General features: G+C 43.6%; 3 protein-coding genes and 3 pseudogenes across 3 annotated transcripts; 3 read left to right on the forward strand and 3 right to left on the reverse strand.

Moving 5' to 3' along the window:
• Nucleotides 1-386: 386 nt before the first annotated feature.
• Nucleotides 387-15,678, forward strand: LOC148895398 (uncharacterized; annotated as a pseudogene).
• Nucleotides 15,679-17,214: 1,536 nt separating this feature from the next.
• Nucleotides 17,215-19,743, forward strand: LOC148895399 (uncharacterized; annotated as a pseudogene).
• A 12,378-nt stretch (nt 19,744-32,121) lies between these two features.
• Nucleotides 32,122-98,755, forward strand: LOC148895400 (uncharacterized). Its single transcript, XM_089001011.1, has 7 exons — nt 32,122-32,152; nt 95,737-95,922; nt 97,023-97,180; nt 97,261-97,488; nt 97,941-97,983; nt 98,052-98,146; nt 98,225-98,755. Exons 2-7 carry the CDS (start codon nt 95,760-95,762, stop codon nt 98,366-98,368), a joined length of 831 nt encoding a protein of 276 aa, XP_088857137.1. The 5' UTR covers nt 32,122-32,152; nt 95,737-95,759; the 3' UTR covers nt 98,369-98,755.
• Nucleotides 60,822-64,939, reverse strand: LOC148895401 (general transcription factor II-I repeat domain-containing protein 2A-like). The gene has a single exon (XM_089001010.1). It carries the CDS (start codon nt 61,927-61,929, stop codon nt 60,835-60,837), a length of 1,095 nt encoding a protein of 364 aa, XP_088857136.1. The 5' UTR covers nt 61,930-64,939; the 3' UTR covers nt 60,822-60,834.
• Nucleotides 65,572-72,846, reverse strand: LOC148895402 (uncharacterized). The gene is made up of 8 exons (XM_089001012.1): nt 71,824-72,846; nt 69,705-69,812; nt 69,421-69,511; nt 68,444-69,060; nt 67,569-67,826; nt 67,045-67,216; nt 66,674-66,822; nt 65,572-66,578 (listed from the first exon to the last, which is right to left on the reverse strand). Exons 5-8 carry the CDS (start codon nt 67,741-67,743, stop codon nt 66,394-66,396), a joined length of 681 nt encoding a protein of 226 aa, XP_088857138.1. The 5' UTR covers nt 67,744-67,826; nt 68,444-69,060; nt 69,421-69,511; nt 69,705-69,812; nt 71,824-72,846; the 3' UTR covers nt 65,572-66,393.
• A 1,205-nt stretch (nt 98,756-99,960) lies between the features above and the next one.
• LOC148895403 (GPI-N-acetylgalactosamine transferase PGAP4-like) lies at nt 99,961-101,372 on the reverse strand (annotated as a pseudogene).
• Between the last annotated feature and the right edge of the window lie 42,807 nt (nt 101,373-144,179).

The following is a 144,179-nucleotide window of genomic DNA, read 5'->3' on the forward strand; positions in this document are numbered from 1 at the left end:
GAGACTTCCTCAGAGCTTGCTGATGATCTGATCATTAGAATCAGGTGTGTCCATTGAGCCTGTTCCCTTGATTCAGGTGGGTTGCAACAGGGAGACGTGGAAAACATGTAGGACGACGGCCCTCGAGGACCGGATTTTGACACCCCGAGTGTCGTGTGTGCACTGCAAATGGCCAGCAAGCAATGCAGGGTGTCCCACTTCTAGTGCCCGAAGACGGCTGGAATAGGCTCCAGCGCCCCCCTGCGACCATAATGAGGATAAAGCGATCTGGAAAATGGATTGACATTATTATATCATTGTTAGTTTCTGCTGAAGTTTAGTTCCTTCGTAATAGTGCCGTTTCCGATGGACTATAAACGCACCGATGCGTTCGGAGCAATGAATTTCTTTCGCTCACGAGGGAGAACTTTCTTGAATCTTTTCATACGGGTAAAGGAAAAACGGCTGAGGGTAAACGAAAGCTACTCCTACTAAGGTAGTTGTATGGAATACGGTGGCAATCTTTTTCCCTTACGCTTGGAGGAGATGACGATCATGGTGAGTGTTCGCGTTGAACATGTATGATTAGTATTCCTTGGTCAATGTCGTCTTCGTTTTTTCCCCGAATAAAAACAGTCAGAAATGAATTTGTTGAAAATGAAGATTGTTTTATGTAGATTTAAGTTAACTGTGTTGTTATAAAAGAAGAGGGAGAAACCATTGTCCCAAGTGCATTAGCATCGAGCTAAAGCGAACATGCTCACGGCCTGTGGCTTTTTTTTGTGCCAAATTGTTTATTTTCCCTGGTGATTATCATAACATTGTTTGGTTTTAAAGTGAGCGTTGTTTAATATAATTCGCCACGTTGAGTGAATCCCTTGCACATTTTGTGCATTTTGGCCCCTGAGGATTACAGCTTGACACCTATGCCCTCGAGTGTGGTAGGACCCTTCTTTTTTCTGAACCCGGTAAATATGTTTTTTTTTTTCTGTGGCAGATCTTACACCAACCCTGATAAAATTGAAAACCAACTCTACCTCTCCAGCAAACCCGACGCCTCTCTTCCACCTTCATCCCTCTCACTTTGCCTCTCAGAAATTAAATCCTGGCTTTCCCATGACTTTCTCAAGTTTAACAGTGAAAAAACCGAACTTCTCCTTGTCGGTACCAAATCCACCCTCCACAAAACTAACAGTTTCTCTCTCACCATTGACAGTTCAACCGTGTCCCCCTCCCCTCAGGTCAAGAGCCTGGGTGTCACCCTCGATAGCTCACTGTCTTTTCAGTCCCATATAAATAACATAACTCGGTCTGCTTATTTCCACCTCCGTAATATTAACCATCTCCGTCCCTCGCTCACCCCTCACTCCACTGCTATCCTTATCCACAGTCTTGTCACCTCCCGCATCGATTATTGCAACACACTTCTCTTCGGTATCAATCAGAAATTTCTCCATAAACTCGTACTCGTCCAAAATTCTTTAGCCCGGATCATCACTAGAACCCCCTCCTTTCACCACATCACCCCTGTCCTCCAGCAACTCCACTGGCTACCTGTTAAACATCGTATCGAATTCAAAATACTTCTGTTTACATTCAAAGCCATCCATAACCTTGCCCCTCCCTATCTTTCCGACCTGCTTCAAATCTCTGTTCCCTCTCGGTCCCTCAGATCCTCATCCTCCCTTCACCTCTATATGCCCTCTGCCCGTCTCACCACGATGGGATGCAGAGCTTTCAGCCGCTCTGCTCCCAAACTCTGGAATTCACTTCCACCCAACATCCGTAATATTGACTCCTATTTTCAAGGCTCACCTCAAAACCCATTTGTTTAAAATTGCTTTCAATGTCTAGTTCTATCTGCTATTTTATTATGTATCATTTTACTTGTGGTTTTATTGTTATGTGCTTTGTTTTATTGTTTTTATTGTAGAGTGTCCTTGGGTGTTTTGAAAGGCGCTTGAAATAAAATGTATTATTATTATTATTATTATTATTATTATTATTATTATAAAACAACCCAACCTCGGACGTGTATTAGGAACTCTATGCATTTGTGTTCATGCATCTTTTCCTCAGTTTTTTTTGTAACATTTCTTCAAATTAGTGTATTTGCAGTCTTGTTGCCCAGTCACTCCATATGTAAATATTTCCATAGTGTACCTTTGCGAAATTTCTGCCAGTGTGTCTCATTTCTGTTGGAGGTTTGCTGTTGCCAAGCTAACGACAACCTAAGGTAAGTGCACCCAAACTTGAACAGATTTGGATACATTTGATACTCTTGTTGATTTATTTGTTTTTTTTTTGACAATTTACCAGAAGGGTGACACAATGAGTAGCTGCACTAGTTTCATGTGCCATACCCTCAAATTATGACTACAAATTGGTTTTAAAACATTCTGCGCACCAAATCCAGCAGACATTTAAACAGCTTATTCCCCCAAGATATTGACTCTTGAAACAGTAACCCAAATAGAACTGTATAGTGCCTCTTTGCAATTTTTTTATGATGATACCTGTGTGTTCTACATACTTGGCAATAAAGATGATTCTGATTCTGATTTTAATTTAAATAGTGTTCAAGTTTTGTAAGAGATAAATGAAAAAAAAAACTATTCAGTCCCACATTTTGTTGAACATCCGATGATCACAAGGCCAAGACAGCATTCATTAAGGAGGAGACTGTTCTTGGTGCTTGTGCCTTCTTGGCAGCACTGGCATTCCGGCACTGTTTCTGATTGGGAGGAATATCAGTGCCATTTAACTGTCATTGCTGGACAGTTTTTGGGCACTAGTGTTTTTTTCCCCCCGTATCGAGCAGCATTTTTCACTGGCCCGCTTTTTTCAGCGGAAAGGTCGGACCTGTTGGACGGTCTGCGGCTGGATGAATGCATGGTTCGAAGAGCCGATGATGAGAAGAAAGGAGCATGTGGAACTGGGAGTCGCAGCTTGAAATTACATATTTTAGGCCAGCAGAGAAGGCCTTGGTCTGTAATAATGTTAGAATGCAATCAATTACCCCTTTTACCACTGATTATTGTCAAATGCTGCCCCCTTGTGAGAGGAAAAAAACTTTGCCAGAGCTGACCGAAGCTTCAAACGCACCCAACGCAAGAAAAAAACAAAACCTGAACAAATCCGGGAATGGATCTCCACGTCATGCTTTTCAATTCCCGAATAAAGTCGAGAATGGAAGTGAATGAGTTCATTGATTTAATCAGGAACAATTTCATTCTCTACAGAGAGAAATGCAACAGCAAAACACTCCAAATGAAACAAAAGATGAGGTAAAGACAGCAAAATTCTAACCTCCTATTACTTAAATACAGGAGAAACAGTAAAAACAAAAAAAGCCCCCAACGACTTCTGCTTCGATTCATTATTTACAGGTGTTAAGGTTGTATTAAGACTTCAAATGGCAACAAAGTTTACAGAAAACGTAAAATGACCTGATTACGACTGAAAAAGGTTTCACAACACTATACACAACTTAGCAACTACCTCCTGCTTTCTGGTGATGGAAAGGCTTGTGAGGAGACAGATTGCAGGCGGCGAGCTGCTCAAATCAGTCAGGGGACCCACACTTTTGACAATCATGTGCCAGCAATCAAAACACACAGTAAGAAGATAGGGCGCATTGAAACACAACAAACAAAACAAACTCACAGGGTCAAACCAGTGCACCCCCGTGGGATTAAGAGCACCCGTCTCGTTGAGGTTGTCTCAGTTTCCAATGAAATAGGGCTAGGGCCAGTCAAAGAGCGCATGGTGCTTGACAATGTGGAACTAGAAATAGACAAACTGAGTTCACTGAATGACACCGGTGTGTGCATAATGCAGTTATTCAGTTAAGATGCCCAATTTCTGTAGTCTGACTGCACTTTAAGCACGGTAGTACCGTACAATCAAAGGGGGTGGTATTGAAATATTTTGAGGATGTTAATGATATAAAAATTCCTCTGTCGATCCATTATGTGATCCGCTTAACCTTACGAGGGTTGCATGCATGGTGGAGCGTATCCCAGCGGTCTTTAAACAGTAGGCAGCGAACACCCTGAACTGGTTTCCAGCCAACCACAGGACACACAAAAAAAACACATTCACAGCCAGAGTGTTTCCTAGGGACAATTTGGAGTGTTTCATTAGCCTGCCATGCCATGCACATTTTATGAATCAGAATCATCTTTATTGCCAAGTATGTAGAACACACAAGGAATTTGTTTCTGGTAGAACATGCTGCACTAGTATCGTCGCCAAAAAACTGCTAAGTGGCACTATACAGTTCCATTTTGGCTACTGTTGAAAGAGTTCAAAGAGTTAATGGCTTGGGGGAAAGAAGCTGTTTAAATGTCTGCTGGATTTGGTGCGCATGGATCGGTAGCGCCTGCCTGAGGGGAGTAGCTGGAAAAGGTGATGGGCAGGGTGCGGAGGGTCCAGTAGGATTTTCCGCGCCCTAGTTTGGATTATTGCAGTGTGCAAGTCCTCGAGAGTGGGTAGGGCGGTGCCAATGATTTTTTCCGCCGTCCTAACTGTCCGTTGAAGTCGGATTTTGTCCATTTTTGTGACGGCCCCGAACCAAACGGTGATGGAAGAACACAGGATGGAATCGATGACAGCCGTGTAGAAATGTTGCAGCACATCCTGTGGCAGGCCATGCTTCTTTAGCAGCCTCAGGAAGTACATTCTCTGTTGGGCCTTTTTCAGGATAGAGTTGGTGTTGACCTCCCACTTCATGTCCTGGGAGACTTATCTGTTTGGGTCACCACCTAACTATTTGGGAATGTTTGGTGAAACAGTGTTCTCCGTTTTCCGGTTTTTCCAGATAACCACAGAGTCAAGGTCAACAGGAAGCCATCTGCACATAAGGTCAAACAAGCACCTTCTGCAGAGACAAGCATCCATATAACTGACAGGCGTTAACACTCCTGTAACTACACTGCTAAGATGTGTTAAACACGCTGCACTGCTTTAAGGTGTGGTACTCTCCTGCCACAGTACACGTACCACTGCATCAGAGCCCTTTTGCACCTTATCATCCTGCCATCTGTGTCTACCGGCCCCCTCCTGAAAGTTTCATTCAGCAATGAGTAAAGTCACAGCGGGGTCTGACAGCCCAAGCCCGCTCTCGTTCATCATTGCACAGTTAGAGTAGTAGTCTGACTGGGTCGATGAACTTAGCTGGAAGGAATCGTCAGGCGGCTCCACTTCAACGAGCAGGGCTAATGAGTCAGAAAATCCCACAGCGAGGCCTTTAGGGTTCACAATGGGCATTGGGCAAAATAAGTAGTTCAAGAACACGAGTGAGAATAAAACGTTTTTTTTTTTTGTGAATTGTTGAAGAAGCAGACAAACCTTTCGGGAAGCTGAAGCGCTGAGCTCTTTGGAGGTGAGGGAATCGGAAAAGGCTGTCTATAGGTGAAGGAAGGATTACCTCTTTTATCACTAAACCATATATGTACCAGTGAGGTTGTGGGCCAGCCAGGTGCACCTTGTTCATCAAGCTGATACCAACCCCCAACCAAGCTGCCCCGAAGGTGTGAAATACGCCCCCAGTCCTTTCCATACACGCCCCATCACACAAGCAACCTACAGCAGAAAGAGAGGCAGCTGGAGAAAACGAGCGCAAACCAAGAACAAAAGAAGATTGCTCTTTTCACAAAATATAACTGGATTCAATGTTTCATAACACAATATTAATGCAAGTCATCAAAACGGTTGAATTAACTAGACATTCATTCAACAAACTTTCATTTTAATCGCTAATTATTTTAATCTCAGATATGGGCCTATCAAAAAAACTTTGCCACTCCTCAGTTTTCAATTGCCAGCACCTGTGCCCAACTATCATCTTCACTCTCTTTCACTCTATATCAAGCTGATGAAATCTGTCATTGTCAGATCGTCACTCCATCATTGTCATGAAGTGTGTGATGTTATAAGAACCAAAAAGCAAGAGGCATAAGAACCATAGTTGCCTGAACAAAATCTACATTTAACATTTAACGAACACTGGAAATTCAAAGTCCTGAAAACATCAATAAACCAAAGTAACAAACACACAGAACCCATAACAGAAGCACAATGACCGTCGCAGTCCTTTTAAGCGAAAAGAACTCGTATCGTGATGACCAACAGCTGCGTCACTGTTGATCACAAGAACCATGACAACTTTTGCTCAATTACCCAATGACGAAAATGTCAATGCTATTTTAGTACAATGAAACCTTCTGGCCTTCCATCTCCTCTGCTGTGCTGCTGTGGTCTTAATGCCATTTCTGCTCTGCTGTGCTTCTGTGCTCATCATGCCATCTCCTCTGCTCTGCTGTGCTGCTGTGGCCAGCTATACCATGCCCTCCATAAGAGGAACAGTGTGGGAATGGATAAATGCGGGGGTATCGTTGGCTGCACCTACGAGCACTTCAGAGGGGTTTTATGGTGTCACAAAGGACAATAAGGCTGATCCTGATAAGTCTTGACATAAAAAATGTTTCACCAAGCGAGGTCCATGCCTAATTACCTCCGCCAAGGAGGTTACGTTTTTGCCAATTCGTTTATTAGTTATAGCAACATTATGCAAAAACGTCCTGACAATTTTTTTGAAAATTTCAGGATCAGTCAGGAATGGGCCAACTTAGTACTCGTTAGTTTTTGGTGGTGATCCGCAATAAATCCTGAATTCCGGATCACTTTTGAAATTATCATTAACATTGCGGTAAATGGGGCTAAAATTTTACATCTCTCTGCAGCTTTTTGTTGGAAGTCGATGAAATTTCAAACACATAGGATAAGGTTTTAAATCACAGTAATACGTTTCATCTGGATCAGATCCAGACTAATGAATTTATCCTTATTTATTCCCAACAAATATAACGGTGGCCTCAGGTATTTGCCTCATTTGGAATGTGGAAAAAATATGCTTGCTGGAAGTTTCCTCTCTCCAAGCGCTTTTCTTGTTTTCATTGGTAATGTTATGTTCCTCCCAGGTAAATCTCATTTTTTTCTCTTGAAACAATTGAACATTTCGTTGGGGGAAAAAATATGCAACCTAACTAAAGGCCTACTGTAGCCTACTGAATTACAGTTCTGTATACTTTATTTTGTCCTGTATAATTATATCTGTAGCGCTGGACATTCCTTCAGCATTCCTAATGTTATTACAGTCACCAAAATAGCAGTTTACCTTAACGATGGCTAATATTCACAGGAGAATAATGACGCTCAGCCATGTCTGTCTTTGGTCTGGGAACTCATTCACGTTTATTCAGCGCATGCTAATAAAAGGCATTACAACATCCGGGTCTCACAGATTCACTCGCTCGCAGGCAACATTATGTGCGAACAACCCAAAAATGAAGTTGCCACTCATACCATCAAACACACTCAACATTCCCACTCAAAGACATGTTTACAACTATCTGTAGTAATAAACACAACAAATATCAAAATAAGAAATACCTCGTTGCAAAAATAAAACATTTTACATATTGGCAATATTCTGTAAACTTCAAAATATTCATATTTTCCAGTTCACATTACTCTCCAAACAAATATCCCCTGAACCTTTCAAGCTTAACTTTTGTCACTGATTTGGTAAGAACATCAGCTACCATGTTTGCTGTAGGACAATATTCTATTGATATTTTCCCCTCTGTGTGTTAATATCTACGTGTTTGATTCTCTGCCTCCACACTGGGTTCTTGGACAAAGCTATTGCCTCCTGATTGTCCTCATATATCTTGACTGGTACGTGACAGTTACCACTATCCATCCCTTTCAATAGTTGTACAAGATGCATACTTTCTTGAGTTGTGGCCGCCAGTTCCATATACCGTATTTTCACGACCATAAGGCGCATATAAACGTCTCAGATTTTTTTCAAAATGTGCAGTGCGCCCTGTAGTGCAGTGCGGACGTATTAGAGACCACCATGAGGATGTGGTAGAGAACATGAGGGGGGGGTGTGGGCGTGGGTTGTGTCTAAAAGAACAGGTACGTATGTGCTTTATGCAGCACGTTGCTGTTCGAACAACCCTGAAAATGGCAAAGAGACATGGTTATGAAGCTCAGTTTAAACTGAAGGCTATCAGCTACGCCGAGGAGCATGGGAATCGAGCCGCCGCGAGAGAATATAAAGTTAACGAGTCGATGGTTCGCAAGTGGAGGAAGCTGAAGAACGAACTCCGACAGGTGAAGAAGACTCAGCTGAGTTTTTGCGGACATAAAGCAAGGTGGCCGGAGTTGGAGGAACGACTCGAGCAATGGATCGTCGAGCAAAAAGCGAGCGGAAGGAGCGTTTCGACTGTCACCATCCGACTCAGAGCAGTAACGCTAGCGGAGGAAATGAAAATTGAACATTTCCAAGGAGGTCCATCTTGGTGCTGGCGAAAAGGGTTGGATGGACGAAGATATGATGGAGTGGCTGAGGCAGGTGTATGTAAGGAGACCGGGAAGTTTTTTCCACACATCACCGTCACTTCTGATTTGTGACTCTATGCAAGCGCATCTCACAGACAATGTGAATCGGATGAACGCTACGCTTGCTGTGATTCCGGGTGGGTTGACCAAGGAACTCAACCGCTGGACATCGGTGTGAACCGACCGTTCAAAGTGAGGCTGCGAGCGGCGTGGGAGTGATGGATGACCGAAGGAGACCACAGCTTCACGAAGAGTGGTAGACAGCGCGGGCGAGTTACGCCACAGTTTGCAAATGGATTGTGGATGCTTGGGCTAACGTGTCTGCTGGCACGGTGGTTCGAGCTTTCGGAAAAGCCGGCATTATTTCCAAGGAGCCGCACGGCACAGAAAGTAACTGTCAGTGAGGAAAGCGAACCTGCCATGTTGGATTTAGCGCAACTGTTCGATTCTGTTACCGATAATGTGCTTGTTTTTACCATGCCGACGCCTATTGAGCGATGATTACAAAATGTTCTTACTTTGTCATTAATAAATAAAGCACTACCAAACTCAGTTTTGCTCCCAATCTGTTTTTTAAATACGCCTGTATGTTGTGGTAAGGCGGACGTCCGTATGGCAGTAGATGATATGTACCGGTATGTAAAACTTGCGTCCTTTCATCCGGTGCGCCCAATGTGTGTGTTAAATACAGAAATGGCACACATAAATGAGACTGAGCCTTTTCACATGGTGCGCTCTTTGGTCGTGAAAATACGGTACTCAGCAGGTAGATAACGCCACCGTTGGCTGTTTTATACTCTTCCAAGATATCGCTGGACCATTCTTAGTTAAGCTGAAACAATATCCAGTTGTGCTCCTCCTGTCGTTTATATTGACAGCCCAATCAGAATCACTATATTCCTTAAGTTGGAGTTTTTCTTCATATTTTCGGAAGTATAGTTCTTGATCTGTAGTACCCTTAAAGTACTTCAGTAGGTGTTTGACTGCAGTCCAACACCTAAGGAGGAACCCAGGTCCCACTGCACCCAGAGCATCACTGCTGAATGATGTTGCAGGCAGCATAACATTCTCCATGGCATCTTCCATTTAACTTCACCATTTTTGGATTTTTTTTTTTCACAATCGATGAATTTTCACATTTACCGTTCAAATACTAAGTGGAGACGAGCGGTGAGGCAGCAGCCGGCTGAGCCTCACCATGGATTGCGCGATCATATGCTAACTGTGCTGGCTTGCTCTGCAGTGAGACCGCATTGCTGTCCCTCTGCATATCGCTATTAAAGTGTTCAAAAGCTTTGAGTATATGAACTACATTTCTACAGTTTAGCTGGTGTATATAATGTACAGTCACTGTACATTATAAACACTGTACTACAGTGTTTATTTTATTTTATCTTTTTCAAAACTGTGCATAGGTGAGGCACACAGTTCTCCTGCCTCATGACAGGGGGCGCTGGTGATTAGAGATTCTTCTTGCAACTCCTCTTCTGTAGAATAATAGAAATAGTGACAGCAAGCTGCAGTAAACAGTTAGCAAGTTAAGTGCAACCGTCCAGTCAATTTTTCATGTTGCTTGGCCTTATTTTCAGAATGGTGGATAACATCTAAATTGAAAGAATTTTCTAAACTGGACTTTCAATCGAAGCAGAAGATAATAATTCAAGGAAGACCAACACCGGACTGTATAGCTCACAAATGGTGAGGGATGAATGTAAATCTCCTGGACAGCTTCTCAGCTTTTTGGCCAAGAAGGATCTCATTGAAACTATTCATGATGCGACAAAGTTGATCCAGCTCGTGCTCACTGTTCCAGCTACTACAGCATCAGTGGAGCGGTCATTCTCAGCACAAAAGACTGAAAACATACAGTCGGAACATGACTGATCCAGGACGACTTTCTTCACTGGCTGTGATCTCCATTGAGACAGAGAGACTAGGACTTCATTTATTGGTAAAGGTAACACGATAATAATGTTTTTTTAATTTTTTTTTCGATGCTACAGTTTGTATACAGTATATAAAGAATGCTGACATGACATTTTAAGCAAAATGCGTTAACTGTAGCAAAAATAGCTTTGTAAAAAGAGAACAAAATATGAATGGGATACAGACAAAATGAATAGAACAGCAATAAAATATCACACAGAAATTCATATTGTTTCAAGCGAAATCAACATTCAAAATGAGGCTTAATCTGTCAAAATCATCTTTTGTTGCAGTGTGAGGCTTCACTTTTCAATAAACTGGAGATGCAATTTACTGACTCTGTATGTTCTGACCTGGTGGGGGTAGACTTGGTCCTTGTCTGTCCTCATACTGCATACTGTCTTCCTTGGCTAGCTCTCGGCTGGGAGTTGCTGCTTTCTGGGCTGGGATCTGCCTGGATCTGTTCTTGCCTGTCCTCCTACTGACTTCCCCCCCTAGCTTTCGGCTGGGAGCTGCTGCTTTCTGGGCTGGGGTCTGCCCGGGCCTGGTTGGGCCTGATTTGGGCTTCTTTATGAAAAAGTCTGCTATGCTTCCCTTTCTTTTCATTACTATCTGTCCCTATACAAAAAAAGACAGCCTGGTTAGACCACAGTGTTGTTTTCGGCTGAATCTCAAACTATTAGTCCCATTCTTGTGTTTTAACTTACTTAAACATTAAATACCAGCCTAGCTATTGTAAAATTAAACTAGATCATGCAGGTTAATTAAGGCTAAGTAACTTGTCTAACTTGTAACTTGTAATTAAGACCTTTACAAGAACAAGCTTCATAGACATTGAGATAATCAGCTTCATCGAACATTAGCGGAGCTGCTGCCGTCTGGCATCAAGTGGAATCAAGCTCGGTCCTTTCAGCGACCATGAACACCCGAGCCGGCTGTCCGGTCACGGCTGGCGGCTCTGTCCGGTCATGGCCGGTGTACGGAGCTGCTGCAGCTCCGCTTTGGCAGCGGGGAGAAGCCGCGGTTCGGCTGCTACGGCTACTTTCGCATCTCGCTAGCTTACCCTAACGTTTCATAACGTTAGCCGACTCACACAGTTTTACTATTGGCGGCAAAATCTCTTCTCTAAATGTGCAGTCCTATGATTGCCATTTGTTTAAAACCATGATTCATTTGGAAAACACCGTGAAACTTACCTCAGTTATGTTGTTGTCTTCCATCAACTCAACGCTAGTTTTTATGTTTGTCTGCACTGCACACAGGCACCTGAAGTGCAATATTTAATCTGCTTCTTATTGGCTCCTCAGTCACCTTACCCAAAGTTAACCAATTTAATCAGTGAAGGCGTGAGTACCAGCCAATTATAGGCAGAGGAGGGTGGGTCATGGCTTCACCATCCTTAAAGGACAACCAACGTCACTTTTTTTGTTAACTGACATCAGAAAAACTTTTTCTAGCATCTAAAATACCCAAAACACGCAGTATGATATTTTTATTCAAATGCAAAACACCAATAAAATGAGTTAGTGTCCAAAATCTTCGAAAAAATTGAGCTGCGAATTGGGCATTTTCAGAAAGTCCCGCCCCCAGTTCGTGACATCACGCAAAGACGTCTTGCATTGCTGGAGAATCCAGACAATGGCTTCAGATTCGGAGAATAGGCTTTCTTGTTACACATCCAGTTATTAATATGATTCAAATAGTTCTGAAGAGGAAAGCATACACATTTGCAATCGATTAAAGAATTTATTCCATGCCATTTTGAGGCAACATTGGGGGAAAAATCGATCACCAGAAAAGAGGCACAAAATGACGACCTCCTGTGGCCACCTCCGTTTACACAGGCTGATAAATTCCTTAGATGGAGCTTGGACGCCCTCTTATGGTGGCTTTTGGGTGCAACACGGTTTTCAGACCAAACATGTACAGCAAAATACATTGACGTGATGGAAGGACTGCTACAATGTGTCTTTTTTCGGTTTGGGGCGTTCCTTTAGTGATGTCACGTACGGACTCGTCACCAACTCAAAAACAAGACTTCCTGAATATTCAGAACGAGTCTTAAAACGTAAAATGCGGTGGAATCTTATTAAAATACGCTCAGTAGAAGTCATTTGAAGCCATTTTACAAATTATGCACACAACTTGTCCGGAGACGTCGGTTGTCCTTTAAGGGAAAAAAGGGCAGTCTGACAGTTAGATATTAGCAAATAGGGAACGCGGGGGGGATGTGGGTATACGCAATGCCGACCGAAAAATTTGAGGGTATATCCTACTGGACCCTCCGCACCCTGCACACCACCTTTTCCAGCTACTCCCCTCAGGCAGGCGCTACCGATCCATCCATGCGCACCAAATCCAGCAGCACTCTTTGAACTCTTTCAACAGTAGCCAAAATGGAACTGTACAGTGCCACTTAGCAGTTTTTTTGACGACAATACTAGTGCAGCGTGTTCTACCGGAAACAAATTCCTTGTGTGTTCTACATACTTGGCAATAAAGATGATTCTGATTCTGATACCGGCGTATACCCTCGACTATACCTCTGTGATTATCCAGTAACATGTTCCAGTTACGCCCTGACTGTTTTAAGCCATACATTGATTTATTGAGCTTACATACCAAATGTTCTCCTGTTTGTTACCAGGTCTCAAAACCTTCAGGTTGCTACTCATATACCTCACAGTCCATTGGAGCATGAAGATATGGATAGGGTAAGATCTTCCTTTACAGCCACCTGCATCAATGCTCGAATAGAGGTCATGTTAACTGTCGGTGAAAATGTCTCTTTATGGTCAATTCCTTCCACTTGACCATATCCTTTTGCTACATATCTGGCTTTACAGGTCTCAGATCCATCTGGGTTCTCTTTCACTGTATAAACTCAGCGACCTCCCACTACTTCTTTGCCCTTTGGTAGTGAAGTCAGAGTGAAAGTCTCATTTTCGGTCAAAGATTTCATCTCTTTCATTGCAGTAGCCCACAGTTTTGACTTTTCAGATTGCATTGCGTCTTTAAAAGTCCTAGGTACACCAGTTGAGCAAGATGGCGCCGCGAATGGCATTGGTATTGTTCCTGGTACTGTCATTTTCATTTGTTTTTTGCGACCCTACACGACTTAGTAACACAAGGGAAGAGTTGCTGAGCATTGGGGAATCCACTCTTGGACTATTTTCACCGACACAACAAAATCCACAAGGTTTTTCGGGGCTGCCCGCGAGCGGCGTAGCAGCTCTGTACGGAGCTTTGAGACGCTGGCGTCGTAGGGGTAAGCGAGCCGGCGTGCTCGTCAAGCTACGGCAGCGTGGATTTCGAACGCCGCTCCCATCTATCCATCTCGCTAATCTACGCTCACTACCAAACAAGATGGACAAACTTCTTCTCACAAACACCAATAAAACGTTTGCACGTTCTGCTGCACTCTGCTTCACTGAGACCTGGCTCAGTGACCGCCACCCGGATTCCGCTCTACACCTACGCGGCTTCCGTCTCCTCAGAGCCGACCGCGACTCGGAGCAATCGGGGAAATCCAAAGGTGGTGGAATATGCTTCTACATCAGGGGTCGGGAACCTATGGCTCGCAAGCTATATATGGCTCTTTTGATGATTGCATATGGCTCGCCGATAAAACTATATATATTCTCATTTTTTTTGCCGTTTATTTCCCGTTGGGGCTGCAGTTGGCGGAAAGCGCAATTTTGATTGGATGACACTGGCCGTCAGTCGAAACAGGTAAACGCCCCTTTAAATGAGCCCCACGAGTGCACTTCAGCTTGAATTCACCGAAGGATTCATTAGCCTTTGAGGAGAGAAAATGTTCGGATTCGAATTTGCAATGAAACAACACCATCGATGAAACAGTCGAATGTCAGTGACATTTTAACAAGCCCCGTGTTAACGTTAGCATCAACATACTGCTGCGAGAAGTAGATTGCAGATAGCAAGTGTGGAAGCTTATGAGTCGTGCGCAGGCTAGCTAGCAGTAACTCCGCCTCCGGACCGGCAAGTTGAATTTCATTCCGATCCTTTGCCTGGATTTTGACCAATCACGAGGAACGGAAAAACATTCATGTTAACGGTGAGTACTATCACAAAGTTAGTTTAAATAATCCATTCTGATATTTTGTTGAAAAGTGACCGTGTGTGCGCGCCCGTGTGTGTGAGTGTGTGTGCGCGCCCGTGTGTGTGTGTGTGTGTGTGTGTGTGTGTGTGTGTGTGTGTGTGCGCGCGCGCCCGTGGCTCTCGCTGAAGAACATTTCTAAATATTTTACTTTTATGGCTCTCTTAGTCAAAAAGGTTCCCGACCCCTGTTCTACATCAACGAAGAATGGTGCACCGATGTCACGATGCTCGACGCACACTGCAGCCCTGGCTTCGAATAGCTGTCTCTCAACTGCAAACCATTCTACTCGCCACGTGACTTCACTTCCTTTATTCTCGTCGCTGTGTACATTGCGCCACAAGCTAATGCTAACGCATGTATGCAAACGCTAGCGGACCATGTAAACAAACTCGAACTAAAATATCCAGAGCATTTTGGGCGATTTTAATTGAACACATCTAAACCGTGAACTTCCCACATATAAGCAGCATATTGACTGTTTCACCAGAAAAGAAAACATTCTAGATCACTTTTACACAGCACTCAAAGGGGCATACCGATCTGTTGCGCATGCAGCATTGGGTCTTTCTGACCACTATTTAATCCACTTAATTCACACATACAGACAAAAACTCAAATGTGTAAAACCGGTAGTCAAGACTGTTAAGAAATGGACTGATGAAGCAAAGTTAGCTCTACAAGAATGCTTAGACTGCAATGATTGGAGCGTCTTTGAAACTTCAGTGGGCATATTGGATGAATACACAGACACTGTAACATCATACATTAGTTTCTGTGAGGACATGTGTTTACCAACAAAGTCCTTCCGCTCATTCAACAACAACAAGCCATGGTTCACTCCCAAACTCAGGCATCTTAGGAAAGAGAAAGTGTCCGCAATCGACGGCAATCGAGCACTTTACAAACTTGCCCGAAAAGGAAATTAACATTGCAAAGAAAAGTTATGCGGAGAGGCTTAACGAACAATTCTCCGCGAACGAGTCTGCATCGCTGTGGAATGGCCTAAAAGCAATAACAAATTATCGTTTACCATCACCCCAAGCAGTGTACAACAATGGTCTGGCTGATGAGCTAAATACATTATGTTGCCGATTTGAAAAGGACACCCCCATTTCCCTCATATTCCCACCATTGTCAGAAACTACTGGATCTCCACCCTCTGCCCGACAGATCCACGAACTGGACGTGAGACGGCTCTTCAAGCAGCAGAAGATCAAGAAAGCTGCTGGACCTGACAGAGTGTTCCCTCCTGTCTGAAAGTCTGCGCTGCCCAGCTGGCTCCGGTCTTCACATGAATCTTCAACGGATCCCTGGAGGGTGGGTCATGGCTTCACCATCCTTAAAGGACAACCAACGTCACTTTTTTTGTTAACTGACATCAGAAAAACTTTTTCTAGCATCTAAAATACCCAAAACACGCAGTATGATATTTTTATTCAAATGCAAAACACCAATAAAATGAGTTAGTGTCCAAAATCTTCGAAAAAATTGAGCTGCGAATTGGGCATTTTCAGAAAGTCCCGCCCCCAGTTCGTGACATCACGCAAAGACGTCTTGCATTGCTGGAGAATCCAGACAATGGCTTCAGATTCGGAGAATAGGCTTTCTTGTTACACATCCAGTTATTAATATGATTCAAATAGTTCTGAAGAGGAAAGCATACACATTTGCAATCGATTAAAGAATTTATTCCATGCCATTTTGAGGCAACATTGGGGGAAAAATCGATCACCAGAAAAGAGGCACAAAATGACGACCTCCTGTGGCCACCTCCGTTTACACAGGCTGATAAATTCCTTAGATGGAGCTTGGACGCCCTCTTATGGTGGCTTTTGGGTGCAACACGGTTTTCAGACCAAACATGTACAGCAAAATACATTGACGTGATGGAAGGACTGCTACAATGTGTCTTTTTTCGGTTTGGGGCGTTCCTTTAGTGATGTCACGTACGGACTCGTCACCAACTCAAAAACAAGACTTCCTGAATATTCAGAACGAGTCTTAAAACGTAAAATGCGGTGGAATCTTATTAAAATACGCTCAGTAGAAGTCATTTGAAGCCATTTTACAAATTATGCACACAACTTGTCCGGAGACGTCGGTTGTCCTTTAAGGGAAAAAAGGGCAGTCTGACAGTTAGATATTAGCAAATAGGGAACGCGGGGGGGATGTGGGTATACGCAATGCCGACCGAAAAATTTGAGGGTATATCCTACTGGACCCTCCGCACCCTGCACACCACCTTTTCCAGCTACTCCCCTCAGGCAGGCGCTACCGATCCATCCATGCGCACCAAATCCAGCAGCACTCTTTGAACTCTTTCAACAGTAGCCAAAATGGAACTGTACAGTGCCACTTAGCAGTTTTTTTGACGACAATACTAGTGCAGCGTGTTCTACCGGAAACAAATTCCTTGTGTGTTCTACATACTTGGCAATAAAGATGATTCTGATTCTGATACCGGCGTATACCCTCGACTATACCTCTGTGATTATCCAGTAACATGTTCCAGTTACGCCCTGACTGTTTTAAGCCATACATTGATTTATTGAGCTTACATACCAAATGTTCTCCTGTTTGTTACCAGGTCTCAAAACCTTCAGGTTGCTACTCATATACCTCACAGTCCATTGGAGCATGAAGATATGGATAGGGTAAGATCTTCCTTTACAGCCACCTGCATCAATGCTCGAATAGAGGTCATGTTAACTGTCGGTGAAAATGTCTCTTTATGGTCAATTCCTTCCACTTGACCATATCCTTTTGCTACATATCTGGCTTTACAGGTCTCAGATCCATCTGGGTTCTCTTTCACTGTATAAACTCAGCGACCTCCCACTACTTCTTTGCCCTTTGGTAGTGAAGTCAGAGTGAAAGTCTCATTTTCGGTCAAAGATTTCATCTCTTTCATTGCAGTAGCCCACAGTTTTGACTTTTCAGATTGCATTGCGTCTTTAAAAGTCCTAGGTACACCAGTTGAGCAAGATGGCGCCGCGAATGGCATTGGTATTGTTCCTGGTACTGTCATTTTCATTTGTTTTTTGCGACCCTACACGACTTAGTAACACAAGGGAAGAGTTGCTGAGCATTGGGGAATCCACTCTTGGACTATTTTCACCGACACAACAAAATCCACAAGGTTTTTCGGGGCTGCCCGCGAGCGGCGTAGCAGCTCTGTACGGAGCTTTGAGACGCTGGCGTCGTAGGGGTAAGCGAGCCGGCGTGCTCGTCAAGCTACGGCAGCGTGGATTTCGAACGCCGCTCCCATCTATCCATCTCGCTAATCTACGCTCACTACCAAACAAGATGGACAAACTTCTTCTCACAAACACCAATAAAACGTTTGCACGTTCTGCTGCACTCTGCTTCACTGAGACCTGGCTCAGTGACCGCCACCCGGATTCCGCTCTACACCTACGCGGCTTCCGTCTCCTCAGAGCCGACCGCGACTCGGAGCAATCGGGGAAATCCAAAGGTGGTGGAATATGCTTCTACATCAGGGGTCGGGAACCTATGGCTCGCAAGCTATATATGGCTCTTTTGATGATTGCATATGGCTCGCCGATAAAACTATATATATTCTCATTTTTTTTGCCGTTTATTTCCCGTTGGGGCTGCAGTTGGCGGAAAGCGCAATTTTGATTGGATGACACTGGCCGTCAGTCGAAACAGGTAAACGCCCCTTTAAATGAGCCCCACGAGTGCACTTCAGCTTGAATTCACCGAAGGATTCATTAGCCTTTGAGGAGAGAAAATGTTCGGATTCGAATTTGCAATGAAACAACACCATCGATGAAACAGTCGAATGTCAGTGACATTTTAACAAGCCCCGTGTTAACGTTAGCATCAACATACTGCTGCGAGAAGTAGATTGCAGATAGCAAGTGTGGAAGCTTATGAGTCGTGCGCAGGCTAGCTAGCAGTAACTCCGCCTCCGGACCGGCAAGTTGAATTTCATTCCGATCCTTTGCCTGGATTTTGACCAATCACGAGGAACGGAAAAACATTCATGTTAACGGTGAGTACTATCACAAAGTTAGTTTAAATAATCCATTCTGATATTTTGTTGAAAAGTGACCGTGTGTGCGCGCCCGTGTGTGTGAGTGTGTGTGCGCGCCCGTGTGTGTGTGTGTGTGTGTGTGTGTGTGTGTGTGTGTGTGTGTGCGCGCGCGCGCCCGTGGCTCTCGCTGAAGAACATTTCTAAATATTTTACTTTTATGGCTCTCTTAGTCAAAAAGGTTCCCGACCCCTGTTCTACATCAACGAAGAATGGTGCACCGATGTCACGATGCTCGACGCACACTGCAGCCCTGGCTTCGAATAGCTGTCTCTCAACTGCAAACCATTCTACTCGCCACGTGACTTCACTTCCTTTATTCTCGTCGCTGTGTACATTGCGCCACAAGCTAATGCTAACGCATGTATGCAAACGCTAGCGGACCATGTAAACAAACTCGAACTAAAATATCCAGAGCATTTTGGGCGATTTTAATTGAACACATCTAAACCGTGAACTTCCCACATATAAGCAGCATATTGACTGTTTCACCAGAAAAGAAAACATTCTAGATCACTTTTACACAGCACTCAAAGGGGCATACCGATCTGTTGCGCATGCAGCATTGGGTCTTTCTGACCACTATTTAATCCACTTAATTCACACATACAGACAAAAACTCAAATGTGTAAAACCGGTAGTCAAGACTGTTAAGAAATGGACTGATGAAGCAAAGTTAGCTCTACAAGAATGCTTAGACTGCAATGATTGGAGCGTCTTTGAAACTTCAGTGGGCATATTGGATGAATACACAGACACTGTAACATCATACATTAGTTTCTGTGAGGACATGTGTTTACCAACAAAGTCCTTCCGCTCATTCAACAACAACAAGCCATGGTTCACTCCCAAACTCAGGCATCTTAGGAAAGAGAAAGTGTCCGCAATCGACGGCAATCGAGCACTTTACAAACTTGCCCGAAAAGGAAATTAACATTGCAAAGAAAAGTTATGCGGAGAGGCTTAACGAACAATTCTCCGCGAACGAGTCTGCATCGCTGTGGAATGGCCTAAAAGCAATAACAAATTATCGTTTACCATCACCCCAAGCAGTGTACAACAATGGTCTGGCTGATGAGCTAAATACATTATGTTGCCGATTTGAAAAGGACACCCCCATTTCCCTCATATTCCCACCATTGTCAGAAACTACTGGATCTCCACCCTCTGCCCGACAGATCCACGAACTGGACGTGAGACGGCTCTTCAAGCAGCAGAAGATCAAGAAAGCTGCTGGACCTGACAGAGTGTTCCCTCCTGTCTGAAAGTCTGCGCTGCCCAGCTGGCTCCGGTCTTCACATGAATCTTCAACGGATCCCTGGAGCCGTGTGAAGTCCCATCCTGCTTCAAACAGTCTACTATCGTCCCAGTTCCAAAGAAACCATTGAACGACTATAGACCTGTTGCTCTGACGTCTGTGGTCATGAAGTCCTTTGAATGCCTCGTTCTGAACCACCTAAAGAACATCACTTCTGCTAGATCCTCTTCAGTTTGCCTACCGGGCAAACAGGTCTGTGGAGGATGCAGTCAATATCAGACTGCACCACATCCTCGACCACCTCGACAACAGAGGAACCTACGCAAGGAACCTGTTTGTGGGCGGTAGCTCTGTGTTCAATACCATCATCCCAGAACTCCTTTTCCCCAAACCTCTCCAGCTTGGTGTGTCCCCTGCGATCTGCCAGTGGATCCTCAGCTTCCTGACAGGACGGACACAAGTCAGACTGGGAAAAATATCATCCTCAACACGAACCACGAGCACTGGAGCCCCACAGGGATGCGCCCTCTCTCCATTGCTCTTCTCTCTCTACACGAACGACTGCACCTCAACGCACCCAGCTGTCAAATTCATAAAGTTTGCAGACGCCACCACGGTCATCGGTTCTCTCAAAGACGGCGACGAGTCTGCGTACCGACAACAAGTGGAGCAGCTGGAGTCTGGTGCAGCCGTCACAACCTGGAGCTGAACACGCTCAAGACAGTAGAGATGATCGTGGACCTCAGGAAACAACCATCACCACAGCTTACCCCTCACACTATCCAACTGCCTTGTGTCAACCGTTGGGACCTTCAAGTTCCTGGGAATCACAGTCTCCCAGGACATGAAGTGGGAGGTCAACACCAACTCCTGAAAAAGGCCCAACAGAGAATATACTTCCTCAGGCTGCTAAAGAAGCATGGCCTGCCACAGGAGGTGCTGCAACATTTCTACACGGCTGTCATCGAATCCATCCTGTGTTCTTCCATTACCGTTTGTTTTGGGCCCACCACAAAAATGGACAAAATCCGACTTCAACGGACAGTTAGGACGGCGGAAAAAAATCATTGGCACCGCCCTACCCACTCGAGGACTTGCACACTGCAAGAATCCAAACTAGGGCGCGGAAAAGCCTACTGGACCCTCCGCACCCTGCCCACCCCCTTAGGCAGGCACTACCGATTCATGTGCACCAAATTTTACATGACTACTCATTTAAATATTCTGGAGCCTTTTCTTTGACTTATAGGGCACCTCCTTTCCTGTTCTGTCTGAGTCAGATCTGTCTCGACGGTCTCTTCAGCACTCTGCTCTTTGCTTTCCTCAACATGTCCCTGACTCTGCTTGATTACCTTTGGAAGTGTCTTTCTGTAACTGAATGTCGTCCCACATGTCACAAACTGTTTGAGTCTGATTACCTGTGCTGTTTTTCGTGATAAACTTCACCAGTCTGTTTCAGAACTTTTCTTGTCACAGGATCGTGCACATTACAGGCTGGACTATACTTATCATAACCTACGAAAATTCCCTTCTCACATCTGGAATCTATTTTCTTTTTGTCCTGTTTATATACATAACATTCACAGCCAAATATCTGCATGTTGGAAAGGTTAGGTGTTTTTCCTGTAAAAACACAGTCAGGTGTCTGCTGTAGCCGCTTACTGTAGCATCTGTTGCGAATTTGAGCGGCCGTTTGTACAGCATATGTTCATAGTTGCTTGGGGAGGTTACTCTCCAACAGCATTCATCAAGACATTTCAAATAACGTTCTCTAACCTCTATCAGCAGTTCCGTTTTGTTGTGGCAAGTAGGGTGCACTTGTCTTGTGCCTTATCTCATTTTCCCTAAGTAAAGACTGGAACTTTTGCCCAGAAAGCATTGTGCCGTTGTCAGACAGTATGCATTTTATTTTTCCATATGGGGCTACATCGGCTATGAATTTTTCTGTGCTTTTGTTGTGTCGTCCTTTGCATTAGTAAAGTATGGAAAAATCATCCCACTGTGGTCATCACTAAATGCTATTGTATACCTGTAGCCGTATATATATTGTAGCTGTATATTCTATCTGTCGGTTCTATAGGACCGTGCAGGTCTGTGTGTACTAGTTGTAGCACAACTGTAGCTTGAGCATCTGCTTGTCTATTCCTGCTCTGTGTTAACTTGCCCTGTGTGCAAGTTAACATGTTGTTCACATGTAGACTCGTGTTTCCCTCTTATAGACATCCCTTCAACCACCTTCTCTACTTTAGCGACATCTTCAAAATTACAATGACCAAGTATTTTGTGCCAAGTTTTAATATCATGACAACCATACGCTTCATCAACATTTTCATCTTCCATTGTGTTTAGGTAATACATCCTACTTTACTGTTGCTGATTTGACAGAAAAGATGTTCTGCTGAAATGATGGGATGTAGAGCGCTTGCTTGAGCCTCGTTTTCACGTATCCTCCCTCGCTGTCCAGCAAGTAGACCTCAGCCTCTCATCTTTGCCATCATGCTCAACTTGGTTCCGTCTGCGAGCTCAATGATGTGGTCCTTGGGTTGGAAGTTCTTGTCGACTATTTTGAACTTTGTGGCGTCGTTGACCATATGTGCAGTGGCGCCACTGTCAACAAATCTCGTCAGCAGCTTTCTTCATGTCGTCACGGCCTCGTCCTCAACTGCGTCGGCCTCGATGTGGCGTGTCCCACTTTCTTTCCTCTCTTCTCGCCTGGGAAGCATGAGGACATGTCCTGGCTATGTGCTCTCTTTTACCGCAGGTGTAAAATTCAACATCAGCCAGGTCCATTTTCTTTCCTCTCCCTCTCCCATGCGATCTTGTAGTTGCGCTGGTTTTCATCACATTGTCTCCGTCGGAACTGTGGTCACCTTTTCCATATTTTTCAGTACTCTCAAAACTTCATACCTTAGTTTTGAACTCGGCAAATGTCATACTGTCATTAGTTTGGGTGACTCGCACAACGAAGGGTTTGTAAGTGTCAGGAAGCCCCTTTAGCACCATGGCTATCTGTAGTCCATCGCTAATATGCTCGTCTGCTCTCCTTAATCAGAATCAGAAAACCTTTATTCGTCCCACAATGGGGAAATTTGCAGTCCATAGCAGCATTTTGAAAGGATAGAAAACAGATATTCTAAGCATAATAAAATAAAAATGTCAACTGTATACTGTAAATGTGCAAAACCGTTTCATCAAAAACTGTACATAGTTCAAGTATCAAGAAAGGTATATTGATATATGTAGCTGTCTTGCATCAACCCATATTGTCCATTTTTTTTCCACATCTGATCATTGAGAATTGCAAAGCCTGACAGCCGTTGGTAGGAACGAGCGGCGGTACCTCTCCTTCTTGCAGTGCGGGTGTAATAGTCTCTGGCTGAAGGAGCTACCCCAGGGGTGGGCAAACTTTTTGACTCGCGGGCCGCATTGGGTTCTAAAATTTGACAGAAGGGCCGGGCCAGGAGCATTTGGAGGGAGTGTTTGGGCCGGAAATACTCCGAACAAGTTATGTCCATAATTTATAAAATCACTTCAAATGACGTCGACTGAGCGTATTTTACAAAGATTCCACAGCATATGACTATAGTTTACGTTTTAAGACTTGCGCTGAATATTCATGAAGTCTTGTTTTCGAGTTGATGACGATCCCCATGTGACGTCACGTTTGGACCGCCCCTGACCGAGAAAGCGACACACAATGCATTTTGGGTACTTTGTTTGGTCTGAAAACTTCGTGTTGATCCGTGTTGATGGCGAAATTAGAAGGAAAACACATAAATAACGCCATGGTGAATCGTTGTGTGTTGCACCAAGACAACTATTTGATATTCGCTGACATAAATTCCCAGCTGACAAATCAGCCCATTTCCAACGGAGCTTGGGCGCAATCTTCTGCTTTTTCTGGGTGCTACATTGCTGTCATTGGCGGCTCGAATTGATATGGGAGGACTCCTTGAATCAATTGCAAACATTTATGCTTTCCTCTTCAGAAGAACACGAACAAGAAAACATCTTCTCCGAATCTGAAGCCATTGTTTTGATTCTCGAGCAAGGCAAGACGTCTTGACGTGACGTCACGAACATAGGGGTGGGACCTTCTGAAACTGACCATTTCCGGATTCATTTTGAAGTCATTTTTATTGGTGTTTTTCATTTAACTAAAAATATCAGCCTGCCTGATTTGGGTATTTTAGATGCTATGAACGTTTTTCTGATGTCAGTGGGAAACAAAAAATGGTGCCGGTTGTCCTTTAAATGTAGTATGTACAAACCTCATAGCACAGTAAAAACACTACAACCCAATTTATTAACTGTCTTTCAAATGTGAAAAATATCCCTGATCAGTTAATAAATTTGTCTCAAGGAATATGCAAGATATGGCATTTACAGACTATTTCGCAGATACTTGGAGGAGGAAATGGAAATAGATTAAAATAACATATGCACTGTGATTTATCAAGATTGCGTCTGTTTTTAAGTTTCCATCGAAGGGGCAAAGAAATCAACATTTATTGAAAAATGGAATCACTTTCAACATTCAAAACATATTATTACACAACGAAATATTCAAGCTCAATAATACCTACTTGTGTTAAATTCCGCAAAATCATAGATGGTTTGTCCTGACCGCGCGCTCAACAAACTCCTCACTGACGTTCTCGCCGTCACGCGCAAACAATACACGTGTACCGTCGCCGAGCACACAAACATAGACTACCTGCAGTTGAAATTTGCATACTCGGCTCGGCAGCCAATCAGAAGCCTGCTTCTTTCTTCCGGACTTTCGCAAGCGTTATAAAGTCGTGCAATTGCATGTCATTTTCCAAAATAGATGCACAGAACCTCAAACTAGAAGAAAGATTCAAAAGAAGCTAACAACATATGTGACGCTACAAAACGTAAATTTACATTAAACCGTGACTGTAAAGTGTACGTGAGACTTATGAAAGGGGCTTAATGGCTCGTAGGAATCAATGCAAACGTTGCATTGTGCACCACGATGACAATCGACTACTGTAGCAAAATTTACAGCCATGCGCATTTGATGTAAATTAAGCAAGGTAGCATTTGAAGTTGGTGCATTCTTGATTTAAAAAAAAACTTTATACTTTGTGACAATGTTTCTTATTGGGATTGGTCTCATTTTGCTTCAAGTTGGGAAAAATGGGGCAGGCAACTTTTCAGTTATCTGCCCTGTTGTTCGCTAGCTTTTTGTCATGAGTTTTAGTCACTGTTTGTACTATAATTTGGGCAAGATCGGCGGGCCGGATTGAAAAGCCTAACGGGCCGTATGTGGCCCGCGGGCCGTAGTTTGCCCATGCCTGAGCTACCCAGTGCTGTACAATGTAAAAATACTAATTTCTGATCAGGGTCCATATCAGTCACTTTATCCTGCATGCGTTTTAAAAGTCCGACATTTTTCCCGGTAAGATTTGGACAACCGTCTGTGGTGACACCGGCCAGTCTGTCCCATTTCAGTCCCAACGTGTCCATACAAGCATTTACCTCAGTGAAGAGATCGCTCCCTGTCGTCGTCCCTTTTAACGACTGCATTGCTGCCAGCTCCTCCGTAATCCTGAAGTCCGGCGTTATCCCGCGGACAAATACGAGTAGCTGGGCTGTGTCGCGGACATCACAACTCTCGTCTAGAGCCAAGGAGAAAAAGTCAAAACTTGGCACTTCACGTTGCAGCTGTAGCTCCAGATTCCCCGCAATGTCCTCGACCCTTCTCGTCACGGTTCGCCTGGACAGCGGGACTTGCTTAAATGCCGCTTTTTTTTCAGGGCATATTAGTGCTGCCGAGTCTACCAAGCACTCTTTCACGAACTCACCCTCTGAGAATGGCTTGCTGTTTTTGGCTATTTTGTGGGATATCACAAAGCTGGTCTTGGTTGCTGCATCCCTGGATGCATGAAGCCTGGTAAAAAAAGCCTTCCTACGTTTGCAGTTTACCTAGCAAAGCTTCCGATGTCTGCGCTCTTTCAGCATCAGTTAGGTTTTTATATTTCTCTGCATGTTTCGTCTGGTAATGCCGACTCAAATTGTAGTCCTTCAACACGGCGATCTGCTCCCCGCAAACTAAACACACAGCTTTACCTCTAACTTCAGTAAGTAAATACTTCTCTGTCCAATTTTTGTTAACTTCTACATTCGGCATCTACCTTTCTTTTTTTAGCCTGAGCAGACATTTTTGAGGGCGAAAGTCGTCTTCTTGTGATTCAATCGCGCGCATGTCTTGATATACGCATTACGTCATTATGTGCGTGAATTAATAAACAATTTCAGAATAAAAGCAGTGCAGCTTTAGCCCATGAATGAGGTGAAATTAAAAAGTATGTTTATTTTGAAATTTCCAATTAACCTTACACTCGCGGTCAGAGTCAACCAAAGGTATGCGGCCCGGGCCATACAATGCCCAGGTCTGTCATACGGGCCAGTCAGTGCCACCCGGAGGGCCGGATGTGGCCCGCAGGCCGTGCAATGCCCAGGTCTGATCTAGACTGCATCGGTCTTTTGCCTTATGTATACAGTGATACCTCAGCTTACGAATGGTTTAGCAAACGAACTTTTCGCTTACGAACATTAACGGTGGCTGCCGGGCTACTTTTCCACACCCCTTTTCTTTGAGTGCAAATGTGGCATACGTGGTTTGTAATCAAGGATGCATTTGCTATTATGGATCCGAAAAAGACTCGACCACAGGCTCGTGTTGAGCCGAAGAGGACACAGGAAAATTACAGTCGAGCAGAAGAAGGAGATCATCGAGAAACACAAACGAGGTGTGCGTTTGTGTGACCTAGCATCCCAGTACCAGTATGCTAAGTCGACCATTGCTACGTGTGGCTAAGGGTGTTTCTGTGTTGTCTAAGCAACAGTCTCTGGCAATAGAAGAGGTTGAAAAACTTCTGTTGATTTGAATTAATGAAAAGCAGCTAGTAGGGGACAATGTATGAGGGTATTATCGCCGAGAAAGCAGGGCAACTTCACTCGGATATCATCAAGGGGCAACTACATCAACGACCATCACAAAGGTAAATAAAACGACTCTATTATATTGTTATAGTTTAGTTCTTTAATTACAATACAATAGCACATTTATTATCAATAAAATTAGGTATATTTTGTCAAGTTTTAAGGCGTATTTAGTAGAAAATAGTTTTATGGGGACCTGGAAACGGATTATTCTCATTTTTAATGGTTTCCTATGGGAAATTAATGTTTGGAAGACACACTTTTCGCGTTACACACACTTTCTGGGAACCAATTAAGTTAGTAAGCTGAGGTATCACTGTATTTAATGAGGGACTTGTGATAATTGTCAGCAACTGTTGTGGAAAAGAAGAGACCAATTCAAAATACTTTTGAATTAAATTGAGATTTTACAATGATGGAAATTTGGTATTGCTCCTGATAGCAATGTTTTAAAAAAAAACCCCAAAAGAGAAATAACTCCAAAACATAATAATGCCTGCAAAAAAGTTTAGCGACCTAAGATAGTCTGCTCACAACTAACCTTCCCAATGCATTTGATTAAATTGCTTGCTGGGTTTAGGAACAATACTTTATCATGAAAGTTACCGTCCGTCATCATTGACACACAGATCTAGCGATACCAAATGGCATGAAACAGTGATGTATTTGAATATACCTGATGTATGTTGCTTGGACCAACATTGGAACAAGGGTCTTTAATAGCTGTCTCATTGTATGTTATCTTGGTCATCTGTAATACAATTAGGAAAGCAAATATGAATAACATGTTTGAAGAAACCAATACTTTTGGCCTTGCATCTTCAGTTTCCTTTGCATCTTTCTGCAGCTTTGCTCTCAGTTTTTCAAAGGCTCATTTTTCTCTTCTGAACTTGAGTGTGTTTTTTGCAGAAGTAGGTTACAGCCAATCTATCCCCATAGAAGGGTAGGCATTCTGCCAACTGTCTTCCACGAGAGGGATGACTATTCGCCAAACTGTTAAATCACATAGTAAGAACGATTAAATTCATAGCATTTAATTCAGTTTTTCTCCAATGGTTTGGCTCATTTATTGAAACTGAAATGACACTCATATAACATGGACAAATCTTCAAAACATTTTGGAATCTTTCACAATAGAATGCAAATTGAAGAAAATACCCTAACAAGTAAAACGAGTGCATGGATTGTAATTACCGTAATTTCCGGACTATAGAGCGCACCTGATTATAATCCGCACCCACTACATTTTTAGAGAAAAAACGATTTTTTACATACACAAGCCGCACCTTTATATAGGGTGAGAGTTTTCAACGTTTTAATAATATAACTGAACACTAATAATATAACTTCAAGCAGCGTCGCTGTTGTCTGGCAGTTCGGGGCAATTCCTGCCTTCTTGAAAGTGCGGACCACAGTTGAGACTGATATATGAGCCCAGGCATTTACGATCCACTGGCAGATCGTGGCGTATTTCGTCCTGCGCTGTCTTCCCGTCTTGGTGAACGTGTGTTCGCCCTCACTCATCCACCGCTCCCACGCAGTTCGCAGTCTAGCATTGAAAGCTCTGTTGATGCCAACATCCAGCGGCTGGAGTTCTTTTGTCAATCCAACCGTAATGACGGCGAGCACTGAATTAGTCCGCTTCACTTGTTTTTTGACATCGTCGGTGATATGTGCGCGCATGGAGTCGTCGATCAGTAGTGACGGAGCTGTGCGAAAAAAGCCACCCGGTCTCTTCACATACATTTCTCTCAACCACCCACTCATCTGTTCTTCATCCATCCATCCCTTTGAGTTGTCTTTGATAACAATGCCGGCTGGAAATTTTTCTTTTGTCAAAGTCTTTCTCTTGAAAATAACCACGGGTGGTTTCTGGCCATTAGCCTGGCAGGCGCGAACAACAGTGGAGGATGATTTCTCATTCCCTGTGGTGCGAACTTTCACCGTACGTACTCCAGGTTTATCCACAGTGGAGTTCACAGGAATATCGAAGGTGAGTGGAACCTCGTCCATATTGATGATATGCTCTGGCCGGATCTTTTTTTCAGTAATCTTGTTAATTCAGTAAGTGCGGAAACTGGCCAGCTTTCCTGGGTAGTCAGCTGGCAGTTGCTGTGAAATATTAGTTCGTGTGCGGATGGAGAGATTACGTTTTTCATGAACCAAAAGCACCAAGAAGGACCGGATTTAAATTCATCGATGTTAAATTTAAGCTAGCACTGTTGCCTTCATTCGAATAGTGATTGTACTGACACTTCGACCTGCTCTGTTCAACAACCCACTGTTCAAGTTTGTCCTCATACTGTGGCCATCTCACTGTGTTCCCGCGGAAACTCTGTGAAGTCTTCTTAACTTGACATAGCTCATCCTCTTGCTTCCTCTATCCACTTCAGCACCATTGACTCGTTGATGTTAAACTCTCTCGCTGCTGCTCTATTCCCGTGTTCTACTGCGTGACTGATCGCCTTGAGTTTAAACTCTGCATTGTAAGCCTGTCTCTTAATAGGAGTCATTTCGGGGTCTTTACACAAACACACAAATGAAAATTAACCGCCGTTGTATATATCCCAGCATGCACCGCACACTACTTCTTCTTCGGGGGAAAATGGAATCTCGGCTGCTTACCGTTGTTGCGAGACCTGTTGCAGCTCAATATAGATCCATATATAAGGCGCATTGGATTATAAGGCGCATGGTCAGCTTTAAAAAAAAAAAGAAGGCTTTTAGGTGGGCCTTACAGTGCGGAAAATACGGTGCTAAATCAAAACAAATGTAGGTTTCTCCTCAAAATTCTTTTTGTTGTTTTGTAGAAGTAAACGACTGTTCAGATGTTTGAGGTTGCATGCAAAGTTAAAAATATGGTCCTTGATCACTTTTCTGCTTGCATATGCTTCTCTGCAGAAAAAAAGCTCATTTTATTAGCTTTTTGATTAAAAATTAGGTGTTTAGGCTGAAAGCACCTGATTTGAACAGCCGTTATATCTCCAGAACCAAATAAGGTAGAAATAAACTTTTTTTTCTGATCAAAGAAGAGATTTTATTATGATTATATTTGTTTATGCTCAGAATGACTCAAGTCAGAAAAGTGAGCTTACCTTTGTATGTTCATCAGTGTGAACTGTGGGCTTTCATCTGGCTGATGAGAAGTTGAATGTCAGCTTCCATTCCAGTCACTGCCAGTCTCAAACATTGATGCAGATGTTCATCTGTCAATCTTGATCTCGTTGTCGTTTTCAGCAGTTTCATGCGTGAAAAGGTTTGCTCGCAGATATACGTGCTGCCAAAAAGCGTTGACATCTTCATTGCATGTTTTATGATGTTAGGTAACCTGTTGTTTGGGAGGGCGACATAGAAGTCAATGAGACTGTTGGGCTTGAATCCGTCTTTCAGAACATCACAGTTCACATCACTGTAACTTCGCCAACTCAAACTGATAAGAGGGCTGGGCTTCCTCAATGTCGGCAACAAATGGGTTCTGGAAAAGACTGATTTATTTTGTATGAACATGTAGTTCACGGAATCGCACACCAAACTCCGCCTTCAGCATTTCCAATGCTTCCACACACTTTTCAGCTGGAAACGGGACCGCAGGTTTCTCTGCAGAGAGGTTTTGTGTAGCAGGGAGATGGATGAAGCTGTGCTTTTTCACTTGTCCCAAAAGGAGCTCTAGTTTCACCTCAAATGCTTTTATGTGCTAATACATGTCGCAAATAAGTTTCCCCTGGCCTTGTAGTTGCAAGTTAAAGCTGTTCAGCATTTCTGTCATGTCTGTTAAAAATGCGAGGTGCCATTTCCATTCTGGGTCCGTCAGCTCTGGCACCATTTTGTTTTGTGAATGAAGAAATGTGTTAATTTCAGGTAGCAGCTCGTAAAAACGCCTCAAAACTCTGCCCTGGCTCAACCATTTGACCTCTGTGTAGTACAGCACATCTCCGTGCGCAGATTCCAGTTCAGACTGGAATTCTTAGAACTGCCTGTGTTTAAGTCCCTTTGCTCTGATGAAGTTTATGCATGACACCACAACCTTCATGACAGAATCCCACGTGAACACTTTGCAGCACAGTGCTTGCTAGTGAATTAGGCAGTGGACTTGTAGCAGGGCGGTGAGACCCCGTTCTTCCATCTCCCGGTTCATGCATCCTATTAGACCCCGAGACATGCCCACCATACTAGGAGCCCCGTCAGTTGTGATGCTGGCCAGTTTTGACCAGTCCAGGTCCAACTCTTCCATGGTTTGGTACACTTTGCCGAAAATATCCTCTCCCGTCGTAGTCCCTTTCAGACTTTGGAGTGCTGCCAGCTCCTCGCACATCTCAAAGTTTGCACTAACTCCACGAATAAAAATGAGCAGCTGCGCGGTGTCCTGCACGTCTGTGCTCTCATCCAGTGCTAATAAAAAAAAAATCAAATTATTTTGTTTTCTACTGCAACTGTGCATGTACATTACACCCGATTTCTTCAATGCGTCTGGTGATTGTACTCGCTGATAGACTCACGGCATTAAAGACATCTTTCTTCTTGGGACACAACTCCTCTGCGACAGCGTTCATGCATTTCTTGACAAACTCTCCATCAGTGAAAGGTTTACCACTGCTTGCTATCAGTTGAGCAATCCGAAAGCTGGCCGAACAGCTGACTGGTTCAGCTGAGCTTGGCGTACAAATGTATTCTGCTGAGCTAACAGTCCACTTTTTAGCTTTCAGTGCTTGTCTGCTCGCATTTGGCCTTGCAAGCTATCATACCTGTCTTTGTGACGGGATTCGTAGTGTCGCCGCAGATTGTATTCTTTGAATACCGCCATCACCTCTTGACAGATGAGACAAACAGCCTTTTCTTTGCATTGAACAAAAAATAATCGTTTGTTCACTGCAGGTTAAATGGCCTACATTCTGAATACATTTTTCTCTTACCTAATCTTTTCGCCATCATTACGCTCTCTTTGAGAGGGGCGGGTCTAGGATTTTTTTTTTTGTCAGGGTTGCCAGATAGGGCCACAGACTGCAGAAGGTTGGAACAGAATGTCACGTTATATGCGTGTATAAAATAGTTACTAACTAATATAATAATATGACTTAGTAATAATAATATAAGTAATAATAATATAATAATAGTTAATAATGAATGAAATGAATGAAAATAGCTCATAAGTAAGGAACATTTTATTGCAAAAGTCCAACTTTATTATCGCCTGTTCCAAAACAGTCCAAATATATCCTCCTCAGAGACTGTCCAGCCTTCCAACGGTTGATTGGAGCTTCACCCGATGCTGGCGGAAGTCATCAGATGAAAGACCAAAGGCTACAAACCACTTCACTGAACAACTGACTTGTCACTCTGGCAATACGACAGAAGGCTCACCTTTCACCAAGAGCTACTCTGGTGGAAAATCCACAACCCAAAATCCAAGTCAGCAGTCTACCAGGTAATCATACCTCAAGAGTTGCAGGAAGGTGTCTTCAATCTGCTCCATAGAAATCCTGTGGCAGGCCATTTGTCAGCAGAAAAGATTCTGCAATGTGCTCAGATATTGTGTTACTGGCCATTCATGTCCCAAGATATTTGTGAGTGGTGCAAGAAGTGTGTGCCATGTGATGCGCGACACAATCCTGTTCCACATCAGAGAGCCCCTATGAAGACAGTGACTGCAACCTCACCATTGCAAAAAGTGGAAGCTGACATCTTGGTATTTCCACTATGTTTGGTTTAAATTCTTGCTTCTTTCCTGGTTCGGTGTTCAAAGAAGTTCAGTGATAAAAATATCAGTAACGACGATAGATGGTGAACAAAAAACTACTTCATTCTAATGAGACAGAAAAAGCACTTCTCGTCTCGGTAGAAGCGAAGACATGAGCACACGGACAAAGATAGGAAACAAAGAGAGCGAGCTCCCGCTCCGACAAGTTTTTGAATGTCCACAGCAGCGATCTGTTGTCCAATCAGCTACGGACAACTCAGTGTTGGGAGGGTCTTATCTATCAGAAGGACAACTCACATCAGATATTTCAGAGAGAGGCCAGACTGAGATGGTATGGACATGTCCAAAGGAGAGAGAGTGAATATCTTGGGAGAAGAATGCTGAGCCTTGAACTGCCAGGCTGGAGACCGAAAGAAAGACCTAAGAGGAGGTGTATGTTACGCTACTCGAGGCAAGGACGCCGGGCTCGAGTGGCGAGGGAAGGAGGGAAGGCTTGGATCCGAAATGCAACGGCGAGACAGAGATCAGGGTAAAGTCTTTTACTGAAACACGCATGCAAAACAACAAACTCATAAAGTGGGGAATGTGCGTAAAGGCAATGGAAGAAATAGCGAACCTGACAGCAAGGTAGTAGTGGGGGTGACTTCCGAAATATTCCGACGGAGACTGGATAGCGCAATCGGTAGATATAGTCAGAAGGCACAATCACGGGAATGACAAACAGCTGTGGGAACCCAGGTGCGTGATGATGGGAGGGGCCGTCTCCAGGGAGCAGCGGAGGAGATGACAGGAGGGGCGGGGCGCGCCCAGGACGGCGACGAGATGTGACAGTGCCCCCCCCTCAACGGACGCCTCTTGGCGGCCCACCAGGTTTGGAAGGGTGAGCCGCATGGAACGCCCGGATGAGAGATGGGTCGAGGATCCAGGCACGTGGGACCCACTGTCGTTCCTCCGGTCCATAGCCCTCCCAGTCGACCAGGTACTGCACTCCTCTGCCCATGCGCCTGGAGTCCAGTATCTCCCGCACGGTGTAGACCGGTCCGTCGGCCAACATCCGGGGGGGAGGTGGGGGGGTGGGCGTGGGGGCTAAGGAGCTGGTTTCCACTGGCTTGAGGAGGGAAACGTGAAAGACGGGGTGGATCCTCATGGTGGGTGGCAGCCGGAGCCTCACAGAGACCGGGCTGAGGATGGCCTCGATGGGGAAGGGACCCGTAAAGCGTGGGCCCAGCTTGGCTGAAGACCCTGCCAGCCGAAGGTCCCTCGTGGACAGCCACACCTCCTGCCCGACCTGGTAGTTGGGTGCCTGTCTCCGATGACGGTCCGCCAACCGCTGGTTCCGGGATGCGGTGCGTGTCAGGGCGTCCCTGGTCTCCTTCCAGACTCGGTGGGCCCGTCTGAGGTGATGTTCAATAGACGGGACCTCCACCTGGCCCTCCTGTGTGGGGAACAAGGGCGGCTGATAGCCACAGGCGGACATGAATGGGGACCGACCTGTGGCTGCGGAGACCAGGGAGTTGTGGGCGTACTCCACCCAGGGTAGGTGCAGGGCCCACGACGCCGGGTTGTGGAGGCACACGCACCGGAGGGCCGCCTCCAGGTCCTGGTTCTTCCTCTCCGTCTGTCCGTTGGTCTGGGGATGGTATCCAGATGACAGGCTCGCCGACGCCCCTAGGGACCGACAGAAACGCTTCCATACCTTGGACACGAACTGCGGTCCCCGGTCCGACACGATGTCCGTCGGAATCCCGTGGAGACGTGGTTAACCAGGAGTTGAGCCGTCTCGATGGCGGACGGCAACCTGGTTAACGGGACGAAGTGGGCCGACTTGGAGAATCGGTCCACAACGGTGAGGACGACCGTCTTGCCACGGGAGGGGGGGAGGCCTGTCACGAAGTCGACGGAGATGTGAGACCAGGGTCTGGACGGCACCGGTAGCGGTTGGAGGAGTCCTGCCGGGGGCTGGTGGGAAGCTTTCCCACAAGCACAGGTGGGGCAGGCTTTCACGAAGCTGGTGATGTCCCTTCGGAACCCCGGCCACCAGAACCGTTGGGCGATGAGTTGGATCGTCCTGTTGACCCCCGGGTGACAGGCAATCTTGGAGGTGTGCCCCCAGACGAGCACCTCCGTGCGAAGAGGGGCGGGGACGAACAGGCGATCCTTAGGACAGCCCCTGGGGATGGTGGTCGTCCCCAGGGCTTGCTGAACCTTTCTCTCAACCTCCCACCTCAGGGCACCCAGGATGCGTTGGGCCGGCAGGATGTTGGTGGTGGTCTCCTCCCTTTCTGCCGGCTCATGGATGCGGGATAGGGCATCGGGCTTGGTGTTCTGTGACCCTGGGCAGTAGGTGAGAGAAAAGTTAAACCGGGTGAGGAAGAGTGACCATCGGGCCTGTCGCGAGTTAAGTCTCTTGGCAGACCGGATGGCCGCCAGGTTCTTGTGATCCGTGTAGACGGTGAAGGGGTGTTTAGCTCCCTCAAGCCAGTGTCTCCATTCCTGCAGGGCCAGGACGACCGCCAGCAGTTCCCGATTGCCGACGTCATAATTGGCCTCGGCGGGGCTGAGCCGGCGGGAGAAGAAGGCGCATGGGCGTAGCTTCTGGTCGGTGGGAGAGCGCTGGGAAAGGACGGCCCCTACTCCGGACTCGGATGCGTCAACCTCGACCGTGAACGGAAGCTCGGGGTCGGGATGACGCAGGACAGGGGGGTTGGTGAAGGCACGACGGAGGCGGTTGAATGCCCCCTCAGCATCGGGAGTCCACCTGAAAGGGAGCTTGGTGGACGTGAGGTTAGTGAGGGGAAGTGCCTTCTGACTATACCCGCGAATGAAGCGGCGGTAGAAGTTGGCAAACCCCAAAAACCGCTGAAGCTGCTTGCGCGTCTTAGGGGTCGGCCATTCCACCACCGCTTTGGTTTTGGCGGGGTCGGCCCTGAGATGCCCCTGCTCCACGACAAACCCCAGGAACGACAGAGAGCGGACATGGAAGTCGCACTTCTCTGCCTTCACGTAGAGCCGGTTTTGCAGGAGCCGCGCCAGGACCCGTCGGACGTGTTGCCGATGTTCTTCTGCAGAGCGGGAAAAAATAAGAATGTCATCGAGGTAAACAAAAACGAAAACATTGAGGAAGTCCCTGAGCACATCATTTATCAGATTTTGGAAAACGGCGGGCGCGTTCGTGAGCCCGAACGGCATCACCAGGTATTCGAAGTGCCCTAAAGGTGTCTTGAATGCTGTTTTCCATTCATCCCCCTCACGGATACGGACCAAATGGTAGGCGCTGCGGAGGTCTAATTTAGAAAACATGGTGGCGGACTGAAGGGGCGCGAAGGCCGAATCCATGAGGGGGAGAGGGTATCTGTTACGGATGGTGATGTCGTTCAGGCCCCGGTAGTCAACGCATGGGCGCAGGGATCCGTCCTTCTTCTCGATAAAGAAAAACCCTGCGCCCAGCGGGGAACGCGACGGGCGAATGAGTCCCGCCGCTAGAGAGGAGTCTATGTAAGTGCTCAGGGCTTCCCGTTCCGGTTGTGAAATGTGGTAAAGTCTGGAGTCCGGTAATGGAGCCCCTGGCTGCAAGTCAATGGCACAGTCATACGGTCGGTGGGGTGGCAGGGATTGGGCTCTGTCCTTGCTGAACACCTCCCGCAGGTCATGGTAACATTGTGGCACACCCTTGAGGCAGATGGCCTCGGGCGGGCCAACGCGGGAGGGATCTTGCCCTGCCGTAGCCGACCGTAGGCAGTTGGCGTAGCAGTAGGGGCTCCAGCCCTGAATGGTGGGACCCTCCCAGGAGATGGATGGGTCGTGGGTATTGAGCCAGGGAAGACCCAATACCAATGGCGCATTCCGGGAGGGCATGACTAAAAATTGGCGGTGCTCCACATGGTTCCCCGCTACCCGAAGTTTGAGCGGGGCCGTGATGTGCGTGACTCGCGCTAATAGTCCTCCGTCCAGGTCCACGAACTCCTTGGGGGGCAGGAGGTCGATAAGTTGGCAGCCCAATGAGTCTGCCAACTCGGGATCGATAATGCACCCGTCGGCCCCCGAGTCCACTAATGCCCGCACTGTTTGGGAGCTGGAAGGCCCAGTCAATTCACTTTCCAGCTCCAATCGCGTTACGGGGGTAGGGGGTTTTGCCTCCCGCGGTCGCCTATGTCGTTTCTTCGACAGGGACTTGCATGTGCCGGAGGTCTTTGGTTGGGGGCCTTGGGTGCGGCGAGCCCCGGGTTCGATGCGGTCGTTCCCCCCACCAATCAGCATGGGTTCAGGGGAAATCTCCCGCCGTCGCACGCGCTCGCTGCCGGCGTTGGTTCTCAACGACCGGGTTCGTGGCTCGTCGGGCCGCCGACCGCTCAGCTCCCTCCGTCGCTCCTGAAGGCGGTGATCAAGGCCGATGACTATGTTGACCAAGTCGTCGAAGGTGGTGCCAGCGTCGCGTGTAGCCAGTTCGTCCTTGAGATCGGAGTTAAGCCCGCGACGAAACACCCCCCTCAACGCTCGGTCGTCGTAGCCGCTGCCAGCGGCCTGAATCCGGAAGGCGACGGAGTACTCTGCAGCCGAGCGGGACCCCTGGACGCAGTCGAGGAGTCTTCCTTCTACCTCAACTTCCGTGATCGGATGGTGGAATACCCGGCGAATCTCTGCCACGAAGTCCGGGTAGGAGGTGCACAGCTCCGGTCGAGACTCCCGGATGGCCAGCACCCACGTCTCGGCGTCTCCCCTGAGCAGGCTGGTGATAAAAGCTACCTTAGCCTCATCGCTAGCGTAGGCTTGCGGCAGTTGTTCAAACACGAGCGCGCATTGCATGAGAAATTGCGCGCAACGCCCGGTTTCGCCTGCGTAGCGAGAGGGGTTGGGTAGCGGGAGCGGGTGCCCACCCGCGGACGCGGAGGACCGAATTGTGAGGGCTGCCAGACGTTCCTCGACCGTCTCGAATCGTTGAGCCAGCGAGGTGGTGATCTGGCGGAGTTCCGTGATGACTTGCGCCATCTGGCTCGAACGCTCCGCTTGCATGGAGAGGGCGGTGAGGAATCTGTCTTCGCCGGCGGGATCCATGGGTGGTCGGAATATTATGTTACGCTACTCGAGGCAAGGACGCCGGGCTCGAGTGGCGAGGGAAGGAGGGAAGGCTTGGATCCGAAATGCAACGGCGAGACAGAGATCAGGGTAAAGTCTTTTACTGAAACACGCATGCAAAACAACAAACTCATAAAGTGGGGAATGTGCGTAAAGGCAATGGAAGAAATAGCGAACCTGACAGCAAGGTAGTAGTGGGGGTGACTTCCGAAATATTCCGACGGAGACTGGATAGCGCAATCGGTAGATATAGTCAGAAGGCACAATCACGGGAATGACAAACAGCTGTGGGAACCCAGGTGCGTGATGATGGGAGGGGCCGTCTCCAGGGAGCAGCGGAGGAGATGACAGGAGGGGCGGGGCGCGCCCAGGACGGCGACGAGATGTGACAGTGTATCGATGTTGTGAAAGAAAACATGAAGATACCTGCTGTGTGAGAAGAGGATGCACAAAACCGGGTTAGATGGAGGACACTGATTTGCTGTGGCGACTCCTGAAGGGAAAATCCGAAAGATAAAGAAGGCATTCTGAACCAAGAACTTACTTTGGACCTTAGCCAACTAATAACTATCTTGCTTTGAGCAAAGAGGGCATGTGAATAACAAATGAGCCAACCATCTTCAATCAAGTGGGTTATTCAAGGATACAGTCTAACACACTTATAGACTTAGAATCAGAAAGCCTTTAATTGTCATAATGGGGAAATTTGCAATCTACAGCAGCAAAATTGAAAGGGGTAGGAGTGGGGTGGTGGGGGTAGAAAAGAAAAACAAAACAAATGTATTGTACAGTGGTACCTCGGTTCTCGAACGCCTCACAATTCGAACAAATCAGAGTTTAAACGAAATATTTGAGATTGAGAACAAAATATTTGAGATATTCTTGCTTTGGCGTTCGAACATCAATCGGTGTTTGAACGCCAATACGACGCGTGAGTGTGTACGCGAGGGTGGGGAGCTGAGCGGCGCACGGGCGTATCGCAGAAAGTAAGTGCTGCTTAAAGTGACAAAAGAAAAGTAGTGCGTACAGCTATTGCATTTAAGAAAGAAATAATCGCAAAATATGAAGGAGGTGTGCGAGTGTCTGATCTGGCTAGCAAATACAGCATGGCGAAATCTACGATCAGTACAATATTAAAGAATAAGGAGGCTGTGAAATCTATTGACGTGGCTGTGGGAGTGAGAGCAAGTGTCATTGGATAGATATTTTAAGAGAAAAGAACATCCTGTAGCCGAGTCATCCGTAGCTGTCACGTTCCGAGCTAGAGTTACGGCAGCTGACTCGCCAGAACGTAGTGGAATGTTTGTGATCCCGAGGGTGGGGCGCTGAGCGGTGTACGGGTGTATCGCTCTCTCCGTGACCAACTGTTGTCGCTGCGTACGTGCTGCGTTTTGCTCTAGCATTTAATATATGTGTACGAAGAGTTTTAGCCCCTAATCATGCCTCTAAAGAAAGTAAGTGCTGCTACAAGTAAAAAAAGAAAAGTAGTGCGTACAACTATTGCATTTAAGAAAGAACCCAAGCAGGATGTTTATTCACAAATAAAAGAAAACACAGCGAGTAAGAAGGCAGGGGGTCACCCGCTTACTACGCCAAAAAGCAAATGGCACACGAGCGTGCAAAATTACGCAATCCCGGAAGTTGACATAAATTTACGGGACGCGGGGAAAATATCTCGGACCGGATACACTCGCGCATCGAAGGACGAGTCCAGGTACGGTGGCGAGGTGAGTCAATCATCCGGCATTGGCGAGGTGATCGCGAACCGTAAAAATGCCCCGTGTCCGTGATTAGAGAATTGACAGCAGGTGGAGGGCGGCCAGGAGAGTTAGCCCCCCCCGTCCGCTGTCAACTCGCAAGTGACAGGAGCAAAGAGATGGTTTCGGTGTTCGAACAAATCGCTTTTCGAACAGGGTCCTGGAACGAATTATGGTCGAGAACCGAGGTATCACTGTATATTCAAAAATATGTCAGAAAACTGAACTGTACAACTGAACAAAAATGTTTCAGAAGAAAAGAAATGTACACCGTGCATAGTATAAAATATACCGTATAAAAGCATCCATATAACTAACTATAAATAGCACAGCCACCTTATGTAGAGTAATAATGTATGAGTCCAGTTTTTTTTCATTTTTCATTTTCCCATAATATTGGTTTCAGGTTTTAACCAAAGGAAGAAACATGATAACATTTATGTCTAGCAGACTTAAGACATAATTCATGTGATAACAAATGCAATAATCACAGGCTTTAAGTACAGTCTAAACATTAATTAAACTAGACTGAACTTGTGCCATCGCCTACAGTGTGAAAAAAATGCATTGGTTCAAAAATATGTGTTGGCTCTTAACTGTGTTCCATTGTATTGGTTGTAAACACCAGGAAACATTGTGAACCACATTTTGAGGGTCCTAAATGAAACATTCACTCCAAACAGTTTGAGAGCACTGCCATTGAGAAGGTTGTGGGTGATAGTCAAATGGTAATTGTTATCATTTTTTTTTCGAAGATTACAAACGGTGAGTACAGATTACATATTTCATCATCACTCTTCCAAACTGAGTGCAGTGTTTGGAACAGGTACAAAAGAAATTGGGATCAATTTAGAGATGGAATGTAGACTTCAATTTAGACACGCTTTTAAAGCAGGTGTAAGTTTTTACGCGGGTGGTGCAATGTGATTTTGGTGCATTTGATATAGATGCACATAGAAGGAATGCATGGTAGCAGCTTCTGCAACAGGTGGTAAACAAGTTAGTTGCATTGGTGCGCAAGGGAGGAAAAACCGCCCAAGTTCCTGTGGTAGTCTCAACTCAAGTAAATTGTATTTACAAAGCACAAAACAAACACTGCTGTGTGCTAAGTCAGGTACATGGAGCAGAAATAATTCATACAACAAAAAATACAACATACATTATGAACAAAGAGTAGAAAGTACAAACGAAGAGAAGGTTTCTTCAACCGTCATCTGTACTTCTTTGAAGGTGTCGGACGTTTCGCTTCTTATCCAAGAAGTCTTCGTCAGCGAACAAAAATTTGCTGGTAGTTATGGCCCTATATATATCCCTACTGTCCAGACGTGGTGGTGCCAGACTCTGTTATGATAGGTCCCTGCTCTCAGGTGTGGGGGAGCGAAGGACTATTCCCTGAGGCTACATTGATTACTTAAATTGTCCTGACTGATTACTTCTATTTTCCTGCCTAGTTATGGGGTCTACAACTGGCCCGGTTGCCCCATTTGCTCTGGTATCACCTCATCAGCATAACTAAGCCAATGTAGTCTAAGAAGTCTGTTGTACGAACGATCCAAATTAAACCTCACCCCAACATGGCGATTTAGTGAACAGAATTTGCTGTTTTATGAAAATAGCTTCTTTTACTGCCGTTTCAAACAATATATTTTCTTTCGCAAATATTTTAACCTCACTGTCGTCAAATGTGTGGTTGCTAGCTTTTATGTGCATATGTACTGGCCCACTAGCATTATCCCTGCGATGTTGATAGTCTTTTTTTGAGAATTTGTTTAGTCTCCCCAATATATTGCTCTTTACAATTTCATTTATACAATGTATTGAATAAACTACATTACTTTGTTTTACATTTGGCAGCCTATCTTTTGGATGCACTAATGTTTGCCTTAAAGTGTTTATCGGTTTGAAATTAGTAGGAATTTTGCGTTGCCAAAGGACTCATCGTTTTTCAGAAACCACTGCAATGGTACTGCTACTGTATGGTACTGCTACTCCTCTCCTTTTAGTATCTTCTGCAGTTTTGGTTTTATTTCCTATACCTTTCTTTTGACATTTGTTATAAGGCCACTAAGGGTAATCACAGTTTGTGCGTGCTCTCCTGACATGCTTGTTGGTATTAGTTTAGCCCTATGCTGGAGGGTTCTGATAACTCCTAGTTTGTGTTTTAGAGGGTGGTTAGATTCAAAAAGTAACCCAGTCAGCAAAATTGGTCCAGCGCACACACAGCTGCGTACTCGGCCTGGATGCGGCAATGAGTCCAGAAGTGGCCCGGGTCCGGCTATCGCAATGTGGGCCGCGTCCGGCCCGCATCCGGCCCGCACTGAATAACCAGATCCGGCCTGACTCCGGCCCTACGCTGGGCCAGAACAGGCTCCTGATTTCAGCCTTAATTCAACCTTCACTGAACCATTTCTTTCATAAACCATATTTGACCCTTATAAAAAGCCTCAATTACAACTGGTACAAAAAAAGTTTATTTATATTATGTGAACCTTCACAAAGAAACCACACAAACTGGAAAAGTGCACTACAGGTACAACCTGTAATGCATCATGCTCTTGAAACGGTAGCTATTCACTGATCAAACTGCTTTCCATTCTCTCCTTCCTGCCGCCATCCCGATCAGGGGCCAGCTGTAGCCATCTTTGGATAGCAGCATCAATTTCCTTGTCTGTGGCTCCATCCGTTAGTCGGTTTCGCCTCACAGCGGCTGAAAAATGCAAACATATTTTTAAGATAAGTACTAAAAAATATTTCAACTAAATCAGAGACTAGTGTCAGATCTCATGTTACTCAAATGTTTACAGCTTTGTAAAAATCTTTTCAACTAAGAAAAGCAGGACGGCCAGTGTGTTAGGGAAACAAACATGTCCGTGTCATTTTTGCATGTGGGCTGAAATATTTTCCATTTTAATTATGATTAAAATTCAGGTCTGGATTATTCAAATTCCATTTCTGGTGGCACATCCAAACGAAGCAAGGATAAGTCTCACTTTGTGTAGAGCGAAGTAATTAGCTGTATCCCCAAACAGCAGACATGCATACTGTACAAAAAGGTTTATTTACTTGCCACCTTCTGCCAAAACTGAATATCAAAAGCACATATGTCACCCTCTACGACATATTGATACCAATTTACCAGTTACAACATTTCGTATCTGTAGGCGCTGGAAATAAATCTTTCCATTTATCCCTCTCATGTTTATTTTCCTTGCCAGGGGGTTACTGATTGTTGAATGCATAATGTTCCAGACACATTCACGGATATCCACTCCACTTTTTAGAGCCAGTGTCTTTTCCTGAAATCATCCGAACATAATTTCATTATCTCTCATCTCATTTTCCGTACCGCTTATTCCTCATTAGGGGCGCGGGGGTTGCTGGAGCCTATCTCAGCTGTCTTCGGGCACGAGGCGGGGGACACCCTGAATTGGTTGCCAGCCAATCGCAGGGCACACAAAGACGTACAACAGTCACTCTCACACTCACACCTAGGGACAATTTGGAGTAGTCAATCTGCCTGCCATGCATGTTTTTGGAGTGTGGGAGGACACCGGAGTACCCGGAGAAAACCCACGCGGGTCCGGGGAGAACATGCAAACTCCACACAGGGAGGCCGGACCGGGACGCAAACCGGCGACCTCTGCACTGTGAAGCTCGTGTGCTAACCACTTGACTACCGGGCCGCCCTAATTTCATTATGATTTTTTAAAAACTGAAATAATAATAATAATAATAAATTTATATGCGCCTTTCAAAACTCTCAAGGTCACTTTTCAGTCACAAAAGCTCTCTGTGGGTGAGCAGCGGCAGCCACACGCGCCAGCCTTCACTCAATACAGTCGTTTAATACAGATACTGGAAAGCCTGTGAAAGATTGAAGATGAGAGCACCTATATGGTCAACATGTCCGAGACATACATACCAATTGTTTCTGGAGGTCCGGGTTGATGTGTAGTTGCTCCTCCAGGCTTTGAAGAGAATCAAGGCTTATCTCTGCCTTATCACTTCCTTTCATACTCTGTAGAGTGTGAAAGATGGTTCATCGTTGCTCCATCATCATTTATTGCTTTGTTAGTATATTCCGCAGCAGGACTGTGGGTAAATTGTATGAGAAAGAGATTTGGAAATACTATAAAATCTGTGCACCACAATTTTCCGTATCACCTAATTATGATTTTACATCTCAAATAAAAATTTTGAATGCTCACAAGTTTGCTGAGTGGATTTCTGCTCAACTCACAATATGTTGATGGGACTGCGGAAGATGTGGTGTGCCTCTTCGCATGCTTAATTGTACGGCCATCACTGCTAATGTAAGTCGGCCGTAACATCTGTGTGGCATGCCTTTGGGAGTGGACCTTGCTGCCAGTACGCTTTGGATTGAGCATCTCACTCCTGTCACTCCCTGGAGAATGCATCTCACTGCTGGCAAGTGTAGAAGAGTGCGCCTTAATGCTGGTGCCCTTTGGAGAGTGCACCTCACTGTAGGTGCGCTTTGGGCTGTGCATTTTATTGTAGGTGCGCCTTGGGGTATGCACCACACTGTTGGTGCATATTGGAGAGTGTGTCTTTGTGCTAGTGGAAGGAGAATGAATCATAGGCCCAAGAATGTTGCGGCTAGTAGGATGGAGACTTGGGCTTTTTTGTTTCCCTTGTTTTATTGTTGAAGTGGTGTTGCACACATGGATGTTTGGAGTACTTGGCAAAGATTCTAATCTGCTTAAAAGTGCAAAACAAACCATTGCACTGTTTGTTCTGACAAATAAATTGTAATTTATATTGAAATTGACACTTCTTACCTTTTTCTTGACTTTTGTACTTTCACCTCATTACTATTGTAATCACTGTCATCTTCCTCTCCAGGGAATAAGATATTGTGTCTAAAAACAATAAGAATTTCATGAAAATTCAACACACCTTCAGACTTTGTGCAGTACAGAACTAAGAAAAGCAATCAAATTAACTGATGTCCTTTTCCTTTTAAATGTAATTGGAGAGTCCCCTTCATCACGACCAAGATCTGTGTTCTCAACAGCTTGAGGTAGTTTAAGCCTTGCTTCATTGTAGTCATCTATAAAATTTTATGCAAAAGTAAATTAATATATAACCGACCATTAGCTCAATCTAATACTGGTGTTGACAATTTTGTATTTACACGATGAAACAAATTCTGGCTTTATGGGGCTTCCACCCGTGCCCAGGACATTCTTGAGATTTTATTGTTTTTGCCACATCACCTTTATTTGGAGGCCACATGCATTCTCCATTTTTCATCCAAACTGAGGGAACAACTTCAACATCACTGGTATCATCAAAGACAACAATGTGAAACATCTGAGGGAAATTAAGAACAATTATCAAAACCACACTTAACTAAATTTCAATGCAAAAGTGGAACAACAACAAATTTGTCTTTGAATGGTAATCTAACATATTTTTGCAGTCCTTCTCAATATGAAAAACCTGAGACGGGTGGAAAGGTTGGAAACCACAAAAATCCCCAAGTCTTTTGAGGCAACTTGAGGCAAGGTAAAGAAGTGCTCCCCCTCTTTATTCATTTCCCACAATATATACTGCTCCTCTATCCTCGACAGTATTCTTGACTGAAATTATTTTATTATCAATTCCGATACAATAATCTTTCTCTTTGGAATTCACAATTATTCCATCAAAAACTGGCAAACCCGTTCCGAGAAGGGGTCTGGCGCTGGCCCATCAACATGCTCTTTGTAATGTTTTGGAGTTTCTTTAAGATCGGGACTATAGTCATCATTTTCCATCTCTGATAATCTACGGATCACTTGAGTCAAAGGATTACGTGGCCACCGCACCATTTTTTTTTTAATTTTCCCAGGAAGTTTTCATATGGAAATGCAGATATAAGATCTAGATTGCCATGAATTTTGACATCTTCACTGAGATGCACCAGACCATGAATATTTAATACCCAGAACTCTTCACCATAAAGCTGTCTAAAATGTTCAACAAATGAAACTAACAGGCTATTGGCAAGGTCATTCATCTCCAAACAATATTTTGGACTTGCCAAGATATACACACCTACTTACAAAAGCATGAAGTTATCATATATTTGAGGCTTAAGTGCATCCCTGAGCACAACCGGACCAGTGTATAACAAGAACTGACGGAATTCTGTGGCTTTCCACCTACATTGGTCATCTAGTGACCGTGGTTTTCGAGTAAACTCACTTGGGATGTAACTACTCAGGCCGACAAGTCTATCTGAAACGATGGAAGTGAGATGAGATGAAATGCGACAGCGCAGTGGGCCTGTGGTGCTGATCCACAAATCTAAAAGCCGCTTCATTAAATCAAGACAAACTAGATGCATATAATCAAATGGGAAGCAAGCAATCATATCAATACCTACATCTGCAAGTGGTGACTGTTGGACATGATGTTGTTCATCCGTTGCTTGTCTAAAACTGTCATCAGTTCTGCGCCTTGCATTGACCTCAGGAAACGTCATTCGATTATATTTGCGTACACCTGTTTGGTCACACTTGTCATAGCCATGGTAAGTAACAATTAACAATTGGGGAAGTGGAGAAATAATAATTAACAAGGAAAAGATAGGAAAGTGGAGAAAAATAATTCCAGAAGAGTGTGGCGACAGTGTCATTCGGCCCACATGCGTTATGCCAGAAGATTCATGCCCCGGATCCGGCCCAGATGTCTTTGCTGACTGGTAAGTATTGGTCAGTGTGCGTGGCCTTCCTAAAGACTTCTGTTTTTAGCGCTCTGTCCTCTTTTATAATTACTTTGCAATCCAAAAAGGCTAGTTGGTTCTATTTAATGTCCTCGCGAGTAAATTTAATATTGATGTCTACCGAGTTGAGGTGATCTGTCAAGGATTTAATTTGTTTTTAATTATGACCAAAGTGTCGCCCACATATCCAACCAGTGCCTATGTTTTGTCCCCAGGAAGGATGTGAGGGCCTAATTCTCCATCTCTTCCATGTACAGATTAGCCACTATGGGTTAAACTGGTGAGCCCATAGCACAGGCCCGGCCAACCCGCGGCTCCCGAGCCGCATGCGGCTCTTTGGCTGATTTCATGCGGCTCTTAAGGGGCCGACTCGTAAGGGGTGTCCACATGACAAGCGTAAAAAAAGTTTGCCGCTGGCGCTGACGCTGCCATTCATCCTCTATGTACCGTAATTTCGTGACCATAGCGCGCGCTGCACATTTTGGAGAAAATGTAACACTTTTAAGGGCACCTGAGAGAATCGTGAAATTACGGTATCAAGCTGACCATGTGACGTTAACACGCATGTGCGTGTGATGAAAATCAATCATTTATGTTGTAAACCACGGGTGGCCAACCAATCAGAGACTCGACACAAATTGTTTACGACGTAAACAATTCATTTGCGTCAAGTTCTCTCTCAAAATGGCAGGGAAAAAATGCACAGCAAAACGAAAATATGAAGACGAACACAGGACGTTTTTAACAGAGTGGGAGAGTTTATATTTTTTTGTTGAGCGTACGGGCAAGCCATTCTGCCTTATATGTCAAGCGTCATTGGCGCATTTCAAAGCGTCAAATCTTCAGCGCCACTTCAGCTCACTCCACGCGAACATCGACTAAGAATTCCCCAAAGGGACTAAACTTCGCAAGCACAAGTTGGTCACTTCAAAAACTCAGACTGAAAAGCAGATATTTTTTTTCCGAAAATTTACAAAGCAACCAGAGACCGTAACGCTTGCATCATACCAACTGGCTTGGAACATTGCACAGTCTAAAAAGCCATACAACGAAAGGGAGTTTATTAAGAAATGCCTCAGTGACGCTGTTGAAATCTTGTCTTCTGAAAACGACAAACTAAAACAAATGACAGCAGACGCGTGGCTTGCCTGTCAGCAACATCCGTGACACTCTGACGAAGGCGGAAGTAGTCGCCGAAACATGTCAGGTATTTGAACACCGACAATACACTGTCTGTAAGTAAGGAATCTGCTTAACATTAAATGACAGCAGATGTCCAACTGTCCCGCCACACTGTTGAACGCAGAATTTCTGACATTAGCTCCGCTATTGAATCACAGCTGCACTCTGACCTTCAAGCATGTGAGTATTTTAGTGTCGCATTCGATGAAAGTTGTGACATACAAGACAAGCCTCAGTTGGCAATATTTGCACGGTCTGTGACAAAGGATTGTGTGGTCAAAGAAGAACTCCTTCATATTGTGCCATTAAAAGACAGAACCATAGCACAACCATGAATTTGTTTGTAAAAGTTTTCCCTAAATTGAAATTGTTTGTCAATAGCTCAGTAATGCTTCAACTGACCTGCTGGTCACACATCCTTAGAATTTCCTACAGCACCTCTGCTGTCTTCTTGTTCTGGAGGCCTTCTGCCTAACCAAGGGAAGCAGTTGTCGTGTGTGTCTGTCAAGTTCTCGGTAGAATGTGATGCGAATGAACTCAGCAATCACCTGGGAAAATAAAAACAAATGTTAACAGATTCATGTTCAGCTGAAAACAGTTATACTTGGGAAAATTATGTACTAATCTTGAGAAGCATGGTCTTTGTGGTACATGAAAAGTTTTTACCTGTGACAGCATTTTCAGGGCTGGCCATTTCTCTAAAAAGTCCTTCATCTGTGAACTTCCCCGCACAATATCTTGGCGATGAAGGGCAAATATTGTCTGCATTAGCTTCTCAATTTACATGATCTTTTTCTGTCTTTTCTACTTCTTGAATGATGTCTGGTCTACTTTCTAGAGAAGATTGTTTTTCACCTATGGGAAAGTCTGGCAAGAAGTTAACATCAGCCCTTCTGGCCTTCTTGATATTCGAGTGGCGGTGTTCGTTATCAGGGTTGGTATGGCTTCTCCTGCCTGTTTTGATGGATCCCTCGGCGCATCCTGTTCTAGCCAGCTTTGTCCTATAATTCCCCATCTTGAACTTCAAGCCAACCTTCCATCCATACCAGCCGGTCCTGCTTCCAGGTTTGCTGAGACAAGGATAAGATGTAACAATCGCTTCAGCAGCCATTCCTACTTCCCTGTCACTTGGATATGGCTTGAAGCTGAACATCTTTTCTGCCATGGACTTCAAGATGTTGTGCTTTTGGGACCTTATCAATTTCACCGTCTTTCCAGATCTTAAAAAAAGTGTTTCCTACCTGAAGTACATGCTCAACTTCAAAAGAAAAAGTAGGCAGAGGAAAGCGATTTGGACAATTTTTCTGACATTGATTTAAAAGAACGTGGGGTAGGAAATCTGTATCGGAACTTGCACTTGAGCTGTCATCTCTTTCAGATCTCATGACTTTAAGAGTACCAATCTCTGGCAATTCTTGAATGTCTACAAGAACACTTAGTTGTCCATCAAAGTCAGGATCCTCATACTGCAATGTGAATTCACCCTCCACCCTTGGCTTGAAACGGTCTTTCATTATGCTCTTTAGCTCCTCGACTGACTGTGGTCGCTCATTTAGAGTGAGCTTCATGGCCACATCCGCGGCAACAAATACACAAAGCACAGATCCCCTTGAAGCAGCCATCTCCCGATTAGTTCTGGTGTCTCAAAGTTCTAATTGAAATAAACAAAAAACAAATGCATACAAAGTCATCAAGTTAGTGGTAACTTTTCTTTAGAATCACAAAGGAGATCAGGTACAAGCTATTTCTTTTCAAAGAGAAAGACCTGTTGGTAACTAAGTTACTGGTAATGAAGGGACTTACTCTTTCTTTTTTTTAACAACACACTGGTTCATGCAAGATACTTTTTAATGTAGGCAGATGAACCGCTTGGGTGATAAGAGCAGTCTACCATTTGTGTTGTCTGCAAAGAGAGGTGATGTGTCATTGAGGTCAGATAAGGTATTATTAGTCAAACTCAGGAGAAAGTTCACACGGTCATATGTGTTCAATGTAGTAAGTCCTGTGTTTTCTGCTAAGAAGGATGAGTTGTTCACGAGGAGAATCTGCTCAACTTTGCAAAACTGAGGCAGTCCGCCCACCTGTCCCACAGACACAAACATTTCCACACCATGTCTGTTATTTGTTCAACATATAACCTTGCAACATCAGAAAGTACTGAAACCATCACAGAACAGACATTTGATGTCTGCTCATGAGGTTTAAAAAATGATGGGCCACTGAGATAAAATGGCACCATGTGCTGATGCCCGTTTGCTAGTGTTTTTAACACATTTTTGAAATTTTGTGTGTCATGCACAACACGCTTGAAAGAGCTGTGTTTTCCCTTGAATCTCATTGTCCACAAATGGACAAGAGGCCCAAAACAGCAAATGAGGTCAGGGTAGTGTTCGGTGTAGGCCGGAGTTTGAAATCAGGGAAAACCTCCTGCAGCATGTTTCTGTGGTCCAGTATCTTTGATTGCAAATACAGAATGGATTCATCTGTGAATACCGGGCACAATACTATCTTAACCTCCTCCTTCAAGTCCATCAACAAAGTCCATGCTCCATGTCCTTCAGCTACAATATGACCAATCATTAAAGGGAGCAATCTGAGCAACGTGGCATTTCCCTTTCTTTTTTTTTCAATTCAAAGTTTATGATTTCACAGGTCCATATAGTCAATGAAAAGAAAACAAGCATACAACTCATTTCTACATCCATTAATACTCTGGAGTAGTTTCATACTAAAATAACCAAAACAAGGTGAGTAATACAATAGATGCAAGGACTAGTAATGCACTCAATAATACAACTGTGTAACCATTTTTATATATTCATTTTATAATAAAATGAAAACAAAGAAAGAAAAGAGAAGAAAAAAAATAAATAAAATAAAATAAAACATTTGACTCATAACACTTTCTGTTACGGGGGATCTAAATGCAGGCTCAAAATGGTCAGAGTCAAGAGAGTGGCTTTAAACAAATGATGTTCGTGTGATATACAGTACTTCATCCATCTTTCCCATTTTTGAGAAAAAAATATTTTTGCGATCTCAAAACAAATGTAATCCTCTCCATTTTATATATGTTGTAGATGATGTTGAACCATTCTTTGATGGTAGGTGTTTCAAGTTTTAACCACTTGTCAAAGCCTTTCTACTAGCAGAATCAGGAATAAATATTTGGTATTATTAGAAACATTAACTGATGTAATGGTAACATTTCATGTACCTCCCTCCAAAATGGTACCAAGGATGTTCAGTCCCACATTGCCACCAGCATGCTGAAGACTTCGTGTAACGTTTCTATTGGGCTAGGGTGATGAAAAATCTTATCAGCGTTTTCCAACAAAACTCTCGCCAGACCTGTGAGCTTGAAATTTTCCATTGTACCACAGAGATTCTCCCAAACGTCTTCATTTAAGACTAAATCGCCATCCCGTTCCCGTTTTTGTTTTATATCCATTGAATTTTGTTTTATTTGTTGTCACCCCTTGTAATTTTTTAATTGAGTTTTTGGCTAGAGTTGTTAGTATAAACCTCCATATATACTTTTAACAGAGTATTTTCCAATCCTGATTGTGTCATTCCCTCCTGTATGTTTTTAATGTAATGTCTGAGCTGAAGGTATCTCTGAAAATCGTCTTTATCCTAGCCAAATTGCTTCTTCAGATTTTGAAAAGTATTTATTGTCCCTTTATGTAAAAAAGTGCAGTAAGCTGTTAAACCCGATCAAATCTTGTGTCCCAATCTTTTGGTATGAAATCTGGGTCAAATGTGACCCATCTCAAGATCGTTACCTCCTCTTTCAAATGATTATGAGCAACTATCCTGTCCCGTCCGTGTCTTGAGTGACAAGGAAATCCAGGGGTTGCCTAATGTTTTTACTTAATTTGTCAAGGCCTTGTCCCCAATTGCAGATTGTATCGGAAAATCGGATATCAATGTATTTTCACCTGGCGTAGTATTTTGGATTGCACAGGCAAATTAATGGTTTTTACTTGCTATATAATAATCTTTTAAACATGGGAGGGTTATTCCCCTTTGTTTTTTGCCAATTGTGAACTCTGATATCTAATTCTTGATTTCCGTCCCTGCCAAATGAATCTCGAAATTAACCTGCCCCACTCCTGGAATTGCTGGTCTGATATATTTAATGGAAGATTTTGGAACAGATACAATAGTTTTGGAAGAATAGCCATTTTAAAGTCCACATGTGATCCAAAATCATGGCAAGGTATAAGACCCCACCTTATGTCTTCCTTAATATTTTTGTTTAGAGGTAGGTAGTTAAGCGGGAACAATTTTGTCAAATCTAATGAAATATTTACCCCTAGGTAGCGAATTGATTCTGAATCCCATTTCAATTGATATTTATTTCTCATAAGTGCGGAGGACCTGTATTTGAAGCAGAGAATTTGTGTTTTGGGTACGTTGAGCCTATATCCTGATCCATAGTGTTCCAAAAGAACAAACAGCCAGTTCAGAGTTGTTCAGGGTTGGATAAATATACCAATATGTCATCTGCAAATAATGAGGTAACTTGTTCTCCCTGATTCATCAGTATTCCTTTAATCTTGTCGTCCTGTATGATCCATTGACTCAGGGGATCGATAAATACTGCAAATAGGACAGGGATTAGTGGACAACCTTGTTCCTCGTTCCAGTGGGAAGAGGTTGGATACAGCTCCATTAATTTTTATTCTTGCCATTGGATTGTTATAAAGGGCTTGTATTATTTTGACGAGATTATTGTCAAATCCGAATCTAAATTCACAAAGTCAAATGCTTTTTCTGCATCTAGCGCCGCGAGTGTTACCTCCAGATTATATTTTTATATGGTTTGTTACATGTAATGTCCTTTTGATACCGTCTTGTTTGTCTTCCACATTTAAAACTCGTCTGATCAAGACTAATTATTTGCGGAAAGTCCTAGTGGTTTACAGAGTAGGTATCTAAAGATTTTATAGTCCTGGTTCAATACGCTTACTGGTCTAAAATTGCTACAGTCATATCTATCTTTCCCCTCCTTTGGGATTAGTGATATCACTGCTTCCCTCCATGAGGGGGGTATATTTTTCTCTTTAAGAATCCAGTTGAAATTTTTGGTTGATCATTTTGGGCGATTTTAATCGAACACATCTAAACCGTGAACTTCCCACATATAAGCAGCATATTGACTGTTTCATCAGAAAAGAAAACATTCTCGATCACTGTTATACAGCACTCAAAGGGGCATACCGATCGGTTGCGCATGCAGCATTGGGCCTTTCTGACCACTAATACACTTAATTCCCACAGACAGACAGAAACTCAAATGTGTAAAACCGGTAGTCAAGACTGTGAAGAAATAGACAGATGAAGCAAAGTTATCTCCACAAGAATGCTTAGACTGCACTGATTGGAGCGTCTTTGAAACTTCAATGGGCATATTGGATGAATACACAGACACTATAACATCATACATTAGTTTCTATGAGGACATGTGTGGACCAACGAAGTTGTCGCGCTGGACATTACTGCACCAGTCCTTACGTTAGTACAGTCACCAAAATAGCTGTTTACCTTAACGATGGCTAATATTTATGGGAGAATAATGATGCACAGCCGTGTCAGTGATTGGTCTGGGAACTCAACAAACATGTATTCTACGCATGCTCATACAATGCATTACAACATCCGGGTTTCACATGATTAGCTTGTTCGCAGGTGACATCAATGTGTGAAATTACCCAAGCATGACTTGGGTACTTTCACACATCATCAAACACATTCCCACTCAGACATGTTTACAATTCCCTGTCGTAATAAACATGACAAATTTCGAAATAAGAAATACATTTTTGCAAAAATAAAACATTTTTCATATTGGCAATATTCATATTCACATTCCCCAGTTCACATCACTCTCCAAACAAATATCCCCTGAATCTTTCAAGTCTAATTTTTGTCACTGCTTTGGTAAAAAACATCAGCTACCATGTTTGCTGTAGTACAATATTTTATTGCTATTTTCCCCTCTGTGTGCGCAGACCGTACACAATGATATTTCATATCTACGTGATTGCTTCTCTGCCTACACACTGGGTTCTTGGACAAAGCTATTGCCCCCTGATTGTCCTCATATATCTTGACTGGTACGTGATGGTTACCACTATCCATCCCTTTCAATAGTTGTACAAGGTACATACTTTCTTGAGTTGTGGCCACCAGTGCCATATACTTAGCTTCGCAGGTAGATAATGCCACAGTTAGCTGTTTTCTACTCTTCCACAATAAAGCTGGACGTTCCTTAGTTAAAGGACAACCGGCGTCACTTTTTTGTTTCTTAACTGACATCAGAAAAACGTTTTATAGCATCTAAAATACCCAAAACACGCAGACTGATATTTTTAGTCAAATGCAAAACACCAATAAAAACTTAAAGTTGCCCAAAACTGCCGCAAAATGAGCTGAAAACTGGAGAGATTGAGAAAGTCCCGCCCCCTGTTCGTGACGTCACGTAAGGAACCTTCACAAACTGCCTTGCTTCAGAATCAAAATGGCTTCAGAGAGTTCAGATTCGGAGAAGATCATCTCTTGTTACTCATCCAGTTATGAATATGATTCACACCAGCTGAAAATGGCGCGTCACAACAACATCCGTGACACTCTGCGGAAGTAGTCGCCGAAACATGTCAGGTATTTGAACACCTACACTGTCTGTAAGTAAAGAATCTGCTTAACATTAGATATCAAGTAGACGGGATGAATGCATCAAGGAGTTTCGCCTCCTCGAAAAGCTGTCAAGGAAACGGGCTCGATATTGAAACCACCTGAGATTCAACCTGCGCTGCCGGGACGAAGAAGTCGTACCGGCCAGTCTGAGGATTAAAAACCCGATCCCAACCAGGAACGCGGAAAGAATCATCAAAAAGGTGCGGATGACTCTGATAGAAGAACGAATACGATGCACAGCAAACAAACTCAACAACATTAGCAGTGATCTACAGCGGCAAACGGAGCATTTCGAACTCCGGTTCCCCCTGGACAATTACACAAAAACAACAATAGACGGACATCTTCACAACATACACGAACAGGAATTCACCGCGACCAAAAACCGACACATACGGAAATTAGACAAACTCATCACGCAAAAGAAAAAGGCCGAATCGAACACATTTCAGACAAACGATAAATGGATACATACATGTCACGCCAAAACCTCACGCAAGCAGAACGCAGCATATTATCAAAAGGTCTCAATTACGCAGTCACCCCCAAAAAATACCATACGACAAATTCATTCTCGCAACGGAATTAGCGTGTGAAAAAATACAGAACCCAGCACTACGCAATGAAATAGCAGGCATTTTAAAAACGGCCAAACTACCACCCAGCAATATTACTAAAGAGGAAGCAAGAGCCATGATAACACTATCAAAAAACAAATACATCGCAATACTCCCCGCAGACCAGGGGTGGGCAATTAATTTTTATCAGGGGCCGCTTGAGAAACCTGAATTGTGTCAGAGGGCCACCAACTTTCTTTCATTGTAAATTCTCAAATTAAATATTTTGGATAGCTGGTACTGATAATCAGAAGAATAAAGCACTCTGTAAATATTTATATTAGGTTATGTGAAATTGTGGTGTATTGGTTAAATAAGAAAAACAATTATTGAACCAGTGCAATTTATTTTTAACTTGTTAATCTCCACAAACAATAACTTGTAATACGTCTGTGTAAGCTCTCAGTCGTACAGGAGTGGTCCATCGATGAGAAGGTTTCTTCAGCCGTCATCTGTACAAAAGTGAAGGTTTCGGACGTTTCGCCTCCTATCCAAGAGGCTTCGTCAGCGAACTAAAGTCTGACTGGTCGTATCGGCCCCATTTATATATCCCTAATGTCCAGACCTGGTGGCGCCGGACACAGCTATGATAGGTCCCTACTCTCAGGTTGGGGGGGGGCGCGGGACCCCCCCCTGTGGCCCTACTGATTGTTCCTACATTCCTGACTAACGATTGGCGTATTACACCCACTCCCCCCGGTATCACCTCATCAGCATAACGACCCTCATCAGCATTGCGAAAGTTGACTAACCTGTTTTGCCTGAGCAGGCTATTGTATGAACGATCCAAATTGAACCTCACACCACCAGACCGGTTTAATGAAGGATTTTGTTGTTTTATAAGAATCGCCTCTTTTACCCCCCTTTCAAACCATCTATGTTCTTTCGCTAAGATTTTAACCTCATTGTCGTCAAATGAGTGGTTGCTAGCTTTTAGGTGCAAATGTACTGCCGATTGAGGCCCACTAGTATTATCCCTGCGATGTTGATAAAGTCTTTTTTTGAGAATTTGTTGAGTCTCCCCAATGTACTGCTCTTTACAATTTTCATTCTTACAATGTATGGAATAAACTACATGACTTTGTTTTTCATTTGGTAGCCTATCTTTTGGATGCACTAATTTTTGCCTTAACGTGTTTATCGGTTTGAAATAAGTAGGAATTTTATGTTGCCAAAGGACTCTTTGTAATTTTTCAGAAACTCCTGCAATGTACGGTACTGCTACTCCTCTCCTTTTAGAATCTTGAGAATTATTGGTTTCGTTCGCTATTCTTTCTTTCTGACATTTGTTGAATGACCACTGAGGGTACCCACAGTTAGTGAGTGCTCTCCTGATATGTTTTGACTCCTTTTCTCTACCTTCAGTGCTAGTTGGAATTAGTTTAGCCCTATGCTGGAGGGTTCGGATAACTCCTAGTTTATGTTGTAAAGGGTGGTTAGAGTCAAAAAGTAAGTATTGGCCAGTGTGCGTAGCCTTCCTAAAGACTTCTGTTTTTAGAATAGACAGATGAAGCAAAGTTATCTCCACAAGAATGCTTAGACTGCACTGATTGGAGCGTCTTTGAAACTTCAATGGGCATATTGGATGAATACACAGACACTATAACATCATACATTAGTTTCTATGAGGACATGTGTGGACCAACGAAGTTGTCGCGCTGGACATTACTGCACCAGTCCTTACGTTAGTACAGTCACCAAAATAGCTGTTTACCTTAACGATGGCTAATATTTACGGGAGAATAATGATGCACAGCCGTGTCAGTGATTGGTCTGGGAACTCAACAAACATGTATTCTACGCATGCTCATACAATGCATTACAACATCCGGGTTTCACATGATTAGCTTGTTCGCAGGTGACATCAATGTGTGAAATTACCCAAGCATGACTTGGGTACTTTCACACATCATCAAACACATTCCCACTCAGACATGTTTACAATTCCCTGTCGTAATAAACATGACAAATTTCGAAATAAGAAATACATTTTTGCAAAAATAAAACATTTTTCATATTGGCAATATTCATATTCACATTCCCCAGTTCACATCACTCTCCAAACAAATATCCCCTGAATCTTTCAAGTCTAATTTTTGTCACTGCTTTGGTAAAAAACATCAGCTACCATGTTTGCTGTAGTACAATATTTTATTGCTATTTTCCCCTCTGTGTGCGCAGACCGTACACAATGATATTTCATATCTACGTGATTGCTTCTCTGCCTACACACTGGGTTCTTGGACAAAGCTATTGCCCCCTGATTGTCCTCATATATCTTGACTGGTACGTGATGGTTACCACTATCCATCCCTTTCAATAGTTGTACAAGGTACATACTTTCTTGAGTTGTGGCCACCAGTGCCATATACTTAGCTTTGCAGGTAGATAATGCCACAGTTAGCTGTTTTCTACTCTTCCACAATAAAGCTGGACGTTCCTTAGTTAAAGGACAACCGGCGTCACTTTTTTGTTTCTTAACTGACATCAGAAAAACGTTTTATAGCATCTAAAATACCCAAAACACGCAGACTGATATTTTTAGTCAAATGCAAAACACCAATAAAAACTTAAAGTTGCCCAAAACTGCCGCAAAATGAGCTGAAAACTGGAGAGATTGAGAAAGTCCCGCCCCCTGTTCGTGACGTCACGTAAGGAACCTTCACAAACTGCCTTGCTTCAGAATCAAAATGGCTTCAGAGAGTTCAGATTCGGAGAAGATCATCTCTTGTTACTCATCCAGTTATGAATATGATTCACACCAGCTGAAAATGGCGCGTCACAACAACATCCGTGACACTCTGCGGAAGTAGTCGCCGAAACATGTCAGGTATTTGAACACCTACACTGTCTGTAAGTAAAGAATCTGCTTAACATTAGATATCAAGTAGACGGGATGAATGCATCAAGGAGTTTCGCCTCCTCGAAAAGCTGTCAAGGAAACGGGCTCGATATTGAAACCACCTGAGATTCAACCTGCGCTGCCGGGACGAAGAAGTCGTACCGGCCAGTCTGAGGATTAAAAACCCGATCCCAACCAGGAACGCGGAAAGAATCATCAAAAAGGTGCGGATGACTCTGATAGAAGAACGAATACGATGCACAGCAAACAAACTCAACAACATTAGCAGTGATCTACAGCGGCAAACGGAGCATTTCGAACTCCGGTTCCCCCTGGACAATTACACAAAAACAACAATAGACGGACATCTTCACAACATACACGAACAGGAATTCACCGCGACCAAAAACCGACACATACGGAAATTAGACAAACTCATCACGCAAAAGAAAAAGGCCGAATCGAACACATTTCAGACAAACGATAAATGGATACATACATGTCACGCCAAAACCTCACGCAAGCAGAACGCAGCATATTATCAAAAGGTCTCAATTACGCAGTCACCCCCAAAAAATACCATACGACAAATTCATTCTCGCAACGGAATTAGCGTGTGAAAAAATACAGAACCCAGCACTACGCAATGAAATAGCAGGCATTTTAAAAACGGCCAAACTACCACCCAGCAATATTACTAAAGAGGAAGCAAGAGCCATGATAACACTATCAAAAAACAAATACATCGCAATACTCCCCGCAGACCAGGGGTGGGCAATTAATTTTTATCAGGGGCCGCTTGAGAAACCTGAATTGTGTCAGAGGGCCACCAACTTTCTTTCATTGTAAATTCTCAAATTAAATATTTTGGATAGCTGGTACTGATAATCAGAAGAATAAAGCACTCTGTAAATATTTATATTAGGTTATGTGAAATTGTGGTGTATTGGTTAAATAAGAAAAACAATTATTGAACCAGTGCAATTTATTTTTAACTTGTTAATCTCCACAAACAATAACTTGTAATACGTCTGTGTAAGCTCTCAGTCGTACAGGAGTGGTCCATCGATGAGAAGGTTTCTTCAGCCGTCATCTGTACAAAAGTGAAGGTTTCGGACGTTTCGCCTCCTATCCAAGAGGCTTCGTCAGCGAACTAAAGTCTGACTGGTCGTATCGGCCCCATTTATATATCCCTAATGTCCAGACCTGGTGGCGCCGGACACAGCTATGATAGGTCCCTACTCTCAGGTTGGGGGGGGGCGCGGGACCCCCCCCTGTGGCCCTACTGATTGTTCCTACATTCCTGACTAACGATTGGCGTATTACACCCACTCCCCCCGGTATCACCTCATCAGCATAACGACCCTCATCAGCATTGCGAAAGTTGACTAACCTGTTTTGCCTGAGCAGGCTATTGTATGAACGATCCAAATTGAACCTCACACCACCAGACCGGTTTAATGAAGGATTTTGTTGTTTTATAAGAATCGCCTCTTTTACCCCCCTTTCAAACCATCTATGTTCTTTCGCTAAGATTTTAACCTCATTGTCGTCAAATGAGTGGTTGCTAGCTTTTAGGTGCAAATGTACTGCCGATTGAGGCCCACTAGTATTATCCCTGCGATGTTGATAAAGTCTTTTTTTGAGAATTTGTTGCGCTCTGTCCTCTTTTATAATTACTTTACAATCCAAGAAGGCTAGTTGGTTCTCTTGAATGTCCTCACGAGTAAATTTAATGTTGAAGTCTACAGAGTTGAGATGATCTGTGGAGGATTGAATTTCTTGTTTCTTAATTATGACAAAAGTATCGTCCACATATCTAAACCAGTGTCTAGGTTTTGTCCCTGGGAAGGATGTGAGGGCCTGTTTCTCCATCTCTTCCATGTAAAGATTAGCCACTATGGGTGAAACTGGTGAGCCCATAGCACAACCATGGATTTGTTTATAAAATTTTTCCCGAAATTGAAAATACGTAGTATTAAGGCAGATTTCTAATAATTGGCAGATGTGATCCGGTTTCAGTTTGGTTCTTTCATGCAGAGAAACATCCGCCAGCAGCCTCGTCCTCACCACTGAGACTGCTGCTGGGGTTGGGACAGATGTAAAGAGAGAAGTGACATCGTATGATGCCAAAGTTTCCTCAGGTTCCAATATGAGGTCTTTGATCCTCTCTACAAACCCTGTGGTGTTCTCTACGTGGTATTCTGTGTTACCAACCAACGGAGCTAAAATAGTTTTTAAATATTTGGCTACATTGTATGTAGAGGAGTCAATGCTACAAACAATGGGTCGGAGGGGGAACCCTTCTTTATGTATTTTTGGCAGGCCATAGATACATGGCGTGGCCTCTCCCGGGTATAATCTAAAATACATCTGTTTGTCTATATGTTTTCCTTTCTCTAGCTTTTGGAGACAGTCAATCATTTCTTTCTTGTATCTATTGGAAGGGTCCCTTTTTAGTTCTAACCACCCTTTACAACATAAACTAGGAGTTATCCGAACCCTCCAGCATAGGGCTAAACTAATTCCAACTAGCACTGAAGGTAGAGAAAAGGAGTCAAAACATATCAGGAGAGCACTCACTAACTGTGGGTACCCTCAGTGGTCATTCAACAAATGTCAGAAAGAAAGAATAGCGAACGAAACCAATAATTCTCAAGATTCTAAAAGGAGAGGAGTAGCAGTACCGTACATTGCAGGAGTTTCTGAAAAATTACAAAGAGTCCTTTGGCAACATAAAATTCCTACTTATTTCAAACCGATAAACACGTTAAGGCAAAAATTAGTGCATCCAAAAGATAGGCTACCAAATGAAAAACAAAGTCATGTAGTTTATTCCATACATTGTAAGAATGAAAATTGTAAAGAGCAGTACATTGGGGAGACTCAACAAATTCTCAAAAAAAGACTTTATCAACATCGCAGGGATAATACTAGTGGGCCGCAGTACATTTGCACCTAAAAGCTAGCAACCACTCATTTGACGACAATGAGGTTAAAATCTTAGCGAAAGAACATAGATGGTTTGAAAGGGGGGTAAAAGAGGCGATTCTTATAAAACAACAAAATCCTTCATTAAACCGGTCTGGTGGTGTGAGGTTCAATTTGGATCGTTCATACAATAGCCTGCTCAGGCAAAACAGGTTAGTCAACTTTCGCAATGCTGATGAGGGTCGTTATGCTGATGAGGTGATACCGGGGGGAGTGGGTGTAATACGCCAATCGTTAGTCAGGAATGTAGGAACAATCAGTAGGGCCACAGGGGGGGGGTCCCGCGCCCCCCCCAACCTGAGAGTAGGGACCTATCATAGCTGTGTCCGGCGCCACCAGGTCTGGACATTAGGGATATATAAATGGGGCCGATACGACCAGTCAGACTTTAGTTCGCTGACGAAGCCTCTTGGATAGGAGGCGAAACGTCCGAAACCTTCACTTTTGTACAGATGACGGCTGAAGAAACCTTCTCATCGAATAACTTGTAATGTTTTCCACCTCATGTTACCTCTTCAGTGAGAATAATCCAGTCTGTTCTGGGCTTGAACAAGGGCATTGAAATCTGGCGGAATGTCTGAAGTGGCTATCCGAAGGACAGCTGAGAGGTGGTCATCAGTCATAGAGGATCTGTGTTTGGATTTGTTGAACTTCATAACTGAGAATGTCTGTTCACAATGATAGGTAGATCCAAAGAGGACTAGGATCCTCTGAGCATGCCTCCTCAGGTGTGGAAAATTCTCCTCTTTGAGGGCGGAGTAAAAGTCCAGCAGTGAGACTGGCTTGAAGTGATCTGCCAGAAGTGTGTCAGACTGCAGATCAATGAGTTCCATCTTAACTTCACTTGGTGCATCATCCACACTGCAGTTGAAGGGAGAAGAAACCATGTGCATTTCACTATCAAGAGTTTTGAAATCTTGAAATCGCCTTGAAAACTCTGCATGCAATGCTTCTAACGTGGTTGAGTACTTTTGGAGGTGATCACATGATCTTTTGGTTTCCTTAAGTGTTGGCAAGTGGGTCAGAATGTTGACCTTCACTTGGCTTGAGAGAAGCTGCAGTTTTCTCATGAAAGCCTTCACTGCACTGTACATCTCATGCACAAAAAGGCCCTTGCTCTGCATTTTGACATTTAGTTCGTTCATTAGTGCAGTCACATCCACAGCGAATCCGAGGTCTGCCAACCAGTCGTTATCTGAAAGTTCTGGGACGTCATGACCTTTCTGAATACAGAACTCCTGAATCTGGTCTCTCAGGTCCCAGACACTTTTCAGAACCTTGCCAAGGCTGAGGCACCTAACAGTGCAGTGATAGCTTATGTCACCATGTTCAGCCTCATTTTCCTCCAACAAAGCAACAAACTGTCTGTGATTTAAAGCTCTCGCTCTGATGAAATTAACTATTTTAGTGACAGCATCAACGACATGTTTCATTTTTAACACTGTCTTACAAAACACTTCCTGGTGTATGATACAATGCAAAAATGTCAATTTCTGATCAGGGTTCATTTCTGTCACTTTATCCTGCATTCTCTTTAAAAGTCCAACATTTTTCCATCTGTTGTCACACTTGCAAGCTTGTCCCATTTCAGTCCTAACATGGCCATACATGTATTTACCTCTCTGAACAAGTCATTACCAGTGGTTGGCCCTTTTATTGACTGCATGGCTGCCAACTCCTCTGTGATTTGAAAGTCTGCAGTTATCCCACGTAAGAAGATGAGCAGCTCGGTGGTGTCACGTACATCGCAGCTCTCATCCAAAGCCAGAGAAAACAAGTCAAAGTCGGCCGCTCTGTTCTTCAGCTGAAGCTCTAAGTTTCCCGCGATGTCCTCAATCCGCCTCGTTACAGTGCGTCGGGAGAGTGAAACATTCTCAAACGCGCCCTTTTTCTCTGGGCACATCAGCACAGCAGAGTCCAATAAACACTCCTTAATAAACTCCCCGTCGGAAAATGCCCTACTTTTTCTGGCGATTTTGTGAGAAATGACATAACTTGTCCTGACGGCTGCATCTCTGGGAGTGTGAAGTTTAGTGAAACATCCTTGTTGGGTTTGTAGTTTTGCAAGCAATGCATCAGACACCCTTGCACGCTCTTCACCAGACAGATTTCTGTATTTATCTTCATGCTTGGTCGTGTAGTGGCGATTCAAATTATATTCTTTAAACACAGCAACCTGTGTACCACAGACTAAGCACACTGCTTTACCTTTAATTTCTGTAAAGACATATTTGGCAGTCCATGTCTTGTTTAAAATACGGCATTTGTTATCAACTTTTCTTTTCTTGGGGTGTGCCGACATCTTGAACCTTGAGGGTTACCTGGCGAACAGAATCGCCTTCACTCACTTCCGTGTATACACGTAAGACGTACAGTCTACGTCGTGCATACGTAATTACCTAACGCTTTTCAAAATGAAAGTTAAATCATTTTTTTGTTTAATTTATGGCGTTTATGATTGGCCTCACGCGGGCTGGACAGGGACGTACAAAGGGCCGGATGTGGCCCGTGGGCCGTAATTTGCCCAGGTCTGCCGCAGACAAAGGCAGAACAACAGTTATTATGGACACAGAAAAATACGAAAAACAGATACAGCAGTTATTACAGGACGACGCCGATGAAATATTAAAGAAAGACCCAACAGAAGAAAAGAAAAACAAACTTATAGCACTACTCAAACCCCTATTAAACGAAAATAAAATAAACAAAGAGTCGTACAACCACCTGGGGTACCCACAGCAAACATCATCCCCAGGACTTACGGCACGCCAAAAATACATAAACCAGATACACCCCTCCGCCCCATGGTAGACAGCATCGGATCAGTCACGTACAACCTCTCCAAAGCATTATCGGAAATAATGAAACCGCTACTGGGACACACGGACCAACACTGCGAGAACTCAAAGCAACTCCCTACAGAACTCGCCACGATACAATTACAGAAAGACGAAATGTTCATATCACATGACGTCATCTCACTTTTCACCAAAACACCCACCAAAGCCACCATTCAGATAGTACAGGACAGACTCAAAGCAGACAGGACACTCAAAAAACTCACAAATCTTACAGCACAAGACATAACCCAGCTACTTCAGTTCATTGCCACATCCACATATTTCCAATTCAGAAACACCATATACAGACAAAAAGAAGGGTTCGCCATGGGGGACCCACTCTCTGCCATCATGTGCCCCGGAAATATACAAACCAACACTATGAAAACGGTATGTGGACGACATTCTGGAAAAAATCAAAACAGGACATACGCAATGGCTTACGGAACACGTCAACTCCATAGACACCACAGGCAGTATCAAGTTCACCCATGAAGAGGAAATAAACCAATCCATCGCCTTCTTGGACTTGAACATACACCACACGGACAACGGGGACATCAAAATAAAAGTACACAGAAAACCCACACATACTGACCAATATCTCCTTTGGACATCTGAACACCTCACTATTCATAAGTTGTCAGTCGTCAGTTACATGAACGCACCACAATAATCATGGACCCGGAGGACAGAACACAGGAGGAAAAACATATACAACACGCATTACAAAAATGCCAATATCCTCAGTGGGCAATAACTAAAGGGGCAGAGCAGGTCAAAAACAACACAAGACAGGGCAGAAAGAAAAAGCAAACAAACAAACAAGAACACAGAGCAATGGTATAATTTCCATACATGAGAGGAATCACAGAACGCATACAAAGAGCACTGAGGAAACACAACATAAACACACCGGTCAAACCACACGCAACTCTCCGACAAATCTTGGTACACCCAAAGGACAAAATACACCCGGAAAATAAATGCAACTCAATATATGAAATCCCTTGCAAGTCATGCAATAAATCATACATCGGGGAGACATGAAGGAGTTTCAATACAAGAAAAAAAGAGCACAAGAAGGAGTGCGAGAAGGAGACAGCAACAATACAAACAAGAGCAATAAAAGAACAAGCACAACAGGAGCACCAATCAGCCATCACGGACCACTGCAAAAGAGAAAATCACATCATGGACTGGGAGAAGGCCAGAGTCATCCGCACCGAAGAAAACAAACATCAGCGCTGGATCAGGGAGGCCATTGAAATCCGGAAGCAAGGACCAAGGACCATCAACAGGGATGAGGGAGCTTACATGCTCTCTACTACCTGGAGCAGTATCCTGGAGGGACGAGCGGACAGCGGGGGGCGTGGCTTGCCTGTCAGTTCTGACAGGTAGGTCACGCCCTCATAGCAACACCAGCTGAAAATGGCGCGTCACAACAACATCCGTGACACTCTGACGAAGGCGGAAGTAGTCGCCGAAACATGTCAGGTATTTGAACACCTACACTGTAAGTAAAGAATCTGCTTTACATTAGATATCAAGTAGACAGGATGAACTTAGTACAATGATGATTCACATAGTTCAGAAGAGGAACGCACAAGTGGTTTGCGATCTCTGAAAGAAGTCATTCCATATCAATTCGAGCCGTTTACAAGTGATGAAACCGGAGGAGAAGATCTGGACCGTGACGGTCGTAGCCCAGAAAATGCACAAGATGGCGCCCAAGCGGCGTTTCGTCCCAAGCTGGATATTGGACGCTTACAGAATACAGAATGGTTTGTATGTCCACAATGGATCTACATGTCGGCGTAGGGAACTTTTGACAGGGATATTGATATCTGCTTCTTGGCTTCAGGTGCATTTGTCAGAACTGCCAAGCACTGGAAACACCTGAAGAATGTCAATGTTGCCACGAAATACCAAAAGTGAAAGCAGAAATGGACGAGGAGGGCAGCATTACCTGCATCACGGAACACCCGGGTTTCGAGGCACTCTGCCTGAATCAATATGTTCTACGGGCCATGTATCGAGATTATGTCGGGCGCTATGGAGCACCACAAGGTCCAAGAGAAATCCATCAGTAAGTAGTCCATGCTAATGCTGGTATGACTTATTGACCATGCAATGCGGTAACAAAATGTATATTTATATTTTCAGAAAATACCGCTATGTGGCGTATCGGAATTTCGTACGGCTTTGCTGGGTGTACCTTGGGCGTTCGGTTAGGGTTCCACTGCCATCATGCGCTGTTAGAAAAATTCGGGAAACCTTCACATCATCAGAATATTGTGGATTCAAATATCCAGAACTCTAGCCTATCTAGTCATGCTAATGAATTGATTCAAATCCTGATACGACCATTTTGCGCATTGTATTGATCTCAAAGAAAGTAAACCAAACATACGTACATGTGTTTTGTTCCTTTATTTACATTGTTTATGTAGTGACGACAAATGACAGTTGTCTGTCTGTCTCTCTGTGTCTGTCTTGCTGTCTGTCTGTCTGTCTGTTTGTCTCTCTGTCTGTCTGTCTCCGTCTCTCTGTCTCCGTCCATCCATCCAAAAATAACACAAGCTAATATTAGCATGAACAGTTTCCTTTGAACAATTATAAAGGTAATTAAATATTTATTGCACAACGTAAACAATCCATTGGCTTATTCTTTGCGAGAGGCATGACCAAAAAAGCCGGCAAGTTACTAACAGGTGGTTTATTTCTAACAATTTTATCTAATACAGAAATCTGGGTCTGAGCTCTTTGGGACAGAAAATATTCATGCGTCCTCAAAATCAGTCGGTAAGACAAAAGAGAGACAAAGAATGAGACTCAAATTTGGCTCAAATAAAGAAATGTGATGTCGTCTCCTCTTTGGCGGGGTGGAGCGGCGATATGTTGTAGCATTTCACCTCCTCCATGCAGCCTTGGTCATGTTGTACTCCTTCACTTCCCCTGGGTGATGAGAACCAGCTGACTCCTTGACCCCCTGGTACCCAAAACACAACTCACAATGAGCATTCCATGTCCGCTCGCTCATCCATCTATTGAAAACAAAGCACTATTTTTACTGATTAATTCACATTGTATAGGATAATCATTAGAATATTTTATCCTACACAATGTTTAATATGGCTAACTAAATGTATCTATTTCCCTCACCATCACACGCAAACACATGCACACATGCGCGCATACGCACACGCACACACACAGAAACAGTTTATAACACTAAACAAGTTCATTGCGTATCCGGATTTCTGAGCCGTGTCTGATGGTCATCAATGTCATCTTGTTTGTTTGGCCGGTGCATGCTTGCAGTGGTTGAGGTGGTGTTGGGACATCCTTGTTCACATCATCTGTGCCATCCGCCGAACACCGTTGAATAACTCGACCCATCAGGATGTCAATGTATCCTGCAAGTTCCACAAAAAAATATGTCAGCATACAGGCCATGATATGTGTGGTCATAATTTGATGATTCTGTAAATTGATGATTCTGTAAACGTACCGTAAATTGCAGCACTTCCAACTTTCTTCACCACGTGGCCCCCTTTCTTGTACTTTGGGAAGTGAATGGAGTACCTGAGCTGACCTCCCTTGGTTTTTGCCTGGGTCTTTGTGCTGTTGTCGTTGTAATGAAGTGCTGCCAGTTGTAGCCTGTGATAGTATAGTGAGGTAAAGGAAGAACACAGTACTAGTAGATAATCCTATAGTAATAATAGTAATCCTAATATGTGAGGTACCAATTGTATAATGTGTATTGGTATGTTTTCCCTGAATCAAAGTGATTCATAAGGACATGCCGCCTGTACTTTGCTTGTGAAATTATAACCAATATAAAAAATATGAAACATAGGGGGAAAAGTGTGGGAATCTCACCTGCAGTTCATTCCTGCGTAGGAGAAAATATACATTTTGGGCGCAAAACGTGTGACCAGACTATGAAAGGACTCTATTGTGGATGTCTGATGTTGGCCAGAGAGCTTGGCAATGTCCTTGCAGAGTCTGGTGTTGGTGACCAGGTTTTCCAACTTGATGGCTGCCAGAGAATCTGTTTTTTATATAAATAGGGAAAATATGGTAGAAATCAAGACACATCTATACAGAATCAAAATTATATTTGTAGTTTTCATCTTGCATTACAAACAGTTAACCGAAGTGAATCCCAATTAAATAACTTGTGTCAAACATTCTATATCACTCCACACAGTAAAACGTCTGTGTAAGCTCTCAGTCGTACAGGAGTGGTCCATCGATGAGAAGGTTTCTTCAGCCGTCATCTGTACAAATTTGTACCTATCCAAGATAGGAGGCGAAACGTCCGAAACCTTCAAATTTGTACAGATGACGGCTGAAGAAACCTTCTCATCGATACACACAGTAAACTTATAACAATTACTTACCAGGTGCAAGCCACTTCTTTCTAGCCTCCCTGCCTTGTAGTTCACCATGGCTGCAGTTTGTAAATTTCTTGCTGTGTCCAGCATGTACATTCTGGACCTGGTTGACTGTTGAACGCCATTTCGCCACAATCAGCTCTCCTTGGCCTGGAGGTGTAGATGCGGCACACCAGTACATGTGGTTGGCTATACTGTGGACCCACTGCTGTATTGGCCCACAGTCCTTGAATTTGGCAGCAGCCACTAATTTTGCACTGAAACCTGACAGAATGTAATCACATGGTTAGTTATCAAATAAAAGACACATTTATTCAACAATAATTACATATTGAAATCCAGTTATATACTTTAGAAATTATGGCCTAACCCAGGGGTGTCAAACATACGGCCCGCGGGCCGGAACTGGCCACCAAGGAGTTTCGATCAGGCCCGCAGGATAATTTGAAAGTGGAAAAATGCATAAAAGACATGGAATTAATATTTTTAATTTGCTGCAATTCATGGATTATTCGCTAAGGGGCGCACTCTTTCCATCACAGTAGAAGACACGCCGCATTACAGAGACAGACTGAAAACAGCAGACGGTGTCAATGCGGCATCTGCTGCTTGTTATGACGTTGTTAATACCTTGGTCTCTACCTCCCCGCGACACCCTCATTAGCCGAAATGTCGTTATCCAAACGGAGAAAAGTAGATAAGGAGTGTCCAAATTTCAAAGAAAAATGGACCACGTCCTATTTATTGACAGATGTTGAAGGCGGCTTGTATGGTATTCTCGGAACTTGTATGTTCCGAGAAGCGACACGCTTTTGCCAATATTAGCCTGACGAGGAATACTAGAGCAGAGAGGATTTATTGCATTTTCCGTGGCAACTTACGAGAGCACTGACATCACAGACGTGGCACAACTGGCCATATTTATTCGAGGAGTTGATGAGACATTGACTGTTACTGAAGAGTTTCTTGAGTTTCCAATGATGGACACCACAACAGCCGAGGACATTTTCGGCTCTGTCGTTGCTGTATTGGACGGAGTTGGAGTGGACTGGTCCCGCGCTGTCAGCCTGGCTACAGACGGCGCGTCATCCATGGTCGGAAAGAAAGCAGGTGTCGCGACAAAGTTCAAAGACAAAGTACAAGCCCTTAATGGAGGAGATCGTTTCTGGACATTTCACTGTCTTTTGCACCAGGAGGCATTGTGTTGCAAGTCGCTGAAAATGGACCACGTCACGGAGGTGGTTATTCGCACTGTAAATTTCATCCGGTCCAGAGGTGTGAACCATCATCAGTTTGACAAACTTCTCAGCGACAGCAACGTTACCCACAGCCTGTCATACCACACTTTAATGTTAGTCAGCAGCTTAAAAACAAAGGTTCTGTGATGGAATTCTACTGTTAATACAACTCCACAAATTTTCAGTATGTATGGGTTCCAGGCCAGGCACCAGATCACACTGAACTGTGGCATCAGATGTATCAGGATAATGCTGGAATCCTGTGGAAAACGACATAAAATAAAGTTACAGAATATAATAACCTAACATTATGCAACAGTGCATCACTGAGCTATGATGAAAAAAAGTCATTATTTGTAATATTTGCATTGAAATTGATCAGTAACAAACAATGCCTTCGAGGATTTTATCACGATGGACCAGGGTAGGCAACAATTTCTATTGGACTTGAAGGTGGATTTGGGGTTTTTCTGGAAATTTCTGTTTTGTTTTATTTTGTTGTTGTCAGATTTCCAGTTTTCTCCACCGGAAAGGGAAAATACAGCTTTATACAGAAAAAAAATCCAACCATGTGATGGACCATGATTATTATTTATTATGCAAATGTTATGTGTTATTACCTCTAGATTTTGCTATAACATGAGCCTGAATCCTTTTGTTGCATCCGCTTAGTGCCTGTTTTGGCTTTGCTTGGCAGGCAAAATCTTTTGACTGAAACAAAAATAAATGCAATGCATTAATATCATGCAAGCTGAGATACAAAATCCTACAATGGACTTATTAATCAATTTATCAATATGACCCAGCATATCAGGTGAATATTATTTGCATGATTTGAACAATATTTTTTAGCTTGTAATAGCTATTGATTGTGTAAAAACCTAGCTAATATTATTGTACCCACCTGAGCCACCTCTGGTTCAGTAGTTGGCTGATCCAGTACTAGATCTTGTTCAGGAACAGCTGCCATTGATGTAGTAGCTTCATATTCTGCCATAGCTTCAGCAACGATCTGCAGGTATCAAATGTTTCAAGGAATCAATTGCATGAGGAACCAATTGAGACTTGTAAATCAGACATGTGTGGCACATGGCTAGGGGTGTACTACCGGCATAATATCGTGTCTCCTTATAATAATAATCATGATAGTAATAATCATAAATTTCATTTATAAGCATCTTTCAAAACTCTCAAGGAGACTTTACTGTCACAAGATGCTATGCATATGTCATCATATCAATGTTACGATACGGGCTACTGGTAACAATATTATTGTATCCAACGGAGCGAACGAACATATTTTATGGTTCTGCATTACCAACTGATTACGGATTTACCTTGTTTCCCAACTAACCGGTACAGAGCGACAGTTTGATTTCCCAGGATTCGATTCAAATCACGATATTTGGCTCACGATTGGATTCATGACATACAGTATATGAAACTAGCATAGCATATATTAAGCTCTGTGAAGTGCTTTGCGATCGATTAACATTACTAGACTGTAGGCCTAGAACTACAAATTCAAACTATATGTATATTTAGGTATAATATCTAGGTCAAATCTCATTTTAGAATTATAGATTAGATTAATACCCTATCCTGCACCTTACCCTGGACCTCTCCCGTTTGGCAAACGGCCTTTTGGTTGGGGACGGCGCGCCTTCTCCGTGTGTTGTTGAGGACGCTTTCCTTTCGAATATTGTCGGGATTGCTCCCGCTTTTAACCAGTGTTTGAACCTAACATTCAGTCCAAACTTTGCCATATTGGATTCCTGTATTTCGAAACAATCTTGTTCAAAATGAACGCTACAAACAACTGAATACTTCTTGGCCTTCCACCCTGCTCTGGTTCGTTGGACTTATCTTTCCCATTCCGCCCAGATGGCTGGTTTGTCCGCTGGAAATCTGTATAAACTTATACCATTCTGATGCGCGTTACCACAATTAGCTGCCACACAACGATTCACCATCACGTTATTTGTGTAGTTTTCCTTCTAATTTCGCGATGAAAACGGATCACCACAATGTTTTCAGACAAAAAAAAGTATCCAAATGCACTGTGTGTCGCTTTCTCGGTCAAGGGTGTTCCTTACGTGGCGTCACTTCCGGTATCGGCATCATCCGGTATCGGCATATCTTGAATATTCAGCGCAAGTCTTAAAACGTAACATACAGCTATTTGCCGTGGAGTATTTTGTAAAATACATTCAGTAGAAGTCATTTTAAGTGATTTTACAAATTAACTCATCAGCCATACCATTGTTGTACACTGCTTGGGGGGAAGGTAAACGATAATTTGTTATTGCTTTCAGGCCATTCCACACCGATGCAGAGTCGTTAGCGGAGAACTGTTTGATAAGCCTCTCCGCATAACTTTTCTTTGCGATGTTAATTTCCTTTTCGGGCAAGTTTGTAAAGTGCTCGATTGCCGTCGATTGCGGACACTTTCCTAAGATGCCTGAGTTTGGGAGTGAACCATGGCTTGTTGTTGTTGAATGAGCGGACTTTGTTGGTACACACATGTCCTCACAGAAACTGATGTATGATGTTACAGTGTCTGTGTATTCATCCAATGTGCCCGTTGAAGTTTCAAAGACGCTCCAATCAGTGCAGTCTAAGCATTCTTGTAGCGATAACTTTGCTTCATCTGTCCATGTTTTAACTGTCTTGACTACCAGTTTTACACATTTGAGTTTCTGTCTGTATGTGGGAATTAAGTGGATTAAATAGTGGTCAGAAAGACCGAATGCTGAATGCGCAACAGACCGGTATGCGCCTTTGAGTGCTGTAACAATGATCTAGAATGTTTTCTCCTCTGGTGAAACAGTCAATATGCTGCTTATATTTGGGAAGTTCACGGTTTAGACGTGTTTGATTAAAATCGCCCAAAATGATCAGGGGTGATTCTGGATATTTTAGTTTGAGATGGTTTACATGGTCCGCTAGCGTTTGTATACACGCGTTAGCATTAGCTTGTGGCGCGATGTACACGGCAACGAGAATAAAGGAAGCGAACTCACGTGGCGAGTAGAATGGCTTGCAGTTGAGAGACAGCGATTCCAAACCAGGGCTGCAGTGTGCGTCGAGCATCGTGACATCGGTGCACCATTCTTCGTTGATGTCGAAGCATAGTCCACCACCTTTGTATTTCCCCGATTGCTCCGTATCACGGTCGGCCCGAAGGAGACGGAATCCGGGTAGGTGTAGCGCGGAATCCGTGTGGCGGTCACTGAGCCAAGTCTCAGTGAAGCACAGCGCAGCAGAGCGGGCAAACGTTTTATTGGTCTTTGTGAGAAGCAGAAGTTCGTCCATCTTGTTTGGTAGTGAGCGTAGATTAGCGAGGTGGATCGATGGGAGCGGCGTTTGAAATCCACGCTGCCGTAGCTTGACGAGCACGCCGGCTCGCTTCCCCCTCCTACGCCGGCGTCTCAAAGCTCCGTACAGAGCTGCTACGCCGCTCGCGAGCAGCCCCGAAAAACCATGTAGATTTTGGTGTGTCTGTGAAAATAGTCCAAGAGTGGATTCCCCAATGCTCAGTAACTCTTCCCTCGTGTAACTGAGTCGCGTAGGATCGCAAAAAACAAATGAAAATGACAAAACCAGGAACAATACTAGGGAGCGTGTGACCGAGGCTGCCATCCGCGGCGCCATCTTGGATTGGAAAAAACAAAGTAATGTAGTTTATTCCATACATTGTAAGAATGAAAATTGTAAAGAGCAGTACATTGGGGAGACTCAACAAATTCTCAAAAAAAGACTTTATCAACATCGCAGGGATAATACAAGTGGGCCTCAATCGGCAGTACATTTGCGCCTAAAAGCTAGCAACCACACATTTGACGACAATGAGGTTAAAATCTTAGCGAAAGAACATAGATGGTTTGAAAGGGGGGTAAAAGAAGCGATTCTTATAAAACAATAAAATCCTTCTTTAAACCGGTCTGGTGGGGTGAGGTTCAATTTGGATCGTTCATACAATAGCCTGCTTAGGCAAAACAGGTTAGGCAACATTCGTTATGCTGATGAGGTGATACCGGTGTGAGTGGGGGAAATAGGCCAGTCGTTAGTCAGGAATGTAGGAACAATCAGTGGGGCTACAGGGAGGGGTCCTCTCCTCCCCCCAACCTGAGAGTAGTGACCTATCATAGCTGTGTCCGGCGCCGCCATGCCTGGACATTAGGGATATATAAATAGGGCCGATACAACCAGTCAGACTTTAGTTCGCTGACGAAGCCTCTTCGATAGGAGGCGAAACGTCCGAAACCTTCAAAATTGTACAGATGACGGCTGAAGAAACCTTCTCATCGATGGACCACTCCTGTACGACTGAGAGCTTACACAGACGTATCCTCTCAATGTGTTTCTTTGTAGTTACAGTAAAGTCTCGTTATATCGATATCGGTTATATCGATAGTACCGCTTATTACGATACTATTTTCATTTCCCTTGCACATTTCTAGTCTTTTTATGTATAATTAGTACCGTTTAGTACGATACCCGGTTATTATGATAATCCGGTTATTACGGTGCTCCTTTTCATCCCCCGCCGGCCATTTTTGTTGTTTATATCGACATATCCGTCGCACCATTGGTCAACTTGGTCACGTGTCTTGTTACGTGAGCCGCCATCGGTCGCGCCATTGGTCGACTTGGTCACATGAGCCGCCATCGGTCGCGCTATTGGTCGACTTGGCCGTGTGACTTTGTCACGTGACACGCCATCGGTCGCGCCATTGGTCAACTTGGTCACGTGTCTTGGTTACGTGTCACGCCATCAGTCGCGCCATTGGTCGACTTGGTCAGGTGACTTGGTTACGTGCCCAGCAACAATATTATTGTATCCAACGGAGCGAACGAACATATTTTATGGTTCTGCATTACCAACTGATTACGGATTTACCTTGTTTCCCAACTAACCGGTACAGAGCGACAGTTTGATTTCCCAGGATTCGATTCAAATCACGATATTTGGCTCACGATTGGATTCATGACATACAGTATATGAAACTAGCATAGCATATATTAAGCTCTGTGAAGTGCTTTGCGATCGATTAACATTACTAGACTGTAGGCCTAGAACTACAAATTCAAACTATATGTATATTTAGGTATAATATCTAGGTCAAATCTCATTTTAGAATTATAGATTAGATTAATACCCTATCCTGCACCTTACCCTGGACCTCTCCCGTTTGGCAAACGGCCTTTTGGTTGGGGACGGCGCGCCTTCTCCGTGTGTTGTTGAGGACGCTTTCCTTTCGAATATTGTCGGGATTGCTCCCGCTTTTAACCAGTGTTTGAACCTAACATTCAGTCCAAACTTTGCCATATTGGATTCCTGTATTTCGAAACAATCTTGTTCAAAATGAACGCTACAAACAACTGAATACTTCTTGGCCTTCCACCCTGCTCTGGTTCGTTGGACTTATCTTTCCCATTCCGCCCAGATGGCTGGTTTGTCCGCTGGAAATCTGTATAAACTTATACCATTCTGATGCGCGTTACCACAATTAGCTGCCACACAACGATTCACCATCACGTTATTTGTGTAGTTTTCCTTCTAATTTCGCGATGAAAACGGATCACCACAATGTTTTCAGACAAAAAAAAGTATCCAAATGCACTGTGTGTCGCTTTCTCGGTCAAGGGTGTTCCTTACGTGGCGTCACTTCCGGTATCGGCATCATCCGGTATCGGCATATCTTGAATATTCAGCGCAAGTCTTAAAACGTAACATACAGCTATTTGCCGTGGAGTATTTTGTAAAATACATTCAGTAGAAGTCATTTTAAGTGATTTTACAAATTAACTCATCAGCCATACCATTGTTGTACACTGCTTGGGGGGAAGGTAAACGATAATTTGTTATTGCTTTCAGGCCATTCCACACCGATGCAGAGTCGTTAGCGGAGAACTGTTTGATAAGCCTCTCCGCATAACTTTTCTTTGCGATGTTAATTTCCTTTTCGGGCAAGTTTGTAAAGTGCTCGATTGCCGTCGATTGCGGACACTTTCCTAAGATGCCTGAGTTTGGGAGTGAACCATGGCTTGTTGTTGTTGAATGAGCGGACTTTGTTGGTACACACATGTCCTCACAGAAACTGATGTATGATGTTACAGTGTCTGTGTATTCATCCAATGTGCCCGTTGAAGTTTCAAAGACGCTCCAATCAGTGCAGTCTAAGCATTCTTGTAGCGATAACTTTGCTTCATCTGTCCATGTTTTAACTGTCTTGACTACCAGTTTTACACATTTGAGTTTCTGTCTGTATGTGGGAATTAAGTGGATTAAATAGTGGTCAGAAAGACCGAATGCTGAATGCGCAACAGACCGGTATGCGCCTTTGAGTGCTGTAACAATGATCTAGAATGTTTTCTCCTCTGGTGAAACAGTCAATATGCTGCTTATATTTGGGAAGTTCACGGTTTAGACGTGTTTGATTAAAATCGCCCAAAATGATCAGGGGTGATTCTGGATATTTTAGTTTGAGATGGTTTACATGGTCCGCTAGCGTTTGTATACACGCGTTAGCATTAGCTTGTGGCGCGATGTACACGGCAACGAGAATAAAGGAAGCGAACTCACGTGGCGAGTAGAATGGCTTGCAGTTGAGAGACAGCGATTCCAAACCAGGGCTGCAGTGTGCGTCGAGCATCGTGACATCGGTGCACCATTCTTCGTTGATGTCGAAGCATAGTCCACCACCTTTGTATTTCCCCGATTGCTCCGTATCACGGTCGGCCCGAAGGAGACGGAATCCGGGTAGGTGTAGCGCGGAATCCGTGTGGCGGTCACTGAGCCAAGTCTCAGTGAAGCACAGCGCAGCAGAGCGGGCAAACGTTTTATTGGTCTTTGTGAGAAGCAGAAGTTCGTCCATCTTGTTTGGTAGTGAGCGTAGATTAGCGAGGTGGATCGATGGGAGCGGCGTTTGAAATCCACGCTGCCGTAGCTTGACGAGCACGCCGGCTCGCTTCCCCCTCCTACGCCGGCGTCTCAAAGCTCCGTACAGAGCTGCTACGCCGCTCGCGAGCAGCCCCGAAAAACCATGTAGATTTTGGTGTGTCTGTGAAAATAGTCCAAGAGTGGATTCCCCAATGCTCAGTAACTCTTCCCTCGTGTAACTGAGTCGCGTAGGATCGCAAAAAACAAATGAAAATGACAAAACCAGGAACAATACTAGGGAGCGTGTGACCGAGGCTGCCATCCGCGGCGCCATCTTGGATTGGAAAAAACAAAGTAATGTAGTTTATTCCATACATTGTAAGAATGAAAATTGTAAAGAGCAGTACATTGGGGAGACTCAACAAATTCTCAAAAAAAGACTTTATCAACATCGCAGGGATAATACAAGTGGGCCTCAATCGGCAGTACATTTGCGCCTAAAAGCTAGCAACCACACATTTGACGACAATGAGGTTAAAATCTTAGCGAAAGAACATAGATGGTTTGAAAGGGGGGTAAAAGAAGCGATTCTTATAAAACAATAAAATCCTTCTTTAAACCGGTCTGGTGGGGTGAGGTTCAATTTGGATCGTTCATACAATAGCCTGCTTAGGCAAAACAGGTTAGGCAACATTCGTTATGCTGATGAGGTGATACCGGTGTGAGTGGGGGAAATAGGCCAGTCGTTAGTCAGGAATGTAGGAACAATCAGTGGGGCTACAGGGAGGGGTCCTCTCCTCCCCCCAACCTGAGAGTAGTGACCTATCATAGCTGTGTCCGGCGCCGCCATGCCTGGACATTAGGGATATATAAATAGGGCCGATACAACCAGTCAGACTTTAGTTCGCTGACGAAGCCTCTTCGATAGGAGGCGAAACGTCCGAAACCTTCAAAATTGTACAGATGACGGCTGAAGAAACCTTCTCATCGATGGACCACTCCTGTACGACTGAGAGCTTACACAGACGTATCCTCTCAATGTGTTTCTTTGTAGTTACAGTAAAGTCTCGTTATATCGATATCGGTTATATCGATAGTACCGCTTATTACGATACTATTTTCATTTCCCTTGCACATTTCTAGTCTTTTTATGTATAATTAGTACCGTTTAGTACGATACCCGGTTATTATGATAATCCGGTTATTACGGTGCTCCTTTTCATCCCCCGCCGGCCATTTTTGTTGTTTATATCGACATATCCGTCGCACCATTGGTCAACTTGGTCACGTGTCTTGTTACGTGAGCCGCCATCGGTCGCGCCATTGGTCGACTTGGTCACATGAGCCGCCATCGGTCGCGCTATTGGTCGACTTGGCCGTGTGACTTTGTCACGTGACACGCCATCGGTCGCGCCATTGGTCAACTTGGTCACGTGTCTTGGTTACGTGTCACGCCATCAGTCGCGCCATTGGTCGACTTGGTCAGGTGACTTGGTTACGTGCCCAGCACCCGTGTAGCAGAGCCATTTTCATTTTCAGACGCTAGCTCGTGTCTAGCAGACGAGATTGAAGTGTTTGTGTTAAAAGGTAAAAATGGGAAGCAGAAGAAGATTGATGACTTTTTTAAATTGTATACATAATACAGTAAGATGTAAGCGTTGCAGTTTCCCTGTTGTGTTATGTACATGCCCACTGTACTGTATATGAATGCAATCGTTTTTTGCAACAATGTTTCTTGTTTTGTCTGCTGAAGCGCGATGATTTTGAAAATTATTAACATTCCATACTGTGTATTAAAGGACAGCCGATGTCACTTTTTATTCAAATGCAAATAAAAATGACTTAACGCCAAGACGTCTTGCATTGCTTGTGAATCCAAACAATGGCTTCAAATTCGGATAATATGCTTTCTTGTTACACATCCAGTTATGAATATGTTTCAAATACACTGTAGTTCTGAAGATTAAAGCATACATGTTTACAATCATTAAAGAATTATATGTGCCTTTTTGAGGCAACATTGGGGGAACATCTCTTACCCAAAAAAAAAGGGGAGCTAATGGCCAGTTCCGTTTCTTATATGGCGCTTGGCTGCCCTCTTTTGGCGGCTTTTGTTTAATGCAGTTCGGCGCAGGATCGGATATATCGATAGTCCCGGTTATATCGATATTTTTTCGGACTCCCTTGAATATCGATATAACGAGACTTTACTGTATTTTGATCTCCCCTTTACTTTGTTCAAAGTCGATACAGATGAAGTGTTTAAGTGGACCCATATATTTCATCTTCAACCTTTTTGGCATTTCTTTGGCTTCACTGAGTATGGTATCGTGACTCGCCGCTATGATTAAGTCATCCACCTACACTAACCGAATGTCATTAATGACTTTCTCATTTTCAGATGCTCTGCAGTGGACAAAATGATCAGCATCATTTTGTATAAAACCATTTTTGATGAGGTGATTACACAGTAACATGTTCCAGTTACGCCCTGATTGTTTTAAGCCATACAATGATTTGTTGAGCTTACATACCAAATGGTTTCCTGTTTGTGGCCTGGTCTCAAATCCTTCAGGTTGCTCCACATATAATTCACAGTAGATTGGAGCATAGATATACGCAGTCTTCTCGTCCATTTGATGTAGGGTAAGATCTTCCTGCGCAGTCACATGCATCAGTGCTCGAATATAGGTCATCTTAGCTGTCGGTGAAAATGTCTCTCGATAGTCAATTTCTTCCACTTGACCGTATCCTTTTGCTACATAACTGGCTTTACAAGTCTCAGATCCGTGAGGGTTCTCTTTCACTGTATACACCCAGCGACCTTCCACTACTTGTTTGCCCTTTGGTAGTGAAGTCACAGTGAAAGTCTCATTTTCTGTCAGAGATTTCATCTCTTTCATTGCAGTAGCCCACATTTTTGATTTTTCAGGCTCCATAGCCTCTTTAAAAGTCTTAGGTACACCATAAGTCATCTTGTAGAAATAGTCAATATTTTTGTTTTTTGTCATCATCACACTCAATTTTACATATGTACTTCTTTAAATATTCTGCAGCCTTTCTTTTTCTTTTAGGTAGGACACCTCCTTTCCTGTTCTGTCTGAAAATTGTCTGTCTGAGTCAGATCTATTTCTACTGTCTCTTCAGCACTCGGTTCTTTGCTTTTCTCAAGTGTTCCCTGACTCACCTTGATCACCTTGGGAGGTGTTTTCTGTAACTGAATGTCGTACCACATGTTACAACCTGTTTGAGTCTGATTATCTGTGTTGTTTTTCATGATAAACGTCACCAGTCTGTTTCAGGACTTTTCTTGTCTCAGGATAGTACACATTATAGGCTGGACTATACTTATCATAACCTACGAAAATTCCCTTCTCACATCTGGAATCTAACTTCTTTTTGTCCTGTTTATATACATAACATTCACAGCCAAATATCTGCATATTACAAAGGCATATTAGAATTTTTGCCGTAAAAAACACGGTAAGGTGTCTGCTGTAGCCGCTTACTGTAGCATCGTTTGCGTATTTGAGCGGCCGTTTGTACAGCATATGCGATTGGCTGGCAACCAATTCAGGGTGTCCCCCGACTCGTGCCCGAAGACAGCTGGGATAGGCTCCAGCACCCCCCGCGACCCTAGTGAGGAATAAGCGGTACGGAAAATGGATGGATGGATGTCCATAGTTCCTTGGGGAGGTAACTCTCCAACAGCATGCATCGAGACATTTCAAATAACGTTCTCTAACCTCTCTGCAGTTCCGTTTTGGGGAGGCGAGTAGGGTGCACTTGTCTCGTGCCTTATCCCATTCTTTCTAAGTAAAGACTGGAAGTCTTGCACAGAGACTGTGCCGTTGTCGGACCGTATGCATTTTCTTTTTCCATATGGCGCTACAGCAGCAATGAATTTTTCTGTAGCTTTTGTCGTGTTAATAAAATATGGTAAAATCATCCCACAGTGGTCATCAGTAAATGCTATTGAATATCTGTAGCCGTTTCTATCTGTCGGTTCTATCGGACCGCACAGGTCTGTGTGCACTTGTCTGTTCCTGCTCTGTGTTAACTTGCCCTGTGTGCCATGTTTCCTGCTTATAGACATCCCTTTAACCACCTTTTCTACTTTGGCAACATCTTCAAAATTACAATGACCAAGTATTTTGTGCCAAGTTTGGAGATCATGACAACCATACGCTTTATCAACATTTTCATCTTCCATTGTGTTTAGGTAATGCATCCTACCATTTACATCCATTTTGAATTCGGTACCATCCTTGTGGACCAGCCAGCCAGTCATCACCGTCTTTGAAGTGGACCTCCGCTCCATTTGACGGAAAAGACTCTGACTCAGTCTCGTCAGCAGCTCTCTTCATGTCGTCACGGCTTCGTCCTCGACCGTGTCGGCCTCGATGTGGCATGTCCCACTTTCTTTCCTCTCTTCTCGCATGGGCAGCATAAGGACATGTCCTGGCCATATGCCCTCTTTTACCTCAGGTGTAACACTCAACATCAGCCAGGTCCCTTTTCTTCCCTCTCCCATGCGGTCTTGTAGTCCCGCTGGTTTTCATCATGTGGTCTCCGTCGCAACTCTTTTAACCTATTCCATATTTTTCAGTACTCTTAAAACTTTGTAGCTTAGTTTTGAACTCGCCAAAAGTCATACTGTCATTAGTTTGGGTGACGTGCACAACGAATGGTTTGTAAGAGTCGGGAAGCCCCTTTAGCATCATGGCTATCTGAAGTCCATCGCTAATATGCTCGTCTGCTCTCCTTAATGAGGTGAATACAGTCTCTGCTCGGATAACATAGTCCGTGACTGTCTCATAGCTGCCTTTTCAGAGTGAGGAAAGTTCACAATATAGACTCACCACCTGTGGTTTGTCCTTTCCGGCATAATGAATTTCCAGTACTCTCATTACGTAACGTTTTGCGTCCCTCATTACCAGCGATCAGCTCTTATTGTCCAGACATTGCACCAACTCTGCATATGCCTCTCCATTTTTAGCCTTATCTTCGGCGAGAGCTTCTTCACCGTCCTTTTCAATGTCCGGGACGCACAAAATAACGTCTGTGAGGCCGCGCAACTCCATGTGCTCGAGGAACCTCGTCTCCCAGAGTTCCTAATTGTTCTCATCACAGTCGAATAAAAGCCTGAACCGCCTTTGGCCTTTAGTACTGGAACCTGTAGCGCTGGACATTCCTGCAGCAGTCACCAAAATAGCAGTTTACCTGAACGATGGCTAATATTCACATGAGAATAATGATGCACAGCCATGTCAATCATTGGACGGGGAACTCAACAAACATTTATTCTGCGCATAAAAGGCATTACAACAGCCGCGTTTCACATGATTCGCTCGTGCGCAGGCGTCTCAATGTGTGAAATTACCCAAACATGTCTTTTCCACACACACCATCAAACACACTTAACATAAGTCCTTCCGCTCCTTCAGCTACAACTCGCCATGGTTCACTCCCAAACTCAGGCAGCTTGGGAAAGATAAGAGTCCGTCATTTAGAAGCGGAGATCGGGCACTTTACAAACACGCCCGAAACCAACTGACAAAGGAAATTAGCATCACATAGAAAAGTTATGCGGAGAGGCTTATCAAACGGTTTTCTGCTAACGACTGTGCATTGGTGTGGAATGGCCTGAAAGCAATAACAAATTACAATTTACCATCCCCCCCAAGTAGTGAACAACAATGGTCTGGCTGATGAGCTAAATACATTCTTTTGAAAAAGACACCGCCATTTCCCACGTCTGCCCACCATTACCAGAAACTACCGTATCTCCGCCCTCCGCCCTACAGATCCACGAACTGGACGTGAGACGGCTCTTTAAGCAGCAGGAGATCAAGAAAGTTGCGGGACCTGACAAAGTGTCCCCCTCCTGCCTGAAAGTCTGCGCTGACGAGCTGGCTCTGATCTTCAACAGATCCCTTGAACAGTGTGAAGTCCCATCCTGCTTCAAACAGTCTATCATTGTCCCAATTCCAAAGAAACCAGCACCACCGGGCTTGAACGACGATAGACCTGTTGCACTGACGTCTGTGGTCATGTAGTTCTTTGAACGTCTCGTGATGAACCACCTAAAGAACATCACCGGACCACTCCTGGATCCTCTTCAGTTTGCCTACCGGGCAAACAGGTCTGTGGAGGATACAGTCAACATGCACCACATCCTCGAGCACCTCGACAACACAGCAACATGCGCAAGGATCCTGTTTGTGGACTACAGCTCTGCGTTCAATAACATCATCCCAGAACTCCTCATCCCCAAACTTCTCCAGCTTGGTGTGTCCCCTATGATCTGCCAGTGGATCCTCAGCTTCCTGACAGGACGGACACAACAGCTCAGACTGGGAAAAATATCTTCCTGAACATGAACCACGAGCACTGGAGCCCCGCAGGAGTGCGTCCTCTCTCCATTGCTCTTCTCCCTCTCTACACAAAGGACTGCACCTCAACGCACCCAGCTGTCAAATTCATAAAGTTTGCAGATGACATCACGGTCCTCGGTCTCATCAAAGATGGCGATGAGTCTATGTACCGACAACAAGTGGAGCACCTGGAGCTCTGGTGCAGCCATCACAACCTAGAGCTGAACACGCTCAAGACGGTAGAGATGATCGTGGACTTCATAAAACATCCCTCGCCACAGCTGCCCCTCACACGATCCAACTGCCTCGTGTCAACCGTTGAGACCTGGGATCACAGTCTCCCAGGACATGAAATCGAAGGTCCCTAACTCTATCCTGAGAAAGGCCCCACGGAGGATGTACATCCTGAGGCTGCTAAAGAAGCATGGCCTGCCACAGGAGGTGCTACCACATTTCTACACGGCTGTTATCGAATCCATCCTGTGTTCTTCCATCACCGTTTGGTTCGGGCCGCCACAAAAATGGACAAAATCCAACTTCAACGGACAGTTAGAACGGCGGGAAAAAACCATTGGCACTACCCACCCTGGAGGACTTGCACACTGCAAGAATCCAAACAAGGGACCACACACATGACTGTACCCCGACTGCCTTGCCAATGGACTCAATGAAAACCCCATCTTGCTCAAGACTATGGAGATATTGCTACAAAGGACCAAGAGCTCTTTCATAGCCGAACATCTTAATGTCAGAAACCTTACATAGTGCTGCCAGTTGAATCACGTGCATGCCAGATCTGTATTTACTGGGATGATCGGCAAGTATCCAGTAAACAGAACTGAGTTTGAAGATATTCCTTGAAGTACCCAGTGGATTCGCTATTTCTAGATCATCAATGTACAAAATTAGTGGCAGCTTTAGCTCATCTGAGGGGCAAAAGAAGTGATTCTGATTAAAATACTGTATTTTCACGACCAAAGGGTGCACTGTCTGAAAGGCGCAGTCTCATTTATGTGTGCCATTTCTGTATTTAACATACAGAATCTTGTCCAGGGCCCTTTTTAAAAACCTCTCCATGACCATCACCACGGCCTCTCAGGTGCATCACGAATTCTCTTGGAGGAACGAGGCTATCAGCTATGTGTTGCCACACAAATACAAATATTACATTACTCTGCCAGCCTTTACAGCACGGACACTGGAAAATGACATATTTGCAGAAAATTATTAATGAATGTTAATTTTTAAATAAAGTGATATTGGATAATTTCTCACGGCACACCTGACGATCTCTCACGGCACACTAGTGTGCCGCGGAACATCGCTGCCTTAGATAATGGTAGTGTTGCTCAGTGATTAGTTAAGTGTAATCATTTAATTTAATAAAACACCTTGGTCCATGTTTACTTTTTAAATTTAATAAATAATCTAATTTACCAGATGAAATGATGCAATCAAGCCAGTCAGGTGTTTGCAGTTTGATGACTTGTCCTTCAGCAGCTCTCGGTACTGTGATATCATGAGAGGCTAGCTCTCATCGGGACAGGACAAGAAGTGCAATGGACGACAGGTTTGGATACAAACAAAAGGTTTTAATCAAGGGTTCCAGGGGGAATTCACAAGCAACAAAGGTTTGAATAGTGTCTCTTCCAATACCTATCAAAATAAAGTCTCTTCTGATACTTAAATCCAAATATAGTCTCTTCTGAGGTAAAACTGAAGACGGAGTTCTTTTCCAAGAGTCTCTAGGCCTCACCCCTCTTGACGTCCTCCTCATGTAGCCTAGCCACCTTAGCTAGGTTCAAATCCAGTGTCCAGTCGTGTGGTCCCAACTGGCAATGAGTTCCACACAGCAATCAACTTCTTCACAGAGCACAGCAATCGAGCTTGTCTTTCCCCAAGCTCCACACTCAGAGGTTCTCTGCCTTAAGAGCCTTGCTTGCCAATCAAGCCCTGATCAGCTGGTGTGTGGTTTTAATCGCTGCCTTCCACCAGATGGGGCCAAGACTCTCTCTGGGTGGAGTCATCTTAGGGGGATGTATTTGCCCTCCAGGACACAGCCTCTCGTGACATCACAGTACCCTTAATGTGCCAAAAATACATTTAAAAGGTTTTATGTTTAATTTACACATGAATGACCATTTAAAACTACATCCATTTTACATAGTTACATTTTATTGTGCTATCATTATATTTACTTAGTGCCTTCATAAAACTGCAGCACTACCGTTGCACTTAAACGTGCATAGAGAGCACGGCGAATGAGGATTACTGATAGATATTAGTCCGCAACCGCCCAAATAAACCTGCGCGGTACTATTCTCTTTGTATCACCGTTGTGTCTTTCAACAAACAAGAGACGTATAGTAACATTCATACTTACCACAGAACAATGCAGCTGACATAGTGGATGATAATGGCCTCAGTCGCAACCATGACCACGAACTAGCATCTTTGCTAGCTTGCAAAGGTGGCAAGAGCCCTAAACTGACTTTCCAAAATATTCCTTTTCAGTGCACCGACTACAGCATTGATACACTGGGTCCTTGTAATATATATATATATATATATATATATATATATATATATATATATATATATATATATATATATATATATATATATATATATATATATAATATCCTGCCCTGGTCACTGCCCCGAGTGCTCCGACCACCACAGGCACGACTGTCACCTTTACCTTCCAGGCTCTCTCCAGCTCCTCTCTGAGCCCTTGGTGATTCTACATTTTCTCATGTTCCTTCTTTCTGATGTTTCCATCACTCGGGACCGCTACATCCACGACAACGGCTTTCCTTTCCCCTTTATCTATGACCACGATATCTGGTTGGTTGGCCATTACCATCTTGTCAGTCTGTATCTGGAAGTCCCACAGGATCTTTGCTCGGTCATTCTCTACTATCTTGGGAGGTGTTTCCCATTTTGACCTTGGGGTTTCCAGTCCATACTCCGCACAGATGTTTCGGTAGACTACGCCAGCCACCTGGTTATGGCGCTCCATGTAGGCTTTCCCTGCCAGCATCTTACACTCTGCAGTTATGTGTTGGATTGTCTCAGGTGCCTCTTTGCACAACCTACACCTTGGGTCTTGTCTGGTGTGGTATATCCCTGCCTCTATGGCTCTGGTGTTCAGGGCCTGCTCTTGGGCAGCAAGGATGAGTGCCTCTGTGCTGTCCTTTAGGCCAGCCCTCTCTAGCCACTGATAGGACTTCTTGAGATCAGCCACTTCTTGCTATGGTTCGGTGGTACATCCCGTGTAGGGGCTTTTCCTCCCATGATTGTCCCTCTTCCAGCACCTCATCCTCTGCTCCCCATCGTCTGAGACATTCTCTGAATACATCATCCGTTAGAGCCTTCTCTTTGATGTATTCATGGAGCTTGGATGTTTCATCTTGGACCGTGGCTCTCACACTCACTAGTCCCTGGCCTCCTTCCTTACGGCTTGTGTACAGTCTCAGGGTGCTGGACTTGGGAAGGAACCCTCCGTGCATGGTGAGGAGTTTTCGGGTCTTAACATCCGTGGTCTGAATCTCTTCCTTTGGCCACCTTATTATTCCTGCAGGGTATCTGATATATATATATAAATGAATATTGTGTGTCTTGTCACCCTATAATTTAAGATAAATAATCCGTACTTCACTTAAAAGATATTAGTAAATGACAGCCATTAACTCATTAGTATTGATGTACTGCAAATTAAAAACGCATTACTCATTCAGAAAACTCAAACATTTATCGTTTTTATTTCAACAACAAAAATCGGCCTTTGAGTTCACGGACCATAATGACTTTTGAGTCAGTTTCTGTTCAGGTTTCCAGTGTAGGCCATCCACGGCTGCTCCCACACTTTGCCTGAGGTGTGGGGGACATTGAGTTGGAATGTTTCGTACGTCCTTTGCTGAGGCGGCCAACCGGAGTTGTGGCCGTAAGGTGGTTGGTGCCTGTCGTGGCGGCAACCCCTGTACTCGCTGGTGGACACCAGTAGTAAGGGATACCGTCAAGCTGAAGGAGTCCTATAGATTAGCCAAGCGGAATGCGGCTTCGGTGGTCGCCGAGGATAAAACTCGAGCATGGGAAGAGTTCGGTGAGGCCATGGAAGCCGACTTCCGGCCGGCTTCGAGGAAATTCTTGTCTCACATCCGGCGTCTCAGGAGGGGAAAGCAGTGCACCACTAACACTTTGTACAGTGAGGATGGGGCGCTGTTGACCTCGACTCAGGACGTTGTGAGCCGGTGGGCAGAGTACTTCGAAGATCTCCTCTACTCCACCTTCCTTGGAGGAAGCAAAGTTTGGGGACTCTGAGATGGGCTCTCCGAACTCTGTGGTTGAAGTCACGGATGTGGTTAAAAAGCTCCTCTGTGGCAATTAAGGCCCCAGGGGTGGATGAGAAGTCACTGTGTTCTGATGTATCCTCAGCCAGAGAGTCTGTAATCAAATCTGGAGCACTTCTTAGCATTAATTTTCTCTTCTTGTTTTCCATAAATGCTCGCCTTTTGTGATGGTTCTGCATCCAGTTCTTAATTGCTGCTGTCGGGTCAAGCAAGGGCGCGGGAGGACCGGTAGGGAACGGAGCAGCCCCGCCGGGGGCTGGTGGGAAATTTTGTGGGAAATTTAGTGGCGGAGATACTAGAGATGTGGAGATATGTACTGGAAAGGAGAGGAATAAAGATCAGTCACAGCAAGATGGAATATATGTGTGTGAATGATAGGGATCCAAGTGCAAGAGTGATGTTACAGGGAGAAGAGATAAAGAAGGTGGAGGATTTTAAGTACTTGGGGTCAACTGTCCAGAGCAATGGAGAGTGTGTAAAAGAGGTGAAGAAGCGTGTCCAGGCAGGCTGGAGCGGCTGGAGAAAAATGTCAGGTGTGATGTGTGATAGGAGGGTTTCAGCTAGGATGAAAGGAAAAGTGTATAAACAGTGGTGAGACCAGCCATGATGTTTGGACTGGAGACAGTGCCACTGAAGAAAAGACAGGAAGCAGCGCTGGAGGTAGCAGAGCTGAAGATGTTGAGGTTTTCTTTGGGAGTGACCTGGTTGGATAGGATCAGGAATGAGTACATTAGAGGGACAACTCATATTAGAGGCTTTGGAGAGAAAGTCAGAGAAGCCAGTCTGAGATGGTTTGGACATGTCCAGAGGAGAGAGAACGACTATATTGGGAGAAGGATGCTGAATCTTGAACTGCCAGGCAGGAGACCGAGAGGAAGACCGAAGAGGAGGTTTATGAATGTGGTCAAAGAGGACATGAAGGTAGCTGGTGTGAGAGAAGAGGATGCACAAAACCGGGAAAGATGGAGGACAATGATTCGCTGTGGCGACCCCTGAAGGGAAAAGCCGAAAGGAAAACAAGAGAATATATATATATATATATATATATATATATATATATATATATATATATATATATATATATATATATATATATATATATATATATATATATAATAGTGCAGAGGCACCTGAGACAATCCAACACATAACTGCAGGGTGTAAGATGCTGGCAGGGAAAGCCTACATGGAGCGCCATAACCAGGTGGATGGAATAGTCTACCGAAACATATGTACTGAGTATGGACTGGAAACCCCAAGGTCAAAATGGGAAACACCTCCCAAGGTTGTAGAGAATGACCGAGCAAAGATCCTGTGGGACTTCCAGATACAGACTGACAAGATGGTAATGGCCAACTAACCAGATATCGTGGTCATAGATAAAGGGCAAAGGTAAGCCGTTGTCGTGGATGTAGCGGTCCCAAGTGATGGAAACATCAGAAAGAAGGAACATAAGAAAATCGAGAAATACCAAGGGCTCAGAGAGGAGCTGGAGAGGGCCTGGAAGGTAAAGGTGACAGTCGTGCCTGTGGTGGTCGGAGCACTCGGGGCAGTGACCCCCAAACTAGGCGAGTGGTTGCAACAGATCCCGGGAACAACATCAGATATCTCGGTCCAGAAAAGCGCACTGCTAGGAACAACACGGATACTGCGCAGAACCCTCAAGCTTCCTGGCCTCTAGTAGAGGACACTAGCTAAAATGGGGGACAGACACCACCCATGGTGGTGGAGACAAGGATTTTTTTATATACATACACACAGTGGGACCTCGGTTTACGAACACCTACATTGCCTTACGAACTTTTCGATTTACCAAATTTATGAAAATTAAACCTTGGCATACGCACTACTTTTCGTGATACACGCGGAGCGCCGCTCCACTATGGCTGGCGGAGTAATTTTCGGCGGAAGAACACCAAACCACACGACCGAACACCGCCACAGCCGGCCTACCTTGCCACACCCCCTTTCTCTGAGTGCACACATTGTTCGCCTTCAAGAATTTATCATGGATACTTTTGCTGTTATGGGACCGAAAAAGACCCCATCACAGGCTCGTGTTCAGCCGAAGAAGACACAAAACAAAATTACAGTCGAGGCGAAGAAGGAGATCGAGAAACACGAACGAGGTGTGCATTTGTCTGCCTTAACGGCCCAGTACCAACGTGCTTAGTCCACCATTGCTACCATCCTTCGCAACAAAGAAGCTACTAAAGATGTGTGTGTTGCGAAAGGTGTTTCCGTTCTGTCAAAGCAACGGTCTCGGGCATTAGAAGAGGTTTAAAAACTTCTGTTAATTTGGATTAACAAAAAGCAGCTAGCCGGCGACAGCGTGAATAAAGCAATTGTATCCAAGAAACCACAGCAAATTCACTCTGATATCGTCATGCGGCAAACTGGAAGTTTGCTGTTTATTGATGATTTTAAAGCTAGCAGATGGTTTGAGAACTTTAAGTGCCATACAGGGATTCACTGCGTTCCTCGTCATGGTGAGGCACCCAGTTCTGACAGTCAAGCTGCCGAAGCCTACAAGGGATCATTCCTTGAAATGGTGAAAGAAGAAGGCTACGTTCCTCAGCAAGTATTTAATGCAGATGAGACCGGCCTTTTTTGGAAAAAGATGCCTAACCGGACTTTTATAACACAGGAAGAGAAGTTTGTCCCTGGGCATAAACCTATGAAAGATAGGCTAACCCTCCTGTTTTGCGCTAATGCCAGTGGTGACTGTAAGATAAAACCAATGTTGGTTTATCATTCAGAAAACCCAAGGGCCTTCAAGAGAAACCAGGTGGTTAAATCCAAGCTTCCTGTAATGTGGAAGTTCAACACCAAAGCTTGGGTTACTCGTCTCCTGTTTATGGACTGGATGCATGATGTTTTCGCTCCTAACGTGAGGAAATATCTCGAGGAGAAAGGACTCCCTGTCAAGTGTCTTCTTCTTGACAATACCCCAGTGCATCCACCAAATTTGGAGGAGGAACTTCAGGGTGATCTTAATTTCATCAAGGTAAAATCCCTCCCTCCCAACACAACCCCTCTCCTGCAGCCCATGGACCAGCAAGTGATTGCAAGCTTCAAGAAGCTTTACACGAAGGCTTTATTTACTCGGTGCTTTCACATGACTAATGACACTGAACTATCCCTTAGGGATTGTTGGAAGGACAATTTTAATGTGTATCATTGTGTTCAGCTGATAGAAAAGGCTTGGCATGATGTTACCTTTCGATTCTTGAAAGCAGCATGGAAGAATTTGTGGCCCACATGCATCCTAGAGAGGGACTTTGAAGGATTTGACCCTCATGACTGCTGTTTTGAACGACATTGGACAGAACATGGGACTCGAAGTGGATGCAGATGACTTCGAGGAGCTTGTTGCTGACCATAATGAGGTCATCAACACAGAGGATTTGATTGGCCTTCAGGAGGACAAGCAGAACCAAGCCATTCAGGGGTTGTTATCTGAGGGCAAGGAGGAGGAGATGGCTGCATCATCAAGTGAGCGCATCAAGGCAATGTTGGCTGAGTGGAATGATGTGCAGGCTTTTATTGAACAGTTCCATTCAGAAAAGACTGTGGCTATGAGAATCCTCAACATGATGAATGATAATGTGATGCCTCAGTTTCGTAAGACCTTACAAGTCAGAAAGCAACAAATGTCAATTAAGAGTTTATTTTTCAGAAAAAAATGATACTCTACGAAGAAGCAAAGAAGAGAAGCCACACCGGAAGTTGAGTTACCAACAGTCCTTATCGATGAGAAGGTTTCTTCAGCCGTCATATGTACTTTTTGAAGGTGTCGGACGTTTCGCCTCTTATCCAAGAGGCTTCGTCATGGAACTCAGTTCGTCAGTTCGCTGACGAAGCCTCTTGGATAGGAGGCGAAACGTCCGACACCTTCAAAAAGTACAGATGACGGCTGAAGAAACCTTCTCATCGATAGACCACTCCTGTACGACTGAGAGCTTACACAGACCAACAGTCTTTATGGAAGATGACTCTCCTTCCATACAGTAACTCACTCCTTCCCACCCCACTCCATCAAGCCATCAACGACCATCACAAAGGTAAATAAAACGACTTTTTATACAGTACAGTTTATTTCTTTAATTATAGTCCTCATGGAATGTGACTCTCCTTCCAAACAGCAATTCCCTTCGACCTCCAACCCCATTCCATCAAGCCATCAACGACCATCACAAAGGTAAATAAAATGACTTTATTATACAGTGCAGTGTATTTATTTCATTACAATACAATAGCACATGTATTATACATAGAATAAGGTACATTGTGTGTAGTTTAAAGGCTTATTTAGTTGAAAATTATATTTTATGCAGATAGCCAGCCAGCTAGATATCTAGCTAGCCACCATCAGGCATGTGTGTCAGGAATGTTGCTTGTTCGGCTATTATATTTGCTCTTCGAAACCACATACATAATCGTAGTTGTCATGTTCTGATTCGGCAGCAGGTGGCGGGGTTGTATTTCCCAGCTTGTAACACATCTCCTGCCAATCTCCGAATTATTCACCGGGGTATTTAAGTGGTGTCATTCTGCCACTTGTTTGCCGGTGAATTATGTATTTTCCTTGCCACTGCTCGTGCCCAGGTTTAGTATTTCGTGTTCTTGTTGTGGTCTGAGTTGTTCTGGTATCTCTCCGTCCATTGAATTCGTATTTTCACCATCCTGTGCATTTGTTAATTGGATATGTTACATTTCGTTTCATATACCGTATTTTTCGGAATATAAATCGCTCCGGATTATAGGTCGCACCAGCCAAAAATGCATAATTAAGAAGAAAAAAACATAGGTCGCACTGGAGGATAAGTCGCATTTTTGGGGAAAATGTATTTGATAAAATCCAACACCAAACAACATACATGTCATCTTGAAAAGCAATTTAAAATAAATTAATTAAATTAAAATAAAATAGAGAACATCAGGCTCCGTTTCAGTTCTTTTTTTCCCAACATAACACCGCAGCTCTCGCTCTACGCAACTTCGATGGACACACCTCCTTTTTGGTAACCCAGAACAGTCTTTTACAAGAGTTATTCAGATAACTCTAGCACAAAGAACATGCTCACAAGTTTACCAAAATATCAGGTTTTACTCCAAATCACCAAATCCAATGAAATCTTCATCCTCTGTGTCACTTTTAAATAACTCCCCCAACTCGGCAGATAGACAAGGCGCAACTTCCTATTCTACGTCGCTTACATCAGACTCATCGTCAGTTGCAGTTCCAATTATTCCAGCCTTTCTGAATCCCGACAGGATGGTTTCGGTTTTCACTGAAGCCCATGCTTTGTCGATCCATTTAATGACTTCCAGGAAAGTTGTATGGCGCATTCTCCCGGTTGCCGTGAAGCACCCATGCGTGAACTCGTTCCTCCAACTGCAGCCACCTAGCTTTTCGCCCTCAATTAGCTTTTTTTGTTTTCTTCATTTCAGTAAGCGTAACCTCTGCTTTTCGCCAGTCCCTTACAAGTTTTTCGCTCACTCCAAACTTTCTTTCTGCTGCTCGATTGCCGTTTTCGGCTGCATATTTCACTATCTGCAGCTTGTAAACTGCAGAATATGACTTTCTTTTCGGTGCCATTTGTATTCAGCCCTTCTCAGTTGTGTTTATAAATAACAGGTGTTACAGAAAAATCAGACCCTCCAGAAACCGCGACTGCAGGGACGACAGATTCTGACGGGTCACAGATTTCCCTGTAACACCTGTTATAGAAATGTGTAGGCTACTGTCTCTGCGCTCACAGATTTTGACGGCTCACAGATGTTTCAACACCACAATATCAGCACAGGCCTAGAGCGGGCTCTTGCGGTTTAATCTGAAATGATATACAGTAATAAAAAAAAGCATGTATAAGTCGCTCCGATTTATAAGTCGCACCCCTGACCAAACTATGAAAAAAAACTGTGATTTATAATCCAAAAAATACGGTATGCAGGCAGTCAGACCCTCTGAAGTGTGTCATGGCCCCAAGTCGCGTAAACAAGTATGTATTGTTTTTCAGAACTCCACAGGCATCTCTCGTTGAAACGAGAAGTTCCATGGCACTGAGCATTTTGGGCGTGAGAAGAATCGGTACTGGGCGTCCACGCTTGCCCCTGATGATAATTCTCGGGAAGTGCCTTCAGAGTTTTTTTCTCCAATTCAGAGAGTGCCCAGTCCACATCCTCGTGTGGATCAGAAGGGTCTCTTGTTTGAAATGCAGATAGGGGCATGCTTGACACCTCTCCCTCCCTCCGTCGGTTAAAGAGAATGAGCTGGACAACACACACCCTTGTCAGCTCCTTCCAGGATTTCGCCGAGGTATATTTAGAGAGGTTTTCAAACCACTTTTCTTGATTTTTAGTGAGATATCCATGCAAGTTTTGTACATCTCTCGTAAAGGGCAGGACACTGGGTACATTCCACTTTGCTTCCCGGATGTTCCTCATTGCTGCAGCTGAAATCAACTCATGCCACTTCTCATTATGGAGCACTTCAAAGTTGGTGGCATTCTTAACAAGGTTATCATCGTTTGAAAGTAAACCCTTGGCTTTTAAGAGCCGACTTATTTTAACTAAATAAGTTTGCTTGCAAGTGTTGGGATAAAGAAACTTTGTGATTCACTCCGATACCCACATGTAAACAGCTTTGACAGTCTGCACGTACTTCATTGGATTAATGAAATCCTCCATATTTTTCAAAGATGTGACTCTCCGGGCACCTTGAACCAATCGTCCTAATCCTTGCATCTTCTGTCGCACGTGCTCTATACTCTTGACCGATGACCCTCTTTTATTTAATAAGTGTTGCCCAAAATCAATAATGACTTGGTCATTTTTTATAATATGTGAGATTGGGTCAAGATTCATGGCACTAAGTATTCCCTACAGCTCTTTATTCGTGCTTTTTGCCACAGGTGTTGTATATGCACTCATGGCCTGCACACGATTCTTTCCTGACTTTGGAGCAACAGATCCATTTTTGAGCAGACAGTTACGTGTGTGTCACCAGAGTACTTTACGCAAGTAAAGTCCTTGACAGTGTGCACAGTGCATGAAGTCATTGCTCTCTGCCTGTTTAAGAGGACGTTTAAATTGCACCAATTCTCCTGTTTCTGACTCCATAACAGAAGCATTGTGGGCATAGATTCCCTTGTTCCGAATATAATCCACTTGTTGTCTTCTCTCATTTGATCCCTTTGGAAAGCTTACAGCACGAGCAACTTCAGATTTATCGCTATTTCTTTCTCAGACAAACAACTATGGCACCTTTTCTTTGATTTGAATATTGATCATATTTTCCACTGGGACATGATTCTTTATCTGATTCGCTGCGACGGGATTCTTCTGCTGCATGTGGATCCTCTTCTTGGACTTGAGATGAATGGCTTAGTTTGTCAAACCCTACCATAAGACCTGGTGTTGTAGAGTCGCAGATTGGGGAACTCACAAAACAAATATGTTTTGTGAGTGAGGGTGCTTCGAGTTTTAAGGTAGCTTCACTGTCAGAATCACTTTTGGAGGGGCTATCAGGGATGAATTCATCTCTGCTCGATAACGTGGGATCAAATAGTTCATCGGAATCTTCAGGAACAATGTCTTTCATCTGAAACAAATTTAAAATATTGTCACAATACAACAAAATACAAAAATGAAATCTCTCAAGATTTTTATGATAAAGAAAACAGTGTAGACATTGAAAGTCAAAATCTCATGCCAACAACAGTCACGCTCATCAGCAATTGTCATGAAAAAGTATAAATCTTACGAACTCGAATTTTAGTAGGGATATAAGGCAAACATTCCAGCTATAACTAGTCTTCCTAGTCTTCTGACATGAACCAACTAATTTTACCTTTCCACAATCCTTCGATGATCTGTTTTAGAAGATTGTTAACCTGAAAGAAAACGTACACACACACACGCACAGGCACACGCACACAACTTCTCATCCAAAGCTGAAAAACGGTGTGAAATGACTGTCTCTAAAAACAGGTACACAGTAAGTGCAAAGCGAGAACAGCAAGGAGAGAGCCTCCTAGAGACCGAGTGATCTGGTGGCACAGCTTGATTTGAAAATGTCAAAAACTACTATTGTAACACCTGTAAACACACTTAAGAACAGTCAAACCCCAACGTGCGCAATCGCACACAGACACACACACACACACACGTACACACACATACACATCATTATTCACACACACGCAAACACGTACACACATACACATCATTATTCACGCGCGCACACACACACGCACGCATACGCGTTTTTATGCTTTCTGAGTTTTCAATGACAATGAAGAGAGCAGGCTCTCCTAACAAAGAACTGGAAAATGGGAGCTGACCTTTTTATAATTATAATAATAATAATTATTATTATTATTATCAGAAATCATAATCCACAATGGGGAAATGTAATAATAATAAAAATAATAATCGTAAAATAGTAAAAATAATAATCATGACGACACATAATTTCACAGTCACATCATTTTTTATTGTGGGTGAGCAGCGGCAGTCATTCGCACCAGCGTTCACCCTACCCGGAAGTAACACAGCAGTAGCAGCTAGCTAGGTAGCTGGCTAGATATCCAGGCAGCTACCTAGCTAGATACATAAACAGATAAAATACAGAAATAAATATGTAAACAAATAAATAAAACACAGAGATCAATGAATAAATATATACATAGTTAGGTAGCTGGCAAGGTAGCTAGCTAGGTAGTCAGTTAGCCAGATAAATAAATAAATAAAATACATAGATAAATATATAAACAAACGAATAAAATACATAGATAAATATATAAATAGGTAGCTAGCCAGGTCGCTAGCAAGCTAGATACATGAACAAATAAATAATATATAAATAAATCAATACAAAAAACAAATAAATAAAATACAGACATCAATATGCTGTTATTATTCAATTATTATATTTTTTACTAGTTGGTATGATAGCATTATTCATATGAAAAGCAAATTAGTGACAGCTGATCATCAGACCAGAGTAACCACAGGGAAAGTGAAAGTTAGCATCCATAACTGTGTGCACATATAAATCAATCCATATAAATACAAATACAGTATTTGATATAGTATATTTTTTACATGTGTAATTCGTTTTTCACATAATTGTACATGATTTTGGGAGGTAATTAATTTAAGCATCAACAAAAAAAAAAAACAACGAACGAACTGAGGAGCCATTTGAAAGCCAAAAGAACCGGATCTTTTTAGTGAGCCCAGCCACTCTGAAAAGATCCGCAATTCCCATCACTCCTGCCTACTTCCCGTCCAACTGATTTGGCGCCTTTGCAGGGAGCTCACCCTGCAGAACGCGGATGAGGCCGAGCGGGCGACACCCGGCCAGCGCAGGAAACGCGGCGCGGCGGAGGCGGGCTCGCCATGGGGGCGGAACGGCGGCTACAGAAAAAATGGGACGAGCAAAGCAAGAACCGCAGGACGGCCTTCGTGGGCAATCTGCCCGTCGGCTGCACCAAGAAGGTTCGGTGACCTTTAATAATAAAAATCCATTTAATTTCTAAGCGCCTTTCAAAACTCTCAACTTCACTTTACAGTCACAGGATAAGTTTTTCTGCGGGTGAGCAGCGGCAGCCACACGTGCCAGCGTTCACGACACCTAGAAGTAGCTCAAATAGATAGAAAGATAGCTAATAATAATAATAATACATTACATTGTAAGCGCGTTTCAAAGCTCTCAAGGACACTTTACAGTCACAGACAAGCATAGGTACTAAAATAAATAAAATACAATTATAAATAGACTAAAATAAATAAAATACAATGATAAATAGAAACTAGAGATAGAGCTACACCGAAAATGCAATTTTAAATAGGTGGGTTTTGAGATGGGACTTAAAGGTGGGAAGAGAATCGATGTTACGGATGTTGGGAAAAAGTGAGTTCCAGAGTTTGGGGGCAGAGCAGCTGAAAGCTCTGTCCCCCATCGTGCTGAGACGGGCAGGGGGGTTGGGGGTACACACAGAAGCCGAGGGAGGAAGAGGATCTGAGGGAACGAGAGGGAATAGAAATTTGAAGAAGGTCAGATAGGTATGGGGGGGGCAAGGTTATGGATAGCTTTAAATGTATAAAGAAGAATTTTAAAACTGATTCTATATTTGACCGGGAGCCAATGGAGCTCTTGGAGGACGGTGGTGACGTGGTGAAAGGATGAGGTTCTGGTGATGATCCAAGCTAAAGAATAATGGACCAGTTGAAGTTTAGGGAGAAGTTTCTGATGGACACCAATGAGAAGTGAATTGCAACTCGCTAGATAGCCTTATAACTAATAAATAGCCAGCTACATAGCTAGCTAGCTAGACAGATAGCAAATAGATAGCCAGCTAGACGGTTAGCTATATGGCTATCTAGCTAGTTAGCTAACTGTCTAAGTGGCAATCTATTTGCTATTTAGCTAGCTCCCTATCTATTTGCTAGCTATATAGCTGGCTATCTAATTGCTATCTAGCTAGCTACCTAGCTGGCTATCCATTTGCAATCGATTTTCTATCTATTTGCTATCTGTCTAGCTAGCTAGTTTTCCTCCTCCCCTTTGTTCACACGCTCGCTCTGTCACGCCGCAGATGCTGCTGAACATGTTCCGGGCCGACGGCGCCATCGAGTCGATCCGCTTCCGCTCCATGGTCAGAAAATTGACCCCGTCGGGTGTGGCGGGGCTCATGTCACGTGTCCTCATCGCCGCAGGTGCGAGGGGACTGTCCCGCAAAGTCGCCGCCATCAAGTGAGTCGCACCAGCCAATCGACAATCGGCAAATGTTGAGTGACACCATTGACCCCCCCTCCGCCGTCTTGTGTCGACAGGCGCCAAGCTCACCCGTCGGCGCCGAGCATCAATGCCTACGTGGTCTTCCGGGAGCCTCAAGCGGTGGCCAAAGCGCTGCAGAGGTGGCCCATCGCTCGTCACCCGTCACAGCGACCCCTCCCTCGCTGCCATTTTGCGTGTGTCCGTCTCCCCGCAGGAATGGTGTAGAGATCCAGAAAGATTTCATCATCCGCGTGGACCGCGTCAGCGCCAAGGCGGCCCAAAGCGTAAGTCCGCTCGCCCGCGTGCCCGTCTCGCGTTTGGACAAAACGGCCTCTGAATGCGGGTAAGCAGCGGCAGCCACACACGCCAGTGTTCACTCAACCCGGAATAACCCAAAAAGAATAAAAGCTCGCAAGTTAGTTAGATAGCCAACTAGCTAGCTAGATAGCTAGTAGCTAGTGAGATAGATACCTAGCCAGCTAGCTAGATCGCAAATATAGAGCTAGCTAGTTAGTTAGATAGCCAGCTAGCTAGCTAATAGCTAGCAAGATAGATGCCAGCTAGCTAGATTGCAAATAGTGAGCTAGCCAGCTAAGAGAGCCAGCTAGATAGCCAGCTCGCTAGCTAATAGCTAGCGAGATAGATCGCTAGCCAGCTAGCTACATCAAACATAGAGAGCTAGTAGCTAAGAGATCTAGCTAGTTAGCTACTGACTGGCTGTCGTTTGCGTCCGCAGCACGACCACAAGCGTTCAATCTTCGTGGGGAACCTCCAGTTCGGTGAGTCTGTCGCCCGGGGTCACCTCGGTTGCCCCGTCACCGTTGTAACGTGTGCCGACGCCCACAAGAGCTGAAGGAGTTGCCACTGCGGCGCCACTTTGACCGACTGGTTCGCGACGCCCGCACGGGACTGGGCAAAGGATTCGGTTATGTCCTCTTTGAGGTAAGCGCCCGCTCGCCCCGCACACCCGAATTTCAACCTTCAGCCACTCAAGTGCCGTCCGCGTCCCCCACCATCCAGAGTTGCGACGTGGTGCAGCTGGCCCTCAAGCTGGAAGGCACCAAGGTGGAGGGCCGCGCCATCAGGGTGAGAAGGCCCGCCCAGAAGGAGGCCGGCGACCGGTCCCAGGACACGTACAAAGGCGAGATGGCCCATCCTGGGTGAAGAAGCAAGAAGACAGCCGGCAAGAAGAAGGCTGCAAAGAACATCCCTGCAGCTAGCTAGCTATTTATCCAATTACTATCTGTCTAGCTCGCTAGTTATGTAGCTGGCTATTTATCCATTTGTTATCTATTTGCGATCTGTCTAGCTAGCTACCGATGTAGCTGACTATTTATTAGCTATCTGGCCAGTTAGCTAACTGTCTATCTGTTAGCTAGCTAGCGTTCTATCTATTTGAGTTACTTCCGGGTTGAGTGAACGCTGGCGCTTGTGGCTGCCGCTGCTCACCCGCAGATAAACCGATTTTGTGACTGTAAAGTGGCCTTGAGAGTTTTGAAAGGTGATGAGAAATGAAATGGATTATTATTATTAAATTGCATTTGAAACGTGGGTGTTGAATGTTTCCTTTCCACTTTTGAGCCATCTCCCTCCCACTTTTGGGCCACCCCCACACTCAACCAACATACAGTGATACCTCGGTTTACGTAGCCCTTGGTTTACGAACTTTTTGGTTTCCGAATGTGAAATGTATGAACATTTAACCTCTGCATCAAAACTATTTTTCGGGATAGACACGCCACAATGAGTGATGTGTTGTTCGCGAACGAGCCTGTTTCCGAACAAGAAAATGGCAGCCGACTTGTTTTTGTCCTCTTCCCCACCCCCAGTCTTTGGTTAAAACCACGTGATTGCTCAAGAACGCAGCAGTGAAGAGTTACAGAAATATAGAGCTGCAAACATTAGATAGGCAGACGACAGAGAGTGAGACAACAGTGAAATTTGGACTCGTTTCAACTTTATTGATAGTTCAAAGGCAGAGTGTAGACTGCAAGGTTAAAATATCCCATCAATCAGGCTCCACAAAAAAACACACAAGCCATCTGTACACTTGATGCAAAAAGCTTTCAAAGTCAGCTTTATTGTCAAATATGCTAATATGCATGACATACAGCACAGATGAAATTACTGTCTTATCTGACCCAGCGTGCAAGGCACTTATAATACCCATCTAAACAGAACACAATTGACGAACTAGGTAAAAATATCGCGGAGAAAGCACGGCAACTTCACTTGGATATCGTCAAGATGCAACCTGGAAGTTCGTCATCCATTGATGATTTCAAGGCTAGCCACAGAGGTTTCGAGAACTTTAAGCGTCGTACAGAGAATCATAGTGTCATTTGTCATGGCGAGGCAGCCAGTTCTGACGATAAAGCTGCCAAAGCTTACAAGGAATCATTCCTCAAGATGGTGGACGAAGGCCACCTTCCTCAGCAAGTGTTTAATGCTGATGAAACCGGCCACTCCATTCCATCAAGCCATCAACAATCACAAAGGTCAATAAAACCAGCTTATTATACAGTTCAGTTTATTTCTTTCATTCTAATACCATGGCACATTCATTATATATAAAATAAGTTATATTTTGTGTAGTTTTAAGGCTTATTTAGTCAGAAATTATGCCCTGCCCCTGGGAACGGATTATTCTCATTTTAATGGTTTACAATGGGAAATTAATGTTTGGGATACACACTTTTTGCCTTACACAGTGTCTGGGAACCAATTAAGTTGGAAGCCAAGGTATCACTGTACACACCAGAGCAAAGCCGAGCACACTATTGGGCCACGGGAGCCGTTAGAAAATGGTACGGCGACTCGGTCCCCCCCGAGCTGGGCATCAGAGCAGTTTGGGCCGGGCCGGGTTGGTCCTGACGGAGGAGAAGGCCCCGATGTGGGCCACCAGGTTGGGCTCCACAAGTGCAAGCGCTCCCCTGGCGCGGCGCACACCGCCCGGTACAGGGCGGTGTCCTTGGCGTGGCCCTCGAAGCAGAAAGCCCGGTCCAGGTAGTCGGCCACCCTCAGCGACGCGTTGCCTGAGTACAGCATGGCGGGCGTGCAGCACTCGGTTGCGGGCGACACAGCGTAGCGCTGCGGCGAGAGGCGGCCCAGCAGCTCACCCGCCGCCATCACGTGCACGGACAGCAGCGTAAGGTTGCCGGCGGACATGCGCAGGGGCAGACGGAAGGGGTTCCAGACGGCCAGCAGGCCCAGCAGCAGGCTGGCACCCAGCAGGCCCAGGCCCAGCCACTCCAGCAGGCGGTAGGGTTCCGGATTCCAGTAGCGCTGCAGCCGCTTGGGATGGTACAGCTTGACGTAGACCAAGTAGCTCCCTCAGCACCGGGAAGAAGTCGGGCAGGGGCACGGCGTCGTCCTCCAGGACCAGCACGTTGCGCGGCCGCAGGCAGAACACGTAGTCCCGTTTCTCGTGCTCAAAGGTGTTGATGGGGGGCCGGCGCGACCGGCCAGTGCAACACGCGAAAGTGGCGCTCCAGAAGCCTGGCATCCTCGTTGACCTCCGGCCCGCTTGCCACGTTGCACAGCACCACCTGTCGCGGGACATCGGACATATTGGGGGCTCCTGCCCGTCACGGTCGGGCAGGAGCCGCTACGCACCTGGGCGCAGGGTTGCTCGCCGCATCCCCCCAGAAGGGCGCTCAGCTCGTGCATCACCTTCTGGAGGTAGTGGTACGCCAGGGCCTCGCGCCGCCGCGTCGTCACCACCGTCACCAGCAGTTCGGGGTGGCGGGAAAGCTCGGCCGGCGCGGGTGCAGCAATGGCAACGTCCTGCCAGAAGCGCAGCGCCTCATGACCGCGTCGCAGACTCTGGCGCAGGGCGTCCTGGCTCATGGCCTCCAAGTAGACCGAGCGCACAAAGTAGTACTAGTGCAGCAGGCGGTGGCACACGGCCAGAAGAACCGCAGAGAACGTCAGCACGAACAGAACCAGCACCTGCGTGGCGCCGTTAGACCAGCGCAGCCGGCGAAGCGCCTGCATCGGGGTTTGGCCTGTGTTCGCCCGTGCGGTCGCCCTTGGGAGAGGAAAGCATCCAAGCGACCGTTGGCATCAAATGGTGGCGCTCCTTTGCTAGCTTGCGTTCTACAAATCTTATTTTCCTTTCGTTTTTTCCCTTCAAGGGGTCGCCACAACAAATCAGTGTCCTCCATCTTCAGAGGTTTGATCCGCATGTTTGTTTTGGCCAACCTTTTACTTTGGATGACCTTCCTGACACAACCCTCCCTATTTATGCGGGCTTGGGACCGGCACAAGAAGACTTATGTCCCTTTGTGGCTACAGAACAAGCAACTCGCTCAGTAAAAGGCTCCCAAACACAAAAAGGTCATCGGCACAGCAACATTCAAAAAGCAAAATCCATACTCACCATTTGATGCCAACACTCTGATCTTACTGTGAAATGGGCATCTCTTCCCCTATACAGTGAGACCTTGGCTAACGAATTTAATTGGTTCCCAGAAACTTAATTGGTTCCCAAAAAGTGTGTATCCCCCCAAAAAAAATTCCCATAGGAAACCATTAAAATGAGAATAATCCGTTCCCAGGTTTCCATAAAATATAATTTTCAACTAAATAAGCCTTAAAACTACACACAACATACCTTATTCTATGTATAATACATGTGCTATTGTATTACGTCTGTGTAAGCTCTCAGTCGTACAGGAGTGGTCCATCGATGAGAAGGTTTCTTCAGCCGTACTCTGTACTTTTTTGAAGGTGACGGACGTTTCGCCTCCTATCCAAGAGGCTTCATCAGCGAACTAAAGTCTTACTGGTCGTATCGGCCCTATTTATATATCCCGAATGTCCAGACCTGGCGGCGCCAGGCACAGCTATGATAGGTCCCTACTCTCAGGTTGGGGGGAGCAGAGGACCACTCCCTGTGGCCCCACTGATTGTTCCTACATTCCTGACTAACGACTGGCCTGTTTGCCCCACTCCCTCCGGTATCACCTCATCAGCATTACGAATGCTGCCTAACATGTTTTGCCAATGCAGGCTATTGTATGAACGATCCAAATTGAACCTCACCCCACCAGACCGTTTAATGAAAGATTTAATTGTTTGATGAGAATCGCTTCTTTTACTCCCCTTTCAAACCATCTATGTTCTTTCACTATGATTTTAACCTCATTTACAACTCTTGTACGACTGAGAGCTTACACAGACGTATTGCTGCCAACTTTGGGAGAGACACCCTTCTGCTGGTACGTAATTTAGAAAAGGCCACCTTTAAATTAGCTGATTTAAAGAACCGCATCAGATTCAATCTTAGATGCAGACAGAGCCGGTTAATTCCTAAATGCTTGAAGCAAGCACCCCTGGACTTAGCCGATAAAATGCAACAAAATTATACTAGGAAAATACTAAATTTGCGAATTAGGAGACTTAACATGGAGATAAAAAACAAACAGTCAGAAATAGAAACTTATTATCAGCGATTACAAATTAAATTTACCCACAAAATCTATCAGGAAGTGTGTGAATTTACTAAATCCGGATAGATGAGGCACCACAGCCAAACCAAAGAGAGACAAAAGGGTAAATTTCAAAAATTACTTTTACTGAAACAATCTCAGATACTGGTAAACACGCGAAAAATTAGCACCACAGCCAAACCAAAGAGAGACAAAAGGGTAAATTTCAAAAATTACTTTTACTGAAACAATCTCAGATACTGGTAAACATGCGAAAAATTAGGAATGAGCAGATTTCAAGGGAGAATTGGATCAAAAATTTGTCAGACAGACAGAAAAGGCTGTACTAACCAAAGGTCTAAATTTCTTAGTAACTCTGAAAACAATACCTACAATAGATTACATCACAGCTACTGAATCGGCTATTAAAAATAACAAACTTTCGTATGCAGAGGCAGATGATCTACGCATTAAAATATCAGCCCTTCTCAGTAGTGCCGAACTACCTCCGTCCAACATAACATTAGAAGAGAGAAAGGCGTTAACTACTCTACAAAAAAAAACAAAAATATTACTATTTTGCCAGCAGACAAGGGCAGATGCACAGTGCTTCTGAACACATTGGATTATGAAGACAAAATAAATAGGTTAATCAGTGATTCTAACTCTTATGAGCAACTAAAAAGGGACCCTTCCAATAGATACAAGAAAGAAATGATACACTGTCTCCAAAAGTTAGAGAAAGGAAAACATATAGACAAACAGATGTATTTTAGATTATAGCCGGGAGAGGCCACGCCATGTTTCTATGGCCTGCCAAAAATACATAAAGAAGGGTTCCCCCTCAGACCCATTGTTTGTAGCATTAACTCCTCTACATACAATATAGCCAAATATTTAAAAACTATCTTAGCTCCGTTGGTTGGTAGCACAGAATATCACGTCGAGAACACCACAGGGTTTGTAGAGAGGATCAAAGACCTTATATTGGAACCGGAGGAAACTTTGGCATCTTACGATGTGACTTCTCTCTTTACATCTGTCCCAACCCCAGCAGCAATCTCAGTGGTGAGGACGAGTTTCTCTGCATGAAAGAACCAAACTTAAACCGAACCACATCTGCCAATTATTGGAAATCTGCCTTAATATTACGTATTTTGAATTTAGGGAGAAATTTTACAAACAAATTCATGGTTGTGCTATGGGCTCACCAATTTCACCCATAGTGGCTAATCTGTACATGGAAGAGATGGAGAAACAGGCCCTCACATCCTTCCCGGGGACAAAACCTAGACACTGGTTTAGATATATGGATGATACTTTTGTCATGAGTAAAAAAAACAAGAAATTCACTCCTTCACAGATCACCTCAACTCGGTAGACATCAACATTAAATTTACTCGTGAGGACATTAAAGAGAACCAACTAGCCTTCTTGGATTGTAAAGTCATTATAAAAGAGGACAGAGCGCTAAAAACAGAAGTCTTTCGAAAGGCTACGCACACTGACCAATACTTACTTTTTGATTCTAACCACCCTTTACAACACAAACTAGGAGTTATCAGAACCCTCCAGCATAGGGCTAAACTAATACCAACAAGCATTGAAGGTAGAGAAAAGGAGTCAAAACATATCAGGAGAGCACTCACTAACTGTGGGTACCCTCAGTGGTCATTCAACAAATGTCAGAAAGAAAGAATAGGGAATGAAACCAAAAATTCTCAAGATACAAAAAGGAGAGGAGTAGCAGTACCTTACATTGCAGTCAAGTCCTTTGGCAACACAAAATTCCTACTTATTTCAAACCGATAAACACATTAAGGCAAAAATTAGTGCATCCAAAAGATAGGGTGCCAAATGAAAAACAACGTAATGTAGCTTACTCAATACATTGTAAGAATGAAAATTGTAAAGAGCAGTACATTGGGGAGATTCAACAAATTCTCAAAAAAAGACTATCAACACCGCAGGGATAATACTAGTGGGCCTCAATCCGCAGTACATTTGCACCTAAAAGCTAGCAACCACACATTTGACGACAATGAGGTTAAAATCTTGGCAAAAGAACATAGATGGTTTGAAAGGGGAGTAAAAGAAGCGATTCTTATAAAACAACAAAATCCTTATTTAAACCGATCTGGTGGGGTGAGGTTCAATTTGGATCATTCATACAATAGCCTGCTTTGGCAAAACAGGTTAGGCAACATTCGTAATGCTGATGAGGTGATACCGGTGGGAGTGGGGCAAACAGGCCAGTCGTTAGTCAGGAATGTAGGAACAATCAGTGGCGCCACAGGGAGTGGTCCTCTGCTCCCCCCAACCTGAGAGTAGGGACCTATCATAGCTGTGTCCGGCGCCGCAAGGTCTGGACATTAGAGATATATAAATCGGGCCAATATGACCAGTAAGACTTTAGTTCGCTGACAAAGCCTCTTGGATAGGAGGCGAAACGTCCGACAGCTTCAAAAAAGTACAGATGACGGCTGAAGAAACCTTCTCATCGGTGCTATTGTATTGTAATGAAAGCAATACACTGCACTGCATAATGAAGTCACTTTATTTACATTTGTGATGGTCGTTGATGGCTCTTAATTGACACCTGTTGCTTTGACTTGTAAGGTCTTACGAAACTGAGGCACCACATTATCATTCATCATGTTGATGATTCTCATAGCCTTTTCTGGATGGAACTGTTCAATAAAAGCCTGCACATCAACTCCTGAATGGACTGCCTGTCCTCTTGAAGGAAAATCAAATCCTCTGTGTTGAGGACCTCATTATGGTCAGCAACAAGCTCCTCATCTGCATCCACTTTGAGTCCCATGTTTTGTCCAATGGAAACAATGTCGTCCAAAAAAACAGTCATGAGGATCAAATCCTTCAATGTCCCTCTCAAGGATGCATGAAGGCCACAAATTCTTCCATGCTGCTTTCAAGGATCGAAGGGGAACATCATGCCAAGCCTTTTCTATCAGCTGAACACGATTGGAATGGACTTAGCATACCCACTAAGCGGCTAAATCAGACAAACGCACACCTTGTACATGTTTCTCAATGATATCCTTCTTCTCGACTGTAATTTCGTATTGTCTTCTTCGACTGAACACGAGCCTGTGGTGTCTTTTTCGTAAGAAAAAGTATCTGTAAAAAAAACTCCTTGGAGGCGATCGACGTGTGTGTGTGTGTGTGTGTGTGTGTCTCTCTCTCTCTCTCTGCCCCCCCCACCCTCCCCCACCTTCTCTCTCCCGTCCCTCTCTCTCTCTGTGTCTCTCTCGATCGATGTGTGCATTCAGAGAAAGGGGTGTGGAAAGGCAGGCAGGCTGGGGCGCTGTTCAGTCATGTGCTTTGGTGTCCTTCCGCGGAAGGTGTGTATCGCGAAAAGTATTGCGTAATCCAAGGTTTCATGGTCATAAATTTAACGTTCGTAAACCGAAAAGTTCGTAAGGCAAGGCGTTCGTAAACCGAGGCCCCACTGTATTAAATCACAAACAATACTTCAAAGTCCTTAAAGGACAGCCGACGTCACTTTTTTGTTTTTTAACTGACATCAGAAAAACGTTTTATAGCATCTAAAATACCCAAAACACGCAGGATAATATGTTTATTCAAATGCAAAACACCAATAAAAATGACTTAAAGTGTCCAAAATCTGCAAAAAAAATTGAGCTGCGAATTGGGCATTTTCAGAAAGTCCCGCCCCTAGTTCGTGACGTCACGCCAAGACGTCTTGCATTGCTGGAGAATCCAAACAATGGCTTCAGAATCGAATAATATGCTTTCTTGTTACACATCCAGTTATGAATATGATTCAAATAGTTCTGAAGAGGAAAGCATACATGTTTGCAATCGATTAAAAGATTATATGTGCCACTTTGAGGCAACATTGGGGAAAATCTCTCACCCAAAAAAAAGAGGCACAAAATGGCGATCTCCAGTGGCCACCTCCGTTTCCACAGGCTGATAAATTCCTTATGTGGAGCGTGGATGCCATCTTCTGCCTGCTACAATGTGTCTTTTTCGGTCTGGGGGTGGTCCTTTAGTGACATCACGTACGGACTGGTCACCAACTCAAAAACAAGACTTCCTGAATATTCAGAGCGAGTCTTAAATCGTAAAATATAACTATTTGCGGTGGAATCTGATTAAAATACATATGCTCAGTAGAAGTCATTTGAAGCCATTTTACAAATTATGGACACAACTTGTCCGGAGATGTCAGTTGTCCTTTAAAGGACAACCGACACTATTTTTTTGTTTCCTAACTGACATCAGAAAAAAAAATTATAGCATCTAAAATACCCAAAACACACAGGCTGATATTTTTAGTCAAATGCAAATCACCAATAAAAATGACTTAAAGTGTCCCAAAACTACTTCAAAATGACCTCATACAATTTCAGAAGGTCCCGCCCCCTTGTTTGTGACGTCACGCCAGGACGTCTTGCCTTGCTCTAGAATCAAAACAATGGCTTCAGATTCGGAGAAGATGCTTTCTTGTTACTCATCCAGTTATGAATATGATTCATATAGTTCTGAAGAGGAAAGCATAAATGTTTGCAATCGATTAAAGAAGTCCTTCCGTCTCATTTTGAGGCGTCTGGACTCCAATGTAGTGCCCAGAAAATGTGCAAGATGGCGCCCAAGCTCGTTGGAAATGGGCTGATTTGTCTGCTGGGAATTTATGTCAACTAGTATGAAATAGTAGTCTTGGTGCAACACCTGCGTTATTTATGTGTTTTCCTTCTAATTTTGCCATCAACACAGATCAACATGAAGATTTCAGACCAAACAAAGTACCCAAAATGCATTGTGTGTTCTCGGTCAGGGGCGTTCAGATGTGACGTCACGTCAGGCACCGTCATCAACTCCATATGCCGTGGAATCTTTGTAAAATACGCTCAGTAGAAGTGATTTCAAGGGATTTTACAAATTATGGACATGACTTGTCCGCAGGCGTCGGTTGTCATTAAGGGATGCTTGATCTTCCAGTCATATCATAATAAATCATAAATAAAGCAGTTATTTTGATGCTTTCTTCAGAATGGATTGATAGCATCTTCCGGTGCCGCTGCTTTCCCGCAAAATGTTTTTACCTTCTTTTAGCCTTTTTAACCTCTTTTTAGCTTTTTTATGGTTCACGAGCCTCTGGAAATACCAGACAATCACCTACGAACGTTGGCTATCGATCCATCTCTTGATCCCGGTCGCTTATCCGGATCACAGACGAAGCCGCGTTATCATCTCCACCCACCTGTTCCCGCTGTCGAGGGCTAACCTGGCCGCTGCCTCTCTCTCGGTGTTGCTGGCGAATATCATGTCGCTTCTCCATCGACCTGTTGGACGGCTACAGTACTTGGCGGCGGAGCTGCTGAAGTTCCGCTCCCGATGGACTAGCGTGCCACCGGCGATTCTCCGGTTCCCGGAAATCGCTCGTCGCCCTTCCCGGAGGTATATCCACCGCGGATCACGTCGAGGCTTTCACCTCGATGGCTCCAAGGATATCACCTCCCTGTGGTCATCCGTCCGCCAGCCGCGCAGAAGGAGCAGCCGCTCGGTCGATCACCGTATGTTAGCCGGCCTGGCTAGGTCGGCTAATGCGCCTCGTAGTGGGGACGCCACCAGTGTCAACTTCGGCCTACCTCAACGTCCGCTCGCTTACGGGAAAGGGGTGTCTTATCCAAGACATTCTAATTGACCGTAAGCTTCACTTTTTTTTGTATAAATGAGACTTGGCAAATGGCGGGAGACTTCTCCGAGCTCAATGGCGAGACTCCGCCAGGCTTTGTTTACATTTCTAAGCCCCGCCTCTCAGGCCGCGGAGGTGGTCTCGCGATAATTTACCGCAAGAACTGGAAAATCCTTCAAGTTTCACTCCAGGAAACCCTATCGTTTGAATGCCTTGCTTGTAACATTTCTGGACCCTCACCCACCATCATAGCCACTGTATACCTTGCACCAAAACCACATTGTGACTTTCTAAAAGAATTCTCTGATGTCCTCACACACCTCTCCACCCTGTCACCAAATGTAATTATTCTCGGGGACTTCAACATCCACATGGACAATTCCACTCTCCCCCTCACTAAAGACTTCACCTCCTCACTCGACAGCTTTGGTCTGCATCAATTCTCGGACTTTCCCACCCATATAAAAGGCCACACCCTGGACCTCATTTGCATGTCTGGCCTTATCCCTAAGAATTGTACAGTTAATGAACTCCCCATAACAGACCATTTCCTGGTTTCTTTCACTGTTTCCATCACCCTTCCCCCCCCCCCCTCGCAACATCAAGGACATCAACGTTGCCACCCTCGCTGAGATGATCGCCACCCTGACTCCGGACTGCAACTCATCCCCTGATGAACTTGTTTCCCGGTACAACGCGGACCTCACGAACAGCCTCAACGCCCTGGCTCCTGTAAAGTCCCGGTCGGTCCAATTCACCCGGTCTGCACCCTGGTTCACCGCCCATCTCCGCTCCATCAAGGCAAAATCTCACCAACTTGAAAGACTTTACAGGAAGTCTGGGCTCACAACTCACAAGGACATGTACGCAACTCACCTTACCCATAACAAGGACTCTATCACTCGTGCAAAATCGCAATATTACTCTGGACTCATTGACTCTAATCCTGGAAACTCACGGGCCCTCTTTTCCCTCTATCACAAAATCACACAACCTCCTATCTCTCTCCCCTCACACTTCTATTCCTCTGAGACATGCAACACTTTGCTTATGTTTTTTAGTGAAAAGATCAACAAAATCTATCAGCACCTCGGGTCCTCTCTCCCCCCCACCCTCTCCCAGCCTTTCTACTCCTTCCCAACGACTTTCTGCCTTTGAACTCCCCCATTCCACTATCATCTCAGACATTATCACCAAATCCAAGAACTCCTCCTGTCAACTCGACCCCCTCCCTACTATCCTTATAAAGTCCTGCCTACCCTCTCTTCTCCCATTTATTTCTACCATTATTCACTCCTCATTATCAACTGGAATTGTTCCTATCCAACTCAAAACCGCAGCTGTCACTCCAATCCTGAAAAAACCTGGCTCAGACCCAAACGATTTCAATAACTTACGTCCAATTTCCCACCTCCCATTCATCGCCAAAATTCTTGAAAAGACAGTTGTGTCCCAGCTTCACTCACACCTCACTCACAATAACCTGTACGAACAATTCCAGTCTGGTTTGCGCCCCCGCCACAGTACTGAATCGGCTCTCATAAAAATCACGAATGATCTTTTTATGGCAGCCGATGCCGGTTCACTCTCCATCCTCATCCTTCTCGACCTGACCTCAGCCTTTGACACCATTTCCCACCCTATCCTGCTCGACAGACTTTCCACCCAAGGCATCACACATACCCCACTCCGCTGGTTTCATTCCTATGTCTCTGATCGCTCACAATTCATCCAAATCAACTCGTTCACCTCACGGTCCTCTCCTGTGTCCTCTGGTGTGCCTCAAGGGTCTGTCCTGGGGCCACTTCTCTTTATTATCTACCTACTTCCTCTTGGCAATATTTTCCGTAAGTTTGACATTCACTTTCACTGCTTCGCGGATGACACCCAACTCTGCCTCTCCAGCAAACCCGACGCCTCTCTTCCACCTTCATCCCTCTCACTTTGCCTCTCAGAAATTAAATCCTGGCTTTCCCATAACTTTCTCAAGCTTAACAGTGAAAAAAACTCCTTGTCGGTACCAAATCCACCCTCCACAAAACTAACAGTTTCTCTCTCACCATTGACAGTTCAACCGTGTCCCCCTCCCCTCAGGTCAAGAGCCTGGGTGTCATACTCGATAGCTCACTATCTTTTCAGTCCCATATAAATAACATAACTCGGTCTGCTTATTTCCACCTCCGTAATATTAACCGTCTCCGTCCCTCGCTCACCCCTCACACCACTGCTATCCTTATCCACAGTCTCGTCACCTCCCGCATCGATTATTGCAACGCACTTCTCTTCGGTATCAATCAGAAATTTCTCCATAAACTCCAACTCGTCCAAAATTCTTCAGCCCGGATCATCACTAGAACCCCCTGCTTTCACCACATCACCCCTGTCCTCCAGCAACTCCACTGGCTACCTGTTAAACATCGTATCGAATTCAAAATACTTCTGTTTACATTCAAAGCCATCCATAACCTTGCCTCTCCCTATCTTTCTGACCTGCTTCAAATCTCTGTTCCCTCTCGGTCCCTCAGATCCTCATCCTCCCTTCACCTCTATGTGCCCTCTGCCCGTCTCACCACGATGGGATGAATAAACAGACACGAGCGGATCCTGAGGTAGTCAGTTGCCTGGTTGTCGGACTGGGATAGTGCCCAAACCGACTATGTGCAAATCCAAAAAAACATCGATATTCGGTATATAACTGCTGAACAAGGAACGGCAAATAGCTCCAGGCATCTGGAGAGGAGAGTGAAATGGATACAAACAGATGTGGTGGAGGATTAATATTATATATTTATAAATATATATTTATAAAAATAAATGTGAACCGCGAAGCTTTTCATTGTGATATTGATGTTCCATTAAATTTTGTGTTTCATTTGTATTTATTTTCAATGATCATCATTATTAATTTATGACGTTTTCGGGTGTCAGCCCCGGGCTACCAACCCCATATCTTTTCCTTATTTGCCTATATCTGTTTTCTACACTTGTATCTTAATCTGAAGTTCCTTTTGCCTATCAAACGGTTTCCGTTTCATACTATTCAGGATATTGGTGTAGCGTACCATATGGAATTTGATCAGAAATCAATTAAAGTGCGTGAAATTTATAATTAATAGCAAATAATAAAGTAATAGTGTAATTAATTCAATTTAATAAAAAAATAAAATGTAGCGTACTGGCGTATACGTGATCCATATTGTTTGGTATAAATTTTTATATTCTCAATATTTAGTGCTTTGTATCCGGTCGGACCATCAGCAGATGTAGTAGACAGCGCCTCCTGTTTGAGCGCGGTGTCTTTCCGCCACGGATCTTCTCTCGATCTTGTCTTATTAAACTACTGGGGGTTCCATCTTTGTCCTGGGTTCCGGAACAACCTCTGAATGTAGATTGCAAGAACAGTAGGGTAAATGAGTTTCTGCAGCAAAGCGCATTTGTTCATACGTTATACAACATTGCAGTCAGGTGGCTGTGAGGCATCTCTCACACGTAAAAAACATTTGGACCGGCTCTAATCGCCTAATTGGGCACCAGTTTTGCTGGCAAATCTACTTCTTCGACCGTGCCCCCTGTTCCGCATACCGTGCACTTAAGCCTGTAACTAGACAGCCATTCTAAAGTTTTGAAATGCTTCCTTAGACATGGCACGCTGCTCAACCCAAAAAAGCAACACAACCCGCGTCGGTCTCGTACTATTTGAAGGACCTTTTCCTTATCATAGGTCAATTCTACAAGAATCCCCAGACGGCGGCACCAGCCCGCGCGGAAAAACGCACACGTTGATATCTTAATGTTTTGTCCCGTATTTGGAAACAAGGTCTAATGGTCGGATAAAAACCGCCGGTTTAGGCGGATTATTAGTGTGGCATAAAGTAATACATTCCCCAACATAACCGAACACGAGTAGTACTAGCTTACATTTATCGCTGTAATCAAATATGTTTCCCGGTAATCATGGGAATCACATCCTCTAGCTATTAGTAATGTTTGCACACTAGCAAAGTTATAAACGTTTCGTCGCAATGACCAATCTTTGGTTTCAGCAAAACAAAATCTTCGGCGAAAACTGGAATATAACCACACATCAAAGGCCTCACTGAGCCATATCCAACACCGTTAAGCACCTGGCAAAACGTGTCAAGCAAAAACAAAATAAACCACCCACACAAAAACAAACCCACCAAACCACACAAATAAAATAAGTTGAATAAATTAAGATAACTCCTTTTTAAGAAATTAATCACAACAACAAAAACAGAAAACTCAAGCATTTGGCCGCCGTAAACAGTTTAAGTTACGAGCCACAAAATTAAACCCTAATTCCACAACTACATGACATTGAATGGAAAAACTAGACAAATAATAGGAGCTTAAAAAAAGTTCAAGATTGCCATCCAGACTTCTGACATTCCGAATAATGGACGTTTGGCATTAATTTGCCGTATCATGTAAGTGCTCGAAGAATACATTGTGACATCATTTTTGTGCCGTAGTGAAGTGTACTTGAGGACTAGAGGTCGTAATACGTTTTTGGTTCAATGCGGATCATCGTTAACGTGTCCGGGAGCTGAGCTCCGTTAATCATGATGAATGATAATGTGATGCCTCAGTTTCGTAAGACCTTACAAGTCAGAAACAGAAACAGGTGTCAATTAAGAGCCATCAATGACCATCACAAATGTAAATAAAGTGACTTTATTATACAGTGCAGTGTATTTCTTTCATTAAAATACAATAGCACATTTATTATACATAGGATAAGGTAGGTTGTGTGTAGTATTAAGGTTTATTTAGTTGAAAAGTATATTTTATGGAAACCCGGGAACGGATTATTCCCATTTTAATGGTTTCCTATGGGAATTTTTTTTGTTGAGATACACACTTTTCGCCTTACACACTCTGTCTGGGAACCAATTAAGTTCGTAATTAAGTTCACTGTAAATGAGCCGGTTTGAGTCTGTCTATTGAAATGCCTCGCTTCGTCCACCCATATCGAGCACAAAACTCTTATCACCGTGTTCGAGCACTCTAAACGGGCCATCGTACGGAGGGAAGAGCGGTGGCCTTCGTGACGCACAAAGACAAAACAAGCTGAACTAAGAGCAGACGGAACCAATATTTTGGGGACGCAGTGGTCAATTGGTGCTGGAGTCAGGGGCTCTCCTGGCAAAAGGGGGAACGAAGGTGCACCCGAAGCTTCAGGCAGAAATTCACCAGGAACACGGAGTGGGTGACCGAGCACTAACTCTGCTGGAGCGGCGTTAAGGTCTTCTTTAGGGGCCGAACGTAACCCAAGCTGTACCCACGGAAGCAGGTCGACCCAGTTACCGTTCGATAATGCGGCCCGTAGCGCGGCTTTAAGTGACCGGTGGAAACGTTCACACATCCCTTTAGCCTGCGGGTGGTAGGCCATAGTGCGGTGTACCTGCACACCCAAGGACTGCGCCATGGCTGACCAGAGCTCGGACACAAACTGGGGGCCTCTGTCTGAAGTGATATTGGATGGCGTACTGAAACGTGCGACCCAAGATGAAAGAAATGCGCGGGCAATATCTGCCGAGGTCGTGGAGGACAGGGGGACTGCTTCCGGCCACCTAGTGGTCTGATCGACCACAGTGAGGAGATGTGTGCAACCCTGCGAAGGAGGGAGGGGCCCGACCAGATCCACATGGACGTGGTCAAATCTCCTGGCAGGAATCGGAAATGTTTCCAGGTTTGCCTGGGTGTGCCTGTGGACTTTGGCGCGTTGACATGCCACGCAAGCAGCTGCCCACTTCCTGACGTCCTTTCATAACTCGGGCCAACTTGGCCCCAAGTAGTTTGACTGACCTCCGGACGCTAGAGTGTGACAGGGAATTAATCGTATCAAAAATTCGCAGACGCCACTCCTGCGGAACCACGGGACGAGTGCGACCCGTAGACACATCGCAGAGGAGAGCGGGACCCGCTTCACACAGTGCCACCTTCTCAAGTTTCAGGGCTGTGCCTGCTGCCTTAAGTCCGTGGATGTCTGGATCCTCAGATTGGGCGGTGGCCATCTCTGAAAAATCCACCCCGAGCTGGACTGGACACACGATCGCGCGTGACAAGCAATCGGCCACAGGATTACATTTGCCGGCCACGTGCTGAATGTCTGTCGTAAATTCCGAAATGACCGCTAAATGCCGTTGCTGTCAGGCCGACCACGGTTCAGTCACCTTCGTCATGGCGAATGTGAGTGGTTTGTGATCCACATATGCGGTAAACCGGCGCCCCTCGAGGAGGAAACGAAAATGGCGTGTTGCAAGATAGAGTGCTAACAACTCTCTGTCAAAAACACAATACTTGCGCTCGTTATTGCAGCTTCCGACTGAAAAATGGAAAGGGCTGCCATTCGTTCTCCACAAGCTGCTCAACCACTGCTCCTACGGCAACATCAGACGCGTCGGTAGTCAAGGCCACCTGTGCGGTTGAGATCGGGTGGACCAGAAGAGTTGTACCCGCGAGAGCTTCCTTGGCTCGTTGAAAGGATTGTGCTCGTTGCGGGGCCCACTCGACGGGGTCGTTAGCCTTCTTTTTTCTCAAGGCGCCATAGAGGGTTTGTAGGAGGTCGGCTGCGTGAGGAAGAAACCGCTTGTAAAAATTGATCATGCCCAAAAACTCCTGCAGAGCCTTAACTGTGGCCGGGCGGGGGAAATCCACCACTGCCTGACTTTGGCGGGTAAGGGAATGATGCCCTGTGGAGAAATGCAGTGCCCCAAGAAATCAATCTTGGACAGACCAAATTGGCACTTCACAGGGTTAACGATAAGGGCATGCGAATCAAGACGCTTGAAAACGTCAGTTAAGTGAGACAGGTGTTTCTCCGGTGAAGGGTTCGCCACCAGGATGTCGTCTAGAGAGACAAATACAAAATCAAGGCCTCGCAAGACTGAGTCCATCAGTCTTTGGAAGGTCTGTGCCGCTCCCTTCAGGCCTTTAGAAAAGATCACGGCGCTGGCCAAATGTGCGGAAAAGTCTTCAATGTATGGGATGGGGTAACGGTCATGTGTGGTTATGTTATTCAGCCGACGAAAATCACCGCACGGCCGCCAAGAACCGTCACTTTTGGGCACCATGTGTAATGGTGAGGCCCACGGGCTGTTGGAACGCCTGACGATGCCTAAGCGCTCCATCGTCGCGAACTCCCCCTTCGTCATTGCCAATTTTGCCGCGTCGAGGCGACGAGCGCGGGAAAAAACTGCCGGGCCAACCGTGGGGATAAAATGCTCTAACCCAGGGGTGGGCAAACTTTTTGACTCGCGGGCCGCATTGGGTTCTAAAATTTGACAGAGGGGCCGGGCCAGGAGCATTTGGAGGGAGTGTTTGGGCCGGAAATACTAAACCTAAAGCATTAAAGGACAACCGACGCCTCCTGACAAGTTATGTCCATAATTTATAAAATCACTTCAAGTGACTTCGACTGAGCGTATTTTACAAAGATTCCACAGCATATTGCTATAGTTTACGTTTTAAGACTTGCGCTGAATATTCATGAAGTCTTGTTTTCGAGTTGATGACGATCCCCATGTGACGTCACGTTTGGACCGCCCATGACCGAGAAAGCGACACACAATGCATTTTGGGTACTTTGTTTGGTCTGAAAACTTCGTGTTGATCCGTGTTGATGACGAAATTAGAAGGAAAACACATAAATAACGCCATGGTGAATCGTTGTGTGTTGCACCAAGACAACTATTTGATATTCGCTGACACAAATTCCCAGCTGAAAAATCAGCCCATTTCCAACGGAGCTTGGGCGCAATCTTCTGCATTTTCTGGGTGCTACATTGCTGTCATTGACGTCTCGAATTGATATGGGAGGAATTCTTGAATCAATTGCAAACAGTTATGCTTTCCTCTTCAGAACTATTTGAATCATATTCATAACTGGATGAGTAACAAGAAAACATCTTCTTCAGATCTGAAGCCATTGTTTTGATTCTCGAGCAAGGCAAGACATCTTGGCGTGACGTCACGAACAAGGGGGTGGGACCTTCTGAAACTGGCCATTTCCGGATTCATTTTGAAATCATTTTTATTTGTGTTTTTCATTTAACTAAAAATATCAGTCTGCCTGATTTGGGTATTTTAGATGCTATAAAACGTTTTTATGATGTCAGTGGGAAACAAAAAAAAATAGCACCGGTTGTCCTGTAAATGTAGTGTGTACAAACCTCATAGCACAGTAAGAACCCAATTTATTAACTGTCTTTCAAATGTGAAAAATATCCCTGATCAGTTAATAAATTTGTCTCAAGGAATATGGCGTTTACATACTATTTCGCAGATACTTGGAGGAGGAATAGAAATAGATTAAAATAACATATGCACTGTGATTTATCAAGATTGCGGCTGTTTTTAATAAGTTTTCATTGAAGGGGCAAAGTTAAAGAAATCAACATTTATTGAAAAATGGAATCACTTTCAACATTCAAAACATATTATTACACAACGAAATATTCAAGCTCAATAATACCTACTTGTGTTAAATTCCGCCAAATCATAGATGGTTTGTCCTGACCGTGCGCTCAACAAACTCTCCACTGACGCCCTCGCCTTCACGCGCAAACAATACACGTGTACCGTCGCCGAGCACACAGACAGAGGCTACCTGCAGTTGAAATTTGCATACTCGGCACGGCAGCCAATCAGAAGCCTGCTTCTTTCTTGCGGACTTTATCAAGCGTAATAAAGTCGTGCAATTGCATCAATTGCAATTGCGTCATTTTCCAAAATAGATGCACAGAACCTCAGCCCAGAAGAAAGATTCAAAAGAAGCTAACAACATATGTGACGCTACAAAGCGTAAATTTACATTAAACCGTGACTGTGAAGTGTACGTGTGACTTATGAAAGGGGCTTAGTGGCTCTTAGGAAGCAATGCAAACGTTGTATTGTGCACCACAATGACAATCGACTACTGCAGCAAAATCTACAGCCATGCACATTTACTGTAAATTAAGCAAGGTAGCATTTGTAGTAGGTACATTTTTCATTAAAAAAAACTTTATAGTTTGTGACAATGTTTTTAATGTGATTGGCTGTCTCATTGTGTTTCAAGTTGTGAAAAATGGGGCAGGCAACTTTTCAGTTAACTGCCCTGTTGTCCACTAACTTTTTGTCATGAGTTTCAGACACTGTTTTTACTATAATTTGGGCAAGTTAAGCGGGCCGGATTAAAAAGCCTAACGGGCCGCATGTGGCCCGCAGGCCGTAGTTTGCCCATGCCTGCTCTAACCAGTGTTTTGTATCGGCATTGGAAAAGGCGGGTGTGGTTAACCCATTCGTCCCGGCAAACGACTACAGTCGTGGTGTTTTTACTTCCGTGTATCCCGAATCACGCCTCCATTCGGGCTGAAGCGATAGCAAATAATGCCGGATGCCGCCTACAGGCGAGCCGTGAATAGACGTTAACCTTTTACGGACGATTGTGCGAAAATGAAAGGTAGCAGTTTGAAAGTGCCGATTGAAACTGATGCGGCACAAGTTACATTTCCCTTTAAAACAGATTATATGCAGCTTTGCCTTTAAGAGCGTCAGTGACGTCACCTCCTTCATACGCAACACAGTGTGCTCTCCTCCATCTTCAAGGCGACGTCTATTTTTCGTCATGGATGAAATACCACGCAAGTACATGTTGCAACTATTTTATGAGCTGTTCAGAAGAGGTTTAGCTTGATACTGAAATGCATAAACTAACGCTAACTTGTTTATTTACCGAGAAACATTAAAAGCAAGGAGAATCCCAAATTCAGAACACTCTAACGCTAACGCTATTTTCATGATGATATTGTTTATCCTGACTTGGTACCCGATGCGAATAATTGTAAGTGAATAGTGCGTTTTCCACTAATAGCTCTACCTCATAGCTTTGCATTCACAATATAATTATTGAAACGGAGGTCCATATGTTTTTTTTTTCTAAAATACCCATGTACTGTATATCTTTCCAGATCCTGATGAGAATGAAATAGATGACCATGTTGATGAAGACATTTTGGCATCTGACACAGTCGTGACTGTTGCATTGATGAACTATCACCATTCAAATACTTTCGGGCTGATCAACTACGTGCTTCATACGCTATCTCCAGGAAATCACTCAAATGGTGGAAATGCCTGTTCTGGTTTCTAGTAGATATTTGTATTTGCAATGGATTTATACTGATGAAACTCTCTCCAAACCATCAAGTGAAAACCAAAACAGGTCGCCTCCGAAAAAGGACTCAGTTAGAATTCAGGACAAACTTAGCTCATCAGTTGTTTGGCAATTACATAAGAAAAAGAAAAAAGAATGCATGAAGGAGAATTACACTATTGCCCTCCTTCATTGGCCAGTAGAATTGGATAAAAAGAGGAAAGAAGAACATTTGTCGCAGGCCAAGAACATGTTGTGAGCAATGCAAGGTGAACCTATTCCATGTTTTAAACCATACCACAAATAAAAACATCCTGAATTACTTTAAACGCATTCTAGGTTTATTTAATGCATATGTGACTTGTTGTGAATGCATTTTGTTGTAATTAGCAGGTTTTGGAAAACAAATCTTCATTAACATTGCAATAATTTTCTAAAACTTCAATCAATTTCACAAAATATCTTATTCTATTAGATGTTATGAACGTGTACTGAAAGTTTCATAAAGATTGAACAACAAATAAAGAAGTTAGAACAGTTTATTTGAACATGCATGTTAGTTATGAATTTCCTGCTGATGCCACTCAGGGAGCACACTACAATGCTAGGCTGCACATTATTTTAGGCTGTGGGAGAAAAAATGCAAAATGCCTGCGAGGGAGGAAAGAGTTAACAACGGATAATCGGTCAGCAGGCGTTCCTAAACGTTACCTGACGTTAAATAATTTGCATGCGTTAACGCTCCGAGCCCTCCAGCCTCACACGGAAAAGTGGCGAAAGAGATGGCGTCAATCAAACGACGGTTAGCAATGTCCAGCAGTAGTCCGTGAGCACATAAAAAATCAGCGCCAATTATCGGAACTGTGATCGCGGCAACAATAAAGTTCCACTTGAATTCCCGTCCGTAGAAGCGTACAGTCACTAACCTGGAACCGAAGTTGGCGATGGGCGAGCCGGCCCGCATCCACCTGCCGTCTTGTCCGCAGCGGTGGGCGTCAGCAGGCTTACTTGTGCCCCGCTGTCCACAAGGAAACGTCTTCCTGACGAGGAATCGGTCATGAAAAGCAGCTCGCTTTCGTTGCCGGCGCACACGGCTGCTACTGGGTGCCGGCGTTGGGAGTTTCCCGGAGCCTCGTGGCGGCAGGGGGGTACGCAGCGTCGAGCCTTGGCGCCAAACCGCTGATGGAAGAAACAGGTGGTCTTCCCGCGCCGCTTCTCCGATACCACTCCTGCCACGACGGTCGGATCGATGGTCGATGCCTCTTCACCGAGGGGTTCGGCCGTCACGCTTTGCCCGGCGAACCGCCGTGTCGCCAGAAGCACTCGATCCGCTTCTTCAGCCAAGCCTTGATAGTCGCCGGTGGCTAAGCACGTCAAGTTAGCTAGCACGGCGCGCGCTGAGGCTGGTAGTTGACGGAGGAATAGATGGGGGAAAGGAATCCGGCCTCATCCGAACTTCAGAGCGACAGCATATTGTCCATGAGATCCACTGCTGTTCCGTCGCTGAGTCCGGGAAGGGAAAGAAGTCTGTCTGCCGTCTCAGAGGCCGATAGCGTGAACCTTCTGATCAGAAGTTGTTTGAGCGTGTCGTACTTCCCGCATCGTGGAGGTGCACGCAAGAGAGGCAGCACACAACTAGTAGTCTGTTCGTTGAGAGACGCCACGACGAGATAATATTTCGGCTCATCTGTCATGATGCCTCGTAGGTGGAAAAGTGCTTCCACATGTCGGAACCACGAAGCCGGGTCGCTATTCCAGAACTCGGGCAGCTTTGCGGCGTAGGCGGCAGCTGCGAGTTGAGGCGCCGGTCGTTGCGACATGGCCGTAGAAGACATCTCTTCGTCTGCTGCCATGAACATTTCCAACGTCGGGGTCACTAGTGTAGCAGTTGAGGAAGGAGAACACACAATCGACTGGAGTATGTCTATTCCAACTGCTAACAAGTGGATCTAAGTCAAACAGAAAATGCAGTGAAATATATGTACATAAACCCGCCCCTCCTGTGCACCAGCTGGGTGAGATGCCTGGTCCTAGTGCCCGCCACACTATCTATTTACTTCCGGGTTGAGTGAATGCTGGCTCAGCGTGACTTGGTGACGCGAGTGTGTTACGTGACCAGCTCCCGTGTGTGGCAGACGCCAGTTCGTGTGTAGCAGGCGACATTTTCTGCGGTCTTCAACAATAGCATACATGTTTGCAATCGATTAAAGAATTATATGTGCCATTTTGAGGCAACATTGGGGGAACATCAAAGAGGCACAAACTGGCGAGATCCCGATGGACACCTCCGTTTCTTATACAGTATGGCGCTTGGATCCCATCTAATGGCGGCTTTTGGGCGCAACACGCTTCTCACTTCAACGCAAGTAATGTATATGTTGCAGTTTTGGTTTTTCATGCATGTACTGTATTTAATTGTGTAGCATTCAGATATCTTTATCGCTTGCAACAATCACTGTCTTTTTCGTGGTTTCGTGTGAATAGAACGTGAGGATTTTGCATTGGTGGCATTTTTGAAAGGAAATAGTCATTAAAAAAGTGTAAAGACGTTTTTATTTTATGCACAAATTTATTTTTCACTTCACCACGGTACAAAAAGCATGTTAGATACGCAATCCATGAACCCAATGATAAAATGACATGCCATATCAAAGATACCCCGTTTACGTGTTGCCCCCCCCCCTTGAATGCAGTTCGGCGCAGGACGGATATATCGACAGTACGATTATATCGACATTTTTTCTAACTCCCGAGAATATCTATATAACGAGACTTTACTGTATTTACTTCCAGGTTGAGTGAATGCTGGCGCCTGTGGCTGCCGCTGCTCACCCACAGAAAATCTTATCCTGTGACTGTAAAGTGACCTTGAGAGTTTTGTAAGACGCTGAGAAATGAAGTGGATTATTTATTTATTTGTTTATTATTTTAGGTACTTATTGATTTATGTATTTGGATGTTTGTTTATTTACATATTTATTTATTTGGATGTTTGTTTATTGATTGACAATAGATAGCTATTCGCTAGCGAATAGCTAGCGAATAGATAGCTAATAGCTATCTAGCAGACTATCGATGCTCATTTGTGTTTGCGTACTCATCAAATTTTTCCCGCGCCGCTTCTCCGATACCAGTCCTGCCACGACGGTCGGATCGATGGTCGATGCCTCTTCACAGTCATCAAATTTTTGCCAATTTTGAGGTGTTACGCTTAGAATGTGGGGTTACTATTAACCTCTCAATTATTCTTTGATCTCATCAGTACGGCACTAGTTAATTGTTCGTAACTATTTTTGCGATGTCCATTTTATATTTGAGTTAGTGGTGTAAATTTCTGTGTTGAGTGAACGCTGGTGCGTCTGGCTGCCGCTGCTCTCCCGCAGACATGGATTGTTATCGACTGGAGTACTTTTGCTATTTTGGGACCGAAAAAGACCCCACTACAGGCTAGTGTTAAGCCGAAGAAGACACAAAAGAAAATGACGGTCGAGCAGAAGAAGATCATCAAAAAACACCAACGAGGTGTGCGTCCCGGTACAAGTACGGTAAGTCGACCATTACTCCCATCCATCGACAACTACCATCACAAAGGTCAATAAAACGACTTTATTATTAAGCTCAGTTTATTTCTTTCATTACAATCCAATAGCATATTTGTGATACATAAAATAAGGTCTATTTTCGTGTAGTTTTGAAGCTTATTTAGTAGAAAACTGTGTTTCATGGGGACCTGAGAATGTATTATTTTCATTTGAATGGTTTCTTTTGGGAAATAAATGTTTGGAAGATGAACTTTTCGCCTTACACACACTTACTGGGAACCAATTAAGTTCGTAAGCTGAGTTATCACTGCATTTAGTTTAGAATACAATCAAAATGAAATATGTTGATTAAAATGGTTTTAAAATGTCAGTCATTAGAGTTTGTTTTGTTTGCAGTGCCAGTACTTTGTTTGTTTTTCCGCTTCCTGGGTTTTACCTTCCGTTTTACTTTCACTTTCAAACAAACAGAATTTTTTTTATATTCATGCGACAGTACTTGATTGCTGAATGAGAAGGTTTCTTCAGCCGTCATCTGTACAGTGGTACCTCGGTTCTCGAACGCCTCACAGTTCGAACAAATCGGAGTTTGAACAAAATATTGGAGATAGTCTTGCTTCGGCGTTCGCGCCAATACGACGCGTGAGTGCGTACGCGAGGGTGGTGTGCTGAGCGGCGTACGGGTGTATCGCTCTCTCCGTGACCTGTTGTCGCTTGCGGACGTGCTGTTTTGCTGTAGCGTTTAATATAGGTGTGCGAAGAGTTTTAGCCCCTAATCATGCCTCCAAAGAAAGTAAGTGTTGCTAAAAATGACAAAAGAAAAGTAGTGCATACAACTATGGCATTTAAGAAAGAAATAATCGCAAAATATGAAGGAGGTGTGCGAGTGTCTGATCTGGCTAGGGAATACAGCCTGGCGAAATCTACGATCAGTATGATATTAAAGAATAAGGAGGCTGTGAAATCGAGTGATGTGGCTGTGGGAGTGAGAGCAAGTGTCATTGGATAGATATTTGAAAAGAAAAGAACATCCTGTAGCCGAGTCATCCGTAGCTGTCACGTTCCGAGTGAGAGTGACGGCAGCTGACTCGTCGGAACGTAGTGGAATGTTTGGGATCCCAAAGCAGACATGTATTAACCAAGCAGGATGTTATTTACAAATAAAAGAAAACACAGCGAGTAAGAAGGCAGGGGGTGATTCGACCTGCTTACTACGCCAAAAAGCAAATGGAACACGAGGGTGCAAAATTATGCAATCCGGGAAGATGACATAAATTTACGGGACGCAGGGAAAATACCTCGGGCCGGATACACTAGTGCATCGAAGGAAGAGTCCAGGTACGGTGGTGAGGTGAGTCAATCATCCGGCATTGCCGAGGTGATCGCGAACCGTATAAATGACCCGTATCCGTGATTAGAGAATTGACAGCGGGTGGAGGGCAGCCCCGCCGCCCCCGCTGTCAACTCGTAAGCGACAGGAGCAAAGAGATGGTTTCGGTGTCCGAACAAATCGCTCGCTTTTCGAACAGGGTCCTGGAACGAATTATGGTCAAGGACCGAGGTACCACTGTACTTCTTTGAAGGTGTCGGACGGTTCGCTTCTTATCCATGAAGCTTTGTCAGCGAACTGGTAGCTATCTATTTGTTTATATATACTGTATGTGTATATATATATATATATATATATATATATATATATATATATATATATATATATATATATATATATATACAGTAAAGTCTCGTTATATCGATATCGGATATATCGATAGTCCCGGTTATATCGATACTATTTCTATGCACGCACGGAGAAAATTACATGCAAACAGGGTCGGATATATCGATAGTCCCGGTTATATCGATATTTTTTCGGACTCCCTTGAATATCGGACGGCACCAGGCCCGGATATGGTCCACACCTACTGGCTAAAGAAACTCACAGCTCTCCACGAGCGCCTAGCAGCACAAATGAACCAGCTGCTGATGGATGGGACTCACCCAGGATGGCTAACCGAAGGGCGAACAATCCTGATCATGAAGGATTCCTCAAAGGGTGCAGTTCCTTCCAACTATCGGCCAATAACCTGTCTCTCCACAACATGGAAGCTCATGTCAGGCATCATTGCGGCTAAGATAAGTGGACACATGGATCAATACATGAGCAAAGCACAGAAAGGCATTAGTAGAGAAACTAATGGTGCCAAACATCAGCTGCTGGTTGACAGAACAGTCGCTCAAGACTGCAGGTCCCGACATACCAACCTGTGCACAGCCTGGATTGATTACAAGAAAGCATATGACTCGATGCCACACACATGGATCAATGAATGCTTGGAGTTGTATAAGGTCAACAGGACCCTGAGAGCCTTCGTTGCAAACTCGATGAGGATGTGGAAAACCACACTTGAAGCCAATGGCAAGCCACTAACGCAAGTGTCCATCAAATGTGGCATATACCAAGGTGATGCACTCTCCCCACTGCTGTTCTGCATAGGACTGAACCCCCTCAGCCAGATAATCGCCAAGACAGGCTATGGATACCGCCTCAGAAATGGAGCTACGATCAGTCACCTCCTCTACATGGATGATATCAAGCTGTATGCTAAGAGCGAAAGGGACATAGACTCCCTGATCCACACAACCAGGATCTACAGCAGTGATATCGGAATGTCATTCGGGCTGGAGAAATGTAGTCGGATGGTGACTAAGAGGGGCAAGGTAGTTCACACTGAAGGGGTCTCACTCCCTGAAGGAACAATAGCAGACATTGAAAACAGCTACAAGTACCTCGGTATACCACAGGCCAATGGCAACCTCGAATTAGCAACAAGGAAAGCGGCTACGACCAAATACCTCCAGCGGGTGAGGCAAGTCCTCAGAAGCCAGCTCAATGGCAAGAACAAGACCCGGGCAATAAACAGCTATGCCCTGCCAGTGATCAGATACCCTGCAGAAATAATAAGGTGGCCAAAGGAAGAGATTCAGACCACGGATGTTAAGACCTGAAAACTCCTCACCATACACGGAGGGTTCCATCCCAAGTCCAGCACCCTGAGACTGTACACAAGCCGTAAGGAAGGAGGCCGGGGACTAGTGAGTGTGAGAGCCACTGTCCAGGATGAAACATCCAAGCTCCATGAATACATCAAAGAGAAGGCTCCAACGGATGATGTACTCAGAGAATGTCTCAGTCAAATTCCCATCACTCGGGACCGCTACATCCTTTCCTTTCCCCTATATATATATATATATATATATATATATATATATATATAAGAGGGACAATCATGGGAGGAAAAGGCCCTACACGGGATGTACCACCGAACCATAGCAGAAGTGGCTGATCTCAAGAAGTCCTATCAGTGGCTAGAGAGGGCTGGCCTAAAGGACAGCACAGGGGCACTCATCCTAGCTGCCCAAGAGCAGGCCCTGAACACCAGAGCCATACAGGCAGGGATATACCACACAAGACAAGACCCAAGGTGTAGGTTGTGCAAAGAGGCACCTGAGACAATCCAACACATAACTGCAGGGTGTAAGATGCTGGCAGGGAAAGCCTACATGGAGCGCCATAACCAGGTGGCTGGCATAGTCTACCGAAACATCTGTGCGGAGTATGGACTGGAAACCCCAAGGTCAAAATGGGAAACACCTCCCAAGGTGGTGGAGAATGACCGAGCAAAAATCCTGTGGGACTTCCAGATACAGACTGACAAGATGGTAATGGCCAACCAACCAGATATCGTGGTCATAGATAAAGGGGAAAGGAAAGCCGTTGTCGTGGATGTAGCGGTCCCGAGTGATCGGAACATCAGAAAGAAGGAACATGAGAAAATCGAGAAATACCAAGGGCTCAGAGAGGAGCTGGAGAGAGCCTGGAAGGTAAAGGTGACAGTCGTGCCTGTGGTGGTCGGAGCACTTGGGGCAGTGACCCCCAAACTCGACGAGTGGTTGCAACAGATCCCGGGAACAACATCGGATATCTCGGTCCAGAAAAGCGCAGTGCTGGGAACAGCACGGATACTGCGCAGAACCCTCAAGCTTCCTGGCCTCTGGTAGAGGACCCGAGCTGAAATGGGGACAGACACCACCCATGGTGGGTGAGACGAGGATTTTATATATATATATATATATATCTATATATATATATATATATATAAAACAAATAAGAAATAGATAGCTAATACCTAGCGAATAGCTTTTTATTTATTTGTATATTGATTTCCATGTTTATTTGTTTTGGTGTTTATTTGTATTTATTTTTCTATAAATGTATTCATCTATTTATTAAACTATATATTCATTTGAGCGAGTTTGGGGGTCACTGCCCCGAGTGCTCGGACCACCACAGGCATGACTGTCACCTTTACCTTCCAGGCTCTCTCCAGCTCCTCTCTGAGCCCTTGGTATTTCTCGATTTTCTCATCACTCTGGACCGCTACATCCACGACAACGGCTTTCCTTTGTCCTTAATCTATGACCACGATATCTGGTTGGTTGGCCATTACCATCTTGTCAGTCTGTATCTCAGAATCAGAAAACCTTTATTCGTCACACAATGGGGAAATTTGCAGTCCACAGCAGCAATTTGAAAGGGGATGGGGGGGGGGGGTAAAAGGATAGAAAACAAGATATTCTAAGCATAGCAAAATAAAACAGTGTCAATAGTGTACTGTAATCGTGCAAACCCGTTTCATAAAGACTGTACATAGTGCAAGTATCAAAGAAGGCATATTGATAGATTGCATTAACCCATTTTTACAAGTGTCAAGTTTTTTTTTCTCTCATATGATCATCAGAATTGTGAAGCCTGACAGCAGTCGGTAGAAACGAGCGGCGGTACCTCCCCTTCTTACAGCGCGGGTGTGTGCTGTCCCACAGGATCTTTGCTCTGTCATTCTCTACTATCTTGGGAAGTGTTTCCCATTTTGTCCTTGGGGTTTCCGGTCCATACTCCACAGAGATGTTTCGGTAGACTATGCAAGCCACCTAGTTATGGCGCTCCATGTAGGCTTTCCATGCCAGCATCTTACATCCTGCAGTTATGTGTTGGATATACTGTATATATCCAACACATCCTGCAGTACATCTGGTGGCCACCAGTGAGGCACTCTCACGATCTGTCAAAAAAGAAAAAAAAAAAAAAAACATGTTGCAGTACCTCGGTCGCCCTCCTATGTGGCGCTCGTACCATTTATTTTGAATGGCAAGCCATTTCTCCATTCATTTCTATGCAGGTGCAGTATCTCCGTCGACCACCAGGGTAAATCCCCCCCACGCAGTACCTGTGTTGGCCACCAGGCTCTCAATGACCTGTCAAAAATAAAAAAACACGACCACCTAGGTGGCGCTAGTGTCGTTCGCGAAGGAACGGCTCTGAAAGCCGTCTCTTTAAAGGGAACGACTGGGGACGGCTCTCAATAGGGAGCCGCATAAAAGAGCCGATACCACAACCCCTTCGTTTAAAGCAGGGGTCGGGAACCTTTTTGACTAAGAGAGCCATAAAAGTAAAATATTTAGAAATGTTCTTCAGCGAGAGCCACGCGCGCGCACACACACGCGGGCGCGCACACACACGCGGGCGCGTGTGTGTGTAGTACTCACCGTTAACATGAATGTTTTTCCGTTCCTCGTGATTGGTCAAAATCCAGGCTAAGGATCGGAATGAAATTCAACTTGCCGGTCGGGAGGCGGAGTTACTGCTAGCTAGCCTGCGCACGGCTCATAAGCTTCCACACTTGCTATCTGCAATCTACTTCTCGCAGCAGTATGTTGATGCTAACGTTAACACGGGGCTTGTTAAAATGTCACTGACATTCGACTGTTTCATCGATGGTGTTGTTTCATTGCAAATTCGAATCCGAACATTTTCTCTCCTCAAAGGCTAATGAATCCTTTGGTGAATTCAAGCTGAAGTGCACTCGTGAGGCTCATTTAAAGGGGCGTTTACCTGTTTCGACTGACGGCCAGTGTCATCCAATCAAAATTGCGCTTTCCGCCAACTGCAGCCCCAACGGGAAATCAACGGCGAAAAAAAACGAGAATATGTATATAGTTTTATGGGCGAGCCATATGCAATCATCAAAAGAGCCATATATGGCTCGTGAGCCATAGGTTCCCGACCCCTGGTTTAAAGTCACACCTTATTGGTCAAAATCCGTGGTCGAAGACAAACTCACAAACACACACACACACACACACACACACACACACAAACACACACACACACACACACAAACACACACACACACGAATAAAAATAAAGTCAAATAAATATTTAAAATGATAACCTCCATTGTCTATTTTTGGTAGTAAATTAATTTCAGCAACAACAAAAAAAGAAAAACTGAGGAGCGATTTGGGAGCCGTAAGAGCCAGATCTTTTAAGTTAGCCGAGCCAAAAAACAAACCAGCTCTCTAAAAACAGCCGTAATTCCCACCACTACTTGCCTGACGATTGCAATACGGAAACAAAACATGAGTACGGAAGAAAATTAGGGCCACTTTTAAAAAAAATACAGTTGTCAAGATTTGGACTTTAATCTCAGAATTCTGACTTTATTCTCAGAATTCTGACTTTGTGACGTTCGTGGAGCTATTCATTTTTGGCCCCGTACAGTACGTAAGTGTGGCTCGGAAGAAAGGACATACAGTAATGTCGTCACCTATCGACTTTTTGCGTGGCCGAGGAGTGTCGGAAGACATCCTTTAACTTTTGGAGGAGCAGAGGGTGCGTAAATAGCGCGTTGTGTTTGTTTCATTTAATGGCTGGTGTGTCCATCGTTAACGTGCTCCGCGGAGCTGACAGCTCCGTTGCAAGTCTGAATACTGTATAATGAATGGATCCACCCGGTTTACATTCACGAATAAATAGAAAGTAACCATTTATGAATGACAGTGGCCGGTTGGAGAATCACTGCAGTTAAAATCATCGTGAATTGAACACACTGTGATCAGACGTTCTGTCGTAGTTCTATGTGTACATCGTTTTAAGTACTGTTTAGCCACACGCACGCATCAACGGAGTCAAAAGTTGATGAACTGCTGTCTGAATAGGGACTTTATTTTGATAGTTGCATGTTGTAAGGCAAATATTTCCCAGTCATTTTCAAACATCAATGTACCTTTGTCCATTATTAACTGTTTTCAACGTTTTAGAGTTGCAACATGTTTCCCTGTGTGTTTGATTTACAATTGTTGAGATCAGTATTACATTTGTGCTTCATATTTTAAAATTAAGTGATTTAATGTTATGATGATTGAATGTATTTTTAATTTATTCGTCTTGTTCCTTTACAGTTTGACAGTGATGCCATAGTACTGATGGACGATTCCACGCTTGCCAATTATGTCCCTTGTGATGGATTTGCACTCTTTGGTTTTGCTGTGGTGCCTCATGTATCCGGATTTAGTAAATTCACACACTTCCTGATAGATTTTGTGGGTAAGTTTAGTTTGTAATCGCTGATCATAAGTTTCTATTTCTGTTTGTTATTTATCTCTATGTTAAGTCTCCTAATTCGCAAATTTAGTATTTTCCTAGTAGAATTTTGTTGCATTTTATCAGCTAAGTATCCGGGTTCAAGGGGTGCTTGCTTCAAGCATTTAGGAATTAACCGGCTCTGTCTACATCTAAGATTGAATCTGAGGTGGTTCTTTAAGTCAGCTAATTTAAAAGTTGCATTTTCTAAGTTACATACCAAAAGAAAAACTACAGAGTCCTTTGGCAACACAAAATTCCTACTTATTTCAAATGGATAAACACGTTAAGGCAAAAATGAGTGCATCCAAAAGATAGGCTGCCAAATGAAAAACAAAGTAATGTAGTTTACTCAATACATTGTAAGAATGAAAATTGTAAAGAGCAGTACATCGGGGAGACTCAACAAATTCTCAAAAAAAGACTTTTTTAACATCGCAGGGATAATACTAGTGGGCCTCAATCGGCAGTACATTTGCACCATTTGACGACAATGAGGTTAAAATCTTAGCGAAAGAACATTGATGGTTTGAAATGGGAGTTAAAGAAGCGATTCTCATAAAACAACTAAATCCTTCAAAAAACCGGTCTGGTAGGATGAGGTTCAATTTGGATCGTTCATACAATAGCCTGTATAGTAATAGTCAGTAATGTAAGAACAATCAGTGGGGCCACAGGGAGTAGTCCTCTGCTCCCCCCGCCTGAGAGTAGGGACCTATCATAGCTGTGTCCGGCACCGCCATGTCTGGACATTAGGGATATATAAATAGGGCCGATACGACCAGTAAGACTTTAGTTCGCTGACGAAGCCTCTTGGATAGGAGGCGAAACGTCCGACACCTTCAAAAAAGTACAGATGACGGCTGAAGAAACCTTCTCATCGATGGACCACTCCTGTACGACTGAGAGCTTACACAGACGTACATTGCTTTTACACTACATTACAGTATATTGTTTTGTGTCATCAATACATTTGTTGAAACAATCTTTGCATTTTTGCCGTTTTATGGTTTGTATACAAATCACTTGCATTTGGTGTTAGATTACAGTAATAGTTCTGTGGACTTTTTTTTTTACAAAAAGGCATAAGAAGAACCATCAGATGGTTGTTTTAACAGTTTTGCTGTTTTATTTAGGTGCATGTTTCTTTTATTCAAAATAAAAGATATCATTGCATTCAATTTTTGACTCCACATGAATGTTGAAAGTTAATATCCTTGTGTGTAAAGGTGGTTTAATAACATTTTACAGGTATTTTCTAATGGCTTTCTAATTCTCACATCGACCTCAAAATCCAGAGGTGCAAGGTTTGATTCTGGTTCTGACCTGTTTGGAGTCTCCAGCTACTCCAGATCCGCCAATATTTCACTCACATGCGTGGCAGGTTAATGGAACACACTAAATTGTCCTTGTCATTGTGAGCACTGGTGGTTGTTCGTCTGTGCATTGCGCTTGGCTGGCAACTGGTTCAGGGTTTCCCCCGCTGAAGGAAGAAAAAATGGTTATTGGTGTCCTGAGCTGACTCATATATAGTTTCATTCATTACTTTTCACATTGATTGTTTTGTATTCGCTTTTTTGATTTTCACAGTGAGTCGAAACACCTGGGTACACTGATTGTTTTGTATTCGCTTTTTTGCTTCTCACATTGACTGTTTTGTATTCGCCTTTTTGTTTTTCTGAGTCGAAACACCTGGGTCGGATACACTGGCACAATCGGTCACACTGACCAAATTTGTTTTGGTTTTGTAAACTGCAGGTTCTCACACGCCTTTGTGTGCCTGCCAAAAATTGCTCGTTAGTCTGGGGCTGAGGAAAAGGAGGAGGAATGACTTATCTCCTGCGTGGACAGGCTGGCCACCTGTCTTAGCAAAGAGTGGGTCTATAACAGACATGGGCAAACTACAGCCCGCGGGCCACATACGGCCCGTTAGGCTTTTTAATCCGGCCCGCCGAACTTGCCCAAATTATAGTAGAAACAGTGTCTGAAAAGTTGCCTGCCCCATTTTTCACAACTTGAAGCACAATGAGACAACTAATCACATTAAAAAACATTGTCACAAACTATAAAGTTTTTTTTTTTAAATCAAGAATGTACCTACGACAAAGGCTACCTTGCTTAATTTACGGTAAATGTGCATGGCTGTAGATTTTGCTGCAGTTGTCGATTGTCATTGTGGCGCACAATGCAACGTTTGCATTGCTTCCTACGAGCCACTAAGCCCCTTTCATAAGTCTCACGTACACTTTACAGTCACGGTTTAATGTAAATTTACGTTTTGCAGCGTCACATATGTTGTTAGCTTCTTTTGAATCTTTCTTCTGGGCTGAGTTTCTGTGCATCTATTTTGGAAAATGACATGCAATTGCACGACTTTATAACGATTGCGAAAGTCCGGAAGAAAGAAGCAGGCTTCTGATTGGCCGCCATGCCGTGTATGCAAATTTCAACTGCAGGTAGTCTATGTCTGTGTGCTCGGCGACGGTACACGTGTATTGTTTGCGCGTGAAGGCGAGGGCGTCAGTGGAGAGTTTGTTGAGCGCGCGGTCAGGACAAACCATCTATGATTTGGCGGAATTTAACACAAGTAGGTATTATTGAGCTTGAATATTTCGTTGTGTAATAATATGTTTTGAATGTTGAAAGTGATTCTATTTTTCAATAAATTCTGATTTCTTTAACTTTGCCCCTTCAATGAAAACTTATTTAAAACAGACGCAATCTTGATAAATCACAGTGCATGTGTTATTTTAATCTATTTCTATTTCCTCCTCCAAGTATCTGCGAAATAGTATGTAAACGTCATATTCCTTGAGACAAATGTATTAACTGATCAGGGATATTTTTCACATTTGAAAGACAGTTAATAAATTGGGTTCTTACTGTGCTATGAGGTTTGTACACACTACATTTAAAGGACAACCGGCACAATTTTTTTTGTTTCCCACTGACATAAAAAAAACGTTTTATAGCATCTAAAATACCCAAATCAGGCAGGCTGATATTTTAGTTAAATGAAAAACACCAATAAAAATGACTTCAAAATGAATCCGGAAATGGCCAGTTTCAGAAGGTCTCACCCCCTTGTTCGTGACGTCACGCCTTGCTCGAGAATCAAAACAATGGCTTCAGATTCGGAGAAGATGTTTTCTTGTTACTCATCCAGTTATGAATATGATTCAAATAGTTCTGAAGAGGAAATCAGAAATGTTTGCAATTGATTCAAGGAGTCCTCCCATATCAATTTGAGCCGTCAATGACATGGATCAACACGAAGTTTTCAGACCAAACATAGTTCCCAAAATGCATTGTGTGTCGCTTTCTCGGTCAGGGGCGGTCCAAACGTGACGTCACATGGGGATCGTCATCAACTCGAAAACAAGACTTCATGAATAATCAGCGCAAGTCTTAAAACGTAAAATAAAGCTATATGCTGTAGAATCTTTGTAAAATACGCTCTGTCGAAGTCATTTGAAGTGATTTTATAAATTATGGACATAACTTGTCCGGAGGCGTCGGTTGTCCTTTAATGCTTTAGGTTTAGTATTTCCGGCCCAAACAATCCCTCCAAATGCTCCTGGCCCGGCCCCTCTGTCAAATTTTAGAACCCAACGCGGCCCGCGAGTCAAAAGGTTTGCCCACCCCTGGTCTATAAGATGGGGTTTTCCTCAATATTGGTTAGAGTCTGCTGTGAACTGTGCACGAGTGTCCAGCTTTGGGTTTTCCAGTCCAGATTACTCTACCGGGGTGTATTTGCCGGCTCTCCGCCCTCTGTCAACGGTAAGGTATACTATTCTGGATCTTAACCGCGATGTTGGAGTCTTTACGTGGGGGCATAGAGGTGACAGTTTGTGTCTCGCGTAATTACTCGTGATCGGGAAATGCTGTAAATTGCTGTGTGTTTTATCAATAAATGCATACATATATATATATATATATATATTCGTTGTTTGTGGTCATTTCTCTGCTGCGATCTCTCCGAACCTGTAACAAGGCAATTTTTCATAAAACACCCGCCTACTGCCCAATGACTGCTGGGATAGGCAAACAGCACACCTCGTGACCCTTGAGGATAAGCAGATCAGAAAATGGATGGATTTTATATCATGATTAAGACAGTCATCCACTTGTGATCTAGTCACCCTCACAAGGGTCACAGTGCATGCTGGAGGCATGGCAAAGTTGTTTTAAATAATGTCTGTGTACTTCTAACCTACCACTGAATGCCATTGAGAGGAGTAAAAAAAACTGGTTTGTGGAGTAAATTCGAAGCTTCATTTTCACATCAGTACAAAGTCCAAAGATTGCATCAGTAGACATGTCAAATATACTTCAGTAATTCCTCTCTCAACTTAACATACAAGTCACTCGCATTCAATGGATCTGATGGTGTGTGCCATTCATTTTCCTCCATAAGCAGGCAACACAGTTCAAACACAGTTTCATCACATGGAAAATTGCCTTTTGCCGTGCACTCTTCCATACATTCAGTGATCGCTTCCGTTCCAACAGGTTTTAATTGATCCTATGAACTGTGCATCGCAGGAAATGAATTCATGATCCCTGGTCAATTTATGATCATTGGTCGATCCGAAGCTGTATCATTGTGCAATATTCATCTTATTTTGTGTGAGTTCCACGAGTTCACAACTTCATCCAGCTCATCCTGAACAAAAAGCAGCATTGTTTGAGTATGATAATTTCACCATTCATCAAATTTAAAAAAAAAGTCCAAAAACATTCGACCTGATTTGCACAAGATTAAGAAACCAGAACGGGATAATACTTTTATCCAGAAAATTTCCTGTAAAGTGGCTATCATCCTGAAGAGTTTGAAATAAATTAATCCAAAATTGTACACTGTTTGCGAAGTGTGGACCACCAACCTACACAAACCAGCTAAACCCATCAATATAGCCATCAATGCCAATCCCATAGGGTTTTAATTTGTCATAGCCATACAGGTGCCAAAGAGCATTTGGCCCTCTACAACTGTACTGCCGCCGTTTTAATTTCACTAATTGCCTACCCCAAGTAGGATGGTTTTACCACACTCTCTAGGACTGGTAATGCATCAGCAAAGGTAAGTTAAACCGAGCTGCTCCATCCCTTCATAATAATAATAATAATAAAAATAATAATAATAATAATACATTTCATTTATAAGCACCTTTCAAAACTCGCATAATCTGAGAGCGTTAATGTGTTTGTTTGTTTGTTTATTCCTTTGTGTATTCTTTCTTCTCATTGAACTAATTGTTGTTGTTTTTTTATTTCACTAATTGCTTGCCCCAAGTAGGATGCTTTTTCCACACTCTAGGACTGGTAATGCATCAGCAAAGGTAAGTTAAACCGAGCTGCTCCATCCCTTCATAATAATAATAATAATAATAATAATAATAATAATAATAATACATTTCATTTATAAATGCCTTTCAAAACTCATAATCTGAGAGCGTTAATGTGTGTGTTTGTTTGTTTGTTTGTTTATTCCTTTGTGTAATCTTGCTTTTTATTGAACTAATTGCTTTTTTTTTAATTTCACTAATTGCTTGCCCCAAGTAGGATGCTTTTTCCACACTCTCAAGGACTGGTAATGCATCAACAAAGGTAAGTTAAACCGAGCTGCTCCATCCCTTCATAATAATAATAATAATACATTTCATTTATAAGCGCCTTTCAAAACTCATAATCTGAGAGCGTTAATGTGTTGGTTTGTTTGTTTGTTTATTCCTTTGTGTAATCTTGCTTTTTATTGAACTAATTGCTTTTTTTAATTTCACTAATTGCTTGCCCCAAGTAGGATGCTATTTCCACACTCTCTAGGACTGGTAATGCATCAGCAAAGGTAAGTTAAACCGAGTTGCTCCATCCCTTCATAATAATAATAATATATTTCATTTATAAGCACCTTTCAAAACTCTCATAACCTGAGAGCGTTAATGTGTTTGTTTGTTTGTTTGTTTGTTTGTTTGTTTGTTTGTTTATTCCTTCGTGTAATCTTGCTTTTTATTGAACCAATTGCTTTTTTTTTTTATTTCACTAATTGCTTGCCCCAAGTAGGATGCTTTTTCCACACTCTCTAGGACTGGTAATGCATCAGCAAAGGTAAGTTAAACCGAGCTGCTCCATCCCTTAATAATAATAATAATAATAATAATAATAATAATAATAATAATAATAATAATAATAATAATAATAATAATAATAATAATACATTTCATTTATAAGCGCCTTTCAAAACTCATAATCTGAGAGTGTTAATGTGTTGGTTTGTTTGTTTGTTTATTCCTTTGTGTAATCTTGCTTTTTATTGAACTAATTGCTTTTTTTAATTTCACTAATTGCTTGCCCCTAGTAGGATGCTATTTCCACACTCTAGGACTGGTAATGCATCAGCAAAGGTAAGTTAAACCGAGCTGCTCCATCCCTTCATAATAATAATAATAATAATAATACATTTCATTTATAAGCACCTTTCAAAACTCATAATCTGAGAGCGTTAATGTGTTTGTTTGTTTGTTTGTTTATTCCTTTGTGTAATCTTGCTTTTTATTGAACTAATTGCTTTTTTTTATTTCACTAATTGCTTGCCCCAAGTAGGATGCTTTTTCCACACTCTCTAGGACTGGTAATGCATCAGCAAAAGTAAGTTAAACCGAGCTGCTCCATCCCTTCATAATAATAATAATAATACATTTCATTTATAAGCGCCTTTCAAAACTCATAATTTGAGAGCGTTAATGTGTTTGTTTGTTTATTCCTTTGTGTATTCTTTCTTTTCATTGAACTAATTTTTTTTTTTTTTTCACTAATTGCTTGCCCCAAGTAGGATGCTTTTTCCACACTCTCTAGGACTGGTAATGCATCAGCAAAGGTAAGTTAAACCGAGCTGCTCCATCCCTTCATAATAATAATAATAATACATTTCATTTATAAGCACCTTTCAAAACTCTCATAATCTGAGAGTGTTAATGTGTTTGTTTGTTTGTTTGTTTGTTTATTCCTTTGTGTATTCTTTCTTTTCATTGAACTAATTGTTTTTTTTTTTTATTTCACTAATTGCTTGCCCCAAGTAGGATGCTTTTTCCACACTCTAGGACTGGTAATGCATCAGCAAAGGTAAGTTAAACCGAGCTGCTCCATCCCTTCATAATAATAATAATAATAATAATAATAATAATAATAATAATAATAATAATAATAATACATTTCATTTATAAACACCTTTCAAAACTCATAATCTGAGAGCGTTAATGTGTTTGTTTGTTTGTTTGTTTGTTTGTTTGTTTGTTTGTTTATTCCTTTGTGTAATCTTGCTTTTTATTGAACTAATTGCTTTTTTTTATTTCACTAATTGCTTGCCCCAAGTAGGATGCTTTTTCCACACTCTCTAGGACTGGTAATGCATCAGCAAAGGTAAGTTAAACCGAGCTGCTCCATCCATTCATAATAATAATAATACATTTCATTTATAAGCACCTTTCAAAACTCTCATAATCTGAGAGCGTTAATGTGTTTGTTTGTTTGTTTGTTTGTTTGTTTGTTTATTCTTTGTGTAATCTTGCTTTTTATTGAAGTAATTGCTTTTTTTTAATTTCACTAATTGCTTGCCCCAAGTAGGATGGTTTTTCCACACTCTCAAGGACTGGTAATGCATCAGCAAAGGTAAGATAAACCGAGCTGCTCCATCCCTTCATAATAATAATAATAATAATAATAATACATTTCATTTGTAAGCGCCTTTCAAAACTCATAATCTGAGAGCGTTAATGTGTTTGTTTGTTTGTTTGTTTATTCCTTTGTGTATTCTTTCTTTTCATTGAACTAATTGGTTTTTTTTATTTCACTAATTGCTTGCCCCAAGTAGGATGCTTTTTCCACACTCTAGGACTGGTAATGCATCAGCAAAGGTAAGTTAAACCGAGCTGCTCCATCCCTTCATAATAATAATAATAATACATTTCATTTATAAGCACCTTTCAAAACTCTCATAATCTGAGAGCGTTAATGTGTTTGTTTGTTTGTTTGTTTGTTTGTTTGTTTATTCTTTGTGTAATCTTGCTTTTTATTGAAGTAATTGCTTTTTTTTAATTTCACTAATTGCTTGCCCCAAGTAGGATGGTTTTTCCACACTCTCAAGGACTGGTAATGCATCAGCAAAGGTAAGATAAACCGAGCTGCTCCATCCCTTCATAATAATAATAATAATAATACATTTCATTTGTAAGCGCCTTTCAAAACTCATAATCTGAGAGCGTTAATGTGTTTGTTTGTTTGTTTGTTTATTCCTTTGTGTATTCTTTCTTTTCATTGAACTAATTGGTTTTTTTTATTTCACTAATTGCTTGCCCCAAGTAGGATGCTTTTTCCACACTCTAGGACTGGTAATGCATCAGCAAAGGTAAGTTAAACCGAGCTGCTCCATCCCTTCATAATAATAATAATAATAATAATAATAATACATTTCATTTATAAGCGCCTTTCAAAACTCATAATCTGAGAGCGTTAATGTGTTTGTTTGTTTGTTTGTTTGTTTATTCCTTTGTGTATTCTTTCTTTTCATTGAACTAATTGTTTTTTTTTTTTTATTTCACTAATTGGTTGCCCCAAGTAGGATGCTTTTTCCACACTCTCTAGGACAGGTAATGCATCAGCAAAGGTAAATTAAACCGAGCTGCTCCATCCCTTCATAATAATAATAATAATACATTTCATTTATAAGCGCCTTTCAAAACTCATAATCTGAGAGCGTTAATGTGTTTGTTTGTTTGTTTGTTTGTTTATTCCTTTGTGTATTCTTTCTTTTCATTGAACCAATTGTTTTTTTTTATTTCACTAATTGCTTGCCCCAAGTAGGATGCTTTTTCCACACTCTAGGACTGGTAATGCATCAGCAAAGGTAAGTTAAACCGAGCTGCTCCATCCCTTCATAATAATAATAATAATACATTTCATTTATAAGCACCTTTCAAAACTCTCATAATCTGAGAGTGTTAATGTGTTTGTTTGTTTGTTTGTTTGTTTGTTTGTTTGTTTGTTTATTCCTTTGTGTATTCTTTCTTTTCATTGAACTAATTGTTTTTTTTTTTTATTTCACTAATTGCTTGCCCCAAGTAGGATGCTTTTTCCACACTCTAGGACTGGTAATGCATCAGCAAAGGTAAGTTAAACCGAGCTGCTCCATCCCTTCATAATAATAATAATAATAATAATAATAATAATAATAATAATAATAATAATAATACATTTCATTTATAAGCACCTTTCAAAACTCATAATCTGAGAGCGTTAATGTGTTTGTTTGTTTGTTTGTTTGTTTGTTTGTTTGTTTATTCCTTTGTGTAATCTTGCTTTTTATTGAACTAATTGCTTTTTTTTATTTCACTAATTGCTTGCCCCAAGTAGGATGCTTTTTCCACACTCTCTAGGACTGGTAATGCATCAGCAAAGGTAAGTTAAACCGAGCTGCTCCATCCATTCATAATAATAATAATACATTTCATTTATAAGCACCTTTCAAAACTCTCATAATCTGAGAGCGTTAATGCGTTTGTTTGTTTGTTTGTTTGTTTGTTTGTTTGTTTGTTTGTTTGTTTATTCTTTGTGTAATCTTGCTTTTTATTGAAGTAATTGCTTTTTTTTAATTTCACTAATTGCTTGCCCCAAGTAGGATGGTTTTTCCACACTCTCAAGGACTGGTAATGCATCAGCAAAGGTAAGATAAACCGAGCTGCTCCATCCCTTCATAATAATAATAATAATAATACATTTCATTTGTAAGCGCCTTTCAAAACTCATAATCTGAGAGCGTTAATGTGTTTGTTTGTTTGTTTGTTTATTCCTTTGTGTATTCTTTCTTTTCATTGAACTAATTGGTTTTTTTTATTTCACTAATTGCTTGCCCCAAGTAGGATGCTTTTTCCACACTCTAGGACTGGTAATGCATCAGCAAAGGTAAGTTAAACCGAGCTGCTCCATCCCTTCATAATAATAATAATAATAATAATAATAATACATTTCATTTATAAGCGCCTTTCAAAACTCATAATCTGAGAGCGTTAATGTGTTTGTTTGTTTGTTTGTTTGTTTATTCCTTTGTGTATTCTTTCTTTTCATTGAACTAATTGTTTTTTTTTTTTTATTTCACTAATTGGTTGCCCCAAGTAGGATGCTTTTTCCACACTCTCTAGGACAGGTAATGCATCAGCAAAGGTAAATTAAACCGAGCTGCTCCATCCCTTCATAATAATAATAATAATACATTTCATTTATAAGCGCCTTTCAAAACTCATAATCTGAGAGCGTTAATGTGTTTGTTTGTTTGTTTGTTTGTTTATTCCTTTGTGTATTCTTTCTTTTCATTGAACCAATTGTTTTTTTTTATTTCACTAATTGCTTGCCCCAAGTAGGATGCTTTTTCCACACTCTAGGACTGGTAATGCATCAGCAAAGGTAAGTTAAACCGAGCTGCTCCATCCCTTCATAATAATAATAATAATACATTTCATTTATAAGCACCTTTCAAAACTCTCATAATCTGAGAGTGTTAATGTGTTTGTTTGTTTGTTTGTTTGTTTGTTTGTTTGTTTATTCCTTTGTGTATTCTTTCTTTTCATTGAACTAATTGTTTTTTTTTTTTATTTCACTAATTGCTTGCCCCAAGTAGGATGCTTTTTCCACACTCTAGGACTGGTAATGCATCAGCAAAGGTAAGTTAAACCGAGCTGCTCCATCCCTTCATAATAATAATAATAATAATAATAATAATAATAATAATAATAATAATAATAATAATAATAATAATACATTTCATTTATAAGCACCTTTCAAAACTCATAATCTGAGAGCGTTAATGTGTTTGTTTGTTTGTTTGTTTGTTTGTTTGTTTGTTTATTCCTTTGTGTAATCTTGCTTTTTATTGAACTAATTGCTTTTTTTTATTTCACTAATTGCTTGCCCCAAGTAGGATGCTTTTTCCACACTCTCTAGGACTGGTAATGCATCAGCAAAGGTAAGTTAAACCGAGCTGCTCCATCCATTCATAATAATAATAATACATTTCATTTATAAGCACCTTTCAAAACTCTCATAATCTGAGAGCGTTAATGTGTTTGTTTGTTTGTTTGTTTGTTTATTCCTTTGTGTAATCTTGCTTTTTATTGAAGTAATTGCTTTTTTTTAATTTCACTAATTGCTTGCCCCAAGTAGGATGGTTTTTCCACACTCTCAAGGACTGGTAATGCATCAGCAAAGGTAAGATAAACCGAGCTGCTCCATCCCTTCATAATAATAATAATAATAATAATAATACATTTCATTTGTAAGCGCCTTTCAAAACTCATAATCTGAGAGCGTTAATGTGTTTGTTTGTTTGTTTGTTTATTCCTTTGTGTATTCTTTCTTTTCATTGAACTAATTGGTTTTTTTTTATTTCACTAATTGCTTGCCCCAAGTAGGATGCTTTTTCCACACTCTAGGACTGGTAATGCATCAGCAAAGGTAAGTTAAACCGAGCTGCTCCATCCCTTCATAATAATAATAATAATAATAATAATAATACATTTCATTTATAAGCGCCTTTCAAAACTCATAATCTGAGAGCGTTAATGTGTTTGTTTGTTTGTTTGTTTGTTTATTCCTTTGTGTATTCTTTCTTTTCATTGAACTAATTGTTTTTTTTTTTTTTTATTTCACTAATTGGTTGCCCCAAGTAGGATGCTTTTTCCACACTCTCTAGGACAGGTAATGCATCAGCAAAGGTAAATTAAACCGAGCTGCTCCATCCCTTCATAATAATAATAATAATACATTTCATTTATAAGCGCCTTTCAAAACTCATAATCTGAGAGCGTTAATGTGTTTGTTTGTTTGTTTGTTTGTTTATTCCTTTGTGTATTCTTTCTTTTCATTGAACCAATTGTTTTTTTTTATTTCACTAATTGCTTGCCCCAAGTAGGATGCTTTTTCCACACTCTAGGACTGGTAATGCATCAGCAAAGGTAAGTTAAACCGAGCTGCTCCATCCCTTCATAATAATAATACATTTCATTGAAAAGCACCTTTCAAAACTCGCATAATCTGAGAGTGTTATTGTGTTTGTTTGTTTCGTTCTTTCTTTGTGTATTCTTTTTTTCATTGAACAAATTGCTTTTTTTTAATTTCACTAATTGCTTACCCCAAGTAGGATGCTTTTTCCACATTCTAGGTGTTGCATTAGCAAAGGTAAATTATACTGGGTTGCTCCATCCCTTAATAATAATAATACATTTCATTTATAAGGGCTTTTCAAAACTCTCAGCATCTGAGAGCATTGATGGGTTTGTTTGTTTATTTATTCGTGTATTATTTTTTAATTGAACTAATTGCTGATTAATTTAACTAATTGCTTATCCCAAGTAGGATGCTTTTTCCACACTTTCTCGGTAATGCATCAGCAAAGGTAAGTTAAACCGAGCTGATCCATCCCTTCGTCGTAGAGCGTTCATGTGTTTGTATTCTTTTTTAATTTAACTACTGGTAATTGGTTATCCCAAATAGGATGCTTTTTCCACACTCTCGCTGGTGCATCAGCAAAGGTAAGTTAAAACCGAATGTCAATGTGGTTCATGATTTGAGCCGATTTCATTGTTTGGAGTTCTCCTCTGTCTAAACCCTTCCAATTCAACCTCTCTTGACCACATGGGTGTGGAAACGCTTGCCTTCATGCTTGCCCACCATGAAGGTCTCCCGCCATCTCCTAGGCACATTCCTCTCGTGACTCCTCTCCCACCCGGGAAATGTATTTCTCTGTCCTGTAATTTGCAGATGATATCATTTGATGTGAAGGAGACGATGCTTTACCAATGGACGGTCAGGACATGATTCCCCATCTGTTGCGGCAAGGCCCCCTCAAAAGACTGGGAACAAGTACTATTTAGTTTACTGCTTCTCGTCACAACTGTGCCTGAATTGTTGTTGTTTTTTTTTGCTTAAAACCTCTAAAATGTTTATGTCACTCCATGGTTGTAGGTGGGGCCTCAGAGGTCAAACAGCACACCTTCTTCGTGGGACTATTATGACAAAAGCAGAATGTATACCTCAGCTTGATTCTGAAGAGGATATGAGCTACTTTGTCAGTACACCACATTTCAGATTATGTTAAACCATTTTTGAAATGCAAAAAAAACATGTTTGTGTGTATCTTGACTTTTTTTCTAGGTGTACAGCAGCACAGAACTTTTGGCTACACCAGCCAATTTGAGCTTCTCATCTGATCGTAGTCACAGCGAGGACAAAGAGGACTGCGTCGATGTTGGAGGGCTTCGTCCCTCGATAGGTCCAGCAGACGGAGTTCTGGAGCCGAGACTCTCGGGACGCATGTGCAGGTACTCAATGCCGTCTTTAATGTCTAGTATTGTATTGTTTGAAGAAAAAGATGCGGGTTGGTACTTCTTTTGCTACACAATCGAGTGTGTGTGCCTCCCAACTTGATTTATGTTGATCGCGCTGAACTCTGTTCTGAATTATGCGCACGCACTTTAAAACCATACACACAGGCGGCAATGGAGTGATGGTCAACGTAAAAGTTGTACGCTCCGGGCAGACATTATTTCAAACACTGCCAGTGTCTAAAACTCAAGGCAAAAAGTTAGCGGACATCCGGACAGACAACTCTGAAAAGTTGCCTGCCCGGCCGTAAAGTTGTCTGCCCCATTTTTCACGACTTGTAACGCAATATGACGACAAATCGCAAAAAAAAACATTGTTACTGTCACGGTTTTGCGAGGTGGTGATGGCGGGTTCGGATCCCAAAAAGCAGGCAGGAGGGAGCAGGAGGTTGTTTGACAAATTGTATTAAAATAAAGTCAGCAGGAACAAAATGTAAAACATCAAAATGATCTGAATGGAAAAAATACAAAGTAGCAACAGAAAACCAAGTGTAAAAGTCCGCCAAGGTTAAACAAACACGTACACAATGCATGCTGCAACCAAGCAGCAAACAAACAATGAATCGGCACCGGATGATCGTGCCCGGTGTCCTTTTAAGTGACATTGATTATAATGACCAGCACCTGCGAGGCTGCAGGCAGGGCTGACGTCGCCAATCTGATCGGGACGACCAGCACCTGTGAGGTGTAGGCGGGGGCGACAGCGCCCCCCGTTGGTCGTCAACCAGATCATGACAGTACCCCCCCTTCAAGGGGCTGCTTCCAGAAGTCCCAACAGTCTCCCAAAAAGGTCCACTCGCCAGGGAACGGTCGGTGGAGAGGGCAACCGCTGCCTCTCCAGCATACGACGGGCGGCGGCCTGATGGGAACGGGACTCGGCCTGGGGTGGACGAAGACGCGGCACGGATCGTCGTGGGCGTGAGTGCGATCCCTCTCGCACGTTCACGCGACGGCGCATGGCTCTGCGTGGACGGCGAACTGCCAGGCGCAGAATGGCACCCCGTACGGCCGTATGGGACCAGGTCTCGGCCGGACGCCGACGTGGGCGTGAACTGCCCGGCTCCGGGGGAACGAGACCAGTCCAGAGCCGCTCCGGGATCCAGCGGTGAGTGGGGTCTCGGACTGACATTGACTCGGACGTTGCACGGCTCGTCGTGGATGAGACTCAATTCGTCATGCACGACGACAGCGTGGCTGGACGTGGGCGTGCAATGCCAGTCACCCAGGGTCACCCTGGACGGCCACCTGG

The sequence above is a fragment of the Hippocampus bargibanti genome, linkage group LG07 (assembly GCF_051943395.1).
Source record: "Hippocampus bargibanti isolate YZ-2025 linkage group LG07, ASM5194339v1, whole genome shotgun sequence".
NCBI classification, from domain to species: domain Eukaryota; kingdom Metazoa; phylum Chordata; class Actinopteri; order Syngnathiformes; family Syngnathidae; genus Hippocampus; species Hippocampus bargibanti.

Bases quoted from the DNA above. Each gene is read 5' to 3' on its own strand.
- LOC148895401 (XM_089001010.1), bottom strand. From the start codon at position 61,929: ATGTATGGCCATGTTAGGACTGAAATGGGACAAGCTTGCAAGTGTGAC.
- LOC148895402 (XM_089001012.1), bottom strand. From the start codon at position 67,743: ATGTACTGGTGTGCCGCATCTACACCTCCAGGCCAAGGAGAGCTGATT. The intron at 67,217-67,568 runs GTAAGTAATTGT...TATAAAAAACAG, and splicing joins AAAGAAGTGGCTTGCACCTG to ATTCTCTGGCAGCCATCAAG. The intron at 66,823-67,044 runs GTGAGATTCCCA...ATACTATCACAG, and splicing joins TACGCAGGAATGAACTGCAG to GCTACAACTGGCAGCACTTC.
- LOC148895400 (XM_089001011.1), top strand. From the start codon at position 95,760: ATGAGGCCGAGCGGGCGACACCCGGCCAGCGCAGGAAACGCGGCGCGG. The intron at 97,181-97,260 runs GTGAGTCGCACC...TTGTGTCGACAG, and splicing joins CGCAAAGTCGCCGCCATCAA to GCGCCAAGCTCACCCGTCGG. The intron at 97,984-98,051 runs GTGAGTCTGTCG...GACGCCCACAAG, and splicing joins CGTGGGGAACCTCCAGTTCG to AGCTGAAGGAGTTGCCACTG.